This window comes from Bos javanicus, chromosome 4, assembly GCF_032452875.1.
Source record: "Bos javanicus breed banteng chromosome 4, ARS-OSU_banteng_1.0, whole genome shotgun sequence".
NCBI classification, from domain to species: domain Eukaryota; kingdom Metazoa; phylum Chordata; class Mammalia; order Artiodactyla; family Bovidae; genus Bos; species Bos javanicus.
The window spans coordinates 65464775-65608953 of record NC_083871.1 but is presented as its reverse complement, the minus strand read 5'-3'; the positions used below and the strand labels follow the sequence as shown (position 1 = coordinate 65608953).

Sequence of the window (144179 nt, the reverse complement as noted above, 5' to 3'; positions counted from 1 at the left end):
ATTTGAGCAGAAATAAATGGAATAGAGAACAAAAGAGCAATACAGAAGATAATAAAATCAAAACTTGTATCTTTGCAAAGATTTATAAACTTAAGCCATGACTAATCAAGAAAATTTAAAATGTTTATCTATAAAATATTTTGGAAAGTTAAGATATAACTATGGACAAAATAGAAAGCTTGTAAAGTTTAAAATAATATCATGAACAACTATAGGCAACAATTTGAAAAACTTGAGCCAAATGTATGAATTTCTATAAATATACTAAATATCAAAATTGGCACAAGAAGAAATAGAAAACACGAATAAATCATATCATCAAAATAACAATCTAAGGTCTTCTGCCTACTTTCACCAACAGAAAGCCCCAGGCCCAGATGGCTCTAAATGAGAGTTCTATTCATTTAAAAAAAAAATTTTTTTTTTAATTTTATTGAGACTAGTATATTTGTAATTTTAAATCTAGATAGAATAAGAAATGGAAATTGTACAGACATTTCACTTAAAAACATAGATTAAAGAAGTCAAATTAGGTATTAGCTGACACTTCTCAGGTGACTTAGTGGTAAAGAATCCTCCTGCCAATGGAGGAGGCGTGGGTTTGACCCCTGGGTGGGGAGGATCCCCGGAAGAAGGAAATGGCAACCCACTGTAGTATTCTTGCCTGGAAAATTCTATGGACAAAGGAGCTTGGTGGGCTATGATCCATGGGATTGCAAAAATGTCTGAAAAAACTTAGTGACTAAAAACAACAATGGAATACTTAGTGTCTTTAAAAGATGACACATTACTTCAATGAGGATTTATCTCAGGAAAGTGGTACATAAAAGGAACACTTAAAAATGAGTAGAAAACTAAGACTAGAAGATAGTCTCCTTACCTTGATAAAGTGTGCATATTAAAGATATCCAGAAAACATCACTTGAATCAGAAACATATAAATTTGATCCTTTTAATGAAGGGAATAAGACAAGGGTATGCCCTCTATCACTACTTCTGTATTGTTTAAAATACCGTTAGATATTCTATCCAATATAATAATAAAAAAAAGTACAAGATGGAGAAGAAAGAAAAGGTATGAAGATAGAAATTAAGGGGGCAACATAGGTATTGCTGTGAATTATATGATCATCTGCATAGAAGGCTTAACAGAATTTTCAAAATACGGTAACAAATAAGAGAGTTCAGCAAAATTGTCAAACACAAACTTATCATTCTTCTATACTTGTATTAGTCAGAGTTTTTCAGAGACCTAGAGCCCACAGGGTGTGTATATGTGACTGTGTCTGTAGATATCTCTCAACAGATAGATATATGCAAAGACATATACATGATACAGAGACAGATATAGACATACACACATACAGAGATAAAGACAGAGACAGAGAAGGATTTGATATACTAAATAAATGGCACCACAAACAGGGGTAAGGAGCAGTGAGTTGACTGAGGATTGTTTAGTGGATAGTATTCCAAAAACTGGCTCATAATACACATAAAATAAGTTTAGGTCCACACTTTATATCATATCTAAAGTGAACTCCAAAGATATAAATGACCTATATATAAAAGGTAAAGCTATAGAATGAATGGGAGAAAACATGCTAATTTTAAAAATCATTAGGTTGGAAGTACTTCTTAAATAAGGACCCCAAATCACAAACCATAAGGCAGATGTTGGATTTGACAACATCAAAATTAAAGACCTCTGTTTAGTGAACTGCTCTATAGATTATGTTAACATATGGGTGGCAGATTAGGGGGAACATATTGCAACTTCAAAAACCAACAAGGGATTAATCTAGAAAATACAAGGGACTCTAATGAATCAACCAGAAAAAAAAAGTGAACACGATAGAAAATAGGCAAAGGTTATGACTATACAATGCTATTAGTGAAAGTGTGGTAAGAGAAGCAAAAATTTTAAAATTCAGACACGCTGCTTTATACTCATCTTGGTGAAAATCAGGTAACATCCAGAGTTAGCAAGCGCTTGGGTAATGAGATCTCTCCTTAACCACCGGTGGAAATGCAGACAATAATGCACCCTTCTCGAGAGCAATGTGTCAGAACTAGGTAATATTAGGAATGCATAAACTCACTATGGTAGGCAAAGGCCTGACTGATCTGTGGAAATGAATACGTACTGCAATGCCATAAGGAAAAAGCAAACAGAAAAGCAACTAGATTATTCAGTTCTGCTGTGGCATAAAATTCCCTTTGTCACTCTAAGGTGGGCCATTGATGTTACTGTTTCCCACCAACCCTACATTCCCACCCAAAACATTGAAGAAGGTAGCCCAAGATTTTGCTCTGGCGTGACCTTCACTTTTTGAAGCTAACTAAGATCTCTAAACTCTGGAGGTGTCCCCTTGAATTAAAAAGAGACCCCTGGGAGCTATGGTCATTGAAAACACCATAAATTCTTGATCTTAAATATATCATTTACACAAAAGCAAAGTAAAATATAAGCTTAGCCATGTCTGAATCGTCATTCTCACCAATCCTGACTCTGGACCAACCTTGGTGACTTTGACTAGATGACCTGATCTTAAAATCTCACTACTAGGTATGTAGTCCTGATAAACTCATATACAGCATTATGCAATACTAGTCATGAAAGTGGAGAAGAAAATGGCAACCCACTCCAGTATTCTTGCCTGGAGAATCCCAGGGACAGAGGAGCCTGGTGGGCTGCCGTCTATGGGGTCGCACAGAGTCAGACACGACTGAAGCGACTTAGCAGCAGCAGCAGCAGCAGTCATGAAAGACATGAACAAGAATGCACATTATTTAAATGTAGGTGATTGGGTAGCACTAGAGCTCAGTTGAGGTTTTATCAATGGTAGAATGAATAAGCAAAATAAATTGAGTTGAGTCTTGTATGATGAATAAGAACTATATAGGCAAAGAAGTAGGGGAAATTTATGACAAAAGAGGAAGCAGGATCTGCACAGGCATGATGTACGGAAAAATCTTTTGAGCACTTCAAACAAGGTGGCTGAGAAAATTCAGAAAAGAAATGTTCAAGCATAAACAGGTAGTGTTGGTGGAGACAGAGAAGAAAGGAAAAATCTGAGAGCAAATTAGGAAGAATTGAAAAGGCTTGATTGTGCTGAGAATGAAGATGATATATGCCTGCTGCTGCTGCTGCTAAGTTGCTTCAGTCGTGTCCGACTCTGTGCGACCCCATAGACGGCAGCCTGCTAGGCTGCCCCGTCCCTGGGATTCTCCAGGCAAGAACACTGGAGTGGGTTGCCATTTCCTTCTCCAATGCATGAAAGTGAAAATCGAGAGGGAAGTCGCTCAGTCGTGTCCGACTCTTCACGACCCCATGGACTGCAGCCTACCAGGCTCCTCTGTCCATGGGATTTTCCAGGCAAGAGTACTGGAGTTGGGTGCCATTGCCTTCTCCAGATATATGCCTATACACCTTAAATAACTCCCATGTTTCTGACTTGGACTCTGAGTAAATGGTTGTATCATTTATTGAGATCAGAAATACAGAGGATTATTTTCTGGGGTTGGAGAAGGCAGTGGCACCCCACTCCAGAACTCTTGCCTGGAAAAATCCCATGGATGGAGGAGCCTGGAAGGCTGCAGTCCATGGGGTCGCTGAGGGTCGGACACAACTGAGTGACTTCACTTTCACTTTTCACTTTCATGCATTGGAGAAGGAAATGGCAACCCACTCCTGTGTTCTTGCCTGGAGAATCCCAGGGACAGGGGAGCCTGGCAGGCTGCCATCTGTGGGATCACACGGAGTCGGACACAACTGAAGTGACTTAGCAGCAGCAGCATTTTCTGGGGTTAACAAGTGCAAGGCTATGAACAAAGTTAAGTTATTGGCTCAATTGTACAGCATTTTCAAGTCTACTGGATAAGAAAGTCACATAGACAAGTGATATTATAATCATGTACACAAGATGCATTAAAGGCATTCAAAAGAGATATGAAACTCTAAGATGCTAGAGGGAGAGGGAGTCCAAGTAGAGGCAGGAGACAGAACCTAGGAAAGCCAGGTGAGTACAAGAGAGGTCAAAGCCAAGGTGGAAGGAAACAGCCAGTTTTATGAAGTGATGTACCGGTCAGGACATTGGAGGTGGCTAAGGGAACATGGACATTGTGCCATCCAAAATCACTTGAGAACTCTGGAAAATTTTCAGGAGTTCCTGGAGACCATCCAAGTACACATTACTAACTGTGGACAGCTCCCTTCAAAGGAAATGTCCTCAAGCAGTGATACTGCAAAAGGGTACTCAGACTTGGAGATAGAAGCCAGCATTGTGGTTCAGGTCATGTGACGTTGGACAAAGCAAGTCACCTTTCTGAGTGTTAGCTTCTTATATATTAAACGTCAGTCAGTCAGTTCAGTTCAGTTGCTCAGTCGTATCCGACTCTTTGCAACCCCATGGACTGCAGCACGCAAAGCCTCCCTGTCCAACACCAACTCCCAGAGTTTACTCAAACTCGTGTCCATTGAGTCGGTGATACCATCCAACCATCTCATCCTCTGTCGTCCCCTTCTCTTCCCGCCTTCAATCTTTCCCAGCATCGGGGTCTTTTTCAATGAGTCAGTTCTTTGCATCAGGTGGCCAAAGTATTGGCATTTCAGCTTCAGCATCAGTCCTTCCAATGAATATTAAGGACTGATTTCCTTTAGGATGGACTGGTTGGATATCCTTGCAGTCCAAGGGACTAAACGTAGAAGGAGAAAACAAACAAACAAACAATAAAAAACAACAAGTTTCCTGCCCTGGGTAAGGGCAAGTCTACAGAAACAAAGTAAAATTAATGTATGTGAAAGCACTTAATGAATCTGTAAGGCTAATACTAATGGAGCATATTATAATCACTAATGTGAATTCACCAAGGAAGAAATGTTGTCAATAGAATGTGCTTGCTAGTTTACGGATTTGCCAGTCTGTGGGAACAGGGAAATGTCAAGGACTGAGGTCTGACCTAGGGATAAAATTACCAATTCATTCCACCTTCCTTTCAGGGTTCTTATGACAATTAACTTGCCAAGTTTCAACCGCAAGACCATATGTTTGTTAGATCAGGTGGGGAAATGTGGTTTATCCTGATTGTTTGTATTAACATTATTAGTGCAATGCTTCATTTATTATGCTGATCCAAATTCAATCTGTCAGGAGGTTTCTCAGGACACAAAAGTATAAAAATACGTAAGTGCAAGTGATTTTTAGGCTAGGAAAACTGAACACCTCTTCCCCAGCAGATCTTGTGGGCAATCAACTTGGACCTTACACAGAGTTGTACTCAAGCTGATCATAGTCCCAATCCTTTCTAAAGCCTTGAAGATCCTTCCAAAGTGTCAGAGGAAAATTCCCATGTGCTAATGACAGCTTTAATATTTAACAAATTTTAATAATTCTAATTATTTGGAAGTTGGTATTTCAGTGTTCTAATTCAAGCTAAGTCATTTAACCAACCAAACCACTCATTTTGTGAGAATACAGAGTAACTAAATATATGTTGAACTCTTCCCTTCAATGTTTCCCTCTCACAATTACAAATGATAAGCTGAGTTCAGACACTAAAGTGTAGAATCGTTATAAGTAGCCAGATTCACAATTATTGTTTTCTAAGTCATAAGTCAGCCCACCAGGTGAGAATTCCTTTTTCTTCAGCCTTATCTTGCCCCTTTGCTATCCCACATTCTGCCTTTCAGCCATACAGACAACTTGCAGTTCCCCAAATGTATCACCCAGTTCAATAATTGCGTGCCTTTGTTTATGCATTCTCCAAGCCTAGCTCAATCTTTATTCATCAGGAAAGCTCTTAATCATGCTTCAAAACTCATGGCAGGCATTATGTCCCTGGTGAAGGGAAGCCTTCTCAAGTTCCCATTAGATGATACATCCCCTCTACCTCTCTGCCCTCAGTATTCCTCCATGGGAACCACTGACTGTGGCCCTCCAAAGGCAGCAAGCTCCATTGGAGAGGGAAGAGTGATTTATCTTCACATTTCCTTTTCCCAGCCCATGGTCTGGCACAAAGTAGATCTCCAAAAATCTTGTGGGGCCAAGGAATGCAGGAAGTCTCCTCTAGTCTGGTTCATTTGTCTGAAGGAGTTTCACTGTCTAAGTTCCCTGTTTCAAATTCTTCCTGATATAAAAGATCAGGAAAACAAGTCCCCCCCGCCCCCCCGCCTTAGGACAAATGGGCATGGATTATGAAAATGTTATGCAAGATTAAGCAAATGCTACTGACTTTCCTGCAGGAACTGTCCACCTATACAACTTTCAGATAGTTTGGCGGTTGAGCTTTTGTTACTAGTGGATGGTGCTGGTGGACAGGACTGTGACAATTGGTTTCTTTAGGGAATAAACTTTTCTTGTTCCCTCAGCTCTACTCCAGCTGAAGGAGGTAAGACTGTTTGTCAGAATCTTTCCTTTGTGCCATAGCAACCTGAATGCTCTCCCTGATCTCTGAGAGAAGAGACACAGGAAATCAGCTTGCTTTCTCTCTCTTCCTATCTGTAATAATCTATTGACTGAAACTAAGCTAACAGGCTTGAGTTGAATGAAGGTGAAATTGAGGGGACTGCAGCTGTTAGAAACAAAATGACGTTAAATGTCATTGGTGATGAGGAGATTGAAAAGTCCACCGAGGAACAGACAGAAAAAGGAGAATTAATTCTCCATGAAAAAAGTGAAAGGTGAAAGTTGCTCAGTCGTGTCTGACTCTTTGTATGTATGTATAGTCCATGGAATTCTCCAGGCCAGAATACTGGAGTGGGTAGCCTTTCCCTTCCCTAGGGAATCTTCCCAACCCAGGGATCGAACCCAGGACTCCCACATTGCAGGCAGATTCTTTACCAGCTGAGCCACCAGGTAAGCCCAAGAATACTGGAGTGGGTAGCCTATCCCTTCTCCAGTGGATCGTCCTGACCCAGGAATCAAACCGGGGTCTCCTGAATTGCAGGCGGATTCTTTACCAAGCCATGGATGGAAGCAAATCAAAATGAGAATCTGGAGTTGCAGCTGAGAATGACAAAAAAAAAATGTGGTCATGAGCAGTAGCTAATTCCAGGAAAGGAGAGAGGTGTGTGTGTGTGTGTGTGTGTGTGTGTTTGGGGGCGGGGGGTAGAGGGGTGGGTTGTTGGGGAGAAAGAGTGAGAGAGAGGAAGAGAGAGAAACTCCAGGAGGTAAAAACTGCTTATAAGTACGATGCTCCATTTCTGATTTCCAGATGGTGATATTTTTGTGTAAGGATGTCATTCAGAAGAATATTCAGAATGCTATAATCAGAATGATATTTTAGTACCTCAACTTTAAGTTGCTAATTAATGAGACATACTAAATACTAATGAAATTATTTTAATAAGACAATAGAACATATTTACATGTATATATATTTATATATCAGCATATAAATACAATTACTTTACATATATATACCCCCACACACACACACACACACTCACACACACACATACACATGTATGTGTGCCTTCTGTTTGCCCTCCTTTCCGATTGTTGGATAGAGGTGTCCACTCTGTTGGATAATGAGAGAAAAGCATATACATGGTAGACAGAAACATGGTCCTCATCCCAAAGTTGTCAATGTATTACCTTACGGATCAAAAGAGACTTTGTAGATATGAATAAATTAAGGATCTAGAGGTGGGGAGATTATCTGGGTGGGCCCAACCGGACTGTAAACTCCCTTATCCGAGAGAGGGCAGAGTGTCAGAGTCAGGATAGGAGAGGTGATGACATGAATAGAATGTCAGTATCAGGGAGAGATTGGAAGATGCTGTGCTGAAGCTGGAGAAAGGAGCCAGGACTGGAAGAATGTGGGTAACCTCTACAAACTGGAAAAGGCAGGAAATGCATTCTTCTCATGAGCCCTCAGAAAGGAACACAAACTTGCTAACCCTTTAATTTAGCCCAGCGAGGCCCATTTTGGATTTCTGACCTGTAGAATTTTAAGACATTATAATTTGCGCTGTCTTAAGCTACTAAACTTGTAGTACTTTGTTGCAGCTCGATAGAAAACTCAAACAAATGATAATAGGCTCTTGTAGATGAACTTGATGTTTCAAGGGATCTGTGTCAGTGGGAAATAGGAGTAGGAAAACTGGAGAATGATGCTGATTTAAGAGATGGCAGAACTACTGATGTTGGAAGGGTCTCAGGGTTTGACTTCAAAATGTGCAAGTGACTTGTCCTTTTTCATCATTCTTCCTTAATCTCAGGTCCAAGGAAACAACAATGTAATCAGAATGACACACATATAGCAATATCCTTGCTTTATCACAGAGTATTTTCTGCATATTGCAGAAAGTTTTTCAAGAATAATTTCAGTAGGGCCTTAATGAAATAATTATCCTCATATTAAATCCTTCCATAGTTTAACCACTCTAATTTGTTCAAACCTTTGTAAATTTTCAAGGACAAATTTAACTACAAATAATAAATTATTTAAAACCTACAGTGAAAAGGCTTTCTGAACCAATTCCCACTGAGCAGACATTTCCTGAATCTCAATCTTCTATCATCTTCCAGAAGATGCAAAAGAAGAAGTTGGGCAAGTAACATAATTTCCCTGGAGTTCTTATTTTGTGAAATTATGCCTAATTCATTGAGATGGGTAGAGAATGTTGAATCTTAGATCTGGAAGGAACCCCAGAGATGGAAGTAGCCCAGATTCCTCATTGTACATATGAGAAAACTGAATCAGTTACTTCAGTTACTTGCCCAAGATTTCCCATTGCATTGTCCTCTGCCTATGCCCCTAAATGAACAACATTCCAGGCTTTGTACTGGACAGTAGCAATACAGAAGTGACAAATTTTGTTTGTCCTTAAGAATTGTATAATCTAGGAAGGAAGACAGACAAATAAATACATAATATTTTGTAAATAGAATGATAGAAATAAGCATCAAGAATTGGTTAGATCGAAGGAAGGGCACATAGACCAGATAGGCATCACTCATCATGGATATTCATTGATTTTTAAAATAAAGGCTTTTATTGGCTTGTTTTTATTTTACAAAAGCAATTGGTCCTTGGTCGGTTTTTTTTTAAATACTATCAATAAAATGAAGAAAGTAAAAATTGTCCATAATCATATCATCCAGAGAGAACTACTTTTTTTTTTAATTGGAGAATAATTGCTTTAAAATGCTATAGAGGTCTCTGCTGTACCTCAACACGAATCAGTCATAATTATATATATATGTATCCCCTCCCTCGGAGAAGGCAATGGCACCCCACTCCAGTACTCTTGCCTGGAAAATCCCATGGATGGAGGAGCCTGGTGGGCTGCAGTCCATGGGGTCGCTAAGAGTCGGACACGACTGAGCGACTTCACTTTCACTTTCACTTTCCTGCATTGGAGGAGGAAATGGCAACCCACTCCAGTGTTCTTGCCTGGAGAATCCCAGGGATGGGGGAGCCTGGTGGGCTGCTGTCTATGCAGTTGCACAGAGTCGGACACGACTGAAGCGACTTAGAAGCAGCAGCATCCCCTCCCTCTTGAGCCTCCCTTTCCCTGCCATGCCACCTCTCTGTGTTGTCACAGAGTACCAAGCTGGGCATCCTGTGTTATACAGCAGCTTCCCGCTAGCAGAGATAACTACTCTTAGCATTGTCTTATCAGATCAGATCAGATCAGATCAGTCGCTGTTAGATCTACATAGATATATCCACACAACCATGCAATATGTACATATTTCTAGTTTGTCTCTCTCAACATATGTATAATTTTAATAGATATATATGCATCCTTCTGCTATTTGTCACTTATTTCAAAATCACTGAACATGAGGGTTAAAATAAATATACTGAGTACCATCTTGTCCAACTGCAAATAAATAATTTTTATAAATTTTTAAATAATTTAAGATATACAGAAAAATGCAAAGATTACTATTACTAAAGAATTCACCATATCCTCTTTGCTCTATTATTAACATCTTACATTAATAAGGTAATTTATTACAATTAATAAATCAATATAGATTCATCATTATTAATTACAGTCCCTACCTTTGTTTCCTTATTTTACCTAATATTCTCTGTGCCATTATCCCATCCAAGATACCACATTACATTTAGTTTTCATATCTTCTGTGTCTCCTCTTCACTGTTAGGATTTCTGACTTTCTTGTTTTTGATGACGTTGACATTTTTGAAGAATATTTATCAAATATTTTGTAGAATGTCAACTCTGTTGAAATTTGTCTCGTGTTTTTCTTATAATCAGGCTGGAGTTATGGGTGTGAGGGAGGAAGGTCACAGAGTTAAAGTAGCATTCTCATCACATTGCATCAAGGGCACAAACAGTTAATATTAACATGCTACTGCTATGTCACTTCAGTCGTGTCCGACTCTGTGCGACCCCATAGACAGCAGCCCACCAGGCTTCGCCGTCCCTGGGGTTCTCCAGGCAGGAACACTGGAGTGGGTCGCCATTTCCTTCTCCAATGCGTGAAAGTGAAGTCGCTCAATCGTGTCTGACTCTTAGCGACCCCATGGACTACAGCCTACCAGGCTCCTCCATCCATGGGATTTGCCAGGCAAGAGTCCTGGAGTGGGGTGCCATTGCCTTCTCTGAATATCGACAGGACATGACTGCTTATGTCCTTTTGATGACATGACTTGATCACCTGGTTCACGTATTGTTTTTCAGGTTTCTTTTCTGTAAAGTTACTCCCTCTCACCTTACTATACTTTATTATTTGGAAGAAAGTCACTATGTTAATCCCATATCCAAGGAGTAAAAGTTAGATGGTGCAGTAGCCAAATAAATTATTTGGAGTTCTGCATGGGAGATTTGTCTATTCTCCCAGAATTATTTATTTAAGTAATCACTCTTCTGTATCAGTATGGATTCATGGACATTTATTTTAAATTTGGGATTATTATTCAATACTGTTTTATTTATTGTGTGCTCTTATTGATGAATAAGAGCTTTTCCAGCTGGCTTTTGTATCTCTTTGACATATTACAGCATTGTGTGTGTGTGTGTGTGTGTGTGTGTGTTTAGCACTCCCTTACTTTAAGATGTTACAAGTTTATCATTTATAGTCCAGCCATCTCTCAAGCTGCATTGGTTCCTTCCACAGAAGAATATTAGAAACCAAGTTCTGGGTATTGTGCATATGCAAGTTTATTACTATTGGGTGTTTTGTTTCTAGACCCTCTCATCTGACAGAGGAAATATATATGTGTATGCTAACTCATCCGTATAAACATAGCTATAAATATTTCCATATGTAACCATCTGTATGTATGTTAAGCTAATTGTGAGTTAATACTGATGTCCTCAACTCTAATCCATTACCACCTGGATTCTTCTAGCCTCTTCCCCTTGTTTATTTGTAAATTTCCCCTCCAACTGTGAGAAACCTGGCTCCCACATTGTTTGTTTCTTTTCCCTTTTATTTTCACTTAGCCAAGCTAAAGAGTCATCCCTTTTATTGATCTTTTCAAATAACCAGTTTTTTGGTTTCATGGATTTTTCTCTATTGTTTTCTTATTTTTAAGTTTTATTGATTTTTTGCTCTTATTTTTATTATTGTATTTCCTTCTGCTTGCTTTAAGCTTATATTGCATAGGTTATAGGTTTTAGATCTTTATTATTTTCTAAAATATGCATTTAATACTATAAATTTCCTTTTAAGCACTGGTTTTGATACATCTTACAAATGTTTATAATTGTGATAGGTTTTATTTTCATTTAGTTCAAAATATTTTTAAACTTAAGATTTCTCATTTAACTCGTGTTATTTAGTCTGCAAATATTTTGAGATTTGATAGTTATATTTTCTGTTACTGATGTCTAGTTTGATTCTACTGCAACATGAAAACATAGGTTTGTGATTTCTAGTTTTATAAATTTATTAAGGTACATTTTATGGCCCAGAATGCAATCAACTTTGTTGAATGTTCTTTGTGAGCTTGAGAAGAATGTTTATTCTCCTATAGTTGAATGAAATTTTTTATGCAATAAGTTGGCTAATAGTTGGTTAATAGTATAAGTATCTTCACTGATTCTCTACCTGTTTTGTGTATCAGGTACTGAAAGAGGGGTGGTTAAGTCTCCAGTTACAATAGTGGGAATGCCTGTTTCTCCTTTCAGTTATATTAGTGTTCATTTCAAGTGTGTCTATACTCTTGTGTTAAGTGTATACATTGCCCAGTCCACGAACATACTCCTCACTGCTTAACAGGCCAATAAATTAAGAGATAAGTTCTTGGGGCAAAGGAATAATGATTTTATTCGAGAAAGCAGCAGGCAGAGAAGGTGGTAGACTATTGAACCATCCCACCTGGGTTAGAAGTCCGGCTTCTTTTATACTAAAGGTGTGGCTGGTTATCTCAGACCTCTTGGTGCCGGCCAGACTCTGGAGGAGATGTGATAACTGTTCTTGTTATCACAAGATAACTGTAAAGCTTCAAAAAAATGAATGTTATTTTCCGTTCTGCAACTTATCATCTTTATATATATATGTGAAAAGAGTTATACAATGTGGTAGACCTGGGTTCGATCCCTGGATTGGGAAGATCCCCTGGAGGAGGGCATGGCAACCCACTCCACTGTTCTTGCCTGCGGAATCCCCATGGACAGAGGAACCTAGCAGGCTACAGTCCATAGGGTTGCAAAAAGTCAGACACGACTGAGAAACTAAGCACATACATGCCTTTAAATGTCAAGCCTGGAAGACAGAGCTTTGAGAAAGTGTTGCTATAGGCAACACTAGTTTACTGTTTGATGAAAGAAAGGTGCAGAGCCAGTATGACTAAGCACAGGCAACAGAGCACAAAGGGTAGAACTAAAGGAATAGATCCAATATGGAGTCAGATTTGTTTTCTGTTACACATACACATTTAGAATTGTTGTGTCTTCTGGAGAATTTGGCTTCCCCAGTGGCTCAATGGTAAAGCATCCACCTGCAATGCAGGAGATGCAGGTTCAATCCCTGGGTCGGGAAGATCCCTTGGAGGAAGAAATGGCAACCCACTCCAGTATTATTGCCTGGAAAATCCCATGGACAGAGGAGTCCAGTGGGCTACAGTCTGTGGGGGTCACAAGGAGTCGGACACAACTGAGAACGCACACGACCAACAACAACCAACTGGAGAATTTGTACCTTTATCGTCACATAATGCCAAATTTAATCCCTGCTAATCTTCCTTTTCTAAAGTCAGCTTTGTTTGTAATGAATGTAACTAATCCAGTTTTCTTTTGATTATTATGGTGTATCTTTCTCCATCCCTTTTACTTTTAATCTATTTGAGTGTTTGTATTTAAAAAGGATTTTTAATAAACATCAAATTTGGAGTTTTTTTAACCTTTTTTTTAACCCACTCTGACAATCTCTGTCTTTTAATTACTGTATTTCAAGCAATCACATTTAAAGTGATTATTGATATAGTTGGAATAATGTCTCCATGTTATGCCTCTGTGTTTGCAATCATTTTCTATTGTATTTGTGATTTGTTTCTTTTTCCTCCTCTGTTTTTTTTTTTGTTGTTGTTCTGGTTTTACTGTCAACTTCTATGACTCTATTCTTTTTTCTCTCTTAGCAGGCCCTGAATACTTATTTGAAAATGTACTGTGTGGTTTCCGTAGAGTTTCTACTACTCATTTTTAACTAATCTAAGTTAAATGTATTCTTCATTTTTGTTATAACATTTTTTATTTCTAGACTTTCCTTTATATTTTTCTTAGTTTCCCTTTCTCTGCTTATATTAACCATCTTTTCTTGCATGATGTATACTTTTTCCATTAAACCTTTAACATACTAATCTTAGTTAAGTTACATTTCTTATCTGATAATGCTAACATCTGTGTCATAGTTGAGTTTGGATCTGATCATTGTTTTACCTCTTTATACAGTGTTTTTTCTTGCTTTTAAATTTTTGTTGTTGAAAGTCGCACATGTTGAATCAGGTAATAAGAACTGAAGCAAATGGCCTTTATTATAAGAATTTATGCTAATCTGACCAGAGATTGGTCTATATTAAATGTCAGCCATGGCTATGGATGCCAGAGGCTTTCAAATTCCTCTAGTGTCCTGGTTTTTATCTCCCATCTTAACTTTGGTTTTCCCCAAGCACTCCTCAGAAAGAGAGAGAAGGAGAAGAGAAGGAAAAAGAGATTATAGATCTTTCAGCTGTAATCCAGTACTATTATATCGGAACTCTGCTGGTGTGTGAGTAAAATGTGGGAAAGGGAATGCATTCTGCAATCTTTTGATTAGATCTCAGTGTTTTAGTGGGCCTCTAAAACACTGAGGCTGAGACTCAGTGGTGGGGTTGAGACTTTCACAAATGTTTCTCCAGTTATATAGCTTCTTCCCTCCTGCCCTATTGTCATACCTGGAAGAAGCATTCCCGATGTATTTCCTTGAAGTACTGACCCCAATGGACCATGCTTTTTCTTAAATGAGACAAGAAATCTAAAGTGGTCTGTAATAGGAGGAATGTTCTTCCACAACTGGGGTAAGGTTCTTGCAAAACATTTTCTCTTGGAAAACAAACCTTTGTTATGGAGAAGGATCTGGTCATATTAATATTTCACAATGATTACTCCTGCCCTATGTCTCCTAGAGCCATGAGAGTCTCTTTCTTACATCTTCATTGTGAGGACCTATTGGGTTTCCTGAAAGTAAAGCTCACAAAAATGGGAGAGATTCTCTGGACTTCATTCTTGAAAGATCTTAGATGCTGCCCAAGTGTGCTATATTCACTCTGTTCATGGTGTGGAATAGTAGAGCTTTTTACTTACTAACTCTATGTGGTTTCCTGATGTAAATGGTAGCTGTAATTGCGTTGATTCTTCTTGAATCACTGAGGATCCCTTTGGATTAAAACGGCTTGGAGCCATTAGCATAGGCAATACTGAGTAGTTTCTAGGTTAGCAGATCCATGAAAGGGAAATGACAATGGACAGTCTAGGAAGTACACGTTAGTAATACAGTACCTATTCAGTAATGCCAAAATTGTTAAGTACCCACGACAGTGTATAGAGAAGATGATATTAGGTATTTTGTTTCCTAATCAAGGGGCTTCCCATGTGGTGCTAATAGTAAAGAGCCCACCTGCCAATGCAAGAGACATAAGATGATCCCTGGGTCGGGAAGATCCCCTGGAGGAGGGGAAGGCAGCCCACTCCAGTATTCTTGCCTGGAGAATTCCACACACAGAGAAGCCTGGCAGGCCCCAGTACATAAGATCGCCTAGAGGTGGACACGACTGAAGCAACTTCACATGAACACACTTCCAATCAAAAGTGTGGTAGATAAAGGGGAAAAGTCAGTGCCCACTTCCTCTACTACTGTCAAGGAATCTTGCTCAGTTTATCAGACATTTACTGAGTAGTTATTTCCTATGAACAAAGTAACTGGGAATACTTTCCAGCTGCCTGGACTGTTCTAGATAACGTACCCTGAATATCATTCATTTGCATTCTGAGAACATTTTGTACCTCAATTACAGCAATGAGCAGTTCACAATATATGCTACAGTTTTGAGTCATGGCTAGTGGTCCCATTTCAGGATTAAAGATTAGAGAACTGCCTCCTTTTTGTTACTTTTCTATATGGTCAGATTTAACATAATCATTGTTAAAAAGCAATTTCAGTTCCTTATTGACTTTTAGCTACTCTGTAGAGTATGTAATCTAAGACATAAGAATGTATATTTTCCCCCATGGGGATCAGTAAAGAGAGGTAGTAAAGAAAGTTTTTTGTTGCCAGTAATAATGCAGCCCATAAACTTTTAAAATATATCTTGAATTGCTCTGCTTCTAAAAAACTTTATTCACCTAGCCTCTGTTATCTTGGTTATTTTACATGGTATTATAATTTTTGTTTATGACTCTATTTCCATCCTAAAAAAGAGTCCCTTAATTCAAGGAGAATATCTCATTTTTGTATCTATAGTACCTAGAAGAATGCCAGCCCAGAAATCCTGTGCAATAAATACTCATTGAGATGAAATTAAAATGAGTAAGATTCTAGTTCAATTTGAAATTCAGCCTAGATTTCATGATTGAGCTCTAGACCTATGTATCCAAATTGCACAGTTATTACTATTACAATCATCATTATAAATACAGGCTCAATGCATCTAATGACAATGTATTCAGTTTATAGGCCATTTTTAAGGCATTATTGCTGTGAACCCTACAACATTTCTGTAAGGGGAGCATCTGTAAAATAAGTATCTACTTTTTACTGATGAGAATATTCAGATTCAGAAATTAAGACCTGCCCAATGTCTCATAGGTAGTAAATACAGGAGCCAGAGCTGAGCTAAGCACCTGTGACTCTAAGTCCTAAGCAATTTATGTCTTTCCTTTGTCCTACAGAGTTTTTTCAGTCTAATGCTCTTGAAATTTGGGACTGAACAGTTCTTTGTAATGGAGGGAGTGCTCTGTGTATCACAACACGCACAACACTATCCTTGGCCTCTGCCCATGAAACAGTATCCTTCATCCCACTGTGACAACCACAGATGTCTTCAGACATTGTCAAAGGTCCCCTCAGGGGCAAAATCAGTTCCATTTGAGAATCAGAGGTCTAATAGCAGGCACATGATGGTAGGTGTTCCGTGACAAGCACAAGCAAAACAAAAATAATATAGGGGAGTCCCATTCCAGGCGGAGGCAGCATTTGATTTGGATCTTTACTGTAGAAAGACTGAATTGAGTAGGGTTTGTTGTGGTAAGAATGAATACCAATATTTGTGCACATGCTTGATGCGACAAATCTAACTCAAAGGGTTAAATTACAGTATAAGCATAATTAGAGATCTCAATACGTAAAATGCCATCTTAATGTACATCTACTGGAAATTAAGAGTTATTTGGAACATGGAGCTATTTGGGGTCAGTTAATCTCATGATATGCATTTAGCATCTCAATTTATCATATTATCTACTAAAGATTATAGGAAAGAATTACCTCTCATTTATTTTTGTAGCTTATTAACCTATAAATCATCCTAATCATCATTTAATTGAAGGGTACATGGAGCTTGTATTTTCTAGTACGTTTCTGGCTCATTGGGAATATTCAAAAAATATTGAGCCTGAGTGTCCTTGCATCAATGTAAAAGGAAGGAAAGCCTACCTTTAGCTCTCATTTGTGTTTAGCTAGGGCTCTTGGACCTGCTGAGAAACTCTCGCAACACACATGATAACCAGTTCTCTGACTTAGCTTGCTGGACACAGAATAACTGGGCTAAATCTACTTCCCCTTTATTTAAAATAATTGGAAAACCAAGAAAGATTCTGACAACTCTGAAAAATAATATGCTCTCTTTTTCTGAACTAACCATTTGGAAAGTATATAAGAGCAACTTTTATTTGAGTTCTTAGAATATATGTATAATTGTTAATCATATGGATTTGGAAGTCAGATAGGTCTAACTTTGCCTGACTCCTGGGTCTATCCATTACGACTTATGTGACTGGGGACAAGTTGTTTAATATCTGTGAACCTCAGTTTACTCATCTATGAAGTAGAAATAATAATAACTTACACCAAGTAAGAAAATGTACAACCTTTAGTGTGGGATTTGGCACAAGTCAATAATAAAGGAGAGCTATCATTATCATCGTCTTATTTTTGTCAACATGGTTATGTACAGAATTCCTATATGGGAAGGACTCAGCTGAAATGAGAGTGGGTATATCTTTGAACTTATGCTGACATAATCCTTTTTACAGGATCAGAAACACTCAATTAGTCTTAGTAAAGAATGTGGGTCTGATGAAATTCTAGGGAGGCTGAAGCTCTATCTCCCTATCAGGCTGTGTCTCTGAGGTTTTTAATGATCAGAGACATTATCACTTATCACTAACATGTTCTCTGTAAGAGACATTTTCACAGGATATAAGTGGAAAAAGTAAAAGTGGGAACATTCTCAAAGAGCTGGAAACATACTAGAAAACACAAGCTCTGCATACAGTTCAACAGTCAATATATCTTTTAATGTTTAGTAATAGAGGGTGAGTATTTGTGAGTAGAAGAGCAATGTCAAGAAGCACCAATTAGGAAAAAAGATGCACTAACCAGAAACAATGATTCTGAAATGCTGCCCTTTGGGACTCACTACATCACAGTTGCTTTGGAGAACTTAAAAAGGCAGATTTTCTCATCCCATCCCAGACCAACTGACTAAAATCTCTGGCACTAGAGACTTCCATGCACATTCAGGTTTGAGAACCCTTGAATCAAAAGTCTCAAATCTCTGTCATGTCTCCCTTTAATATTCAATAGTTCAAACCCATTAGACGTTTCAGCAATACAACTGACTCTAATCTAGACTTATCAAGCCACCTGATGATTATAATTGGACTTCTCATGTAGATCAAAGGTTTCAGTTCTCCAGAGCTTACACTTCTGTTGTTGACACTCTTGATTCTTCCCTTCAACTTGCTCTGCTTCTCGGTTTGGACCTCCTCTCACTCTGCACTCCTTCCTGTAGTGAACTCACCTGTCACTTTGGCTTCAATTAGAAGCTATTTTGTGACTGAAGACGCATGTGAACCCAGACTTCATTACTGAACACTAGACTCATGTAGTTCAAACTGCATACTGATACTTTTCTTTGGTGTTTCCACAGGAACCCCAAACTACATTTGCAAAACAAAACACACTAGATCCAGTTATAAACGTATACCTCCTTCTGTAATCCCTGGTCACTACATGAAATGATACTGACCAGTTGACCAAGTTGGAAATCTGAGAAAAATCTTTGACCACTGTCTTTCCTCACTTTGTAGATCAGTTAATAAGACCTGCTGTTTTTTTTTTTTTTTTTTCTCCCACGTGGTTCTAAAGTAACTCATGTCTTTATCTCTAACTCTGGGCCACGGCTGTGGTCATTAATATTCTCACCTGGTCCCCAGCCTCATGTCTTTAGTCATGTTCCTTCCACTCATTCCATTCTCCATATTAAAACAGGAGGAACTTTTTATAATATAAATCTGATCTTGTCACTTCTCCACTACTCTCAGAATTAAGTGCAAACCTCTTCAGTTCAGTCACTCAGTCGTGTCCGACTCTTTGTGACCCCATGAATCGCAGCACACCAGGCCTCCCTGTCCATCACCAACTCCCGGAGTTCACTCAGACTCACATCCATCGAGTCATTGATGCCATCCAGCCATCTCATCCTCTGTCATCCCCTTTTCCTCCTGACCCCAATCCCTCCCAGCATCAGAGTCTTTTCCAATGAGTCAACTCTTCACATCAGGTGGCCAAAGTACTGGAGTTTCAGCTTTAGCATCAGTCCTTCCAATGAACACCCAGGACTGATCTCCTTTAGGATGGACTGGTTGGATCTCCTTGCAGTCCAAGGGACTCTCAAGAGTCTTCTCCAACACCACAGTTCAAAAGCATCAATTCTTCGGCACTCAGCTTTCTTCACAGTCCAACTCTCACATCCATACATGACCGCAGGAAAAACCATAGCCTTGACTAGACAGACCTTTGTAGGCAAAGCAATGTCTCTGCTTTTCAGTATGCTATCTAGGTTGGTCATAACTTTTCTTCCAAGGAGTAAGCGTCTTTTAATTTCATGGCTGCAATCACCATCTGCAGTGATTTTGGAGCCCCCAAAAATAAAGTCAGACACTGTTTCCACTGTTTCCCCATCTATTTCCCATGAAGTGATGGGACCAGATGCCATGATCTTCAAGAGTGCAAAATCCTTGATGATTTGGTTACTCCTTTCCTCATCCGTATCACTTGACATTGACTCTATATGTTATAGAGTTGTTGTTGTTGTTCAGTCACTAAGTTATGTCCAATTTTTTATGACCCCATGGACTGCAGTAGCCATACTTGCTGCTGCTGCTGCTAAGTCGCTTCAGTCATGTCCAACTCTGTGCAACCCCACAGATGGCAGCCCACCAGGCTCTGCCATCCCTGGAATTCTCCAGGCAAGAACACTTAGACTTTTGCAATTCTTCAATGATACTATTTTCTCTCTTGCCCCCAGACCGTTGCATATGCTGTTCCCTTTCCCTGGATCACCCTCTATCTCCCCTCCCAATGCAGAGTATAGGGGCTTGCATTTATTTTCTGACACCCTTAAGAGGACTACTCCAGACAGATGGGACTATAAATAAACTCATTTAGTTGGAAAGACATTAAACCTGTATCTCTTCTTTTAGCCTATTTTCCCAGGATGACATATCAATGGTAGAAGAATTTAAGTAAGAAATTCCTGACACATTCTAGTGTCTAATATACCAAAAAATCATTTTGTGATATTGTCAAATGACATGGTTTTCTGGGTCTCACTTCCCCTATCCCTGCCATTGTGTTACAGGATTTCCAGAGAGATCAAAATTATGAGAATGATATATTTATTGAAAATACAGAAAATTCATGACATTAACTTTGTCAATCTCATTTTTTACCCTACCTTCATCTCCCTACTAATTGGAACATCCCCTTTAGCTTATTTCCTTTCTGCTTCACCTCTTTTACTGACTTGTATTCTCCCCTAGAATCAAGCTTAGACCCTGTATTTTCCAGGATGGTTTTTTCCAAACCGTCAATGATGAGCTGAGGGTTCTAACTATGAAATCCCATAGAGCCCTATACTTTTACCCCTCTAAACTTAGTAACTCAGTTGTCATTTTGATTTACTTTATTGCCTACTTCCTTAGACAGTGAGCTAATTCAGCTTTAACTATTTCTTTATTACTAAGGAAGATATTATTCTGCATGCTGGGAAACAGAACTGGAAGGAAAGTGTTTATTTGGAAAGCTGTTCTTAGAGTAGCAGTGCACTGGCTATCAATTTCCCACTGTTTCACATATTTTAATATAGTCTATGATATCTTCTCTTGTGTTGTTGGAAGAGGGTGTTTGCTATGACCAGTACGTTCTCTTGGCAAAACTCTATTAGCCTTTGCCCTGCTTCATTCTGTACTCCAAGGCCATATTTGCCTGTTACTCCAGGTGTTTCTTGACTTCCTACTTTTGCATTCCAGTCCCCTATAATGAAAAGGACATCTTTTGGGGGTGTTAGTTCTAAAAGGTCTTGTAGGTCTTCATAGAACCATTCAACTTCAGCTTTTTCAGCATTCCTGGTTGGGGCATAGGCTTGAATTACCATGATATTGAATGGTTTGCCTTGGAAACGAACAGAGATCATTCTGTCGTTTTTGAGATTGCATCCAAGTACTACATTTCAGACTCTTTTGTTGACCATGATGGCTACTCCATTTCTTCTAAGGGATTCCTGCCCACAGTAGTAGATACAATGGTCATCTGAGTTAAACTGACCCATTCCAGTCCATTTTAGTTTGCTGATTCCTAGAATGTCAACGTTCACTCTTGCTATCTCCTGTTTGACCACTTCCAAATTGCAAAGAAATAGAGGAAAACAACAAAATGGAAAGACTAGAGATCTCTTCAGGAAATTAGAGATACCAAAGGAACATTTTATGCAAAGATGGGCTTGATAAGGACAGAAATGGTATGGACCTAAAAGAAGCAAAGGATATTAAGAAGAGTTGGCAAGAATACACAGGAGAACTGTTCAAAAAAGAGCTTCACGACCAAGATAATCATGATGGTGTGATCACTCACCTAGAGCCAGACATCCTGGAATGTGAAGTCAAGTGGGCCTTAGAAAGTATCACTACGAACAAAGCTAGTGGAGGTGATGGAATTCCAATTGAGCTATTTCAAATCCTGAAAGATGATGCTGTGAAAGTGCTACACTCAATATGCCAGAAAATCTGGAAAACTCAGCAGTGGCCACAGGACTGGTCAGTTTTCATTCCAATCCCAAAGAAAGGCAATGCCAAAGAATGCTCAAACTACCGCACAATTGCACTCATCTCACACGCTAGTAAAGTAATGTTCAAAATTCTCCAAGCCAGGCTTCAGCAATACGTTAACTGTGAACTTCCTGATGTTCAAGCTGGTTTTAGAAAAGGCAGAGGAACCAGAGATCAAATTGCCAACATCCGCTGGATCACGAAAAAGCAAGAGAGTTCCAGAAAAACATCTATTTCTGCTTTATTGACTATGCCAAAGCCTTTGACTGTGTGGATCACAATAAACTGTGGGAAATTCTGAAAGAGATGGAAATACCAGACCACCTGACCGGCCTCTTGAGAAACCTATATGCAGGTCAGGAAGCAACAGTTAGAACTGGACATGAAACAATAGACTGGTTCCAAATAGGCAAAGGAGTTCGTCAAGGCTGTATATTGTCACCCTGCTTATTTAACTTATATGCAGAGTACATCATGAGAAATGCTGGCCTGGAAGAAGCACAAGCTGGAATCAAGATTGCCGGGAGAAATATCAATCACCTCAGATATGCAGATGACACCACCCTTATGGCAGAAAGTGAAGAGGAACTCAAAAGCCTCTTGATGAAAGTGAAAGAGGAGAGTGAAAAAGTTGGCTTAAAGCTCAACAATCAGAAAACTAAGATCATGGCATCCGGCCCCATTACTTCATGGGAAATAGATGAGGAAACAGTGGAAACAGAGTCAGACTTTATTTTTTTGGGCTCCAAAATCACTGCAGATGGTGATTGCAGCCATGAAATTAAAAGACGCTTACTCCTTGGAAGGAAAGTTATGACCAACCTAGATAGCGTATTCAAAAGCAGAGACATTACTTTGCCAACAAAGGTTGGTCTAGTCAAGGCTATGGTTTTTCCAGTGGTCATGTATGGGTGTGAGAGTTGGACTGTGAAGAAAGCTGAGTGCCGAAGAATTGATGCTTTTGAACTGTGGTGTTGGAGAAGACTCTTGAGAGTCCCTTGGACTGCAAGGAGATCCAACCAGTCCATCCTAAAGGAGATCAGTCCTGGGTGTTCATTGGAAGGACTGATGCTAAAGCTGAAACTCCAGTACTTTGGCCACCTGATGTGAAGAGTTGACTCATTGGAAAAGACCCTGATGCTGAGAGGGATTAGGGGTAGGAGGAGAAGGGGACAACAGAGGATGAGATGGCTGGATGGCATCACCAACTCGATGGACATGAGTCTGAGTGAACTCCGGGAGTTGGTGATGGACAGGGAGCCCTGGCGTGCTACGATCATGGGGTCACAAAGAGTCGGACACGACTGAGCGACTGAACTGAACTGAACTGAAATGATGATATCTTATTTAAATATCAATAACCTCCGATATGCAGATGACACCACCCTTATGACAGAAAGAGAAGAGGAACTAAAGAGCCTCTTGATGAAAGTGAAAGAGGAGAGTGAAAAAGCTGGCTTAAAACTCAACATTCAAAAAATTAAGATCATGGCATCCAGTCCCATCACTTCATGACAAATAGATGGGGAAATATTGGAAACAGTGACAGACTTCATTTTCTTGGGTTCCAAAATTCATGCAGAAGACGCTTTAAAAAATTCAGTGATGCACACATAATTTTTCTGAATTAACTGTGCCTCTGAAAAGGAATTGATTTTCCCAGGACCATTTTAGTAGCAGTTTGGTTAAGATCCAGTCCTAGCCTCCTAATTTATAATGCAGATTTCAACGCATCGTGTACGGCAACCTCCCAATAAGTTATCTACATAAACAATATATATATAGCTAATGGCTAACTAAAATATGAGTAACTGATGGTTTCTTGGGATGCAATTACATGTCTACTTTTATTTAAAAATCACTTATATTAAAATGAGAACTTAAAATATGGACTTCATTTTCCAAGTGTAGTTCTGGATATGATAGTTCAGTTACAGTATGCCTTGCGAGTTAGCCTTTGTCAAAGACTAAGTTTCTGGTCTTCTTAGGGTTAAATGGGTTGTGGATGCCCACAGGAGGAAAAGGAGGCTGTGGTGGTATCTCAGGTCTCTAGAGACTCCTGGGCTTATGAGAGTAAAGATCTCAGATGCTGGTGGTGGAGAGGTGAGAGAACCTGAAGAGACAAGGGTTTCTCTTAGGGTAGGTTTCAGACCAGTTTATAGGGCTGTTCAGATTCTACTCATTGACACTAGGAGCTCTGCAGAGGAGCCTCACTAGCTGTCATAGAGAGAGAGGGAAGACTCGATGAGGCCCTGTCACCTTACTGCCCTTGAAGGTAACCTCAGCACTTTCCTTTAACATATTGGGGCTCCTGTTTGTTTGAAATTAAATGTAATTAGAAATGCACATGGTCTTTTCCATCACTTAAAACTCTGCTAATGCAGCTTTTCAAAATGAAGAAAATTTGCTGGCAGGCATGACTCAAGGATAGAATCATTTTTAGGGAATGCTTTTAGCATTATGTCCTTCATAAGAATGCATGCTGAATGTGACTGTGAAATTTAAGTTTTTAAAATGAGGCTAGTAATGTGCTTATTTACCTTTCAATAATGAAACTGTCTGATCTTTCAACTAAAGTACTTCATAGATACTGAAATACCATGGAGGATAAGACTGTTAGCCCTTAGAATTTGGTCCTCTTCCTTATGGGTTTGGGAGTATGTGTATATATTTATGTTCTGTTTACTCTGAAAATTTCCAGTAGAAGTTCTTGAGAATTGAACCTCTCCACCCAGAATATCAAGTTCCCCTGTCCTCATTTCCAATGATGGTTTGCAATGCAAATCATCAGGTTGTTAACACTCAGTACCATAACCATGGTAACCAAATGAAGACAAGTTTGCTTTACTTCCTCAGTGAAGTGCTTTCCAGTCCTATATTCAGACTTGATGTCACTGCCAGCAGGTCAGAGGGTATTAAAGGGACAGCAAGAGGATTCATAGAAATAAAAACGCAGCAGGAACCATTGTATCTATTCCCCACACACTCTTTTGAGTCCAGGACATCTTACTAATAACTTCTTCTTTTCCTCACTAGTACTTTTTTGCTGCTTTCTTTCCTTAGAGGGGAGACTAAAGAGAATCACTATATATCTTTATCCCTACCTTGATCATGGATCTTGGCAACTAGACTGTCCTGGCTTTCTTTGACTACTTTTAAATAGGCACAAATATAAACCTAGCTCACAGTCCTGTGGTCACAAAGACTATTTAGTGTTAGAAGCTGTGATGCTCAAGGAGCCAGGAAAGCATCCAAAACCTCTCCAAACACTTTTTGAGAATGACTACAGCAAGTTAACTCCAAGGGCCACTTCTCTGCTGAGACTCCTGTCTTCTGGTATAGTAACTTTCATAATTTATTTGTTTCCAGCCTGTGGGGGAGGGGATATTAGTTCTCTGTTCTCATTTTCTCTCAGTAGGAATTAAAGGGCAGCTGTGGCATGTTCTGAAACTTTTTTTTTTTTTTTACCTGCAGCTGTGTGACTGGGTAATTCCTGGGAAGAAAGACTATTAGCAATAAGGTAAGCAATCTAATTGCCATGGTTTCTGGCCTGGATGATTTCTGCATCCCTGTGACTTCCTGGGTGACTGCCATTAACACACAAAGGTCTAAAACACAGGGGATGGGAATGCTCTAGGCTCAAAATGGTTACCTTATTCTCCTGTATCATGAATATTGTTTCAAGCAATGTTCATAAGATGAGATACAGAAATTCTATTTCCTTCCTTTGGTATCTGTTGTCTGCATCTTGGATCTCTTGATTCTTTTTTTCCTTACTATCTGAAGGAAATTTAATACATTAGGATAAAGCCAAAAGCCTTTGGCTTTTATCTAATCCGTGAATTTAGTGAATATGAAAACTGAGCCTAATGTGCTCTGGCCATGTGACCTTTTTTGGTATGGGTGGAAACTGCTGTAGAAGTGAAAACTTCTTTTGCAAGAGTAGAGAAAGTTGATTCAGGGATAGGCTTGCCAGACACCCTGTAACGCTTGAATTTTAAATAAATAGCAATTTGTTTTGGTGTGAATATGTCCTAAATAATGCAGGATCCATTCTTATGCTAAACATTATTTATTTTTAATCTGAAATTTAAATGTAACAAAACACCTTATATAATTAGTGCTAAGCCAGACTATTTGATTTAGGGATGAAAACTGAAGACTTAAAAGGACAAGAAAAAAGTATTCATTTTTCTTACCACAAACCTTTTGCCCTAAAATTTCGTTGAAAGATCACCTAATTACCATTTTCTTGCTATATATACTATATTAGGAAATGATTTACTATTGGGATTCAAACCTTAATAGGAAGAAGGAATAGTCAAAAATAATCATGAGGCAGGTATTCTCACTATAATAAATTCTATCTGAGAATCTAATTTGGTAATTCATTCTCCTTTTAGTTTTCATTTTTCTTGAATATTAGTAAGATTTATGACCTTTATGGAGAAGGCAATGGCACCCCACTCCAGTACTCTTGCCTAGAAAATCCCATGAATGGAGGAGCCTGGTAGGCTGCAGTCCATGGGGTTGCTAAGAGTCGGACACGACTGAGCGACTTCACTTTCACTTTTCACTTTCATGCATTGGACAAGGAAATGGCAACCCACTCCAGTGTTCTTGCCTGGAGAATCCCAGGGACGGCAGAGCCTGGTGGGCTGCCATCTATGGGGTCGCACAGAGTCGGACACGACTGAAGTGACTTAGCAGCAGCAGCAGCAACAGCATGACTTTTATGTTTTTAGTCATTCATAGATTTTCTGTTTCTGAACTGCCTGATTATTATACTGCTTCTATTTCCATGTGTATATGTTTTGATTTCTAATTGCATGCCATACGTTAATGTTATGAAAACTTTTAATGTCACATATACTGCAAGTATTTTTACATTTTGTAAACATTTTGACATGTCTACTATGTTTGATAGAGTAAACTTTAGATTTTTATCTGGTCAAATCCATCATGATTTCCCTTCATTGCCTTTGGTGTCATTTCTCTCTAGACTTTTACCACCGTAAGATTAGGAGAATGTTCACCAATAATTTATTCTAGGACTCTTTTTATTTCAGTTTTCAAATTAAATCCTTAATGCTATTGAAATTTATTTTGATGACTTGTTTAGGACTGTATTTTTCTTTTATTCATTGCTTTTTAGTTAATATTTAATTTAGAAACAATTGTATATTGACATACAATTGTAGAAAATAATACAAAGCCTTCCTGCCTTAATGCAGAATCTTTTTAACACTGAATACATAACTTATTTCTGCATGTACACATTTTATCCAGGAAGATTTTGTCTTCCAAACATAGTCAATGGGTACAAAGTTGTAATATCATGATCATTTCTTAAGTCCATTTATAATGAATAGGATCTACTCCCTTTGCTACATTCCCTGAGATTCTATGGTTATGATCACGGTGGAAAAGCAAGAATGACGATGATCTCTCTGATATCAGAAGAGTAAAGAATACTGCTAGAATTTGCCTCAGTAAATAGTCTGGAAGGAAAGGGAATTTAGACATAGGAGCTGGGTTAAATCTTGATGTCTTCATTACCAGCTCATTTATGTAATTAAGATCTTTACCATCATGATAGTTTTCTAATGAAATATGAAATATGCAGTATGATGCAACTTTTATTGTATAACAATGTATTTTTAAATTTGAGATGTATGCACCTGAGGATCTTATAGCAAACTGTGGGACTTGTCATTTTGCAAAGGTATTAAGAAAGGCAGGGCTTCCCTGGTGGCTCAGTGGTTAAGTATCCACCCGCCAATGCAGGAGACATGGGTTTAATCCCTGGTCCAGGAAGATCCCACATACCACGGAGCAACTAAGCCCATGTGCCACAACTATTGCACCTGTGTCAATAGCCCACAACTACAGAGCTCATGCTCCACAACTGCGGAAGCCCACATGCCCAAGAGCCCAAACTCTACAACAAGAAAAGCTACCACAATAAGTCTGTGCACAGCAACTGGAGAGTAGCCTCCACTCACCACAGCTAGAGAAAAGCCCATGCAGCATTGAAGACAAATCACAGCCAGGAATAGATAAAATTATACACATATAAAAAAGGTAGATGGAAAGAAAGTGTGATAGAGCCCAGCTAAAACTACTCTTCAGAGAAATAAACATCTGCATTGGTCAGAGATCTCCAGAGAAATGAAATAGAAGATAGAGAGACAGAGAGATAGACAGACAGACAGATACAGACATAGATACATGTAGAGACAGAAATATCTATATCTGCATCTATCTATCTATCTACCAAGACATTTGTTATAAGGAATTGGCTCACACAATAACGGAACCCAAGAAGTTCCATGATCTGTTGTCTGCCAGTTGGAGATCCAGGAAAACTGGTGGTGAGGTTCCAACCAGAGTCAGAAGCTTGTGCTGTAAGAGTGCCAATGGTGTCGATCCCAGCTCCAGAGCAGGAGTAGACTCGTGTCCCAACTCAATCAGTCGGGCAGAGAGAAGGAATTTTTCCTTTACCTTTTCTATTCAGGCCCTCCGCAGATTGACTGATACTCATCCACAGTGGGGAGAACAATCTGCATTTCTCAGTCTACTGAGTCCAACGCTAATAGTCTCTTTTGGAAACACCCTCACGGACACACCTAAAATAATAGTTAGCTGGATATTTGGGTATCTTGTGGCCCAGTGAAGACAACACATAAAATTAATCATCACAGCAACAGATAAGACAACACAAGATTTCAGTAAGTTAACATTGAAGAACATCTGTTTAATTGTTGCAAAGGCACAAGGTAATTGCCCTTTGGTAAAATTTATGCTATTATTGTTTACATGTATTTTAAACCACTTGTCTGGAATGCTTGCCTACCCATTATCCCATCTTCAAGAGCCAGAATTCATATTTTCGCTTCAAAGAAGCCTTTTCTTATGCCCCTAAATGAACATCTTCCTCTTTTAATTTTTGTGAACAGCTGTATTGTACTTCTTTTAAAATGCATTTTCTGCTTCATGATATTTAGTTAATAAATACTATTTCTTATACTATAATCTCCTCAAAATTTCTTTGTACACAGTGGGTAGTATAATATTAAATTGAATTAGTGGATGTCATCATTGAATTTAACTTACAGTTCATTTATATCGTGTGCTTCCATGAGCGACTACTAGTGTATATACCTTGCCTGAAATGATGGAGACTATAGAGATGAAGAAGGCAGTGGAGACCGAGAAGGCAGTGGCACCCACTCCAGTACTCTTCCCTAAAAATCCCATGGATGGAGGAGCCAGGTAGGCTGCAGTCAATGGGGTCGTGAAGAGTCAGACACGACTGAGCGACTTCACTCTCACTTTTCACTTTCATGCATTGGAGAAGGAAATGGCAACCCACTCCAGTGTTCTTGCCTGGAGAATCCCAGGGATAGGGGAACCTGGTGGGCTGCCGTCTATGGGGTCGCACAGAGTCGGACATGACTGAAGTGACTTAGCAACAAAGATGAGCAAGTCACAATTCCCATGATTTTGAGCAAAGACAGAGCCCAGGGTCAGAAATATTAATTCGTTCAATAAGTGGTTATTGCTTATCACCTATTATCCATGCTCTAGACTAAGTATCATGGATACGAAAATGAGTACGTCATGGTCTTTGTTTCCCAGAAGTCCATTTATCTGAGTGGGAAAGGCAGAAATGTACATAAACTGCTTAAAAGGAGTATGAAGAGTGCTAAAGTTGGTGTGAGCTTCAGAAGCAGGCTGGATTGGGAGTGGAGAGCGATATGAGAAAAAGCTCTACACAATAAGTTCTGCTTGAGCTCAGTGAGATGGTATCCATTAAAGAGAAGGGGCAGAAATGTAGAAGGATCTGCACCCAGAGGGACCGGAGACAAGGACACATTTGAGAACAGCAAGTAATTCTGTGCAACCAGAATATAACGCACATGAAGGAACCTAGATTGCAATGTTGTTGGGATGGAAGACCCAAGGTAGAGCACAGATGCCCTACATCCTTTCATTCTCCTTCCCTAGGATGAAGCAAAGAAAATGTTGAGAAGACAAGAATAGAAATGATGACAAAAGAGGGAATCACTGAGAAATAAAGACCTCTTTGAAGTTGAAAGGGGATTGGCACAGACAGAGCTAGCTGTAGGTGAATGATTTGATCCAACTTTACCAGCCTCAAAGTCATTTCAGGTTTCTGGGAAGCTGTGTATATGATTCTTGAAACAATAATCTTTTAATTATTTTCCCCAACAAAAGAGGAAAACTCCAAGTCCAAGAGAACTGACTTTGGGTTCCAACTTGGGCACAACTGCCTTGTCTTTAAATCCAGCTTGCTCCTAAATGGCAGGAGTGAACACCCTTCACATATTTCATGGTGGGAGGAAACCACCCACAGAACAAGTCATCCACAGACTGCTTGTTCCTCCCAACAGAGTGTTGACAGAACACTCTATTCCCCAGGCTCTGCCTCTACTTCACTGAATCATTTGAAATCTTTACAAGTGTTTGTGGGACTTTAATACTTGGATAGGGAGGAAGAGCAGAAGGGCATTCCTGGCTTGGGTTTGTTGTTTGAGTTTTTGAGTGGTCTTCCAAACTTATGAGTAATAGGAACAATGTTTTATTCTTCTCACTTTTATAGTTTTGATGAATATAGCTTTAAAATATTTTTAAAATGTGAGCTCCATTGGTCAAATATCAGTCTATGCGGAGGCTAGAAACTGAGTAATCAACTTAGGAAATTATCTCATCTCATCCAATTCTCTCATATTATGCAAGAACAAACTAGTTTCCAAGAAAACTTGAAACTACATGTCCAATATCATACACAAATTAACTATCTGTGGATTAATTATAATTTTTATTTTCCTGGTGATGAATTAATATCTTTCATCTGCTTGTTAGCTGTTGGAACGCTCATAAGAGAACGTTAAAAAAGGTATCTACTCATAGTTTTGGCCAAAATGGCAGAAAGGGGCATCAAGTGATGACAGAAAATCCTGCTTCAAAATGGTTGTTATATGTTTGTATGTGTGTATGTGTGTGTATGTTGAAGTAGGAAATGGCAACTCACTCCAGTATTCTTGCCTGGAAAACCCCTGGACAGAGGAGCCTGGTGGGCTACCGTCCATAGGGTCACAAAAGAGTCAGACACGACTATCATGCATGCACATGTACATATGTGTGTGCATGAATATACATATTAAACTTTATCGCTTTTAAAATTCAGATCCGTAATGCACTATTGTCTGATTATGTATGCCTATTTCTGGTAAGTTGTTTAACTGTTAAACCATTCTTAATGCTTTCATAACCAGATTTTCTTTGATATTGTCAGTGCCTTGTTGGCAGTCATTCATTCAACAAACATACATTGCATATCTTTTTCACATAATTTTGATTTGAGAGATAAGATCTCTATCCTGAAGAAAAACTCAGGGTGGTTAAACTGATGTGTAAGCAGACTTATAAAGCAATGTAAAAGCTTTAACAGTATTTACACTATGGAATTAACAAGTAGCTATCAAGGCTACACTCATATAGGGAGAGCATATAGATGGAGAGGATAAGAGGTAGCTGAGGACTGAGGTAAATCCCACTCAAAATGTAGAGGCTGGAAAGGAGAAAACCAGCAAAAGAGTTTGAAAAAAGCTTTGAGTAAGATAGGTAATCTGGGAAATTGTGGTTCAAAAAAACAAAAGAAAAGATTGCTTCTATTAAGAGGAAGTGAAGTGAAGTCAGTCAGTTGTGTCCAACTCTTTGTGACCCCATGGACTGTAGCCTACCAGGCTCCTCAGTCCATGGGATTTTCCAGGCAAGAGTACTGGAGTGGGTTGCCATTTCCTTCTCCAGGGGATCTTCCCGACCCAGGGATTGAATCTGGGTCTCCCGCATTATAGGCAGATGCTTTACCATCTGAGCTACCAGGGAAGCCCAATTAAGCCCAATTAAGAGAAAGGGGTCCACCCCACTCCAATAGTCTTGCCTGGAAAATCCCATGGATGGAGGAGCCTGGTAGGCTGCAGTCCATGGGGTCGCAAAGAGTCAGACACGACTGAGTGACTTCACTTCGACTTTTCACTTTCATGCATTGGAGAAGAAAATGGCAACCCACTCCAGTATTCTTGCCTGGAGAGTTCCAGGGATGGGGGAGCCTGGTGGGCTTCCATCTATGGGGTCGCACAGAGTCGGACACGACTGAAGCGACTTAGCAGCATCAGCAGCAGCAAGAGGAAGGGGTCAACTATAACAAGTGCTGCTGAAAATTCCAAAAGGATAAGAACCGATAGTTGACCATTATTAAGCTGATTTGAGTGCATTATAAAGAGAATGGGAGGTGTGGATGGGGATCATTCCCTATGCTCCAAGCAAAACTACAAGTTTTGTTTCACATCAGGTTGATAGCAGTGAAGGTGGTTGGTCTGATATATAAGGACTCCTTTGCCTGTCTGTCTGCTCTCTTAATTTTAGTGGCTTGATGTGAGATGTGAAAGGAACAGAGAAATTAAGGAAGACTCACAAGTTCCTGGCCTGAGCAACTACTTGAATAGTGGTACCATTTACTGAGATGAACACTGTAATAGAGGCAGATATGTGGGAGGGTCATGTAGAAGTCAAAGAAAGAATGAAGAATTCGGTGTGGTACATAATAAGTTAAAGATGCCTATAAGTTTGAGTGGCGATGTGTGTGGTGATGTCAAGTAACTGGGATACCCTATTCTGCATCTCAAGAATCTTATTCCGAACCTATGGACCTGAAATCTGCATTGGGGACTCAATACCAGTTTTCCCTGGTAGCTCAGTGGTAAAGAATATGCCTGCCAATGCAGAAGACTCAGTTTTGATCCCTGAGTCAGGAAGATCTCATGAAGTTAAAAAATGACAACACATTCCAGTATGCTTGCCTGGCAAGTTACCTACCAAGGGGTCACAGAAGAGTGAGAGGACCTAGCGACTAAACAACAACAACAGTGATCAGAACACCAGGGATCTGAAAAGAGAGAAGGATCTCTCCAGCACAAAAGACAACATAATTCAGAATGAGAATTCACTTTGGGTAAGTCAGAATAGGCAAGACCTAGGTTCCAAGTGGTCCTGGGGACACTGGGTTAACCTAGGGGAGTCAGCAGAGGCCAATGCCATAACTTCTACCCTGTCAGTCCACTGGACTATTTGAGCCTGCCACTTAATCTGTGGGGCTTCCTGGGTGGCTCGGCAGTAAAAAATCTGCCTGCAATGCAAAATGCACAGATTCCATCCCTGGATAGGGAACACCCCCTGGAGGAGGAAATGGCAACCTACTCCAGTATTCTTGCCAGGGAAATCCCATGGACAGAGGAGCCTGGCAGGTTACAGTCCATGGGGTCTCAAAGTGTTGGACACGACTGAAGCAAATAAGCGCATCATGCTTTATCTGTGTCCTTTTCCAAGAGACTGCCCTGGGGGGTCAAGCCAGTGGATGAAGCCAAAGCAAGGTCATCCAAGCATCAGAGAATACATTTCCAGAAGCAGATTTGTTTACTAACTGGGAAGGCATCCACTAAAACAGAGGGAACAAAAGAATTTTTCTTTACAAACCAGTCCCTGACCTCTGCTTTTAGCAAGAGTTCCCACTTTCCTTGGCAAGCTTTTTCCTATTCTAAGGCCAAGTACAATTGAGCTGGCAGGGAGCATATCCTCACTGGCTGTGCAAGGCTGGTGTCTGAGGTCACACATGTCATCGTCGAAAGGAAACTGGGGGACGTATGTATAAAGCAGCAGCTTGATCTAAAGTTTTGATGATTTTTACAGTATCAGGTTTGAAAAAGTAGTCGATAGGTGACAATTCCACTTTATAGGACAGAAGCAGCAATTTGAGGTCAGATCTGCTTACCACCTCCTGGTCCCACTACAAAGCAAAATCTTTTTGCTATACAGAAACTGACTTTCCGCTAGGTTAATTAAGGAGCAAGACTACTTGGGGAATCTTACTCTTTTGTCATACATTATTTTTTTCTTCAAACCCTGATCCTTTACTGAGTCTGATATTTCATGAATGTTGTTGAGCATGATTTTGGGGGTTTCCTCCTTATGAGATTTTGCAGTGCCAAAGTTGATGCTTTTTTTTATAATTCACACATACAAAATGCAATTGCCAGAGAGAACTTTTTTACTCAAAAGTTAAATAACTAACATTAAATGTAGTTTCTAAATTTTATTTTGTCATATTATGGGTTCTAGTGTATGAAATAATTCTATAGTTTAGAAATATAATCACCTCTGTATTCTGTCTTATGTTATCACTGAAATTTTTATAAACCTTTATTTGCTCCCAGAAAACATTTCTAAAATTAACTTTCCAAAATTAGCTGGCTAAAGGCCCACCATTAATATAGATATTAACTGTCCACCCTCTGCTTTTATTTTTAATTAATTGAGATTTCTTTTTTTTTAATTGAGATTTCTTAATAATTGCTTTTTAAACATAAAGTTAGCAGTCATCCCAAATAATAATTTGCAGTAATTTATTATTGCAACAATAATTGTATATTTATACAAGTGAGCAACAGAATTTTAGTATATAAAGCATGTAAGAAAACTCTTATTGCCAATTGCTTATAGAATGCTCACCTGTAATTAAATAAAAATATTCAAATGTTTATAATAATCTGAACAACTTGACTTGTTAAAACACTGATTAGGAATGATTGTCTCCGTGTCATATTATCAGTGATTGTGCAGAAGTTTAGGGGTTTAAGACATGATGCTTGAAGTAGGTATTTGACTATTCAGTCATTTCTTTAAACCTGAAGAATAAACTAACACAATTGCAGACAGATGCTTGGAAAGAATTTAGTCAAGTTTAATGGTTTTGTACTCTAGTTTTGTTACTTTAACTTTTTTAATGTTTTGTTTTGTATTAGGGTATAGCCAATTAGTAATGTTGTGATAATTTCAGGTGAACAGCGCAGGGGTTCAGCCATACACATACGTGTATCCATTCTCCCCTAAACTCCCTCCTTTCAGGCTGCCACGTAACGTTGAGCAGAGGTCCATATGCTATACAGTAGATCTCTGTTGGTTATCCATTTTAAATATAGCAGTGTGTACATGTCCATCCCAAACTCCCTAACTATCCCTTTCCCCATCCTTCCTCATCCCCAGCAACCGTAAGTTCATCCTCTAAGTCTATGAATCTTTTTCTGTTTTGTAAGGAATATAATATGTTTCATTTATTTTTTGATTCCACATATAAAGAATGTCATGCTATGTTTCTCCTTCTCTATCTGACTGTCTTCACTCAGTATGACACAGAGTGAAGGTCCATTCATGTTGCTGCTAATGACATTGTTTCATTCTTTTTAAGGGCTGAGTAATAGTCCATTGTATACACATACCATATCTTCTTTATCCATTCCTCTGTCAATGGACATTTTGGCTGCTTTTATGCCTTGGCTATTGCAAACAGTGCTGCAATGAACATTAGCGTGCAAATTTACTTTTGGATCATGTTTTTTTACAGACATATGCCCAGGAGTGGGATTACAGGGTCATATCGTAGCTTTATTTTTAGTTTATTAAGGAACTTCCATACTGTTCTCCATAGTGGCTGTACCAATTTACATTCCCATCAAAAAGTGTAAAAGGATTCCCTTCTCTTCACACCCTCTCTAGCATTTATTGTTTGTGGAATTTTTTTTATGATAGCCATTCTGGCTGGTGTGAGGCTATATCTCATTGTAGTTTTGATTTGCATTTCTCTAATAATTGACAATGCCAAACGTCTTTTCATGTGCCCATTCACCATCTGTATGTCTTATTTGGAGAAATGTCTATTTAGATCTTCTGCCCACCTTTTTGAGTGGGTTGTTTGTTTTGATGCTGTTACAAACAGCGTCATGATCTGTTTGTAAATTTTGGAGACTAATCCCTTATCAGTCAGGGCTTCCCAGGCAGCGTTAGTGGGAAAGAACCTGCCTGCAAATGCAGGAGACATAAGCAACACGGGTCCTATCCCTGGGTGGGCAAGATCCCCTGGAGAAGGCAATGGCAACCCACTCCAGTATTCTTGCCTGGAGAATCCCACGGACAGGAGCCTGGCAGGCTACAGTCCATAGAGTCACAAAGAGTCGGACACGACTGAAGCGACTTAGCAGAGCACAGCGCAGCAGCCTTATTGGTCACATCATTTGCGAGTATTTTCTCCAAACCTGTGGGCTGTGTTTTTGTTTTGTTTATCATTTCCTTTGCTGTGCAAAAGCTTTTGAGTTTAAGTAGGTCCTATTTGTTTATTTTTGTTTTTATTTCCATTATTCTGGGACACAGATTGAAAAAGATACTGCTGTGATTTATGTCAGAAAGTGTTCTACCTATGTTTTTATCCAAGAGTTCTATAGTCTCCAGTCTCACATTTAGGGCTTTACTCCATTTTGAGCTTATTTTTGTGTATGGAGTTAAAGAATGATCTAATTGCATGTTTTTTACATGTAGCTGTCCAGTTTTCCCAGCACCATTTGTGGAAGAGACCGTCTTTCCAACAGTGTGTAGTCTTGCCTGCTTTGTCATATATTAATTGACCAGAGGTGCATGGGCTTATTTCTGGGTGTTCTATCTTGTTCCCTTAATCTATGTTTCTATTTTTGTGCCAGAACTATACTGTTTTGATGACAGTAAGTTTATAGAAAAGTCTGAAGTCAGGGAGCCTGATTCCTCCAGTTCTGTTTTTCTTTCTTGAGATTGTGTTGGCTATTCAGGGTCTTTTGTGTCTCTCTACAAATTTTGAGTTTTTTTTTTTTTTGGTTCTAGTTCTGTGAAAAATGCCATTGGTAATTTGATAGGGATTGCATTGAATCTGTAGATTGCCTCGGGTAGGATAGTCATTTTGACAATATTGATTCTTCTAATCCACAAACATGGTGTATCTTTCCATCTGTTTATGTCTTCATTGATTTCTTTCATCAGCGTCTTATAGTTTTCAGAGTACAAGTCTTTTGCCACCTTAGGTAGGTTTATTCTTAGGTATTTTATTCTTTTTGAGGTAATGGTAAATGGGATTATTCTTGAATTTCACTTTCTGATCTTTTGTTGTTAGTATATAGAAATACAACAGGTTTCTGTGTATTAATTTTATAACTTGCAACTTTACCAAATTCATTGATGAGTTCTAGCAGTTTTCTGGTAGCATTTTTAGGATCTTCCATATGTGATATCTTATAATCTACAAACAGTGACAGTTTAACTTCTTCTTTTCCAATTTGGATTCCTTTTACTTCTTTTTCTTCTCTGATTGCTGCACTTGCTATTTTAATTTTGTACATATTTATTTAGCACCTACTATCTGCTGATAATTCAAATACTGACAACCAGCTAGTAAAGAAGGCCCTTGTTCTCAATGTGCTAATAGTCTGGTGATTTTAAACAATTTACACAACTGCCCTAGGCTTCTGTCTCCTTTCTTACGATAGGAAATATTAATAAAGGTCAAAATGATGTTAATAAAAGCCAAATGAAATGATGGGGGCAGACTATATTTCTTATATCATGTGCATAATATATTTATTAATATCCCAATTGTCTCAACCATCCTTTAGGGTAGATGAGCATGAATCTGCATGCTCAGTTGTGTCTGACTCTTTGCAGCCCTATGGACTGTAGCCCACCAGGCTCCTCTGTCCATGGGATTCTGTATAGAACAGTCTTTTGGACTCTGTGGGAGAGGGAGAGGGTGGCATGATTTGGGAGAATGGCATTGAAACATGTATAATATCATATATGAAATGAATTGCCAGTCCAGGTTCGATGCAGGATACTGGATGCTTGGGGCTGGTGCACTGAGACAACCCAGAGGGATGGTACAGGGAGGGAGGAGGGAGGGGGGTTCAGGATGGGGAACACGTGTATACCTGTGGCAGATTCATGTTGATGTATGGCAAAACCAATACAATATTGTAAAGTAATTAACCTCCAATTAAAATAAATAAATTTATATTTAAAAAACAAGACAAAAGAATAATGGAGTGGGTTGCCATGCCCTCCTCCAGAGGATCTTCATGACCTAGGGATTGAACCTGTGTCTCCTGCATTACAGGCAGATTCTTAACCACTTCAGCCATCAGGGAAGCCTCATACACAGTTTAATAGGCATGGGAGCATGTTTGGAGTACAGAACCTGGGTTTGAATCTTGTTTGTTGTGTGACTTTGGGTATGCAATTTAACCCCACTGCTCTTAAATTTACTACAAAATTGTGACAATTAGATTACTTCTTTCATTGACAATTAAATTAAATAACAGATTATAGAATTCAGCATAGAATCTAGCACATAATAAATATTCTGCTGAGGTTAAAGGTTATTAAAATTCAGTACAATTTACCCCCAATTAAAAATAAGGGAATGCAGAGAAATTATACAATTTGTACAAGGCCACACAATAAGTTGCAGAGATGAGATTCAGCCAGGTTGATCTATTGCCAACACCCTCCTCATTTTTTACATTTTGGGTCTCTAAACATATCATTATAGATGTAACTATTGGGCAGATTTGTAGGATACTTATTATGTTAATCAATGCTTTTAAATTTTCTCCTTGATTGGGGGCACTCTCCAGTCCAGTTTCTTTGCTTCTCATCCACTAGACCACTAGATTGAATCTTCCAGAGTGTGGATGTGGCCGGATAAAGGGTGAGGCTGTTACTCTCTGGCCTCCAGCTGTGTCTCCATTGAAAAAGAAACAGTTCTTGCACTGAGGCAGGGAACTTGCTTGGATATGAGCCAGGCTCCCAGAAATTGTGAAGCTGGATCCATTCATTGGATTGTGAGCCCTCTGGTCCTCTCCATCTTACTGAACCAAGCCTGGAAGCTGAACTCATTGTGTCTCATTTGTTTGTGTGTGTGTGTTTTTAATTAGCATGAATTACTCTCTTATGATGGAGGAGAAGTCACAACGAGGCCAGGAAAAGAGCAGAAGAGACATCCTGAAGTCCACCAAGCGGGCATGGGCTCCCCTGGATGAGCAGCTGCCCCCTGGCTCTGAGGAGGAGGGCCACAGTCTCACCAACCCCCTGCTGGGTGAGAACAGGCCATCAGGGTTATTTGAAACCAACCTATTATGAGTGGTGAGGGATGTGGAGCTTTGGGCTGGGGGCAAATGATTTTGGAACAAGGACTTGACTGTTAAGATGCCAGTGTTGCTGGTATGATAACCAAAAACTTATGAAATGGGCACATCTGACTTCACCTACAGACACTTAAAATACAAACCTTCTTAATAGAAACAGACCAACTAAAGAATGAACTCGGCTCCCTTTCCACTCCTATGTCCCCTCATTCTAAGTCCCCTAGGACCCCAAAACTGTGGAGCTCATGCCAGAGATATGAGACTTCTTGCAGGACATCAAACATCTTATTGAAAGGCTCTTATTTGCAGAGCCTTGCACAGGGTGTTGCTACTAATTTTAATCGTTTAAAGAGTAGTAAGAAAACTTTTGTCCTTTCACTGTGATTTCTTATTTGCTTGTTCATGATGTTACTGTTTGATGGCTTTTCTTCCTTGCCACCACCAATTTATTCTATCCCTTCACAGTAACTCAGTTGAAGACTAAGCATCTCCCATGTCACCTTGGCCTTTTTGGTTCACCAGACACCTTGTGAGGGAGTAATTCATGTATCTTACTGCTTCTTAGGATAAAGTCAGAGAAAATAAGCCCAGAGTAACCTGTAACCAACTGGAAAGGAAACAAATGTTTACAGGAAAAACTGCTTTTATAGCCTTTCCTTTTTGACTCTTGACTCGTTGGTTGAGCCAGTGACAAAGATCCACCTTAAAAGACTGATGCTTTTATAACACAGGGTGCCTTTGGCAATTCTGGGACTGTAGTGCAATTTGCCCCTGGAATGAATGCAAATTTACTTTCTAACCTGGCAGAGAACTCCTTGCAAATAAACATCACTGGCTAGCTGCCTTAGGTAAATGTGATTCAATAAGGAGAGGCTCCACGTGATTCATATTCAACGAGAGAAAGGCAAAAATCTTCCATGCTTTTTCAGCCTTTGTATCACACCAGGTAATTTAAAAATTATTCTTACATCTCTTGCTCTTTTATTCCTTTTCACATTTTCTTTCTCTTTAAGTTATAGTCTTTTGGCAAGTTTATACTTTATTCTCAGGAAAAGCCAATTATGGAAAACAGGAAGTTTTGCCTTGGGGGAAAAATGACTCTGCTTATAGAAACATGTAATTAAATACTAGGAAATGGACCTATTGGGTAGTGGCTAACTAATGGGCTGATATCTCTTCACCTGGTTATGTTTTGACTGACTGGTCTGTTTCTCATTTGTAGAAGATTCCAAACAAGAAATTATTCAGCAGTGGCTGGACTCTGGATTCTTGTAAGTGTTTCTTTATGCCCTTGCACATCCTTCTTGCAAAGATCCATGAAAACATATGGGTAACCCTCCTGGGACAAGGTGTGACATGTAGGAATTTTCATTTTAACTGGGTGTTTGAAGGACTAATCTTTTATTGCAAAAGTTATATATCCACTTAAAAGTACAAAATAGAATAATACTATTTCAGTTCCTAGCTGTTCACTGATTTCCTAAAGTCCTCTTGTCATAAAGCTTAGCTCTTCATTTACTCTGGTCTGTTTAATTAAAAATTAATTTAGCATAATTTTGTTGTTTGACTCACAATACTTTTGTTTCTTTATAGTGTCTCTGTTAATGAAAACTTTCAGCCAGTCGTCGACCACATTGGTAAGACAAGAGAACCCAAAAGCAGTTATGCTTTGTGGACCTGAGTAGGAGATGTATTAAAATGTTTGTTTGACTAAATCTTTTTAAAATGAGAATTATCAGAGATTCCTAGAAATGAAACAGATCTCAGAAACCATCCAGCTCAATCATTTTGTGTAATATGTAAGACAAGTTCAGAAAGGATAGGTGTTATCAAGCAGCAGATCAGGGACTGAGAACCAGAACTCTTGCCCATATCGTTAGCTCAGACTCTTAACAGAAAACTAGCTGGGTCTGTAAAGATATTTTGCAAGGATGTGATTATGGAAATGAAACTGTTTAATATTTCCTTACACTGTATTGTATTTTTATTTCTAAATCTAGTTTCTACCCTTCAGTCTTAAAATTATATCTTCTCTTTCTAATGATGCATTTGTTCTCAAAAAGAATGAATGACTGAATTCTATAGCAAACAGTGTATATATCAAGTATGTATTTCTGAGGCAGAAAGTGTGGCACACTTGTTACATTGGGATTTGATAGAACATTATAAGAAGACAAAGAAATTTATCTACAGGTCTCAGAGTTTCCATCTTCACTAAATCAAATATAATATTTCCTAGAATGTAAGACTCCTCAATTGTAAAATGCACCCACATTTTAAGTACCACTCAGATAAGAAAACAAAACAACCATCCATGTCGATTATAACTAGGCATTATAATAGGCCACACTGACTACCAGACACATCCTGATTTCATAGTTGTTAAAATGTGAAAAAAAGTGTGTTTTAAAATTGATGAAATGCCCTAAATAACGTATGTAAAAATGACATAAAACAAGAATTTAATGACTAGAGGGAAAATTATTATTCTAATTGTTACTTACTTGGCTGGTTTTAATTATTTCACTTTCTTCACTGCCATTTAAATTAAGATTGACCATTTGCTACAAGACAGTTTAAATTTAAGAATTTTTACTTTAAAATCTAGGTATATCATTAAAATTTCCTCCTTCGCCAAGCTTATTTTTTTTAAATATGAAAGTTTCATGATGCCAAAATCTCTAAAGATGCTTGCCAATAAGTTGAATTTAAGAACCTTTGTTATTGATAGTTCATTCTCAAGAAAAGACAAGAAGTTAAGACATATAGCCAGCATTTCAGATCCGTCTGATATTTCATCTTTCCCAGTTTATAGTGACAGGTCTGGCAACCAGTTCTGGGGTTGTCAGTAAATGTATTAGAAACTTCATTTCCCAGGAATTAAGACAAATCATGGACCTTCCTCCTCTGAATCAAGTCAATTAAATAAAGGCATGAGGTGAAGACCTGGAGGAAAGAAGGGGTAACAAAATGACTCTGAGATCAGACACACACAGTTTCTATTTCGCAGGGTCTTTATCTTTAGTAAGGTTTTTAATAATAATGGAATAGCTTCTTACAAGTTTAATTGAGCCTTCACTTTTACAAGGCCCTTCCTCATCTATCATATTTTAAGCTCAATAGCCTAGCAAGGCTGGTGTTCATCTATGTTTCACAGGTGAAGAATCTGAGTGGTCAAGTGCCACAATTTTTAGTCATAGCTGGTTAGAGGTGGGCAGAGGAGCCTGCAGGCAGGCATCCTCTCAGCCCCTCTGGGTGCTGGTTTTACCACAATGAGCTCAAGGCATCCCAAGTCCAGGGAAGCCAAACCCTGCACTAGGAAGTAGAAACTACAACAGTAGTAGCAGAAACTGGAGACCTGAAGGTCATGAGGAGTGTTTCAGAGAGAAAACTATGGTGAAACCAAAAGGAACTGAAGTAGAGAAAGGAAAGGAGTCTCTGCTGGAGGGAAAATCATGAAAAAACTCCCACAATCCCACTATGATATAGAGTGGTGTGTTCATTCTTAGGGCAGCCATAAATAATCACCACAGACTTGGTGGCTATGACAAGGCTGTAGATTGTCACCCTGCTTATTTAACTTCTATGCAGAGTACATCATGAGAAATGCTGGGCTGAAAGAAGCACAAGCTGGAATCAAGATTGCCGGGAGAAATATCAATAACCTCAGATATGCAGATGACACCACCCTTATGGCAGAAAGTGAAGAGGAACTAAAGAGCCTCTTGATAAAAGTGAAAGAGGAGAGTGAAAAAGTTGGCTTAAAGCTCAACATTCAGAAAACTAAGATCATGGCATCTGGTCCCATCACTTCATGGGAAATAGATGGGGAAACAGTGGAAACAGTGTCAGACTTTATTTTGGGGGGCTCCAAAATCACTGCAGATGGTGACTGCAGCCATGAAATTAAAAGACATTTACTCCTTGGAAGGAAAGTTATGACCAACCTAAATAGCATATTCAAAAGCAGAGACATTACTTTGCCAACAAAGGTCCATCTAGTCAAGGCTATGGTTTTTCCAGTGGTCATGTATGGATGTGAGAGTTGCACTGTGAAGAAAGCTGAGTGCCAAAGAATTGATGCTTTTGAACTGTGGTGTTGGAGAAGACTCTTGAGAGTCCCTTGGACTGCAAGGAGATCCAACCAGTCCATTCTAAAGATCAGTCCTGGGTGTTGATTGGAAGGACTGATGCTGAAGCTGAAACTCCAGTACTGTGGCCTCCTCATGTGAAGAGTTGACTCATTGGAAAAGACCCTGATGCTGGGAGGGATTGGGGGGCAGGAGGGGAAGGGGACGACAGAGGATGAGATGGCTGGATGGCATCACCAACTCGATGGACATGAATTTGGATAAATTCTGGGAGTTGGTGATGGACAGGGAGGCCTGGCATGCTGCAATTCATGGGGTCACAAACAGTTGGACACAACTGAGCGAGTGAACTGAACTGAACTGGTGCTTAAAAACAGAAATTCATTCTCTCACAGTTGTGAAGGCTGAAGGTCTGAACCAAGTGTCAGCAAGGTTATTCTCTCTCTGAAGGCTCTAGGGAAGAGGCCTGCCTGGTCTCTTTCTCATGGCTCCCATCAACCCTGGCATCCCTTTCATCCTTGCATCCTCCGCCTCTGTCTTCACATGGCTGACTTTCCCCACTGAGTCTTCTTCTCTTCTCTTAAGGACACCAGTCATTGGATTTAGGGTTTAAGTCTCACCTTTACCCAGTATGACCTCATCTTTACTAGTTATATCTGCAGAGACCCTGTTTCCAGATAAAGGATATATTTTGAAGTGAAATTTCAAATTCTGAAGTGACATTTCAAATACTGAAGTGAAATTTGGGTGGATACTATTCAACCAACTACAAGTAGAAATCATTCTGCTGTTTGCTTCTCTCAGTGATAATTCTGAGGCTTTCTTCATTAAAGTAGCAACAACATCCAAGTGCCTACTCATCTTTCACGTGACCCTGTACCTCTCATGGAAAGCATTCTAGTGGGCCTCAGATAAAATGAAGAGGTGGAATAAGGTTTCAGTGGCTCTGTTGCTGATTTCCTCCTCTGTTTTGAGATGGCCAAGGTCAGGTCTTGGCTTCTTATGGTGATTCTTTGGCTTTCATGATGCTCTGTGGCTCCCTAAATTCTAATTTTTGTTCAGCTGGAATCTGGTTGGCCCATCTTTTTCACCACCGTTATGCTAGGTAAGGCCCCTTAACCCTTGGCAGTTCAGTGTCTTCAGTAAAACTCAGAGGAGAAAGAAATTAATATGTGTCAAGGGCACACAGGCTAGGTACCCTATATGCATATTATCTCATTTACCAGAACCATCTTCTGAGGCAGATATCATCATTATTAACTATTGCAAAGAGGTAAATAAAGCTCAGGAAGGTTAAGTAACTTGCTCAAAGTAACCAGTCAGGAGGAAAGTGAGTTGAGATTTGAACATGGGTCTGTCTGACTCTGCAGCCACGTGGCCTCTCTAGACTACAGTATGAATTACTGTCCATGTTATGCATGGATGCCCCTGGGAGCATCCTGGGAGGAAAGCTCTGCATCAGCATCCCTGCTGGAAAAGTCAAAGCATTAGCAGAGTGGGTCAGCTTCCTGGCAACCACTTCCCCTCCCAGCTCTTCTGACTCTTGTACCAGCTTTCAGGGCCACAGCTCAGTTCTCTTGAACTTAAAATTTCTAAAGTGAGACAATGCTAATTTTTAAATGTCAATCAAATCTGTAGAAATACAAAATGGCCACATCTGGATCTTAAAATTAAAAACAAAAAAGATGCATCAGAGAATTTTCTGGCAAGTCATAAGTCATTCTACCTTAACTCTAGAAATTTTAAATTATAAGAAACTAAGCTCTTAGAAAATTGACATGACTAAGAAATGAATGCTTAATAGTTGGAAAATTCTGTTTTTTTTCCTGAGGCTCACTAGGTTTCTGATCTCTATACATATCAGTCTCAAAAGTTATAATAATTCTGGGTATTATGAGTAATAATTATCATATATCGAGTGCTTATTGCATATTTGAAAACTATTATGACGTACTCCTCAAACAAGGTGATTGATTAATTTCATTAAATACTGAAGAAACAGAGACTCAGTAAAGTTGAGAGATTTTCCCAAAACCACATAAAGCCAAAGAGGTGGAAACGTGATTTGAACTCAAGTCTGTTTGATTTCAAAGTTTATTCTTTTCTTACCAGAAACCAGTATACCACATACCGGTGTAAATCTGTGGCTGTTAATTTTCTCCCTAGACTTTCCTTATTTCTGTGAGCCAAGTTTGGATAGCAAAAAGGGACACTTCCTAAATTTAGGATTTTTTTATACTGATAAAACCTTATTTCATTTATACTTGAGGTGCATAAATATTTTTAAATTGTTAACTAAAAAACATATAGAGGAAGATATAAAAAGATATTCTGAAATTAATCTATAAATAACTCCTATAACTCAAATTTGCCTCAGGTTTCTCCAGCCTGTGGGTAAACATTACATTACAATGAAATTAGTCCACCAATTCTGAGAGATTATTGCCTCTATCTTGGTGTCACAGGGTCTATTGTAAAGTATCCCCTGTAAATATTAGTATTTCTGGGAGCCAACAGAAGATGCCTCACATTCTTTTATGAAAGAATTGACTTCCACTGTCACTGCTTCTACTCTAACAGAATTTCCTGGGTGTCAACATATGGACAGTTCATGTCTCATCACTTCCTGAGTGTCCATTCTTCTTGTGTTCCTCTGGTGCTCCAATTCTTACAGAATTTATGGAGACACTCTTTTCTATTATACTGCATGTGTGGATCTAGGTAGCATCACTAATGTTCTGGGTCACGCAAAACTCATGATGGGAATCAACTTTCAGCTTCTTCCTGCAACCCATATCTCTCTTTGAGTCTTAGACTTAGTCTGGAGACTAGAGAACAAATATGCTATCAACTCCATTTCCACACCCATAAGTACACAAAACTTCTGACAGATTCCCTTTTATTCCATTCTCCAGTTATTTAACAAATATGCATAGACTGCCTCGTACAAACTGGATACTCCATTAATATTGGAGATACTGAAGAAAAAAGATGCAGTGGAGATAGACACAATAAAAAAAATAAATATATAATATGCCAGGAGTATAGACAGTGAGGTTAAATGTCTCAGATAAAGTGCCTTTGAGCAGCTACCTGAATTTGCTTATTTGTAGGATGAACTGTTCCAGACACATGAGACAGAATGTGCAAAGGCCCTGGGATGCGGATGTGCTCTCTGTATTTTAAGAATAGCAAGGAGGCCTAAATAGTTGCAGCTAAGTGAGCAAGGAATACAGCAAAGAGATATGAGTTAAAGAACTATTCAGAGGTCACATAATTTAGGGCTATATCCCTGTAAAATTCTTTCTTTTACTCAAAGGGAAAATGTTTTATACAAAAACATTTGTATAATGTTTTATACAAAGTAGTGGCATAGCCTTGGTTCTTTTTAACAGGACAGCTGTAGTGGCTACTTGGAAAATAAATTCTGTTGGAGAAAAGGTGGAACCAGGGAGCCCCCTTAGGAGGCTAAGGAAATAACTTATGGAAAGAAGATGAGGGCATAGACCACGGCAATAGCAAATGCTGCAGAGAGTAGTGTTAGATTCTGGATATATTTGGAATATAGGTAGGGGAGGATATGCTTGTGGATATAGAATATAAAAGAGAGAAAGAAAAGCCAAGGATGATCGCAGTGAATTTTGCCCAAGCATTTGGGCAGGGTGCATGATCATTTATTGGAATGGGAAGAACATAGAAGAATCAGGCTTGAGATAAAAGATGCAATTTTAGGCATGCTATGATTCAAATACCTAATAGAAACCTAAAGAGATACTAATAAATAGGGATTAGTTAGTGTTAGTGTTAGTCGCTCAGTCGTGTCCAACTCTGCGACCCCATGGACTGCAGCCCACCAGGCTCCTCTGTCCATGAGATTTTCCAGGCAAGGATACTGGAATGGGTTGAGATTTCCTTCTCCAGGGGATCTTCCCAACCCAGGGATTGAACCCAGGTCTCCTGCACTGCAGGCAGATCCTTTACCAACTGAGCTACAAGGGAAGCCCAAAATAGGGATATATTAGTACAGATTGGAAATACCAATCTCGAGTTCAGGGGGAAAGTCAAGGAATTAATAGATAACTGTTTGGGTCTAGATGGCATATAGATGATGATAACCCAGAAGTTCAAATAAGGTCACCAAGCAAGTGCATAGAGACAGAGAAGAAGCCTGAGAGATACAGAAAACCCAGCAAGGGAGGAAGAGGAGGAGAAGGTCATGAAGTAAAATGAGGAAAAGGAGAAAAGTGTCTGGAAGATGAGTAAAGTTAAGGTGTCAAGGAGGGGATGATCAACACTGTCAACTGTCATTAACGGGTTATATATGATGAGGAATGAGAATTGTTTGACAATTAGGTCACTGGTGACCTTGAAAAGAGCTATTTCAGGGGAATAGTTGGAGAGAAAGGCCAGTTATATGACCTTCAAGTGAGAAATGGGAGTAGAGGAAGTGGAGACAGAAAAGTATCTGGAGGAGTGATGAGGCAAAAGGGAGCAGTGACTAAAAAGAGAGCTGGAGGAGAGGTAGAGACAAAAGATGTTCTTTTTCTGGGGATGAGAGCTATTACACCAGGTGTATTGGCTGATGGGAATGATCCGGTGACCAAGAGGTCCTGAGGTGCTTGTGACACTTTCCCTGGCTTCCCAGAGCTATCAGCAGAGCCTGGATCTCCCTCTAGGGCCTTGTCTCTTGAGGCTTTGAGAGAGATTTTGAAGTCTCTTTCAAGTCTCTTCAAAGTCTCAAGAGACTTTGAAGTCTCTTTCATTGAAACATTGCTTACCCAGGTTCACTTACTGATAGAAATCATTTGGGATGCTCCTTTTATGAAAATTACCTTTAGGCCCTTGCTCCTTCTTTCCATATGAATATCAAGAGTTACCAAAAGTTGGACATCTGCCCATACTACTTATATCACGAGTCTTCGCAAGGCATGGTTTTGTACTTTCTGCCCTGTCTTCTGACAAACATTAGGGCATATTAGCGGAGTGGTCCCACAGTCTCCTTTTTACGTATCTTCAGGGAACCTCTGATCAGGACACATGGATAACTTACAGGAAAGAGCCCCATGGGCATCCTTCAGTTTCCTTCTCTTTTTCCTTTCTAAGAACCACCATCAATGGGTGCAGACTAACTCCTCTTGGTCACCAACTTCACGGGCAAACAAGTCAGATTCTTGGCTTGGGCTCCATAAGGATCCACAGACCTTCCTTTAACCACAGACACAGTAGGACATTCAGAGCCTCTTTGGGGTCACTGGTAGTGCTACAGGGATCATGGTCATGGATGTTAAGGGTCCTCTTCTTAGGCTGCTGACTCACCCTTATTCCCAGATTCCACTGTAAAACTGTATAAGAAAGCTTGGAAGGAGGAGCTGATGTGTGGCAAACCCAGGGCCACACAGAGTACAAATCTGACATCAGCTCTGTCTGCCTGTGGAGCACACCATCCTGATGCTACCTGGGCAGACATGTACACCAAAAGCATGAGCTGACATGCAGTTTTATATACCATATTCTTGTTTAATAACACATCCACACATAACTGAGAGTGAAAAAAGTAGAGCCAACTTCAACAGCACGAGACAGGTTCTGTCAACGTTCTGCTCTGTGCCATAGATTACATGATAGGTGCTTAATTCATTTGCCATTTTTACTATTTAGACATTTCTTCACTGTTTTTCAGAGAGGTCCCTGAAGAGTAAACCTATCCCTTTCCAGAGGAATTTTTTTAATAATAAGCACTTGCTAAATCAAGTTCTAAATTTGTGACCTATATTATAGGAATAGGTTAAAGTAAATCCAGTGTAACATAATAGATGTTCCCTTTGAAAACATCATTAGAAAATGTGTTAGAGATGAACATATTGAAAAATAATGCTTTTCAAATGAAAGCATTCAAAGCAGAGAATCGTGCAAGGTGAAGGATGCAAAGATGTAGAATATATGACTCCTGCTCTCAAGTATGTTACTCTGACTTTTCAGGGCCATTACAGTATGAATATAACCTATACCAATTTTCTACAAGACTGTCTAGTCTTATCTCCTCTCATTACATCCCTAGTCCATTCTCTTTCTTCATCCAGTTTTTCCTGTCTTAAAGTCTTTCTTGTTCTGTTTACCTCTCCTTCTTCTTTTGAGATGTTACCCAAGTGCCATGTCCTCTGTAAGGCCCTTCCTGACATCTGCCCTAAGAGACTCAAATTGCCTTCTGAACACCAGTCACATCCATCATAGTTTCTATGCTTATGACACTTGGTCTGTACTGCCTCAAATTAGTAAGATATGATCCATCTTATTAACAAAATTGTAAAGATCACTGAGGCAAGAATCATCTCTAACACAGCTGATTTCCCTAAACCTAGTCAACATAAAGATATCTTAGTAAAAACTGGTCCATAATAAAGATGATTTATTCAGATTGGGAAATCTCCAAAGAAAAGGTGAGACTTGAGCTAGTCAATCAAAGAGGAGTATAGTTTTGAAAAAATAAAGAGACAAAGCATGATAATGTCATTTCCTGGAACCAATAGGAGCTTGAACAAAGGCATAGAAGCAGAAGTAAACTGAATTTGTGCAGGAAAGCATGCAGAAGATGGTACAACTGGAGAGAAGGCCTCATGCTAGGAGCAAAGGGAGATATTTTTCTGTCAAATAAGGTGTGATCAATTTATAAATGCCTTAAAATCCAGAAAGAGAGTATCACCTTTTCTTAGCACAGACATGGCAAAGAAATATCATCTCAGGCTCCAGGGAAGGGATGGGTGGTGCACAGCCAGGGTCTGTGTTGAGTAGAATTGTGAAGCCATATCTTTGTTCACCTGAATAGAGGGTCATGAATAATAACTAATAACCCCACTGGTGTTGCACTGGGGAGCTGAAGCAGGTGTCTCACATTTGCCATCTCTATTGTCATGAGTTAGGAATGGTTTCTGAGAAGAGAAAGGACAGGTTCCAGTGTTCATCCTGGCAATGGGAAGAGGGCACATGCTTTGGGAAGAAGCTGATCTCAGGCTTGGGCTGGGTGTCAGCAGAGGAATAGAGAGGAAGAATCCACAGCACCTGTAAAATAAACAACTATCTGGTTGAACAGAAGCAAAGCATCACAATTAGCTTTAAAGTTCTGAGCAAGAGGGTCAGGGAGAATGCCAGAGTCTCTTCTTTGTAAGAATATAGCTTAATAAATTGCCAGCCGAGGCAAACAAACCCTTTTAACTGCCTCTACTATCTTGGTCATGCAGGAGTTAAATATACAGAAAGCCGCAGAATGCTATTATTTTAGAGCCCTGTGAAAATGTAATTTGATTAGTCTATTGGACGATATTCCAAAGAACCAAATGTCTTCCATGAATCAGTTAGAGATGCTTAGGAAAACCAAAATAAAAAATGCTTTCCAAGCCAATAAAGGTGCTAATTAGTGCCTTCTGCATATCTCACTACATCTTCTCCAGTAATACATTTTGCAGGGTTAAGTGCAGTGTCTGCTGCTTCAGATGGCAGAAGTCCACCTAACAGTAGGGAGGATGGCTGGAGACTCAAGTATCTGAAAGGGAATCAGAACTGGCATTTTAACCCATGCAATGAGATGTATTCAGTAGAGCAGGGAAATTTTTTTCTCACTTTAATTTTCCTTCAGATCAGCCCTTAGGAATCTCGAAAATAGGAGGACCTTAATTTTTTCTTTGTTGCCTCCATGCCTTTAGAGAGTAAAATTTGGTTTTAAAAATCTAACGAGAGTACTATCTTGGAAGGATAAAGAAATGGAGAAAATACAGAACCAAACACCCAGAGAAGAAGCCAGTGTGGAACTGAGGAGGCCTAGCAGTAAAAAGGGCTTCCCAGGTGGCACTAGTGGTAAAGAACCCGCCTACCAACGCAGGAGACAAGAGACGGACGTTCAAGCCCCGGTTCAGGAAGGTCCTCTGGAGGAGGGCATGGCAACCTACTCCAGTATTCTTGCCCCCAGTATTCATGGAGAATCCCATGGACAGTGAAGCCTGGTGGGCTACAATCCATAAGGTTGCAAAGTGCTGGGCACAACTGAAGGGACTTGGCATTTCCTCTGGAGGAGGAAATGGCAACCCACTCCAGTATTCTTCCCTAGAGAATCCCTTGGACAGAGGGGCCTGGCGGGCTGCAGTCCATGGGGTCACAAGAGTCAGACAGAACTCAGCAATTAAACCAGCACCAGCAGCAGGCTTATGTGGTGAACACAGGCCCATCTGTAATAGCCCCACTTCTTCTACCTGCAGAAGCTTGGGGAACAGTTTGTTTGTAACAGGAGCAGTTTGTTTGTCCCATGATGACATTCCCTGGGTGTCAAATTCGTGCTCTGATTAGAGGTCCCAGACTCCAATGCTTCCAGAAGCCAGTCAGGTGAGTGCTAATGAACCAGGCAGACTAGGAGAGACTGCAGAGAACTGCAGAGCGTGTCGCCTAACAGAGGCTGCCCTGAAGAGAACTGCGCTGGATCTTCTGGGTCTTAATGAAAATCCCAATGCTCCTGAGAACTAGACTACCAGCTTCTGGCTTTTATTGAAAACAGGCAAAATTGCAAGGGGCTGACCCTAACAAGCCTGTCTTCAGGTTCCAGGAAATTTACTTTATACATCAACGAAGTGGAAAACAAAAACAAAACTAAAACCAAAAAGCCCTCAGGCAGGCATAGAATAATAGTCTCACGCTGTCCTGTGCAAGTTTCACCTGTGTGGGTCCAAGCACTGGGAAGGCCAGCTGCTGCTTCCACAGTCACCACAGGAGGTAAACGCGTAACAACACTGAAAATGCCCCTTGGTCTCCTAGGACACCGGGAGCCCTGATGCAACATGGAAATGAAACCAGTGAAGCTGCTTAATTTCTGATCATTGTATTGTAATTTTAAAAATCAGGCTTATCTAGTGAGTTTAAATCTGAGCTTGGTAGCAGAGAAGTCTACGCATCTGAATATATTGGATAGAGATTGACATTTGTGTCATTTTAAACAAGATCAAGACGAAAGAGGATGATGAGTCTAACAAAAGCTGTAAAAGCTGTATCTGAACATTAGTGAGAGTGGGGTTCGGGTAAGGAGAGTCAAACATCTCGCCCAGCCCCTAATCATCAGCAATGTCTGGGCCTTAAAGGGAGCCATAAAGTGGAAGGAGAGAAAGCCTTTCCTCTGCTGATGCTATAACTGTGTAAGGCTTTCATGTGTGTGTCATCAAACCATAAGACTCCCCCACTGTGAACTAGCAGGTCCACTTGGCACATTCCCTAGAAAATATGTTATCTTTAGGGGCTCCTTTTCCCCTGTGGGGCTGCCCTGGGTTTCCTGGCAACCAGGTCAGTCCTGAAGCTGGACAGCAAGAGCTGCGGTGTGTGATCCATGGAACATGACCACTAAATCTGTGTGGACACTAGAATCCCATGAGGAAGCCCTGGGTGTAGGGACGTGGTAGTTTCTGGATGACTTAGATTTTCTATGGGGCTACGGCTTTTGAAAACCCAACAAGGCTGTGCTAATTCTTTTCATCAATATCTGAAACGGGTCATTTCCTCTCTGACAGTTTGAGCAATTTTCCGTGACCACAATGTCAGCCCCCTGGTCTGGATGTACACGCTCATTCACAAGTTCCAGGAAATCCAGCTCAATAGCCAACAACCAGAAAAGACTGATGTAGTGGCAAGAGTGGTGACACTGGCAGAATATGAAGCCAGATATTCTAGAACTCTAGAATATTTTATGTGAGAAATGCTGCTCAGAAACTCCAAAATTCTCTGGATAAGCACAAATGGAGGCTGACTTTGTAAGATATATGCAAAGCAATAGATGAAAGGGGGGAGAGAAATAGAAAAAAAATAACTGCTTAAAATGATAAATATTTATTTTAACCTTTCATTTTGGACAACCTATTATTGAATTCATCAAGTCATTACAACATGACTGCCAAAAATTGTACCGTGCTTGCGTCTATAACATGATTAATAAAGCAGCAAATAGGCTTTCTTTCCATGTGACAACTTCAATCAATTGGCATTGGTTTTATGATTTGAGCAGCTCTGAGGCTGAATTCAGCGAGCAAGAGTCCAGCATGGATTAGTACTGCCTTCCAGGTGGCTCTATCAGGACTTCCCTGATAGCTCTGTTGGTAAAGAATCCACCTGCAATGCAGGAGACCCTGGTTCGATTCCTGGGTCAGGAAGATCCACTGGAGAAGGGATAGGCTACCCACTCCAGTATTCTTGGGCTTCCCCTGTGGCTCAGCTGGTAAAGAATCCGCCTGCAATGTGGGAGACCTGGGTTCAATCCCTAGGTTGGTAAGATCCCCTGGAGAAGGGGAAGGCTACCCACTCCAGTATTCTTGCCTACAGAATCCCATGGACAGAGGAGCCTGGGGGCTACAGTCCACAGGGTCACAAAGATTCAGACAGAACTGAAGTGACTTAGCACACACACAACACCGAAATGAGAGATTTGAACAGATGATGTTTTTCAAACTGTGGATCTTGGAGGTGACTCACAGGGTAAAAGAAGAGCTAAGTGGTAATTCACTTTGTCCAGAACAACACTCCTTTTACATAATTTAATTACTGGAAATTTGTAAAAGAATTCCTTTGCTAAAACCCATATTTTTAAAACTATAGATATAACAGGCAAAAAAGACTGGAATTTGGACTCTATGTTCATTTCTAATTTGGTTCATAAGTTTGAGTCAGATAAGAAATGTCACATATTTATTATAATAATGGTCATTCACCTTGAAAGCGCAGATGTCTGCTACAGGGTTATCTCACGAAACAGGTTCTGAGTACTGCATCGGCCCCTGAATAGGCCTCTCTGGCATCTGACATGTAACTCTTCTATTCTGTCCTCAGCACCACTAACCAGGCAAATGGACTTTCAGCATCATCTTTCTCACATGTACTTGTTTGCTGAAAAACTTTTTGTGGTTTCCCATGTCCTGACACATACATGTAAACTCTTCTTTCTGACTTTCAGGTCAGCTACAAGACAGTCTGTTGACAGTGCAGTGTCTTGAAACAATAGCAACAAACAAAAATAAATGGTTGCATCCTACTGACCATGGGAAATTCACTTACTCTGAGCCTCAGTTTGCTTCTCTGTTAAGTGGGGATGAATGATACTTATTTCATGGATAAATTTTGTGCATGTAACATGCTTAGTACATTGCTTCACACAAAGATAATGTTAAATAAATAGTAACTTATTATTGTTATAATGAGCTTCCCAGGTGGCTCAGTGGTAAAGAATCCACCTGCCAATGCAAGAGATGCAGGAGACAAGGGTTCTATTCTTTGGAGTAAGAAATGGCAACCCACTGCAGTATTCTTGCCTCAAAATTCCATGGACAGAGAAGCCTGGTAGGGTGCAGTCCTTGGGGTCACAAAAAAGAGTCAGACACGACTAAGCATGCACCCACTTACTATCGCTATAATACATAATAAAGGTAATAATAAATTCCTGGATCTGCTATTTTTGACTGTGTGATCATGGGCTCATTACTCAACTTTCCGTGAGTCTCAATTTACTTATCTGAAAGATAAGAATAGATGCTAAATCATAAGACTGTTGTAAGGATTAGGTGGTACAGATTACTGGAAGATACTCCAGGTATGCTGGGTCCTTCATGTATCGTCTGTCCTTACTCCTCAATCTTATGTACCAGGAGAGAATATCCCAAAATGTCCTGTGATCTAATCAGCTTAGCCCTATCACTATGTTTGACATTGCTATAGACCCTCTTCTTTCATGACAATACCTCTTCCATTTATCAAATTATTCCCATTCTTAAAAATCCAAGACAGGTACTTCTTCCTCCATGAAACCTTTGCTGACTACTTCATTCACCACTGACTTCCCTCTTCACTGAGCAACTACCCCATTTCCTCAAGGACTTATCACACAATTTAGCCATTAATTACATTCTGTCTTGTTTGGTACAGACGCCTTGTATCTCATGTTGATAACAATCTTGGATATGGAAATCAATCCCATGTTGGTTCATTTGAGGGTGAGAAAAGTATTCCATGAGAAAACAAGGAAATTAAGCTCATCTCCTCTTTTCTGTTGCAGTTCCTTTTCCTGAAAAAGGAATGGTTCAAATGACTGTGAAAGACTACATGAGGTAGGTGGCAGGATGGCTGTTTCACTCCAGGTTTGTACTGACACATCTTTCATAAGCGAAATGAAAGTGAGGAGGTCTCTTAGTAATGCCATGGGTCTTGGCATCTTGGCACTGGTTCAGCCAGAGTGCCTAGACTATTTTCACCAGCCTTGAGAAAAATAGAGGTTCTTTAATTGTCCTAAAGGAATGAGCAAACTAAATCAGTAAATGCTGACTTAGGGGGGAATTTAATGAAAATATATTCCTAAGTGGTATTCTACTAAAATTCAGCTATTCATGAGAACCTATTCATAAAATAGTTACATTCATATTTTCATATTGCCAATGTGATTGATTATCATGCTATTGCTGCTGCTGCTGCTAAGTCGCTTCAGTCATGTCCGACTCTATGTGACCCCATAGACGGCAGCCCACCAGGCTCCCCAATCCCTGGGATTCTCCAGGCAAGAACACTGGAGTGGGTTGCCATTTCTTTTAACTAGACAGTATTACATATAATTTCCAGTGCTAGGTAGAAAGCACTGGAAATTCGAGTTTCCTAATATGAGGATAGACTAGGTCTCAAAATGGTCCCAACAGCAGCAGCAATATCACCTGTGAACTTAATAGAATACCAAGTCACTTCAGCACACTGCATCTGGACCTAAGGGTCAGAAATCAATGTTTTTGTAAGCCTTTCAAATATTCTGAAGCACACTGTTTAAGAACCACTGGAGTGGACCATGTGCATTGGAGGACTGGGAACTCTGCCTCCTCCATTCTAGTCACTCTTGCATTTTCCAGATCATTCAAACTAGTAGAAAACCAAATATTCAATACTGTATTCTTCCAACTTGTATCAATTCACACCTAAAGTGCTACTTGGGCATAATTTTTCCCTCTTAGAAGATTGTATGTTTTTGATACTCACAGAACCATATAGAAATAGGGCCCACAGAAATTCTTCAGGCAACTCCTTTTGTGGAAGAGGAAAATGAGAGTCAAGGCCAAGGACTCACCCATGCTCTTCCAGCTTCCTTAGAACTGTGACTATATGTGGCTTCCCCTGGATCCAAGTCCAGGCCAATGACTGGATAGCTCTGCTGAACATTACAAAATAAGGTATGAATCTCAAACACAGAGTGAAACAAAAATTGTGGCAGGGCTAGGACACACTGAGAGGAGGCAGGAAGTGAAAGGTATCTTCTGTCTGTCTTCCAAGAAAAGTGAAAGTGTTAGTCGCTCAGTCGTGTCCATCTCTTTATACCCCATGGACTGCAGCTCACCAGGCTCCTCTGTCCATGGGATTCTCCAGGCAAGAATACTGGAGTAAGAAGCCATTCTCTTCTCCAGGGGATCTTCCCCATCCAAGGATCAAACCCACATCTCCTGCATTGCAGGCGGATTATATACTGTCTGAGCCCATGCATTGGAGAAGGAAACGGCAACCCACTTCAGTGTTCTTGCCTGGAGAATCCCAGGTACAGAGGAGCCTGGTGGGCTGGCGTCTATGGGGTCGCATAGAGTCGGACATGACTGAAGTGACTTAGTAGCAGCAGCAGAGCCACCAGAGAAACCCCTCCAAGGCTCCCAGAAAGCTCAATCATCTATTAAAACAGAATCTTTATTTTTCAGAAATGTGCACTTTCTCAGCCTTAGGCAGAGAAGCAATTGAACAAAGATAGGTAGTGCCCAGCTATTCTTACCAAACATGGACAGGACTAAGGCAAATTCAGGAGCCCATGTAAGATAATTTGGTCGCCTTGGGATAATTGATATCAACATTGTATTCTTCAATAAATTATAATTTTTTGCCAACTTCTATTATATTTGATGAAACTAGATGAGTTATAGTATATCTAAGCTATATAAAAGTGAACTGTAACAGTTCTATTCTGTTTGGAAACACTTTCAAGTGACTTGTACTGCCTATTAGGATAGAGAGACACACATTTTCGCTTTTACTATAGTAAAGGGGAGCCCAGGTGGCTCAATGGTAAAGAATCCACCTGCCAATGAAGGAGACACAGGTTCAATCCCTGGGTCAGGAAGATTCCTTGGAGGAGGAAATGGCAACCCACTCCAGTATTCTTGCCTGGAGAATCCCATGGACAGGGAGTGTTGTGGGCTACAGTCTATGGGGTCTCAAAAGAGTCGGAAACAACTAAGCAAACTGAGCACACACACAGAATAAAGGAGTTCGCTAGAGTTGCACATGGATGACAGCATCTGGGGAATGTTAACTATGCAATATGAAATCCTCCACCATTAAGGGAAGATGCTTCAGTGACCTCTGAAAGAGATGCTTACCGTACCTCTTTCATCCCATAATCTTAACTTCTTCCTGAAAGTTAGTGCCTTGCAAAGCTGTTTTCCTGAAAGGTTCCCCAATGATTTGCCATCTGTCAAAAGTGAGACATTCTGTCACCTTTGTAATGAGCACTAGCGGGCACCTAACACCTAAATTCTCACACCTTCTGTAACACAACGCTCTTAAAGAGGGGAGCAATTCCTCCGCTGCCTGCAGTCTCTTCTTCAAAGATGTGGCCATTATGAGATGATGAGAAATGAAGAGGAAATGCAAGTGTTTGCTCTGGAAGGGAAAGAGTCACAGTGACCTCCCAGGGGACTCTCTAAATCAACACATCTCATCAGTGGTATTTCCCCCAACTGCAGATCTCTGCATCAGTTTTCAGAAACTCCCACTCTTTCCAGAGGGACCAGTTTCAACTCTTGCCATTCTGCTGCCAGTATACCACAAAGGTATGTGATTTCCAGGCACTTTTTACCCAGAGAAATCGTTTTGTGCAACAGTGGGTTTCATGAAATTACAAACAGGCACTTGAGAAATACTTGTTGAATGAATCGGTGAGAGAATGAATATAGGATTTCCAAACTCTGACCTGCAAGAACAATGTGAAAGTCAGTGAAGTTGCACTAAATATCTGTCATTGGGGAAATGGCCAGATGAACTATTGGCTCACCCATTTTATGGAATTCTACATAGTGATAAAAGAAATAGACAGAGACAACTTTACTAACTTATAATGATCTTTAAGTAATATTTTAAGAGGAAAAAAATCAAGATGCAGAAAGATACATAGAATAAGTTACTGTTTATAAAGCCAACAAGTGAAAACTATAAAGCATATATGTAACTATATTAAAAAAAATGCCTAGGAGGATACACATAAATTCAGTAGGAAGGGAGTCAGGATTGGAAGGGGTAATAACCAAGGGGAGAGAGACCCTTATGTAAGATATTATAAATCGTAACAAGGTGAATGTATTTTATGTTTTTCTTACATGGGTAAATATAGATAAAAAGTTAATGATGTAGAAAATATTTTTTAATGACAAATCAATCAATACTTATATTCTTGGCCATGAGAATGTGAGCCACTAGAAAACAAGATTATGTTATTTTTGTTCTTTTTTGTCCCCTGGGTGCCTAGCTGAGACGCATGACAGACATTCAATGAATATTTGTATAAATGAGTAAGATAAAAATTTGTAGATGAAGTCAATAAATAAAAAATTAAATCTTTCATTCAAACTTTAGATTTTTTTGTAGGAGTTTTTTCTCCCTCAAATTTTTTTCTATAATATCAAATGATTGGCACCCCCAGTTCACCAGTTCTTTCCAGTAATTAAAAGATCCAGCCTGAGCCATGTAAGCCCCACAGTAGTAGTTCTTGGCTTGTCTTTTCTTCCTTGGTAGAATCAGGAGGCAAAGCACAAGATCTCTATGTCACATAAGAAAGTGTGAACTTGATGTTGGAACGTGATGCTGGGTGGCCTGCCAACTGAGACTAGAGGTGGCTATTGTTGAATGTGTGGATGGCTAAATAAATGAATTGTAGTTAATCCAATTTAAATGCTGGCATCATGAAAGTAAAATTATCCAAGCTATCTCAGATAAGCTCCCTAGACTTGCATGTAAAGGTAAACAGAAGCTTTTAAAGATGAACCTAAGAAAACCTGATGAAAAGTTCTGGTTCCCATGGAGTCCATGAGTTTTAAAGAGTCACTAGCATAGTCACTAAAAAGTTCAGTGATTAGAAAGTGAGGTGGTATATATAAATATAATTTCCAGATAACTGAAGGGTATCATTTTAAGTGCCAACACTGAATAGAACAACTTGAAAAAAATACTTCTTTTCAGCCAAGTCCAAAAAAATACAGAACATATTTTAACCCCACCTAGGGACTTAAACTCATTGTTTGTGATCAGACTTGCAGTGTCCATTTAGTGATATCCTCAACAAATTTGTGTGACTAGGGATGCCCCTGACTGATACTCTTTTTAATTATTTTAATATTTAATAATTTAAATATTCTTTTAAAATATCTCTTTTAAAATATTCTACTGTTTTCAGGATTTTTTTTCCTTCTGTTTCATATTGACATCATCTACCATTTTTTGTGGGTATCACTCCACTGCTTCTGGTTTTTGTCCCACAATCTCCTTGCTCCATCTAATTGAACATTTCCATGTTGTGAAATGGAAACCTGTTAAGTAAATTCATTGTAAAGTACAGACAAGCAGTCCCTGAGTGCGGGTAACGGACTATCCTTTGAGGAAGTATATACGAGCTCTAGTAAATACACCATCTGTTTTTGTCTATTCAGATTCCTCCTTTACTAAATATCTGGAAGATTGAGTGGGTGAAGTGACTAGGGAAAAAATGACTTTTGGTTAAATGAACTGTTACTGGATAAAGATATTCATATTTTCACTGCAGCATTCCGGAATGGCTGGAATTTTGGGAAAAAGATCCAGTGGAGATTCTCTTGGATCTGGGGTTTGGTGCTGATGAACCAGACATCTGCACTCGAATCCCAGCCAGATTCCTGGGTTGTGGCTCAGCAGTCAGAGGAATCAACATCCGTGTTTTTCTTGAAGCTCAAAAGCAGCGAATGGACACTGAGAACCCTAACTTGTACAGTAAGTGAGGACCACTTGGCATCAGAATCTCAGCAGTGGCTATGAGAAGTCAGATGAACCACAGTACTAGGAGGGATGGGCCAGGAGATCTATGCAGTAGCAATCAACTCCCAGAGCTCAGTGGCTTCAGACAGAAACAGGCTTATGTCTTGATAACTCTCTGTGTTCACTGTGGATTGGTATATACATGAGGGGGAAGATGGGCTTCCCTGATGGCTAAGATGGTAAAGAATCTGCCTGCAGTGCGGGAGCCTCAGTTTCAGTCCCTGGGTCAGGAAGATCCCCTGGAAAAGGAAATGGCTACCCACTCCAGTATTCTTGCCTGGAGAATCCCATGGACAGATGAGCCTGGCTGGCTACAGTCCATGAGGAGGAAGAGAGATCTGTTCCATGATGTTTTCCTTATCCATGGACTTGACTCCACTGTGTGGAACATACTGGCTGGCAGTAACAGGGAAAAGGTGGAAATAGAGAACCATTTGTTGTTGTTCAGTTGGTAAGTTGCATCCAACTCTTTGTGACCCTATGGACTGCAGCACACCAGGCACTAGGCCTTAAAGCCTCCTGCTCAGAACTTATACATATCAAGTGTGTTCAGATTTCATTGTCCAAAATAAATCATGTGGCCACACTTAACTCCAAAAGGGTGACGATGTGCAATCCTACTACATGCAGAGAAGATAATACTATACTGGTAAATAGCACTAATACATACTGTAGCCACATACCTAGAGGTCAGAGAACCCAGAATTTGGCAAACTTATCATGGGTCACTAAGTGAAACCTTAATTTTCTCATCTATGAGGCTTGGAACACTCTTATCCACCATAAGCTGTGATTGGTAATTATACATATGTCATATCTCAGATTTGTGGATTAACTAGACTTCCTTGGTGACTCAGATGGTAAAGAATCTGCCTGCAATTCAGGAGACCCGGGTTCAATCCTGTTGCTGAGAAGATCCCCTGGAGAAGGGGATGGCTACCCACTCCAGTATTCTTGCCTAGAGAATTCCATGGACAGAGGAGCCTGGAAGGCTACATTCTATGGAATCTCAAAGAGTAGGACATGACTGAGTGATTAATGCATACTTAAATCTTATAGTTATCATGCATGCTACAATTTTTTTCCAGCTGGTGGTCAGTGAAATATTACTGTCTAGGACACAACTGAGCTTATTCTTGGGGTATGTGTACTGTACTCAAACAATTCGGGAGAAAGATGGCTTGCAGTTAAACAAGTTTATTTACTGCAAGATTTGTTTAATATGCTGAGTTGTACTCTCAGTTCCCTGGAGGGAGTGCAGTGCAGTGTTTTCAAAATCATTTCCATATAGAACCCTCTTAGAGGAGCCTTGAAGAATATCTCCTCCATGGAATAGTTCACAGAATTCTGGACTGGGAACCTGCCAAATTTCTATTAACGAAATAAACTCTTCTAAATAAATTCACTGAAAGAAAAGTCAAGAGAAATGAAGTGTTTCTCTCAAATAGACATCTGGAACAGACGTTTTGCTTAGGTTTTTCATCTCAGTTTCTGTCTCCTCTGTTTTCACATGGGTGAAATGGGTGTCCAAAATCTCAGCAATAACATTTTTTAAAAAGAGTACGCAAAACTGCAGGTGTTGCAAACTAATGGTTCTTTACCTTTAGAAGAAATTAATATCATCCTTTGTTGTCTCCTTCTCCAAGCTGCACAGAGATGCAAAATTCTTGATCTATTCTTGATTTGGGGAGAATAGCAACACTTACCGATATTTGAGGACTGTTTGAGCTGATCTGTGAAGTAAACATTTCACAGATGAAATTGACACATGGATCATAGGGAAACAAGAAGTCAGCCCCCGATCCTGTAACTGCTGGCCCGCTCTTATTTCCACCGCTTAGCCCTGTGCCAACAGTGCATGGTCACTATTCTCACTCAACACTTACTCATACACTTTCAACTCAAGAAAGCTGAGAAGGTCAAACGCAAAATAAGCAATAATAAAATTAGTTGGTTGTCCCAAAGACAGAATGGAAAAGTATGTCTCATTCAAAGTCAGTACAAAAAGTTCAAACTTGAAGGGGTGAGAACTGGTTCATTGTTCAGTGTTCCCCAAAGCAAAACAAACAAACAAACAAAAATCCTCATCCGACACTTCACACTGTTATGTTCTCTGAATTACCTGAACCCATTAAAATTGACAGGCTTTGTCTAAGTATTAAAATCTTCTATAGAATGGATGCTAACACAATCATAAAAATGGAATGATGATTCAATCATGTTCTTAAGCTTACAACTAAATTTAAGTGGGAAGTATAACCAGAATGTTTCTGAAAACATCTGGAACCCAAGAGTTTCTCTAGGCCTCAACAGAATATCATTGTCCTCCATAAGAAGCCCATCACATTGAACTAGAGGGATGAATAGTCAGTATCTCCATTTTCAGGTGAAGGACACAAATAGGCACAATGATTGCCTAATGGAGACGTCTGTACCATTGCTATGATGGTGCAAACAGAATACGGAACAGTTTCTACACCAATGGGGCCCTTGATCACTGCTGATCTATGCAACCCTGCATGTACCATTGGTGTTGAGAGAAGGTTCTGTAATTTAAAAGAGTGTTCCATTTCCATTACTGTGGTTTTATTATCTGGAGATACAAAAATATTTTTTACAATGTTTTTGCTAAATAGTCCCCAGATAGCCCTTGTTGCATTAGATCTCTCTCATACTAATCAAGCCAGTTCTTGCATATCGCCTGGATGAGTGAGGACAGATCATCCAGGAAGACTTAGAAGTTGAGGAGCTGGCTTGCTTGGAAAGGTAAATGGATTTTCACCTTAACGACTATCTTCTGTTAGAAGACTAAGGACAATATATTCCCTTTCTGAGCTGAGCACATTTGTAATTTTAGCTGATATCTATTTAGCATTGTGCTTTTCCCAACAGATGTGAGAGATACATAAGACTGGTACTGTTACTTCATTCTCCAGATAAGAAACTGGCCATTTACTATGTGCCAGGCACAGGGCTAAACACCATGAATCTATTAATTCATTTACTTTGTGGTCATACTTCCAGATATTGGCTGATCTGGAATTTGGATCCAGGCCTTCTGACTCCGTATGTCATGACGCCCCCACACTCTCAAGTGAAGGGTGTAGAATTCAGTGGTCCCCAGTCTCTTTGACACCAGGAACCAGTTTTGTGGAAGACAGTTTTTCCGCATACCAAGGCAGGGGAGGGGGATGGTTTCAGGATGATTCAAGCACATTATACTTATTGTGCACTTTATTTCTATTATTAATACATTAGCTCCACCTCAGATCATCAGACATTAGATCCCAGAAGTTGGGGACCCCTGATGTAGCTGGAGATGATGGAGGTAATGGTGATGATAGTGAATGTCTCAAGCTATGGAAGAATCTTCAAGCTTACTTCATATGAAGGAAATGAGTTTACTCTGCCATTTACTTAAACACATGAGATTAATCTCAAGATTCATCCTTGTCTGTAGTTTTTATAGTTTAACACATAGGAAGTATTTGAATCTATATAGTTATGTATATTCTACTAACTATAAAAGGTATTCGCTTTCCCTATAACACAGTGATACTTTGTTATATAGGGGAATCTTGTCCACAGTAACCAGTGATATATATACTAAGGGAAAACTTGAGTTTCAGAAATGTAAACTCCTTCCCATCTTGAAAATCAAGTGTGTTCAATCTCTTCAGTTTTTACTACATTAATGCAGTTTCACTGAAACTAAAAATTGTGTGTTTCTTGAATTATTCAGGTCGTTTCCGACAGCTAGAAATACTGGATCACGTGGCCAGCACTTTCTCGTCTTTGCTGAACGATGTTAACATCCTGCAGAACAAAGCTGAAGAGGAAGATGAAGGGAGAGGTGTGCAAAGAACCTCAGTGAGTGAAGCCAAAGAACATCGAAGAAGAATAGGTGAACTTTTTAGGAAAGGCTCAAAGCAGACCATTAGAAAGGATTATAACCTGGGAGCATCAGAGTCACTGAAGACAACAGACAAATTTTCTATCACCTCTACAGACACAAGGGAGCATGGAGCACAGGTATCAGCTGTGACAAAGAAATATGTCCAAAGTCATTGGTCTCCTTCGGCAGAGCATTGGTCTCCTCAAGCCTGTGACAGCTTGACACCTCATCATCCTCCCCAAGCTCTTCTGAGCAAACAGGGGCCTCAGTCATCCATGCTGACCAAGCAGGCTCCTCCTTCCTGTGTGGCTGAGGGGTCAGTCAAGGACAGAACTCGAAAGGAGAATTCAGTTCAGACTAATAAATTCAAGAGCTTGTCCCGTCTTTCAGGCAAAGCACCGGACTCCTTCGAAATGGAAGAGGTCAGTGTGTTCACGTCTAAGTGAGGGAACTTTCACCACGGCATCTTTCGCCTTCCAGCCCTCATGTAACCCTTTCATCTTTCAGCCCCTCAGCAGCACATGCTATCATTCCAAACTTCTATTTGGTCTAAGACGTTTAAGGTCCTTCTTGTTGCTTCAGTCAGAACTCAACCAGCATGAAACCAGCCTTTGCTTTCTCTTATTTCTTTTCCTTTTCTTGCTCACAGTTGAATTCACTGGTTATTTTTGACTTTACTTTTCCTCAGTGTCTTATTATGTGTCTCAGTATGTTTTTGTCTGCTCTCTAACTTTCCATGTTTCACCTTCTTTGAAGGTCAGTTCAAGTACTTCCCACTCAGTGAAGCTTGCCCACCAATCCTCCTCTGTATTCTATAGCCTTGGCAGGGAGAGCCTGTTACACTAAATATTCTGTGTGTGTGTGCATGTGTGTGCATGTGTGTGGGTATTGATGACATCTCCCCTGTTGGACTAAAATCTCCTTCAGGACCAGGTTTTATTCTCAAGAGAATATGTCTTAAAAATACTTCCTCTGCAATGCCTACTGCAGAGCCTTGGACAAAAGAAGTAGGGACTTGGGTTTAATAGTATTTTGTTTGCTTGCTTTGGGATTTAATACTGACATAGCTTGACCCCCATTTCACACATGCCCTTTGCCTCTTCATCCCATATTCATTAACGCGTGTGAATTTTCATCATTTAGATGGCCTACCCAACTGTACTTCTAAGTCTTTTTACAAATAGATACACATTTTCACTCACTTCTCTGATCTTTAATAATTACAAAGATAGTAGAGAAGAGCAAGTCTTTCCCCCCTTTCCATGTAAATTGTTTGGAAGTAGGGTAGAATATTTATATGCCAGTCCTAAGGTCAAGCCAGCTTTCTTCAAGCCCTCTGAGTGTGAGACACTCTAAATGTAAACCCATTACGCATGACGCTCCGGGGCACAGACTCTGCCCTCAAGGCAGCCACAGTGCCCCCAGGGATGGACACAGAAACCAACAACACGGTAGGGGTGGAGACAGCTCTGTCACCAAAGCTACAAGTTTGAACCAGCCATGGGGCAGAGACAACCAAGGAAACTGTAGGATGTTGAAACTTGACAATAACTTTAAAAGAAGACTGAGTTAGGTGAATGAATATGCCTATTGGTAGGTCTCTCCATCCCACAAAGAGATAGAAATTGCCTCAGTTTATAACTGTTAATGATGCTAGTATCTATCTATATTTTTGTATGCATACATCTTATGTCAAAAATTATTTTAAGAACCTTACAATATTAATCTCATTTTAAAACAGTAGCAGAGAGACTTCCCTGGTGACCCAGTGGTTAAGACATCACCTTCCAATGCGGGAAATATGGGTTTGATCCCTGGTTGGGGAGCTAAGATCCCATATGCCTCATGGCCAAAAACCAACACATAAAACAGAAGTAATATGATAACAAATTCAATAAAGATTTTTGAAATGGCCTGTATCAAAACATCTTAAAAAAAACACATAGCATAAAAATGAATACAAATTATAAACGGAGGAAAAAACAGAGCTTTGGTCAAATACCCTAATTTGAGTATAAACTGAGATGGCTCTAAAAAAGAGTATATTGTTTTATTCCATCTTGCAAAACTTATTTAACTACCAAGCTAATAGTTAAATTACTATTAAGAAAATCAAGACAGTCTGCAAGTCGTTAGTCAGTCTGCTGCCTATTTCGTAGGATCTAAACGGGAAATTTCGCCAAACTCTAGCCTCTTGACAAGCCCCATTAGACTCTACTGTCCCCCTCCTAAGTTTCTTCTGCTTCAGACTAGGTTAACTTAGAAAGAAATAAAATTCACTGTATGTCATCTAGTGTGAGAGTACAGGCAGAAATGAATACCATCGTAGTCAATGTGAAGAATTAAGAAAAGAATGGTAGTCCCTGTAGGACATACTTTCAAATATTCATTTATGACAATTATGACAATTACTCAAGGAAAAGATATATATATAGATACAGATATAGATATAAGTATACATAGGTATGGGAAGGGAGAACACACTAGGGCACTAACAAAAGCCTAAATTAAAAAAAAAGCTCACACATATTTTTTGGTACATAGTGAGAACTTGGCAAACATTTGTAGAAGAGTAAAATTAATATTAGAAGTATTTGGTAATATTAATTTAGTCTATGAGTGGCTTCTGTATAAAGACAGAATGTCCTGTTGAACTTTGAAGCCAACTTTGTTTTTTAAATTTCTTTAATATTTACCCAGATTTGTGTAAAAGGGTGTATGTATATGTAAAGCAGAGAGATCCTTCAAAATGATATTAAAAAACTCACTATTTGAATTTTGTTTTCTTAAAAAATATATTTAAAATACTACATCTTCATCACACAGGCTGGGAAAAAAATATTTGTTTCACTCAATACCAATACATCATTAAATGAAGCTTGGGTAGATTGTAGCTTAAACAGGAGCTAATGCCAGATTTAATAGTCATTTTTAATGGCAAATTTTAAAAATCTAATTATGAAAAATGTGTGCAAAATTGGCAGATTTTCATGGCATTTAAAACATGAGCCAATGTACTTAAATATCTACCTATCAGAATTTCAACTCTGATTAGCCAAATTGCCTCCAGATCAATCTTTGATGTTTTCATTAAAGTACTACTAGAGACTGAATATGGCAATATTTGGCCAATTCTCAAAATTATGATTCCAACAAAGTTGTACGTAGATAATTTTAATGCAAAAATCAACATATTTTTGTGTTTAGTTTTACCTAAACTAAGTCTGTTCCTTTCTTTTTTAATTCCCAAATATATGAAGAGAATTTAATACTTATGGAACTTCTGTAATTGTAGACTCTCTTAGGGTGCTTCTTTGTATCTGCAATATAATGTCTTTAACCTTCCCTCTTGCTTATATACAAGGATCCTTCTCTCTGGAACTCATGTGAGAATGTTACCCATATTATTAAATAATGCCAGTCAACATCTTATTTGGATGGGAAATGTTTCCAAAGTAATCATCATTTCTTGTTTTATTTTTTAAATTTATTAGTAAGTTTGGCCCAGGTGGAATGACCCAGGAATATACCTGGTTTCCACTTGAAGTTATTGGGACTTTTTTTGTTATTGTTCTTTTATTTAATAGATGAATAGATACTTTACTTTGCACTAAGTGGATTTTTCTCCAGGGTAATGCTCACAGCAAAACATTTTCTTATACTGAAAAATGTACATGGTATACACTGGTTTGAATTACAAAACCAATTAAAATAGTGTTAAGAACTATATCTACTCAATTACAAGTGTAAAGTAACTTCTCTGAAAAAAAGATATGAAAGATTAAAACATAAGGAATAAATATTTCTTCTTACATTGCTGAGCCATTTTCTCATGTCCTGTTTATTCATGGGTTAAAGGTAATTTTTGGCCATGTGTACCACAATGTTTAAAATGTTCATATCATTTGATTCAGCCCTCGATATTCATAAATCAATCCCATATAAATAATATGAAATGTAGAAATAGATTTCAGAGAAGGTGATGGCACCCCACTCCAGTACTCTTGCCTGGAAAATTCCATGGATGGAGGAGCCTGGTGGGCTGCAGTCCATGGGGTTGCTAAGGGTCGGACACGACTGAGCAACTTCACTTTCACTTTTCACTTTCATGCATTGGAGAAGGAAATGTAAGTGTTCTTGCCATTCCTTCTCCAGTGTTCTTGCCTGGAGAATCCCAGGGATGGCAGAGCCTGGTGGGCTGCCATCTATGGGGTCGCACAGAGTCAGACACGACTGAAGTGACTTAGTAGCAGAAATAGATTTTAGCTGCTAAGTCATGTTGAACTGTTTTGCGACCCCATGGATTGTCCCCTGCCAGTCTCCTCTGTCCATGGAATTTTCCAGGCAAGAATACTGGAGTGTGTTGCTATTTCCTTCTCCAAGCGATCTTCCAGACCCAGGGATTGAACCCATGGCTTTTTTGTCTGTGCATTAGCAGGTAGATTAGATTTAGGTACAAGGATACTTATCTCAGCAGCATTTCTGTTTTCAAAATCCAGAAAACATTCCCTCATTAAGAGAAACATTAAGTAAATCAATGTACCTCAAAATATAGCCTATTGTGTACTCATTAAAGGTGGTATTTTCAAAGAAATTTTACAATATGAGGGGAAAAGGTCCTTCCAAATTTTGAATGAAAAAATTTGAGTACATTACTCTATCCAGAACAAATGTATTAAAAGAAAGCCTGCAAAGACACACTCCAAAATAGTAACACTAACCATTTTTTTTACCTTCTTTGACTTTTTATATTTATCAAGTTTCAGTAGTGAGCTGTTATTATTTTTAAAGAAATAATTATGATTTAGTTTTAGCAATGATTTATTCTCATTAAAGAGTAGTATTCATTAATTTCTAAAAAGAATTTTTAAAATAAATTCAACCCTGTTAATTTGGAAATCAGATTTTCTTTTAGCTTTCTAAGATTTACATAGCAACTGAGTTATGAATTTCCTAAATTGCTCTCCACAAATTTACCAAGTTGTAAATAAATCCCTTAGAGAGCTAAAATTAAATATGGGAAATAACTTGCTTTCTCCAAATATAGTTAATGCTCTTTAGGAGCAAAAAAAAAAAAAAAAAAGCTTCCTAGGTTAATAGTAATAATATTATGTAAGTTTAGTTCAAATGTCACATCTCCAGGCAGGGTCTCTATTCCTCCCACCCAGACATAATCTTTCCCTCCCCCTCCCCCTTCTTTTTTCTTTTGAATAAAGCTTTAAATTTTTATTGACATAAGAGACTTGATTGAATGGAGTAATGGATTCTGTAGCTGTCAATATGAAAACATTGTAAACATGCAAGTGCTCTCCAAATTGATTTGAACATTTATCCTAATCCCCATTATTTATTTCTTTTATAACCTTTGGCCAAGCATGAAGGACCTTATTTTCCTGGCCAGGGATGGAACCCACACCTCCTGCAGTGGAAGTGCTGCATCTTAACCGCTGGACCACCTAGGAGGCCCCTCTTTCCCTCATCTTATCTCCCTTAGTTCTTTGAATCTTTGATATGAGTGCCTTGTACATGTCACTTGCCTGCAGCAGCCTGTTAGCTTTTTGAAGTTAGATATTATGTTTAATCCTCTTAGTAGGAGCCAGTCGATATTTACTATATGTTGATTAAACAAATTAAGTGAATTTATTATGAAAGCATTTCTAATAAGATTGATATATTTTGGTGTCTCAGGTCCAGAGCTTTGAAGAAGAGACCAGCAATCCTGTCGACATGACTTCAGAAACTGTAGGTAAGACTTCATCAAGGTGTACAATTTCATCTTTCAGAAAGAAAATGTAATGAACTAGTACTCAACTTTCTTAATATGTAGAGCTTATATAGGAGCTTATTTAGGAGATTCGATACCTACTATTACTACTACTTGTACCTACTACTATTAAACGCCTACTAGCAATGCATATGTACATGTAAATTTCAAAATAATTACTACAGAAATGTTCAATATTCCTGGGGCTGATATAGTTTGTGTCCTATCTAACAAAAACACTATATGACCTGAATAGGCTAGTGGAATGGATTTCACACAGAACTGGGACTGAGTGAATACGTTCTTACTCCTACTGACAGTTGCTTGCTGTTGCACAAGTCATACCAATTTCAGTTCAGTTCATTTCAGTTGCTCAGTCGTATCTGACTCTTTGCAACCCCGTGAATCGCAGCACGCCAGTCCTCCCTGTCCATCGCCAACTCCCAGAGTTCACCCAAACTCACGTCCATTGAGTCAGTGATGTCATCCAGCCATCTCATCCTCTGTCGTCTCCTTCTCCTCTTGCCCCCAATCCCTCCCAGCATCAGTGTCTTTTCCAATGAGTCAACTCTTAGTGGACCTTAGTTTTTCCATCTGTGATAAAGAAAGAAGTGTAGATAATTTTTAAGTTCTCTGCTGGCACTTATAATCTAAATTAAGTGATTCTATAAACGTCATATTAAACTCTCAATGGAAACAAGTTGCCTAGATGTAACTTTCCAAGTCATCTCTTGGATTGATGTTATATCATCCCAGACAACAGAGAAGGAAGTCTTTCTCTACTGCTGGGTCTTATGCTGCCATTCAGCCATCACTATGATTCAGCATTTCCATGATCCTATAACAGAGCTAAAAGTAGACAGGGTTTAGTGAAGCAAAATAAAGCAGATGAAGCTCGTGTGTTTCCTGGAAGAAAATATGCAAATTTTAAATTTAATTTAGTGTGGTGTCAAACACATCTTTTTCATTACAAAGTGTATGTATGGGCCTCATTTTGCTAAATGCTGTTTAGAAATTATGCATTAGTAATTATAGGGTCCTGCTGATTACATAAATTGTTATCCTGCTCTTCGAAGTAATTACCACCTAACCTACATTGAGGTTTATAAGACAGAAATAAGCATCTGTTTTCCATCTAATTGAATGATTCTCAGTGAAGCTGGAGGTCCCCTTGCTGATAAGAACTGCCTTCCTTGACATTCAATTAAGAGGTCTGCTGATATCATGTAAGTCACCTCAGTCATTCTGAAAAATGATTCAGAAAGTTACGCAAAAGTGCTAATCTACATTTAATCTCAGATTCAGAGAGCAAATTAAGATGGGTAAAAGTAAACCTAATGGAGAAAATATGAATTCTAGTAAAGCAAATGTGATTTTATTACTTTCAAAACCAGTGTTGTTAACCCAAGAAAAATAGGACTGAGAAGAAATAAGTAAAACTAGCTTGATTAATGGGGAAAGGGGAAACTATTACTTTGAGATATATATATATATATATATGAATGGATTATATGTACATAAATTGTATATGCACATATTATATATATATTTGCACATATGAAATAATGAACATTGACACAAAGTTCAAAAGATGACTTTACACAAAAGATGAAGGCACATGGACTGTTTGACCAATAGGATGTGGAAGAAGTGGTGCTGTGCCTCTTCCAAGCATATCCTTTAATCCATCCGACTGACTCCTGGCTCTTGAGATACCTGCTCTTGGAACATTTCTTCTGAGAACCTGATCCTCATACTGTGTGAAAAGTGCAACACATGGGTGTGCCACATGTGTGACCACTTTGAACGAGTATCCCTGTGAATACACCATCCTTGTTACCCAGTCCAGTCAGACTTTCAAATGACTCCAGCCCAGATGCTATCTGACTGGAGCTGCCTGAGACAATCCAAGCAACAAATGCATAGCTGAGCTGAATCAGCCCATTGAACCGTGAAAGTAATAATAAATTTTAGTTTTAAGCCACATGTGTGAAAGTGAAAGTGTTTGTCCCTCAGTTGTGACCAACTCTTTGTGACCCCTTGGATTGTAGCTCACCAGGCTCCTCTGTCCATGGAATTCCCCAGGCAAGAATTCCCCAGGAAAGGTTGCCATTTCCTTCTCCAGGGGGTCTTCCTGACCCAGGGACTGAACCTGGGGTTCCCGCATTGCAGGCAGATTCTTTACTGTCTGAGCCAACAGGGAAGCAACAATAAGTTATAGTTTTAAGCCACACTGCTGCTGCTGCTGCTGTCGCTTCAGTCGTGTCCGACTCTGTGTGACCCCAGAGACAGCAGCCCCCCAGGCTTCCTCGTCCCTGGGATTCTCCAGGCAAGAACACTGGAGTGGGTTGCCATTTCCTTCACCAATGAATGAAAGTGAAAAGTGAAAGTGAAGTCATTCAGTCATTCCAGACTCTTAGTGACCCCAAGGACTGCAGGCTACCAGGCTCCTCTGTCCATGGATTTTCCAGGCAAGATTAAGCCACACAGATACACACAAATAGACAAAGGCATGTAACGAACTCTTCAAATACCTTTAACACTTAGTTTTAAGATATTTTATACTTCATCTACTCATGTACAATGCTCTGAACACTAGCATAAAAAGTGTATTTAACATTTCCCTAAAAAAATGAGCAAAATTTCTTCTGATGAAAGGTTAGGACCCAAGCCTGCAAATGCACCATCCTCCCTTTATCATTGAAAAATTATCACTGGAATGACAAAGAATATAAATATAAGAAGGAAACAAATAACTGTGTGATTAGAAAATTGAGAACAAAATCAATCATTCATATTCTAGAATCCTTGAAGAGTTTGTTTGAGATATATTGTGAGTGAAGTTGCAGACGAATCTATAATAGGAGCTCACCTAGATTTTAAAGAGTTAAGTGTACATGTTATGGTCATAATTTTCAAAAGAATCTAAGTTAACTCTCAAATTAGGCAAAGTATACCTTTCATGTCACTTTTTAATATCAGCAAACACAAAAAAATTACCACAATATCTAGTAGTTCACAATTACAGGCTATTTCAAGAAATGCCCACAAATGAAAGAATGACTACAAAGAATCATTAAGAATCCTCAGAAATGAATATCCTCAGTGAGATGTATGAAGACACTGCTTCTATGTACGCGAACAACCTCTAGTAAGTAACCATTCCTTTCAGGTAAAATACACAGTGTCTGATTCTGTTTTTAATAATGACTAAGAGATCAAATTGCCAACATCCGCTGGATCATGGAAAAAGCAAGAGAGTTCCAGAAAAACATCTATTTCTGCTTTATTGACTATGCCAAAGCCTTTGACCTTGTGGATCACAATAAACTGTGGAAAATTCTGAAAGAGATGGGAATACCAGACCACCTGACCTGCCTCTTGAGAAACCTATATGCAGATCAGGAAGCAACAATTAGAACTGGACATGGAACAACAGACTGGTTCCAAATAGGAAAAGGAATACATCAAGGCTGTATATTGTCACCTTGCTTATTTAACTTCTATTCAGAGTACATCATGAGAAACACTGGGCTGGAGGAAGCACAAGCTGGAATCAAGATTGCCCAGAGAAATATCAATAACCTCAAATATGCAGATGACACCACCCTTATGGCAGAAAGTGAAGAGGAACTAAAAAGCCTCTTGATGAAAGTGAAAGAGGAGAGTGAAAAAGTTGGCTTAAAGCTCAACATTCAGAAAAGTAAGATCATGGCATCTGGTCCCATCACTTCATGGGAAATAGATGGGGAAACAGTGTAGACTTTTTTTTTCTTGGGCTCCAAAATCATTGCAGATGGTGATTGCAGCCATGAAATTAAAAGACATTTACTCCTTGAAAGGAAAGTTATAACCAACCTAGATAGCATATTCAAAAACAGAGATATTACTTTGCCAACAAAGGTCTATCTAGTCAAGGCTATGGTTTTTCCAGTGGTCATGTATGGATGTGAGAGTTGGACTGTGAAGAAAGCTGAGTGCTGAAGAATTGGTGCTTTTGAACTGTGGTGTTGGAGAAGACTCTTGAGGAGTCCCTTGGACTTCAAGGAGATCCAACCAGTCCATCCTGAGGGAGATCAGTCCTGGGTGTTCACTGGAAGGAATGATGCTGAAGCTGAAACTCCAGTACTTTGGCCACCTGACGCGAAGAGTTGACTCATTGGAAAAGATCCTGATGCTGGGAGGGATTGGGGGCAGGAGGAGAAGGGGACGACAGAGGATGAGATGGCTGGATGGCATCACCGACTTGATGGACATGAGTTTCAGTGAACTCCGGGAGCTGGTGATGGACAGGGAGGCCTGGCGTGCTGTGATTCATGGGGTCGCAAAGAGTCAGACACGACTGAATGACTGAACTGAATGAACTGAAGTAACCCCCAATGGCCAACCCTCCCACAGATAACTCTGAATTCTCAACAAAGCAACCTAAAGTCACTAGAGAGTGACCAAAAGCAGGCAGACTGTGCAGAAAGCTTCAACACTTGGGATAAAAGAATGCCACTGAGTGAATGTCCTGTTTTGTTTTAGGTCACTTAGTCTAAAGCAAGAGCTAATTTACACCACTCTAAAAATTTTTATAGAAATTATCAGTCTTACTAGCTAGAAAAATCAGAAGACAGAGTTTAGGGCAATAACAAAAGCTGGAAAGTGAGGGGAGAAATCCCAGAAAAGAGAGAGTCTAGAGGACAATCTTCAGAGTCCGAGTATGAAATCTACTCACATTGCTAGTCAAACTAAACATGCGTGAGGAAGCCTTTAAGAACCTCAGCTAAAGCTAAAAGAGTGAAATGACATTTCCAATTGGTCTTTGATTCTAGCCAGTTTTCCTGACTGCTAAAACATCATATCATTTACAATGTCTGGGTACAGTAAAAATATTACTGGAAAATAGAAGAAAAAAATAAGAAAATATGACTTAGGCTGAAGAAATAGGCAATTAATGGAGATACACTGTGAGAAAACCAAGATGTTGGAATCAGCAGAAGAAGTATCTTAAAGAGCTTATTCTAATCATGCTGAAGGATGGAAAGAAAAAATATGCTCACAATTAATGAAATGAGAAAATCTAAAAAGCAAAATACAAATTATAATAAAAATGAAATGGAAATCCTGTAAGTGAAAATCTATATTTTCTGAAATACAAAACTTACTGCATGGGCTTAACAGCTGATGAGCTTTATTTTAAATGAGAAAATAAAGACTTGGGAACTTGATTCCAATAGAAAGTATCCAATAAACTGAAGAACAGGAGAAAAAAGACATTAAAAATCACATGAAAAAAATTGAGTCTTAGGAGCCTGTGGGACAACATCAAAAGTTCAAATATACATGAAATTGCAGTCAGAGAAGGAGAGAATGGAGAGAACTGGGCAGGAATAAAATCTAAAGAAGTAATTATGGAAAATTTCCCAAATTCATTCAAAGATTCACATTTACAGACTCAAGAAACTAAGCAATTCCCATGTGTGAAAAGTACACAGAAAACTATACTTAGTGTCAAAATTATATTGAGAAAATATTCAAACAGGGACATAAAAATTACATGGTGTATATAGGAAATAAAATTTGAGTGACTGAAAACTTTTCATTAGAAATGATGGAGACCAGCAGGCAGTAACTGTCAACCAGATTCTGTACGCAGCAAAAATGTCCTTCAGGAAGGAAAATAAAGATAAAAGAAATTTTAGAAAAAAGAAAGCTAACATTATCAGCATAGCTGTACTGTAAACAATGCTAAAGGAAGCGCTTCAGACTAATGATAGACAGTGAACTGTGATGTTTATACCAAACACCAACATAATACCTATGACAATTTTAGCTTGGAGTATGGGGAGGCTGGTAAATGGATCAATACAGCTCAGAGTTTTTACATCTTATGTGAAATAGTAAGGTATTAAATTTAAGTACACTGTGAGGCTATAAAACAACCATTTAAAATATAGTTAAAGCAAAATGCTAATAGAAAAATTAAAATATAATTCAAAAAATACAATGAAGACAGTAGGTGACAGATTGAATACTAGAAAAAAATAGCTGAATAAAAAGTAGGAGACATGTGTGAGAAATTGTTTAAGAATAAAGTGGAAAAATGGAATGGATATAATAAACAAAATGTCAAGGAAGACAGATCCAAGGAGTGTATTATATAGACGTAACAGGTGGTTAGAACTGGACTCGCCCCATCTTAGTTTTTACTGAGGTCCTAAAAAAGATAGCTATTAGACACAAAGTCAGTATGTGACAAATTTGTACCTGCAACTTTTCTAAGGAAATTGTAGGGCCCAGTTACACAGCTCGTGAACCCATCGTGTATTTTAAGAGGGGCCAAGTCACAGAGAGAAGACTGCTGAAGATATTTCACTGGGGAGCAGTAAGGCCCTGCTCTCTGTCCCTCCATCATTTAGAGGAGGACCGAGATGCTACTCTGAGTACCAAGCAGCGAGAGACCCCTGAAGGAGACCACTCACAGAGCACTTCCATTAAATTTAAGGTAGACAGTCACAGTGTGACGGGTACTGTCCTGGGTATTTCACGTGTATTACATCTTTTAATTCTCAAAATAACCACTGAGTTGGGCATTATTACTACTTCTAATTATTAGACGAAGAAACTGTAAGACAGAAATGTTAAGTATCTTTCCATAGCCCCATAGTAAAAAGGGGCTCCAGGTTTCAAATTCAGGTCAGCTAGTACCAGAATCTGTACTCTTAAATACTGTACCATACAACTTTGAAATGACCCCTCTGCAGTTGGAGGACACATGGTTGGTGCATGAGAGTAATAACAACAGGCTGTAAAATGGATTGTGACTCGAGGCTGAAAGCTGCTCAAGAACCGGTCAAGAAGACAAGAGAAGAGTTGACCAGAATATTTCCTCAGTTTCAAGATGAACAATTTTTCATTAAAATCAAGATATATTTTATAATTGATGGCAGGTCATAATTTAATTGGCAGATGGCTCTTTTTCTTTTTGAGGAGTATACAAATAATAGAAGTCTTAAAATTAATACCATTTTGTGGCAATGGGTATAGAGAAAAGTAAATGCCACCGGACCAAACTACAGACTGCAGTGAATCATGTTTACACAGCCGTAACAGTATAAACGCTGTGGATTCGTTTTCAGCTTTGAGAATCAACAAATAGGCAAACACGAAGGCTTAATTCTGGCACTGTTGGAAATATCAAACTGAACATTTTGAAGGTAGAATTATGTCTGTTGGGAAGTGGTCAATGAAAAGTCTGAAGACAAGGTGGAGGAAAGAATACGGACTTTCCTCCAAAAAGAAAACAGATGGCACCTAACCTAGGTGACTGAGAAGTGGTTTCTATAAACATATAAGCAAGCTTAAAACCAACAATGAATGGTGCCAAATTCTAGGTTTAGACATTTTAGGGAGAAATTACCACTATCAGGACTACAAGGGCAGGGGAAGGAGTAGTGACTAAAACCTAGGACGAAGAGTTACACAGAAAGCTGTGGCTTTTTTTAGAGGGAGGTAACCAAACTATGGGTGACCCAGGAGGGAGGCAGGAGGAAAAATAAACACTCCAAACTCCTTCCCTTGCCGTTCTCCCATCTCCAGGGCCAAACTCAAGATGATACCAGTTATCAAGGAAGCTCACTGATTCAGTCCATATGGGACCCATAGAGTAGCGTGGAAAAGAAAAGATACTAGATCTGGGGAAGCAAATAGAAAACATTAAGCACAGTGCACCAATGTCTTTACCTTAAATAGAAATCTGGCAAGATACTGAATAAAGCTGATAGACTGAGCAAGGGAAGTTTAGATAGCTGATAGGCAGATAGATACATACATACATATGTAAGGACAAAGGGAGTGGAGTAGCAGTGTAAATTAGCTAAACTTTATTGTTTATAGTGGAATCAGAAGGACTTGGATTCCTATTCTACCTATTTCCCTGCTTAAAATGGCTAACCTAAAGCAAGTCAGTCAAACTCCATGCTTCAATTTCCTTAAAAGCAAACTAATAGCAATATAATTTACAGAGGTGTCGTGAAGATCAAATGAGTTAATCCATGTGAGGGAATTGGAATATGTGAAGCACTCAACAATATGTTATTGAAAATGAGTCAAAAATAGAGATGAAGTATATTATTTAGAAAGAAACTGTATAACAAGAAGAATCACACATAGAAAGTGTTAAAAGCAATTAAACTTTGGGGAATTTCATCACATGGTTCTTGGTACTATCTGATTTTTTTTAATGTGTAAGTCATGTATGCGTGCTTAGTTGCTCAGCTGTGTCTGACTCTTTGTGACCCCATGGATTGCAGCCCGCTAGGTTCCTCTGGTCCATGGCAATTCTCCAGGCAAGAATACTGGATGAGTTGCCATGGGGTCCAGGGGATCTTCCCAACACAGGGGTCAAACACAGGTCTCCCATATTGCAGGCGGACTCTTTACCATCTGAGCCACCAGGGAAGCCCAAGAATACTGGAATGGGTAGCCTATCCCTTCTCCAGGGGATCTTCCCAACCTAGGAATCAAACTGGGGTCTCCTGCATTACAGGTGCATTCTTTATCAGTTCAACTACCAGGGAAGCCAATGTGTAAGTCATTCTTTGATTTAAATAAGCCAAGTACACAAATGAAATGAGAACACCTAAATATCACAGTGAAATGTATGAAGTACAAAGATAAGCTGGGGAAGGGTTTATCCACAAATTCTCAGACAGAAAAATACAGATTACTTACAAAGTAAAAAATTTCTGTGACATTAGCACACTAAATGATAGATAGTAATAAACTACTGTACATTTAATTTAGAAGCTGAACAATGTGAACTTATTTTTTATACCCATTTATATGTTTTCTATATGCAAGGGCAACATAAAGTCATTTTCAAAGGAGGGCTTCCCTTCTAGGACAATGTTCTAACTGATTAAGATGTTACTCAAAACAATATACTCTAGAATAATTCACATAGAGTATGGAAAAAATGAACTCAAAACCAACTAAACATACCAAGTTAATTTTTGTTAAATTTTTGGAAAGACAAAAATTACAAAGTAACTTGGGATAAAAATAAAATCTACAATAATGTTTAGCTTAAATCCTATTTTGATTACAATAAACTACTGGGAAAGGTTGAAAATAGGATAAAAAAGAAATAAAGACAAACGCTATCAAGGTTATAATATTAAAATCTAATAAAGTATACTTCAAGGTAAGAAAGAATTAAAAAGAGGACTTTAAAAACTAACCAAAATTATAAACCTCATTTAAGATTTAACAGTAATGAATCATTACATATCAAATAATTAACATATAATATATAAAGACTGATTTTATGAATTTGTGAGAAGTCCCTACAAATCAATTAGAACAATAAAATCATAGATTAATAAGGGAAGGAAATAAATAGGACATTAAGGGCAGAAATATACAAGCTCCATTAAAATGGTAAAACATGATCAATGTCTTTTATAACTAAAGAAATACAAATTTAATCAATAATGATAACATATGTTTTTTACCTGTCATATTAGCAAATCTTAATATTTGAAGATTTGTTGGGTTTCTCAGGTAGCTCATTTGTAAAGAATCTGCCTGCCAACGCAGGAGATGTGAGTACTATCCCTGAGCCAAGAAAATCCCCTGGAGAAGGAAATGGCGATCCACTCCAGTATTCTTGCCTGGAGAATCCCATAGACACGGGCTACAGTGCATGGAGTTGCAAAAGAGTTGGATATGACTTAGCAACTAAACAAAACAACAACAAATATTTACCAATGCCTAATGATAGTAAAAATTTAAAACAAACACTCAATGTTGGTTGAAAGTTAAATTGTCATTACTTAGAGTATAATCTGTTCATGTTGCAGTTTTAAATGTATGTAACTTTCGGTGATGGACAGGGAGGCCTGGCGTGCTGCAATTCATGGGGTCGCAAAGAGTCGGACACGACTGAGCGACTGAACTGAACTGAACTTTTATGTAACTATTATAGTTCTGAAGCTTGACCTACCAATAGACTCAAATGTACACACAAGGATTTTTACTATAAAACTGTTTATAAGAACAAACAACTAGAGGCAGCCTAAGTGCGGAAAATACGTTTGCGTTAAATAATTATCGTACATCCTTATGTTAAAATCTGTTCAGATAGTGTTTTATTTAATGAGGCATGTGTTTATGTGTTGATACAGAGAGGTCTCTGAGATATACAGTTGTTAAAGGAGGGGGGAAGATATGTGCAAAGAGTCTGTATAAATACTTCTTTGGATTAAGACAATGTCTATTTCTATTGAGGGAGCAGAGCATGTGCGGGATGCTTCTGGAAGAATGTGTGAGGGACTACTAATGGCCTTACCAGAAGGAAAACTAACATGTTTTACATTAACTGGCATCTTTTATTATGTTACCACGTGCATATGTTATTTTCATAACACTACTTAGCAAAAGAACCCTGCCACACTATAGGAAATTGACACAATAAAAATGGGAGATTTTGTTTTAACAAAAATTATATATATTAAGGTGTACAGCATGATAATTTGATGCACATGTACATGTGAAATAATTCCTATAGTCAAGCTAATTAACATATCATCTCTTCACATAATTAACTTTGTGTGGATGTGTGTGTACTAAATGAACCTGAAATCTCTTTTAGCAAATTTCTGATATTCAATATAGTATTATTGATGATAGTCATCAGGCTGTACCTTAGATCTCTAGACTTACTCCTCCAGCACAATTGCAGTTTTGTACATTTTGAGCAACATCTCCACTCAAATTGAGAGATTTTAATATTCTCATCTTTTAAGATCAAGCATGAAACAAAATATGATGAAAAATATATTAACATTATAATTTATAATAAGCACTTAATAGCAAAATATTTAATTAAATATTCTTTGCTAATGTTCTTGGAATATTTATTAAGCTATCTGACAAATAGTTATATATTTGTTAGATATCTACAGGGGCTTGTCTTGTAGCTCAGTTGGTAAAGAGCCTGCCTGAAATGCAAGAGACCTGGGTTTGATTCCTGGGTCGGGAAGGTCCTCTGGAGAAAGAAGTGGCAACCCACTTCAGCATTCTTGCCTGGAGAATTCCATGAACAGAGGAGCCTGGCACACTACAGTCCATGGAGTCTAGGAGTCGGACACAGCCTAGCGACTAAACCACCACCAGCATCTATAAATCATATGCCAAGATTATTTCACTGATATCGTATATACACACATACTCACAAATAATGTATAGACCACTGCCATAGATATAAGTGCAGTAATGTTTGATTCAATAATAAAAGTATAAGTGACACTTTTCTCCTCCAAACAAACAAAATTCCAGATCCAAGACTTGGGGACTGAGTCCTCCATCTTAAAGAAAAGTACAGAAAATGAAAAGTTAAAACTATAAATTCACATCATTTGAATAATAATGGAGAACATTTCATATAAAATTGGAGAATTGGAACAAAAGCACTGATCTGAAGCTAATTCATAGTACTAATTGCTTTCACAATCAAACAAGAAAAAGCTAAAAGTAAGCATTTGTCTCAAGATACAATCATACAAACAATAAGGTAAACATAATTAGAGATTAATGGACAGGTAGAAATGAGTAATATGAGAAGCAGAGATCAAATGATTTGACAAGTGAAATCCAAGCACTAGTTTTATTTTTTTTGGAGGGGGGGAAGAAAAAAGCAACACCATCAAAAAAAAATAAAAGAGAATAATGCATACAAACAAAATTAAATAATCAAAGTAAAATTAGAGGAAAGACACATGATCACTGATAAATAAACTGTGTAATATGCAAACCCTTTTCTAAATTATGAAGATACACAAGTACTACTAGTGAGACTAAAACCACAGATAATTAACAAGGATGATATTTTAGGAAAAAATATATTTATATCATTAAATTTTATACTAGTATTATTTACCAATATTTATATACATATATATATATGCTATGCTATGCTAAGTCACTTCAGTCGTTTCCGACTCTGTGTAACCCCATAGACGGCAGCCCACCGGGCTCCCCGTCCCTGGGATTCTCCAGGCAAGAATGCTGGAGTGGGTCGCCACTTCCTTCTCCAATGCATGAAAGTGAAAAGTGAAAGTGAAGTCGCTCAGTCGTGTCCGACTCTTAGCGACCCCATGGACTGCAGCCTACCAGGCTCCTCCATCCGTGGGATTTTCCAGGCAAGAGTACTGGAGTGGGGTGCCATTGCCTTCTCCGACATATATATATATATATATATATATATATATAAGATCCCCTGGAGAAGGGAATGGCTACCCACTCTAGTATTCTTGCCTGGAAAATTCCATGGACAGAGGAGCCTGGTGGCCTATAGCCCATGGAGACGCAAAGAGATGGACATGACAGAGCAATTAACACTTTCACTTTTCATACATAAAATTAACAAAATAACCTAGCTATATAAATAATACATAGAGAGTAACAAAAAAATTAAGTTTATCAAAAAGTATCTCTGAGAATGCCCATGAACTGCAATGCTATAAAAAAAATTATGTGACCAGACTCAATTTTCTGCAATTCAGATAATGCAAACAGTTATAAATCTTTCCAGTTCCTTACAGATATTTTTAAAACCTGATATCAAAATATGACTAAAATAATTCACAAAATTTATAAATTTCACCTGTGAATATATATGCAAAATATTTTAATAACATAGTGATGACTTAAGTTCAATAAAATATAAAAGAATACCAATCCTTGAACAATTCTCTTTCATTCTGAGATTTCTGTAGTGTTTCAGCAGTTGAAAAACTAATATAGCTTGTCATTGACTGCTATAATAAATTATGAAAATAAATGTTAGAACTTGATGAAAAAAATGTGTATGTTCATAAAATATTTCACTCTATCAACATAAATTTCAGATAGATAAAATTTAAGATAGTTAAATGTAAAAAAAGAAAAGCAAATTATAAAAGTCCAGTGGTTAGGGCTCTGAGCTTCCATTGCAAGAGACACAGCTCTGACCTCTGGTTGGAGAACTAAGATCCCATATGCCTCATAACACTGCCAATAAATAAATAAATACATTTTGAAAAAATAAAAGGGTTACAAATAAATGTAGATGAATATTTATATCATTTGAAATAGAGAATGATTTTAAAAGCTTTACTTAATGGGATATTGGGATTAACATATGTACACTGTGTTCAATTGCTCCAGTCATGTCCGACTCTTTGTGACCCCATGGACTGCAGCGTGTCAGGCCCCTCTGTCCATGGGATTTTCCAGGCAAGAATATTGGAGTAGGTTGCCATGCCCTCCTTCAGGGGATTTTCCCAACCCAGGAATAGAATTTGCATCTCCTGCATTGCAGAAGGGTTCTTTACCACTGAGTCACGGGGGAAGCCCATATATACACCACTCTGTATAAAACAGATAACTAGTGAGAACCTATTGTTTAACACAGGGAACTCTGCTTAATGTGTGGTGACCTAAATGGAAAGGAAATCTAAAAAAGTGTGGATATATGTATACATATAACTAATTCATTTTTTTGTACAGCAGAAACTAACAGTGTAAAGCAACTATATGCCAATAAAAATTTTAAATTAATTAATTAGAAAATTTTTTTAAGTTTTACTTAAAATACAAGAACAATTAAATTAATAATTTTTTCTACCCAAAATGAAAACCTATATGTGAAAAACATAATAAAGAATAAAAAGGTAAATGACAAGCTGGGAGTATATTTTCATCATAAAGAAAAAAGATTGTGATTTTTTACTATATAAGTATTATACATATCAAACATCCAACAAGAATAATAATATCTTTCCATAAATTTAAAGATGGACCATCGTCAGTAATGTCACTTAGAGCATATTCCATTAACAGTTTCAAAAAAATTAATAATCTCAAAATATACAGGGAAGAAAATAACAAAATATAAAAGTAATTAATTATTAAATGTCAGAGCAAAGAAATAAAAACTCTTTGCAAGGGAAGGGAAGTTTCTTAACCTAACGTTATCTGTGAAATCTTGGTAGCAAATATCAATCCTAACAAAGAAACCTTAGAAGAATTTCACTAAACCAGGAACAAAATCTGTTAACATTGCTTTTATTCAACATTGAACTAAAAGTCAAAGCAGAATGACAACACTATGAAGTAAGTAGTGTATAAACTTAAAAACTCTTCACATTTGCAGGCAAGATGACTGTCTATATAGAAATCTCAAGGGACTAGATAGATGTATTTAGAATAATAAGATTTATCAAGCTTATTGAATTCTAGAGCAAAATGCAAAAATCAGTATTATTTCCATGCATCAGCAATAACCAAAGGAGATCATTAAAGAAAACAAAAAGAATTTCTTTCATAATTTTGACAAAAACAATAAACCTATAAAAGTGCCTTGGAATATATCTAAATGAAGACTCAGAATATTTATTAACAATTATACTTTATTACCATATTTCATAATAAAGACATAAATAAAAACAGAGTTATGTTCATGAATGGGAAAATTCAATGTCACAAATTAACTCTTTACCAATTAATCTAGAAATGCAACACAGCTTCAATAAAATTTCTGAGAGGGTTTTTGTAGGTAGGACTTACAAAATTGTTCTAAAGTTCATATGTACTAGTAAAGGGCAAAGAAAAGCTAAGATAATTATGAGGATCATGGAGGATGAAATTGCCCTACTAGAAATCAAGAGATTTATTATATAGGGCTTCCCTGATAGCTCAGTTGGTAAAGAATCTGCCTGCAATGCAGGAGACCCCGGTTCGATTCCTGAGTCAGGAAATCCCCTGGAGAAGGGATAGGCTACCCACTCCAGTATTCTTGGCTTCCCTTGTGGCTCAGCTGGTGAAGAATCCGCCCACAATGAGGGAGATCTGCGTTCGATCCCTGGGTTGGGAAGATCCCTTGGCGAAGGGAAAGGCTACCCACTCCAATATTCTGGCCTGGAGAATTCCATGGACTGTATAGTCCATGGGGTCGCAAAGGGTCTGAATCGACTGAGCGACTTTCACTTTCACAATTGTAATTGTCTCCGTGCCATTGCTAAAATAGAATGAATGACCAACAAAACAGATCAGAAACAGATCCGACCCCTATATACATGGAAATAATAAGTCAGAGAGCACATTTCAAAATCAGTGGAGAAAGGATGAACTGAATCGACCATTCATATGGAAAAGATAGAAAATTAAACCCTTGGCTTGCCTTGGCTTGCCTCATACACAAAAATAAATCCGAAGTAGAACAAAGGTCTAAATGTGAAAGACAAAGCTTTGGTACTTACAGAAGAACTTACAGAAGAAAATACAGAGGGTTACATTTATGACCTCACAATAAGAAACAATTTCCTAAACAGGACACTCAAAAAGTATATACTATAGCACCCTATAAATAGAAATATTGATAACTGCTTCCTTATAATTACTAATATTGGTTCACCAAAGATAGCATAACCAAAGTTCAAAGACCAGTCATGAAGTAGAAGATATTTGCAATTTATATACAACAAAATATTCATTCCCAGATTTAATAATGTCTAAAAGTCAATAAGAAAAAGGCAAATGACTAAACAAAAATGGACAAAGCATATACATATATATTCACAGAAAAGTTGGCCAATAAAGAAGAAAAAATGCTTCATCCCACTATAATCAGGAGTAGATAAATTTTTAGATCCAAAATATTGGTAAATTTTTTAGATTTTGATACTACCAAATGTTGGTAAGCCTGTAGAGAAAGGGGAGGACATACTGCCAGTGAGATTATGAATTGGTACAACCATTTTGCAAAGCAGTTTTCAAAGCAGTTTAGCAAAATCTAGTAAGGTTTAAGATACAGAGTCTCTGATTCATCCATTTCATTTTTAGTAGATGCCCTAGAGTGATCTTCATATATATGCAGAAGAATGAAGGTATAAGAATATTTTTTTTGCAACACAAATAATGAGAAACTGAAAACAACATAAGGGCAATCAAATCAATAACAAGAATGTTAAAAGTAATATAGTCATATAGTACAATAATACACAGCAGTGATAATAAACTAGTTATCCACATGGGATAATATCACAACTATAAGGTGGATGCAAACAAATCCCAATTGGGTGTATAAATACATAAAAAATATAGTGGCCTTAGTAACATCTGTTATGTATTAGTGCATTTAAAGTAAAAGCATAAAATTACGCAAGGAAAAATATAAACACCAAATTCAGGATCTTGGCTAACTGACAAGCAAGGAAGGATTGAGGACATGGAATCAGGACAAGATAAACCCAGGGCTTCCACTTTATCAGCGGTGTTTCCTTTAAAAGAAAAATCTGGAGTATGAATAACTATGGCAAAATGTTTCACTTTAATAGAGCTGATGGATGGTTACAAGGAATAGACATTTGCTGTGTTATTTTTTTAACCCCTCATGTTTGAAATATTTCCCAATGTGAGAAAATTTAACAAAAACCAAAGATGGGATTTCCTTGGTGGCACAGTGGACAAGAATCTGCCTGCCAATCAGGGGACACAGGTTCAGGCCCTGGGCTGGGAAGATTCCACATACCACGGAGCAACTAAGCCCATGCACTACAAGTACTGAGCCTGAGTGCTGCAACTACTGAAACCCAAGAGCCTAGAGCCTGTGCTCTGCAAAAGAGAAGCCACCACCATGAGAAGTCCACACATCATCATGAAGAGTAGCCCGTTTGCCGCAACTACAGAAAGCCCAAGCAGAGCAGCAAAGACTCAGCGCAGCCAAAAAAAAAAAAATTAATTAATTAATTTCTAAAAAACCTAAAGGTGTCAGTAGGAATTTTATTAGACAATATAATGTAAATAAAGCCATTTTCAACCTCAGTAGTAATTTAAGAAATAAAAATTTAAATTACACTAAAATAGACATGTATGGATGTGAAAGTTGGACTATAAGGAAAGCCGAGCGCCGAAGAATTGATGCTTTTGAACTGTGGTGTTGGAGAAGACTCTTGAGAGTCCCTTGGACTGCAAGGAAATCCAACCAGTCCATCCTAAAGGAGATCAGTCCTGGGTGTTCTTTGGAAGGAATGATGCTGAAGCTGAAACTCCAATACTTTGGCCACCTGACACAAAGAGTTGACTCTTTGCAAAAGACCCTGATGCTGGGAGGGATGGGGGGCAGGAGGAGGAGGGGACGACAGAGGATGAGATGGCTGGATGGCATCACCGACTAGATGGACATGAGTTTGAGTGAACTCCGGGAGATGGTGATGGACAGTGAGGCCTGGCATGCTGTGATTCATGGGGTCGCGAAGGGTCAGACATGACTGAGAGACTGAACTGAATTGAAAATAGACAAATGAGTTACTAAATTGATGGAGGTATAAGAAATCATGATGATCTAATATTGACAAGAATACTCATTGTTTTCTGAAGTCAATAAAACAATACATATCAGAAATACTGCAAATGGTTTACCTTCTAAGCTGTGTGTACCCTCTAGACTGTCATCCTAAAACAAGAGATTTGAAAAATTAGAACTAGCCTAGATATCCATCATAGAAGATAGTTTAAATAAATAATTCTGGGTGTCACGCAGTGATAAATTAGAATACAACTGGTATTTTATACCACAGTGGTTACAGACTTAGAGTTAGGAGACAAAAACAAATGTGTTAGTCACTCAGTTGTGTCCAATTCTTTGTGACCCCATGGACTGTAGCCCGCCAGGCTCCTCTGTCCATGGCATTCACCAAAGAAGAATATGGAGTGGGTAGCCATTCCCTTCTCCAGGGGATCTTCCCAACCCAGGTCTCGCATATTGTAGGCAGATTGCATGTTCCTACGGGAAAGTGAAAAAGGAGAATGAAAAAGCTGGCTTAAAACTCAACATTCAGAAAACTAAGATCATGGTATCCAGTCCCATCACTTCATGCTAAATAGATGGAGAAACAATAGAAAGAGTGTCAGACTTTATTTTTTGGGCTCCAAAATCACTGCAGATGGTGACTGCAGCCATGAAATTAAAAGACGCTTGCTCCTTGGAAGAAAAGCTATGACCAACCTAGACAGCATATTAAAAAGCAGAGACATTACTTTGCTGACAAAGGTCCATTTAGTCAAAGCTAAGGTTTTTCCAGTAGTCATGTACGGATGTGAGATTTGGACCATAAAGAAAGCTGAGCACCGAAAAATCAATGCTTTTGAACTGTGGTGTTGGAGAAGACTCTTGAGAGAGTCCCTTGGACTGCAATGAGATCCAACCAGTCCATCCTAAAGGAAATCAGTCCTGAATATTCACTGAATGGACTGATGCTGAAGTCCAATACTTTGGCCACCTGATGCGAAGAACCGACTGATTGGAAAAGACCCTGATGCTGGGAAAGATCGAAGGTGGGAGGAGAAGGGGATGACAGAGGATGAGATGGTTAGATGGCATCACCGACTCAATGGACATGAGTTTGAGTAGGCTCCAGGAGTTGGTGATGGACAGGGAAGCCTGGCATGCTGCAGTCCATGGGGGTCACAAGAGTTGGACATGACTGAGTGACTGCATTGAACTGAACTGAGCAAGAAAGTATCTCAATTTGCTTATATAAAATTATGTGTTTAATCCATAAAATATACATAAAAATTACATATGAGATAAACTGCAGGTGATAGTTTGGTGACTATCTCATGGTGATGAGTTTCAGGTAATATTTTTTTTCTGTACCATTTGATACCTTTGATATCATACCTTTGATATCATACAAATTTAAATGCTTTAAGCAAGTTTCTAACTCTTAGCCCTCTGACAACAACAGCAACAAAAAATAAATCTATTGATCCATCAAGATACAGAGAGAGGGAGAGATCACAGTATCAACAGTGGCAATCTCTAGATGATAGAATTACATATGGCTTTTCCTTATTTTGCTTATCCATATTTTCTAATTTGACTATGCAGAATGATTATTCAACAAACATAACCCTAAATGTTAATGTTTACAACTTAAATATATTTGGGGACTTAGTGAAAACTAAATTATTAATGTTTTGCTAGGAGAATTTTTGCTCCAAAGCAGATTTGAAAAAGGTAACTTTCATATCCTATATCCTGATTGGTCTTCTTTCTCATCAGTTACCACCAAACTAGAATCTGTCTATTCTGTCTCAGGTTTTCCCTTCCCTCTGGTCGCCTCCTTTCCTTTTCTCTTTCTCTCCCTCTTCCCTTCCCCTTTTTCTCTCTGTTCCTCTTCCTGTGTTATTTCTAAGAGGCTAAAATTCTAATTTAGAAATCAGCAAAAATGGCTCATTTCCTTCATTAGGCAGACAAATTCCACAGTCCCTGCTATCTTCCTCTTTTGTTTTTTCCTCTACCTATAACCACTTCCCTTTGTTGTTATTGCCCTTGATGAATGACACCTCCACCCTGAAGAATGGGGACGAAACTGTAACCACTTGCCCTCTTGTGCTAAACTGTGTCCTTCTTAGGACTAGGAATTTTGTCCTATTTACCTAGTATTCCCAAGCCTAGCACAGTGCCTGACCTATTGGGGAATCCCATACATACATGTTGCCTCCCCACAATGCCTCCCTCCTCTTTACCATCCAGGCTTCTCTTCTTTGAGCCAAAAGAGTTCCCAATTCTAATTCACGGAGACTTGATATTGCAGCAGTGCAATATGGGCAGAGTATAATGACTTATAAGGTAATACATCATAATGTAATACATCTTAAAATGTAATACATGGTATTTTTAATGATTTCACTTGCATGGATTTCAATATTTTATATGAATATATCCAATTTGTACATTCTTTTTAAATGTATAAATTGCTCTTTCAATCTTTTCATGTTGCATTTAGTACTAAGTAATGTAGACAATTTACTTTGGTTTTGTACACATTGCAGCAACATGTCTCAGAAAGCTGGTTTACCTGAATATATGTGGAATCAGTTGCCGAACTTTATATTCCAGTCAATTGCAATTACTATTAAGAAGCAGTTAATTACTTGTTAATTAACAATTACATCAACACACAGATTTGCGTATCCCAGTCAGTTTGAATTACATTCAGATCAGATCAGATCAGTCGCTCAGTCTTGTCCGACTCTTTGCGACCCCATGAATCACAGCACACCAGGCCTCCCTGTTCATCACCAACTCCCGGAGTTCACTCAGACTCACATCCATCGAGTCAGTGATGCCATCCAGCCATCTCATCCTCTGTCGTCCCCTTCTCGTCTTGCCCCCAATCCCTCCCAGCATCAGAGTCTTTTCCAATGAGTCAACTCTTCGCATGAGGTGGCCAAAGTACTGGAGTTTCAGCTTTAGCATCATTCCTTCCAAAGAACACCCAGGGCTGATCTCCTTCAGAATGGACTGGTTGGATCTCCTTGCAGTCCAAAGGACTCTCAAGAGTCTTCTCCAACACCACAGTTCAAAAGCATCAATTCTTCAGCGCTCAGCCTTCTTCACAGTCCAACTCTCGCATCCATACATGACCACAGGAAAAACCATAGCCTTGACTAGATGGACCTTTGTTGGCAAAGTAATGTCTCTGCTTTTGAATATGCTATCTAGACTGGTCATAACTTTCCTTTCAAGGAGTAAGCGTCTTTTAATTTCATGGCTGCAGTCACCATCTGTAGTGGTTTTGGAGCCCAGAAAAATAAAGTCTGACACTGTTTCCACTGTTTCCCCGTCTATTTCCCATGAAGTGGTGGGACCAGATGCCATGATCTTCGTTTTCTGAATGTTGAGCTTTAAGCCAACTTTTTCACTCTCCTCTTTCATTTTCATTAAGAGGCTCTTTAGTTCTTCACTTTCTGCCATAAGGGTGGTGTCATCTGCATATCTGAGGTTATTGATATTTCTCCAAGAAATCTTGATTCCAGCTTGTGCTTCCTCCAGCCCAGCGTTTTCTCATGATGTACTCTGCATATAAGTTAAATAAGCAGGGTGACAATATACAGCCTTGACAAACTCCTTTTTCTATTTGGAACCAGTCTGTTGTTCCATGTCCAGTTCTCATTGTTGCTTCCTGACTTGCATACAAATTTCTCAAGAGGCAGATCAGGTGGTCTGGTATTCCCATCTCTTTCAGAATTTTCCACAGTTTATTGTGATCCACACAGTCAAAGGCTTTGGCATAGTCAATAATGCAGAAATAGATGCTTTTCTGGAACTCTCTTGCTTTTTCCGTGATCCAGAGGATGTTGGCAATTTGATCTCTGGTTCCTCTGCCTTTTCTAAAACCAGCTTGAACATCAGGGAGTTCACGGTTCACATACTGCCGAAGCCTGGCTTGAAGAATTTTGAGCATAACTTTACTAGCGTGTGAGATGAGCGCAATTGTGTGTGTGAATTACATTACTTAATGCAATTATCACATTATTCTTTCCTCTTAAAAAATCATTTTATTTACTTACTTATTTATATTTGGCTGTACTGGGTCTTTGTTGCTGTGTGAACTTTTCCCTAGTTGTGGTGTGTGGGCTTCTCATTGCAGTGGCTTCTCTTGTTGCAGAGTACGGACTCTAGGGCACATGGGCTTCAGCATTTGCAGCTCCCGATTCTAGAGCACATGCTCAATAATTGTGTCACGTGAACTTAGTTGCCCTGAGGCACGTGGGATCTTCCTGGCCCAGAGATCAAACCCGCGTCTCCTGCATTGGCAGGTGGATTCTTTACCACTGAGCCACCAGAGAAGCCCCTATTCTTTCCTCTTTAGAGATAAGATGTCAAGAAATTAAGTAACTTGACTAAGCTTACACAGTTGGGAAGGACCAAAAGTCAAGGCAAGATCTTTTTAATTCAAATCTACTCCTCCTTCCATACTAAATTCATTCAACAAATATTCAGTGAGTACTTATCCATACAAGAACCTGCTCTAGGTGCTGGGGATACAAATGGAACCCAAAGAAAACTTAGTCTCATAGAGCTTTCAAGATTTAGGAAACCAATTAATTATTAAAATACAATTGTGACAAGTGTCAAAAGCAAAAAAACAAAAAAATGAATCGAAAGCTACTCACGTCCCAGCAACAGCCAAGCACAGATCAGAGTGTGTTGATAAAGCATCATTTTAACTTCTTGGCAACATTTCAGTGCTAACTCTGTGTCAGGCACACTTCTGGGGACTTTCCATCAATTAATTCATGGATTCCTCCCTTGGAGGTGGATTCTATCATTATCATTCCCATTACACAGATGAGTTAACTGATATAGAGAGACTGTGTGGCTGCCCACGACCACACATCTCAGAGCCCCTGACTGTTTCTTGTTTCTTGTTGCCTTCTAAATTGCCTTTGACAGAATCCCTGTGATGATAAGCTTAAGAGCTTATCATGCCTTAAATCCTAGTTCAGAAAGTCTACTCAAACAGCGTTGCTCAAGATAAAACTTAGATCATGACACTTGGAAGATACTGATTTCTATGATAACCTCCTATATGAGAACCAACTTTGGCATCCGTAGTTTCATACCTGGATTATTATCACTGGCTTCCCTAATGCTGTGATTTGCTAACTTGAAGATAAAAATAGACCCTGTTGGCCCTGAGAAGAGGACCTGGAGTGCCCACCTCTTTTGTTGTTTGCTTGGCTAGGTGGTGTTATTTTTTATTTTTATTTTTTTTTGAGGGCGGGGGGAGATCAGTGCACAGGGAAGAGGATATCCAGAATGAAGGGATCAGATTGCTGGCGACTGCCTGTTCACAAGACAGATTAGGATCAGGACACTGGTGCAGCACGAGTCTCCGTGGCTCTGTCCCTTGGCTCAGTCGCCTGGCCTCAATTTGAGTCCAATTGCTTAATTTTCTGCACACCCCATGAAAGCCAATTCCCATGCTGCTCTGTGTCTTCTTTATATTTCTCCATAATACCGTCTCTGGCTGTTTAACTGCGGCAGGCTTTATGATAAGGGTTACCGTTTGGTTTTTTCTTCGTTGGCAGTAGGCAAAGACTTAATTTTAAGAGGCATACTCAAACTCAAACAGCCCTGAACGACTTACACAGAAAGCAGGGTGTTTTCTAGGCTTGTTTTTGAAATATTACAATTTTTTATTAGGCAATTTTATCATTGTTATAAATAAGTAATTGTACTGGGGAGAAGGGATAATCCTTATTTAATTAAATTCATCTATACTCCCAGGTTGGCAGCAACAAGACATATGTGAGACTAATACCCACAGCCTGCCTCTTTGCATGTGCAATTAAAAATTCACTCTACAGTAACACTGCCAGTTTCGTGTTGCTTTTGGCATTTACAAATTCTTTTATTTTGTGACTTTTTTTTTTACCATACACATATGCTGGAGCAGATGTTGCTTATTTGTTGTTTATTCAAATCTGTAGGCTCTGGCAGCTAACTCCATTGTTCTGTAATGAAGCTTTATTCACTGTCCTGTATTAGGACCCAGCGCCTGCAACAAGAGGCTGCGTTCGCTCCCAGTAGGACACCACAGTTATTGCCCTTGTAGTTGGCTGTTTATAGTCGAAAGCTTGCAATGGGGAGAAAAATCAACAACAACAAAGGGCTGGGTGGTTACATTCGGGGTGAATGGAAAGGAACGGAACAGGCGGGAAGGTCACCCTGCATTACTCTGCTCTGTAGTTCTGCCTGGTGGCCTCGGCCTGGCATACAGGCTCAGCTGTTGTGGGGATTTGGGGTCTGAGCCTGGGAAACATTCCCTCCCTGCTCTTTCTCTTCTTTTTCTTTCTTTTCGTCTCTCTAGCTGTTTAGTTCGTTCACTAAGCAGGGTGTCTAGTGCATCTTCCCACCCGCTACTCCACCCCCCCCTTCTTCCCAGTGCATACACAGATTCATTAACAGCCACACTTAGTCCAGCACAAAACTCTTTCTTCCATATATCACACCCTCATCACATCTTTCCTCATCCACATACTGTTTCTGGCTGCCTGTGTCTTGGGGTAGCCACACTTCATAAAGTCGAGAATGTCAGGTCCACATTGACCAAAATAAAGACCTGCTGATCCCTAGAGCTCCAATGCCAATTTGGAGACGTTCGCCTTCTGGAAAACCCCTGTCTTGGCCAGGAGGCAATCAATCAGAGATGTAACCACCTCCATCTGGCACATTATGACATGGAACCTTACTATTAACACATTTGTGATTCATCTTGTCCCAACGAGTGGTGCCAGGGATCAAACCACATCCTCCCTCCCCGTGGCAGCTGGGAGCACTCTAGCTTCCCAGCATGCAGAGTTAACACATTGGCTCCTGTGATATCGCAAGTAACAATTCTTTTAATTATCACACCTTCCCTCCCCCTCCCCACCTACTCCACAGACATTTTGGCACCATGGGGATATTTTGCAGCCGGCAATCAGTACTTTTCTTAATTGACTGAGTATGTTCCGATAGCATGGAAGCTGTTATTATCCACTATCATACGAAAGGGGCAGTTGCTTGATGCTAAGTTCTGTAGCTATAACCCTACATTTGTTTGGGAGCTTTTACTTCCATAAGGATGCTCTAGTGTTCATTCATGCTTCTGTAAGGATGCTCTAGTGTTCGTTAAAAAAAAATTCATTTCTCCTAATTGTCCATACATTCATATGTCCTTAGGATTGAATTCAAGGTCTTTCCCATTCTGGCCTCAGTCCATCTTGACAGTCTCAACTCCTTTCCCACAGCCCAGATTGCATATATTGGGGTTTCTCTGCATCCCCTAGCATTCCCCACTTTTACATCTTTGTAGCTGCATTGCTTGCTTTTCACAGAATTCACTTCCAATTTTCTTTTCTACCTGCAAAAGTCATCCACACTTCAAGGTCTTAGTTCTGTTATTGCCTCTTCTATCATCTCTTCTAAGAACGTATTCCCTGGAGTACTCCTTCTTTAGTGCTCCCATAAATTTTGATATGCCTTTACCATAGGCCTGAACATAGTTTGCCTTGAATTGTAATTAGTTGGTGCAAAACGTATGTCCCTAACTAAACTTCTATTTATTTTAAGCATTCTTTGCCTACATCTCTGTAGCCATGTCTTGACTAGGGCTTGATATCACATCTGTGGAGTGGTTAGCATTGGAAATAAGATTAAGGAATGAGGATAAACCTGTATTGAGTATTCTATGTGCTGAACATCACACACAGCACTTCACATTCTTAACTCACCCTTAAAACTACTATCGGAATAAGTGGATTTTACTCCCATTTTACAGATGAGGGAACTGAGGCTTAGAGAAGATAAGTAATTGAATCAAGATAACCTAACTATTGAATGGCTGAACTAGGATTCACAGATCTATCTGATTCAAAAACTTTTATTCCTGCCAAAACATTCCTCTATTTCCCTAGCAAAATCTTTAATGTTATGTTAGAATAAAGATACAACCATAATATTAAAATGTAGATAGAATTAGATTTATAATTCATGAAAGCACCCTCTCCTTCTAAGGAAATATTAAAATCAAAGTATATTAATATGATTGACATGATCCACACCAAAATAGAGCAGGGGCAAACCAAAGTTTATGAATTAAGCAGAGGTTGAGTTTATTTGAATCCAGGCTTAATAATAATAATAATTAGTAGTAGTATCATTATATAAAACATCACAGAACTATGCTAGATGAAAATAAACAAGAGTATGCTCTTTGATACCCCTTTTAAAACTTAATTTTTTGTTTAGCAAAACAAATGATACGTTTTGGGGTGTTTTCAGAGGATAGCGTGTCTCATATATGAAACCAGCAATCATTTATTTTAGCCTGCTGCTGCTGCTGCTAAGTCGCTTTAGTCGTGTCCGACTCTGTGCGATCCCATAGATGGCAGCCCACCAGGCTCCCCCGTTCCTGGGATTCCCCAGGCAAGAACACTGGAGTGGGTTGTCATTTCCTTCTCCAATGCATGAAAGTGAAAAGTGAAAGTGAAGTCTCTCAGTCATGTCCGACTCTTAGTGACCCCACGGACTGCAGCCTACCAGGCTCTTCCGTCCATGGGATTTTCCAGGCAAGAGTACTGGAGTGGGGTGCCATTGCATGAGGTTGTTTTGAAAGAGAATTATAAAATCGATCTTTCACAGGCCTTTTTTTTTGAGCCTGGAGAGGTGATTATGGAAGGAATGGAGGGTGTAGCTAAGAGTAAATAAGGGAAGAGAAAGAGGATACATTTCAGATTTTTTTAAAAATCACATGATTTATGCCCTATTCTTGGGCTTCCTGGGTGACTCAGTGAGTAAAGAATCCACCTACAATGCAAGAGACATAAGAGACGTGGGTTTGATTCTCTGGGTCAGGAAGATCTCCTGGAGGAGGAAATGGCCACCAACTCCAGTATTCTTTCCTGGAGAATCCCATGGACACAGGAGCCTGACAGGCTACAGTCTATAGGGTAGCAAAGAGATGGACACGACTGAAGCAACTGAGTACACGTGTATCCATGCCCTATTTGCCCCAGCTCAACCTCACCACTTTCCCCCACTCCTTTCAAGGTCCCTTTAATTACTGACCAAGTGCTAGTATAAAACCATACAAGGTGAATATTGCATTAAGAAACTAGGCCATTAATAAGGGAGTTTGTGTTTTGCCAGAAGTCCAAGGTGAAATGAAATCAATGTGAAGATCAAAGGGTTGGGGGAGTGCATGGGGAAAAGCTTAGCTTCCCACCTTCTTTTCAGGGATCTTTTGGGAGGAAGATCCCAGTTCCTGTCTTGTGTAGCAAACATTTGCCTGTATGATAAGCACAGGCTCCAGAAAAGTTTGAGGAAATGAAAAGGAAACTGGTGCTAGAAGAGGCTTTGAATATTAGGGTTTTTCCTCTCATATCTGATCTTTTTTTAATTACTTTTTTTATTGAAGGATAATTGCTTTACAGAATTTTGCTGTTTTCTGTCAAGCTTCAACATGAATCAGCCATGCTGCTGCTACTGCTGCTAAGTTCCTTCAGTCGTGTCCGACTCTGTGCAACCCCATAGATGCCCTCCTACCAGGCTCCCATAGATGGCAGCCCACCAGGCTCCCCCGTTCCTGGGATTCTCCAGGGACAAGAACACTGGAGTGGGTTGCCATTTCCTTCTCCAATGCATGAAAGTGAAAAGTCAAAGTGAAGTTGCTCAGTCGTGTCCGACTCTTAGTGACCCCATGGACTGCAGCCTACCAGGCTCCTCCATCCATGGGATTTTCTAAGGCAAGAGTACTGGAGTGGGGTGCCATTGCCTTCTAGGTATACATATATCCCCTCCCTTTTGAAACTCCCTCCCATTTCCCTCCCCATCCCACTCTAGGTTGATACAGAGCTCCTGTTTGAGTTTCCTGAGCCATACAGCAAATTCCCATCGGCTATCTATTTATTTTGAGTGTTCACCCCACTTTGGAAAGAGAGTTGGCATTTTCCCCTCTTAGTCTTCCCTGGGAAAGTTGAAGCCAGAGGTGAGACTGGTTCTTCTCCCTGGGAAGAGAGGTTAGAGCGTGGCTCCAAGCCAGAGCAGCTGAGAATTTGATTGGTTTCTTCTGCTGCCAACTCTAGTCTGCTCTGATGCCCACACAGACTTCAGCGATGATATCTGACATGGTCTATTTCCTTCAGCATGTGCAATTTGCCCACCTGCATGGCAATCACACAAGTTTAACCTTGGTTATGGTCTGATGCATTAACCGATAAGATTTAGTTAAAGTTTATTTTTAAAAAGATAACATGTTACAAATTTATAAATATTCTACTTTCATTAAATGACTTTCTTTTAAAAATGTACATAGTCTACAAATTCAGAGCTCTGTTTCAATAACTACTGTTCCTATTGTATTAATAGATAATATTATTAGTGTAAATTCTTGCCTCCTGAACAACATGACTATTTCAAAAACCAATGTTTGCTCTTTGCTAGCTGCGAAGTGACGAAATTATGATTCCTAGCTGTCCAAAAGCCCTAGCATGCGTACCCTGGTAATCTAGTGGGGGACCTGACACTTATTTGAAACTCAGAAAGTATTTATTTAATGGGTAAGTGAGACAACAAAGATTTCTCAAGAGGGCTGTATGTCTGCCTATGAAAAAAAGAAAAAATCAAGCCCCTTTGTAAATGTCTTCATAGTGCAATGACATGACAAACAGAGTAAACAGAGAAACTCATGACGGCCAAGCTCTAAAGGCTTAAATAAAACCAAGGCCACTTAAATAAAATTTTGCAAAGATAAGGCAGTGCAGTACCATGGATTTCTGTTGACCTGACTTGATAATGATAAAAAGCTTTGAATATAGAAGAATAAAAAAATGGTATGCCCATCAGACTATTATTTTCAAATATTAATATCAAATAATGTATCAGCTGGGGATTTAATCTGAAAAATTATAAATTTACATGGAGATATTGAATGAAAGAATGAACCAAAATATTTTTGGCAAAGTATATCTTATTCTGTTTATTTTCCTTCGTACATATTACAACTCTTCCTACACTTTCCAATACCTTAATATATTTTTTCACAAAATAAAATTTTATATCAGATAAACTAACAAATCTAATAAGTTCAGTTTACTCTTGGCAGCTACCCTGATGGTAATTTCTCTCCTTGGTTTCCTCTGGATAGAACGATTTCTAAGCTTGCTATCAAACTGTCATCCTCGGGGATTTTCCTTGCCCTTTTTTTTTTCCCCTACATCTTTGATTATCCTTTTCCTAGAGCTCATTTCTTTCTTTGGGTACCCCCTTTTCTCAGAGAACCTCCTCTAGTGATTTCATTAGATAAAAAAATGTTTAATCAGGAAACAAATGTCTATTCTCAGTGTGTCTTTCTAATCAACTGGACGGTGCCCCCTAATACCTGATGGACAGTGATCACTTTAGGATGTCTTAGTGTCACCAACTCTTCATGTTTTTTCACTTCAGCTTGAAGGACCTCCACTAGTTTTTCTCATAGGGCAGGTATGCTAGTGATGTTGTTGTTCAGTCACTCAATTGTGTCTGACTCTGCAACTCCATGGACTGCAGCACGCCAGGCTTCCCTGCCCTTCACCATCTCCCAAGTTTGCTCAAACTCATGTCCACTGAGTCACTGATGCCATCCAACCATCTCGTCCTCTGTCGTCCCCTTCACTTCCTGCCTTCAATCTTTCCCAGCATCAGGATCTTTTCCAATGAGTCAACTCTTCACATCAGGGGTCCAAAGTATTGGTTTCATCTTCAGCATCAATGAATATTCGGGATTGATTTCCTTTAGGGTTGACTGATTTGATCTTATTGCAGTCTAAGCGACTCTCAGGAGTCTTCTCTAGCACCACAATTCAAAAGCATCAGTTCTTTAGCATGCAGCCTTCTTTATGGTCAAGCTCTCAAATCCACACATGACTGCTGGAAAAACCATAGCTTTGACTATGCAGACCTTCGTTGGCAAAGTAATGTCTCTGGTTTTTAATATGCTGTTTAGGTTTGTCATAAGCTTTCCTTCCACGGAGCAACCGTCTTTTAATTTCATTGTTGCAGTGACTGTCCACAGTGATTTTGGAGTCCAAGAAAAATAAAATCTGTCACTGCTTCTACTTTTTCCTCTTCTATTTGCCACTAAGTGATGGGATCAGATACTGTGATCTTAGTTTTTTTTTAATATTGAGTTTTAAGCCATATGTACGGTCTTCTAGATCCATAGGAATATATTGGAGGTTTTCAACATCTTCTATGGATATTAGTCAGCTTCATGTTTGCCCCAAGTGGAATCACCATCTCAGGTAACTGCAATGTTAAACAATTCTCATTGGTTGTTTTTGACAAATACCCTGATAATGTGACTTTTCCTCACTTAAGGATGTGTGAGTAAGATCAAATCAAAACAACTTTACTGAATGGGGCTCTACCAGAGAGCTGCCAGCCAGGTCAACTAATGACAATTCTCTAGGAATGGGGCTTTTCTGGGAATTTCACACTTTTTATGCTTCCTCTAGTAACTACTAAGGCTTCTGGTTTTCACAGCTATTGTTGCTGGTTTTCAAGGCTAATACAGAACTGGGGGAAAATGATGAGATTAGGGTAAGTTAAAATGCCACAAAATTCACTATTCTTATTTATATCCAGGTTTTTTTTCCCTTGAATAAATGCTTCTTAAGCTGTTACAAAATTTCTAGAGTTCGGAAAAAGTTAATTTTGAAAAATTTTGCCAGTGTTCTTGTGCTTTTATATAGAAATGGGGTTTGAGAGGCTATTTTTCCATCACTCCAGAAGTACTTCTCTTTATGTCTTTGTGATAAAACAAGTTTATTTACTATAGTTTTAGCAAGATATTTGTAAAGAAAAAAAATTTTATGTATTCGTTCTACCATTTTAGTCCAGGGTCTACATTTGTTGAATTATTCTGTAACAGTGGATTGAAACATTTCTACTAGTAGAATATCAGGTAGTAAGATACACCAGAAGGAAAGATATTCTTGGTTAAGGCCATCCTTCTTTTAAATCCCCATATGATCAGCAGTCTGTTTTGTTTCAGTCTAAAGCCAGATTCAGTGGTTATGTTTATATTTATGTTGTATTGCAACAGCATTCTGGACTTTCCTGAATTTGAGACAGCTTCTCAACAATGCAGATATCATTTTGAACTCTTTATTGCTTTTAGTGCAGTATAATGACATTAAGTTACATTTGAGTTATTCTTGCCATTGATAAGAGCTTCAGATTTGTCTAGTCCATAAGTTTTTCCTTACTGTTACCAGTACAATAGCTTAAGCAGTCAGGCTTATACACATTTTTTCAGATGCTAAATTATTGTGGATTTAAGTGACTTGCTACAAACCAACCAACTAGTATGCACCAAGGTTAGAAGTTGAATTCAGGTCATCTATATTAAGATTTAGAGACCTCTTCACTATACCATCCAATGTCCTTGACTCCAGGTATCATGGCCTTTCAGATTGTTATTTAGTCCAAGCCATCCAGTGCTTAAAATACCTATGTAGTCTCCAATATTTTCTTAAGCACCTAAAGTAAGGAGGATGGAGAAGTCATTTCATCAATATTGCCAATAAAATTATGCTTTATAAAGGAGGATTAGAGCTAGTGATCTTTGTTTTTCATGGAGAGCAGGGTGTGGAAGAAAAGAGAGATTCAACTTTAGCTCATTAGTTTTTTTTTTTTTTAAAAACCTGCATGCAGGTTTGCAGATTTATACTTTTTCTAGTAATTTAACAAATATTTATTCAACACCTATTATGTGTCCAGAGCTTTAAATAATACAAAATCTCCACAAAAGGAAGAAATGACATACAATTAATAGGTGTATACATCTTATCTTATAAATAGAACAATTTTCTGTTTTGTCCAATACTGTATGCCCAGATCCTTAGGACATACCCAGATCCTGATACATAATGAGTGTTCAATAAACATTTATATAATTAATTAACCAATAAGCTAATCTTAAAGGTTATAAAAAATAAAATGGAGTAATAGAGTATAGGGTGTTCTGGCACATTACATTAGGTGGTTAGGAAAGATTCTCTGAAGACAAGGGATTGGACATGCTTGTCATCTGATTTTAGAACAATCATTGCTCATTTTTTTAAAAAACCTACTTCAGAAACAAACACTGAGAAAACTCTTGACTCAGAAATTCCATTTATCCCTTCTCCTGCATTGCAGGTGGATTCTTTATCGCTGAACCACCAGGGAAGCCCCCTTCAGATCACAAGGAACCCTGGAATGTCATTTCTTATCCCCCAGAGTAGAATGCCAGGACCTCACTTCAGGTCCACTGCTAATGTTTTGTATCACCATCAGCCAAGGGATTAAACAGATATTTCTTTTTAAATATAAGCTGTAGGCTTGAGAGTGCTCCTTAGTTTAAGTTAATTTTTATTGATTTCCTTAAGAAGCATTAGAGTGACTTCCAGAAAGTATATATTGTTTGGCAAAACTCTAGAAATTACCATAATCCAGAATTTAGTTCTTAGAAAATAAAATGATACAGATTCATATGTTGCCAATATGTTCTCCTTTCTTCTTTGGACATGGGTGTAAGACTGATTGGTGAAATACCAAAGATTTAATACGTGTGCTTTCACGGGAAAAGCATGAACATGAGATCAGGTCACACTGTTTGTGTAATCTATGGAAAGTTATTTGTGGTCCACAAACCCCAGTGTTTCCATTTTATGATGGGCTGATGAGATCTAACCACGCTGGGCAGTTGTAAGGGTCAGAAACAATATGTACAGGACATCACGAACAGTAGTGGCACACAATAAATAGCGGCTATTAGTACTGTTATTACTATGGATTCATCTTGAAAGTCATTTGTAAATCCTCTTCTGTCATTTCTATGGACAAAGATATGTAGACATGCTAAGTGACTATCAAGAGACAGTCTTTAGTTAGTACTCTCTTAAGCAAAATGAGACATTAACTGATTAAAACAAATGGAAGTCTTCCCTTTGATTTTTATAAGCAAAGTATGTGTAATTACATAGACTTTCATTTTCAGATATGATCCAGATTATTACTCGTAATATACTAAGTTACTAATTAAGGAATAATACAAGCCGTGCATTGGAGTTTACTGAGAATTCTAATTCAGTTTTCTATAAAGAGGCCTAGCTGCTACACAGTGCTTTGACAGTATTACAAGATACCTACTGTACATACAAACATGGAAATCATTATAATTCTTACAATTTTCACAAATTATGGTTTGTTATCAATGTATGTTGGTTGAGACGGTAAAGAGTCTGCTTGCAAAGCAATAGACCCAGGTTCAGTCCCTGGGTCAGAAAGATCCCCTGGAGAAGGGCATAGCAACCCACTTCAGCATTATTGCCTGGAAATTCAAGGATAGAGGAGCCTGATGGGCTAGCCTATGGGGTTGCAAAGAGTAGAACACAACTGAGCGACTAACACTATCAATATATTATTAATAGTAACAGTATCTTGAACTGATCAGGATTTTCAGTTGTGACTCTCTCTTGATTTTTGTAATGTAAATTATTGTCAATTTACTTTTTTTCATTTATACTATTTATGATTAGCCCTTAATATCCTGCTGCTGCTGCTGCTGCTGCTAAGTCGCTTCAGTCGTGTCCAACTCTGTGCGATCCCATAGATGGCAGCCCACCAGGCTCCCCCATCCCTGAGATTCTCCAGGCAAGAACACTGGAGTGGGTTGCCATTTCCTCCTTCAATGCAGGAAAGTGAAAAGTGAAAGTGAAGTCGCTCAGTCGTGTCTGACTCTTAGCGACCCCATGGACTGCAGCCTACCAGGCTCCTCCGTCCATGGTATTTTCCAGGCAAGAGTACTGGAGTGGGGTACCATTGCCTTTTCTAGCTTAATATCCTCGGAAAATCCCATGGATGGAAGAGCCTGGTAGGCTGCAGTCCATGGGGTCGCTAAGAGTCAGACACGACTGAGCGACTTCACTTTCACTTTTCACTTTCATGCATTGGAGAAGGAAATGGCAACCCACTCCAGTGTTCTTGCCTGGAGAATCCCAGGAACCGGGGAGCCTGGTGGGCTGCCGTCTATGGGGTCGCACAGAGTCGGACACGACTGAAGCGACTTAGCAGCAGCAGCAGCAGCTTAATATCCTAGTGATGAATATTTATAAATTTGGCCTATTGCCTTCAATAATTAGATTTTTAACATTAGGTGCTAACATTTGTTCATGAATCATTCCTACCATTTATCTTGGATTAGGTTCCCCAGGAAGAGTCTTTGTAAAAGATTTGTCTTAGACTGATTTATTAGGAAGTATTCCCTGAAAAAACAGTAGAGGGGTGTGAAGTAGGACTGGCAACAGAATAAGGTAATTCACTTTTTAACACACTTTTCCACATACTGATAAAGATCTAATTTTTTTCATCATCTCTGATTCCACAGGCACTATCTGTTATTTTAGCTTTGAAAAGAGCTATGACCTTAAATCACAGAGTAGATTCCCAGATAGCTGGGAGAGTAGTTTTCATGTTTTTCTTTTTTTTTTTTTTTTCTGGTTTCCTCTGTGCCCAAAGCAAGAAACAGCATGAGAATCAGTACAAGTGAATGAGACAAAACCCACAAGTCCAAAAAGGTTTCTCAAATGCATATGTTGGCAGTGTAAAAACATTAGCTTGTCTTTTAAACAACCATCAGACTCCCAAACCTTTCCTGCCTATTTTTTGCCTTTCCAAATCTGAGTACTTCATTAATAAAAAAGAATGATTTTAATCTTGGTAGTTTGCATATACGGTGTGTCTGTCCTGGTCACATTCCAATCTAGATAATTGTATCTTCTCTTCCTCAAACCCCCTGTTGCTTATATTCCAAGTGGCATTCTTCTTTCCTTTTTAACCAAGGGCTTCCAGGCATCACCCTGAGATGGTAAACAGCTGGAGGGAGCTACCCCAGAGATAGCTGCACATCAGCGGCAGTTGTGCTCATCCCAGTATAATTTATCTATCAACTTGTTCAATTTTTAAATTCCTTGGCATGCTTCAGGGAGAAAAGCCTAGAGAAGGGAAAGTCCTATTGTTACTCCTATAACCTCAGTAGATTTGGAGCACTGCTCTAATTAAAATGGAGACAACACCAGCAATTAAAAAGTGATAGGCCTGTGCAGAGAGGATGATTAATATGGAGTTTTTCAATATCAAGTATTTCTTTGATAACCTATAATGAAATTAGCCTCAAGTTTTAGATGTCAAGGTATCATACCTCAGTGCAACATTAAGCATTTCTAAGTTACACAAGAGGGGTGTTGAGATATATATAACCAAATACCTTTAGTAATTTACTTAAAATCTATATCAGCATAAAATCAAAAGTATCTTGACTTTTGTGAATAACACTGCACTGTAGGTGGAAAGAACAGAGTTCAGACCAATTATTTCAGAGGAAACATATCCTGATTGGTCTCCTCCATTAACAGTCACTCTTTAGACAAGTCCCTTACCTTTCACATCATTCAATGTGCCATTTCTAAAGAAAAAATATCACTATATTCTCTTGTAATTTTCTGGTTTATGTTTTTGCCTCATTCCTGCTCTCACAGTACTTTAGGGACAGTGCTTTACCTAAAATAAATTCAGTAAATTTGACTGACAAAGTGAACATTAAGTATCTGAATTTCAGATGAGAATATTTGACTTCAGAAGAAAGGCACTTAAACATACTTCTAACATAAGTCACGACTTCCCTTTCACTTTTCACTTTCATGCACTGGAGAAGGAAATGGCGACCCACTCCAGTGTTCTTGCCTGGAGAATCCCAGGGACGGCAGAGCCTGGTGGGCTGCCGTCTATGGGGTCGCACAGAATCGGACACGACTGAAGTGCCTTAGCAGCAGCAGCAGCAACACAAGTCACTTCAGGAAAAGAAAATAAATTCCCTCTTTTATTTGTATGATAACAAGGGAAGGGCTTCCCAGGTATCTCAGTGGTAAAGAATCCACCTGCTAATGCAGGAGACACTAGAAACTTGGGTTCAATCTCTGGATCAGGAAGATCCCCTGGAGGAGGAAATGGCAACCCACTCCAGTATTCTTGCCTGGAAAACCCCTCGGACAGAGGAGCCTAGCAACCCATGGGGTCACAAAGAGTTAGATACAGCTTAGCAACTGAGCACATACATGTGCAAGGGAAATGACAGGGGAAAGCAATTTCAGAACATCATTATTCATTGATATTAGAGAAATTGTACATGCTCTTCAGACATTCCCTGGGATACTAAGGAAGGCTAGAGAAGACAGAAGCCAACTAGTTCACAAATGCTTAGGATTCACATGCCTTTTTGGTACTTATTAGTGTTATGAGAGCAAAGACTTTGATGTCTGAATCCAGATCAAAGGTATAACCATGTCTCCAAACTTAAGAACTTTTCAGTTTTGTGTGTATCTCTCCAGTCACCACCTAGTTTGCCCCTCTTCCCAATATAACCAATATCCCATAACAAATAATTAGGGTTGTCTATAGGAAAATGGAAAGAGGGCAAGTTTACATTATTCTTTGGGAGATTCCGCTCATGTCCTTTGCTTTTAATAAACAACACTGCTAAAGGCAGTGGGTTTTGCTAACTCTTGGTACACAAGTTTCACAAATGTTTATTTGTTGATCCATAGCCTAATTTCAAGACAAAATGCCTCTGCAGAGTCTTTCCTTTTCCTTGGAGAAGGTAGAGATGATGTCAGAAAAGGCTTTGAGCCAAGAAAATAAAAGGCAGTCAAAAAGGCCAAGGCAGATTTCAGGAACTTCCCTTCCTTAATTTGCTTACAATGTAGAACTCCATAATTAAAGTTGAATATAAAGACTTGCCAGCAATTATTTCTAATCTGTGAATGAGGAAACCAAGACTCATAAAAGTCAAGTAACTTGGTCAAGTTCACCCAGCTGGCAAGTGTTGGTTAACCCTAACCCAGATCTCTGTGACTCCAAATGGAGTGCCCTGACCAAATTCTGTGTGGCAAATAACTTATTGGATGTAACTTTATTGCAAAATGAGTTTTGCTGATGCAGATTGAATTTTATTAGAAGCCAAAGCAGATAAAATGTTTTATCACATGTGTCATGATGGAGGGTTTGATGCAAAGCATTTCAATATTCATGCTGTTAGACCTGATTACTCACTATCTTGTAGTATGTCTGAGAGAGGAAATCCTCTCTGCTCTTCTCCCTGTTCACTTCCGTCTTCTTATAATTTCTAAAATATATACCCTCATTATCTTTAATATGGATATATTATTAACCATAAATATCTTTAAAAATAGATTTAGTCCTCCTCCTCTTTTTTGTCTATAAATACATGCAGGTTATCTTCTTCATGTCTAGGTAGGCTTTAGTGGAACATATTGAGCCAATATGCATACTCAGATATTTAGGGGTGGGCATAGGTTTCTAGTTAGTTCAGGCAATCAAATTGTTGTCACTATAAAATGGAAGGCTTACTGACTACATTTCTAGCCCACCCTTCATACTTTACATATACGGCGAGAAAGGCCCACAAGGTTAGTGACTCATTTCGAAGCCAGTGGTGATTAGTGACAAATCCAGACCCAAGACTCTTCTAAATCAATTCTGAGTATTTTATGATTAACCATGTGCAACATGTTCCCCAATTATTCTTTTTTTAAATGATATCTGTAAAGGTAAATTTAAGCAGGTGATAGAATTTGATGGCAGGAAAAATGTCTGATTCTTTTCAATCCCCAGAATTTACCTTATGTGCCCAGTACAGAGCAAACATTCATGTTGCTGGGAAAACCAATGATCAAGTAGTTTTTAAACAAAGCAACCTCTTCTTCAAACAGTTAAAAATTTGAGTAAGCTTTCCTTAGAATTTTTTTTAATATTTTCTTTATAAAGTTATTTTTATAAATGCTTAATTGAAAATAAAATGGTTTCACCTTAAATTCAAACATGATATATATTTCAGATTAAGCTACACTGGATGTATTAAGAAGGTTCTTTAATTACATATACTTGGTGATGATAAAAAAATCTTGAGTAAACTTTGTTAAGACTTCTTTATGGCAAAATTTGTAATTTTTCCAATGTTAAAAGGAACCCAAGTTTATTCTAAAATCAAAGAACAAACAGAAGTTCAAGTGGGTTGCAAACTTGGCAAAAACATGTACTACCAAGAAAAAAAGAATTCAGCCTCAAAATCTGTTACTGCTGTATGTATCTTCTGGTTTTTCTTTTGTAAAAACAAAGGCCAGGAAAAAAAGAATCATAACATCACACAAAGCAATGGAAGTTACTTTGTGTAACAAAAGACATTAAAATTGCTTGCTTAAAATTAAGCCAATTGTATAATTCCTTTCAAAAAGTCGATTCGAAATAGGCCATCTTTTGACCAGGCTTCCCAGATGGTGCAGTGGTAAAGAATCTGCCAGCCAATACAGGGTTCGATCCCTAGGTGGGGAAGATCCCACGGAGGAGGAAATGGTAACCCACTCCAGTATTCTTGCCTAGAAAATCCAGTGACAGGGGAGCCTGGCATGGGGTTGCATGGAGTTGCAAAGAGCTGGACACTGAGCGTGCACACACACAGCTTATGACCACAATCATGTGTTAGGTTTGGGTGTTGTAACCTTATTCTGAGCAATATGATTAACAACATTCCAATTACAGTCACTAATCTGGTGCTACTAGGTAGAAATAAGATTTTCTAATATACTTGTGTTTGCATTTTACTATATATAGATCCGTGATTATCTTTCTCCTTTGTTATCATGTCTTCCTTTGCTATCATGAATACACAAAGATACCTACGACAGCTTCATTTGATTTTTTCCCCCTGTAATAGGTATTCAGAATTTCTCTTCTGAATAGTTTTTAGATTTGAATCCAAATAGTTTACTCGTGTCGGTGAAATCATGCTTTAAGGGAAAAGACAGTGTTACTGAAACCCCAGATAAAGGGACTTAGTTTCAAAAGTGTCCAAAGGCTCTTGTGAGAAGGACATTTTTACTTTGTAAGGGCTACTGACATCCTCAGAGTTCATTCTCAGAACATGAGACTGTGAACTTCTGCAGAGGAGAGACACAATGTTATTTACATGGTATCCCCTAAATCTAGAACACTGCCTACCTCACAGTAAGCACTCAATAGATATTTCTGGAATAAATGAATAAATACATCAAGCTCTTTTTTTTTCCTAGACAGTGGCTAGTCATCAGCTTTAAGATTACTTTATTTCATTGCTTAGGAGGCATGCCTTGTGAATTATGTGTTCCTAAAACATATGTTGAAAAAGATGTTCTAGTGTATTTTTTTTCTAGTGTATTTTTATTGTTATTAAATTAAAAGGCACTTTAGTAATTTTTCTTTACCATCTATTTTACCCATAATCTGTGCCTTGTCCACTAAACAAGTTCCTCACAGGCTGGACTGTGTCTTTCAACTCTCTTCATTCCACCAGTGCCTGGCACAGAGTAGCAAATTAGTAATATAGTTGTTAAATAAATGAATGGGAATATATAAAATAATTTTATCAGACTTTAAAATGACTTAGAAGTAATAAAAAATAATACTGATAGTGCAAAAATAAGAAGGTAATATGAAATACATTCTTTAGACAAACATCAAAATGAACAGGACAGAGAGGTGAAAGAGATTAAATATGACAGATATGGAGGTTAGTGTCCAGTCCTCTGTCGATCTTTTCTCCAAACTAGGGTGGGTTCAGGTCCCTAAAAACCCTAATCCCCTTTCTATTAAAAGGAAACTAATTAGGATTAAAATAAAAAGATACAATGCTACATGTTTTATACTAGATTTGCAAAATATTTTTAATTGTCTGGTTGATTGTACAGGATGTTACACTCGGACAAAAAGGCAATAGCATATTCAAAAGAGTTTAACTGAAGAGATCTTTGAAAAAAAAACTATTCGCTGAGGTGAGCTGAATTCAGGGCACCTATAAGATATGGGGAAGCACCCCTAGGCTAGCAAGAGCAGAAAGCCATGACCACTCCTAGGTCTGAAAATACAGTGGGAAAGAATCATGTTGCTGGAGCCTGGTAAAAGTGGAAGCCTTGGAAGAAAAACATCTTACCTGGAGATTTCATCATAAAGCAGTGCAGGTATTTTCAAATGGGTCCCTGAAGGAGGTTGTGGTAGATAGGTACTCAATATTCTTTCTCCTGCTCTTCAGTCTCTACTGGTGCCTCCCACTCAATGAGCACAAGTGAAAACCTGGAGTGCGTGCATGGGTGCTCAGTCACTTCAGTGATGTCCAACTCTTTGCAACCCCATGAACTGTAGCCCACCAGGCTCCTCTGTCCATGGGATTCTCCAGGCAAGAATACTGGAGTGGGTTACCATGCCCTTCTCCAGGGAACCTTTCCTAACCCAGGGATCAAACCTGCAACTCCTGCATTGCAGTAGGATACTTTACCCACTGAATCACCTGGGAAGCCCCAACCTGGAGTTTAGAAAGGGCAAAATAACTGGAATAGTGACAATAAAAGCCAGGGAGGGCAAGTAGAGGGTGGCCAACACACAACTGGCTTCCCTGAGAGTTTCCCCCTTGTCTCCAGCACAGCCACAGGTCCTCCGTCTGTCCCCTAGAATGCAGTTAGACAAAAATCATAACTCTGATTCTTGATGAAAATTTTAGTTCTCCAGCTTGGTAAACCCAAACTTTTTTTCCGTTCTCATCCTGGATTATTACTTTTTCAAAAATTGTATTTTTAACAAATAGTTTTTCCTTATAAGTGTAAGAAAATTAGATCTAATTTGGATTGTTGTTCAGTTGCTAAATTGTGTCCAACTCTTTGCGACCCCATGGACCCTAGTCCACCAGGCTTCTCTGTCCATGGAATTCTCCAGGCAAAAATACTGGAGTGGGTAGCCATTCTCTTCTCCAGCAGATCTTTCCAGCCCGGGGATCAAACCTGGGTCTCCTGCATTTACCATCTGAGCTAGGGAAGCCCAAAACACACTATATGCCTTTGAATTATGGGAATGGATTGCCGTTTCCTGCTCCAGGGGATCTTCCCTACCCAGGAATTGAACCCAGGTCCCCACCCCCACATTGCAGGCAGATTCTTTACCATCTGAGCCACCAGGGAAACCTTAATGAATTACAAGAAGGCAAAAACAAGTCTAAGAAGTTATAGTCCAACTGGCAAAAGAATAATCATTGAAAATTAATCATACTAATGATACTAACAAATATTGAGTGCCAGGCACTAGGCTAAGTATTTTACATTATCCCCTTAAATCCCCATTTATGTTTCTGAGAAAGCTATATATGATGCAGGTCAAAAGCAGGTCAGCTTAAATGTGAAATTATGTTCTTTATTAATACAACAATAGAATAGCAAATAGATTGTAACTTATGTTCCAATTCTCATTGATTAGTATTAGCCTTTAATAATGTTGAACTGATAAATATTCTGAGGCTGAATCCAAGCTCATCAGAAAGAATAGCATGGAATATTAGTGATGCTTACTTTCTAAATAAAAGAGAGAAAGAAGATTTGTATCAAGTACACCATGCGTGTATTACATCAATCACAATTATAAAATTAGATAACATAAAATTATAAACAATAAGACCAAGTGAATATTTTATGAAGTAGCTATAGATATAATAAATGAATCCAAGAAAGAAAAGCTTCAAAGGTCATTAAAAAATTAACCACATTTAAAATAAAGAATCACAGAAAAGTTTAAAGAAAAATGAATCAGCAAAAATAGGCCAAAAAGTACACTAATGCAAACCAAAAGAAAATGAAAATTCCAACATTATTATTATTAGAGTAGAATTCAAGTAGAAAAAAGTATATACTAAAACTAATGAAATAAGGCCAAAGCTATGACAAGAGGCAGAAACTTAATCTTTCTTTAGAGACTACAGAATGAAAATAAATTATTTATTTGACTGATGACATTAGAAAATAAGTAAGAAAAAGAAAGTATTTCCATTAATTCAAGAAGTAGGAATTTTTAAATGTCAGTAACTATTGTAGACATTAAAAGGTGTCAAAGAATTTCATCTTTTAAGATGCTCCATGATTAGTGGTTTTATGGCTGAGCACTTTTAAAAGTTTAAGGAAGTGATACCACTTAAACTTTCTAAGCTGATTAGAAAGCATAGAAAGAAAAAGAAAAAAGAGAAACCTATCTGGTTATTCTTTATACGAGTGGCACAATTATGATACCAAAATCTGAAAAAGAAATTCATGTGCTTACAAACACACACATGAACAAACAAACTCACACACACAAATTACAAAGAATTTTTGATAAAGAAAAATTCACAGTACATTATGTGAAAAGAAGCAAAATATATACTGTCTATGTTATGATTATTACTTCATAAAACATATATATACATTTGAACTGTGGTGTTGGAGAAGACTCTTGAGAGTCCCTTGAACCTCAAGGAGATCCAACTAGTCCATCCTAAAGGAAATCAGTCCTGACTATTCATTGGAAGGACTGATGCTGAAGCCGAAACTCCAATACTTTGGCAACCTGATGTGAAGAACTGACTCATTGGAAAAGATCCTGATGCTGTGAAAGATCGAAGGCAGGAGGAGAGGGGGGATGACAGAGGATGAGATGGTTGGATGGCATCACCAAATCAATGGACATGAGTTCGAGCAAGTTCCAAGAGTTGGTGATGGACAGGGAAGCCTGCCATGCTACATTCCATGGGATCGCAAAGAGTCAGACACGACTGAGTGACTGAACTGAACTGATACATGTGCACAAACAAAATGTAATGGATTGAAATAGATACATATTACTTCCCTGAATGGTTAGATTAAATGTAATTTTTATTTTCTTTTGTATGCTTTTTCATTTTTCAAATTTTTTTACCATTATGTATTACTTTTATAATGTTTCTATAATGGTATTAAGCCAAAAGATTATAGAGAAACAGCTCTGTTTATTGACAGCTCTTTTAATGATAAAGGAAGGTTATTCTGACTAAAGAACAAAGGAGAAATTGCTCAACATGGAGCAACAAACAAAAAAAAACAGAAAAAAAAAAAAGGAGGAAGAGAGGGAGAGGGAGTGGAGAAGGGGGAAAAGGCAAAAGGAAAAGGAAGGATTCCCAGGTAGTAAGAAAGAGATTAAAACAAAAATGTCAGCAGGGCGCTAATGGAAGTTACCAAATCCTTAGGTACTGGGGTGGCCAAAGTGTGGGTTTTTCCCTAACGCTTTATGGAAAACCCCTAACAAATGTTTTGGCCAACCCAATATAAATCTTCATACGATAAAACTCCTCTGCCTCCAGCCTTCTGGCATCAGATCAGATCAGATCAGTCGCTCAGTCGTGTCCGACTCTTTGCGACCCCATGAATCACAGCACGCCAGGCCTCCCTGGCCATCACCAACTCCCGGAGTTCACTCAGACTCATGTCCATCGAGTCAGTGATGCCATCCAGCCATCTCATCCTCTGTCATCCCCTTCTCCTCTTGCCCCCAATCCCTCCCAGCATCAGAGTCTTTTCCAATGAGTCAGCTCTTCGCATGAGGTGGCCAAAGTACTGGAGTTTCAGCTTTAGCATCATTCCTTCCAAAGAAATCCCAGGGTTGATCTCCTTTGGAATGGACTGGTTGGATCTCCTTGCAGTCCAAGGGACTCTCAAGAGTCTTCTCCAACACCACAGTTCAAAAGCATCAATTCTTCGGCTCTCAGCCTTCTTCACAGTCCAACTCTCACATCCATACATGACCACAGGAAAAACCATAGCCTTGACTAGACGAACCTTTGTTGGCAAAGTAATGTCTCTGCTTTTGAATATGCTATCTAGGTTGGTCATAACTTTCTTTCCAAGAAGTAAGAGTCTTTTAATTTCATGGCTGCAGTCACCATCTGCAGTGATTTTGGAGCCCAGAAATAAAGTCTGACACTATTTCCACTGTTTCCCCATCTATTTCCCATGAAGTGATGGGACCGAATGCCATGATCTTCGTTTTCTGAATGTTGAGCTTCAAGCCAACTTTTTCACTCTCCACTTTCACTTTCATCAAGAGGCTTTTGAGTTCCTCTTTACTTTCTGCCATAAGGGTGGTATCACCTGCATATCTGAGGTTATTGATATTTCTCCTGGCAATCTTGATTCCAGCTTGTGTTTCTTCCAGTCCAGCATTTCTCATGATGTACTCTGCATAAAAGTTAAATAAACAGGGTGACAATATACAGCCTTGACGTACTCCCTTTCCTATTTGGAACCAGTCTGTTGTTCCATGTCCAGTTCTAACTGTTGCTTCCTGACCTGTATACAAATTTCTCAAGAGGCAGATCAGGTGGTCTGGTATTCCCATCTTTTTCAGACTTTTCCACAGTTTATTGTGATCCACACAGTCAAAGGCTTTGGCATAGTCAATAAAGCAGAAATAGATGTTTTTCTGGAACTCTCTTGCTTTTTCCATGATCCAGCGGATGTTGGCAATTTGATCTCTGGTTCCTCTGCCTTTTCTAAAACCAGCTTGAACATCAGGAAGTTCATGGTTCACATATTGCTGAAGCCTGGCTTAGAGAATTTTGGCATTACTTTACTTCCTTTAATTTTTTAATTAATTAATAATTAATAAATTAATTAACTTTTAATTAATTTAATTTAATTTATTTAATTTACATTACTTTACTTCCTTCTGGCATAGAAGGAAGAATTAAATCACCTCAAGTATATCTGCCACAATCACAAATATTCTCAGCCTTTGTTCATTCTATACTCCAGTCAAGATAAATATAAGCTCTGTGAAAGTGTTAGTCACTCAGTCATGTCCAACTCTTTGTGACCCCATGTACTGTAAGCCCACCAGGCTCCTCTATCAATGGGATTTTCCTGTCAAGAATACTGGAGTGGGTTGCCATTTCCTTCTCCAGGGGATCTTCCCAATCCAGGGATTGAACCTGGGTCTCTTGTATTACCATCTGAGCTGTAATTTTGTTGATGTGTCTTTGGAGTTTCTAGAGCAGTGTAGGATCCTGCAAGATCCAGTGAACATTCGTTAAATAGAAGAATGGAGCCTGCAAGTGAGCATCCTCAGGCTCTGTCTCATGGCCTGTTCTCATCAGAATGTTAACACGGACTTGGCCCACAGCAGGAGTGTGTTTCAAACCCATAGATATCACAGAGCTTTCAGAATGCAGGTCAAAATCATCCTTGACAGGATGGAACCATGGTCCCAGATTAGCTAGGTCAAATTTTGTAAGAATACAAGGGACTAATCTCAGTACAACTCAACATTGCAAACACAGCCTCTGACTAGACTAACCTTAGGCTGTGTGTGTAGAAATGAAATATCGAGAGGAGGGAAAGACAGTCTTGCTCAGCTCTGTACTGGTCAGACCATGTCTCAATCACTGAGTCTAGTTCTGGGTGCCCAGTTTTATAGCAAATATTTTTAAGTAAGTGCTTATTAAGAAGTACAAAACACAAATGGCCTGGAGACTCTGCCCTCTGAGGGCTGATTTAGGGGGGTCTGAGGAGATTAATAGGTGATGGACAGGGAGGCCTGGAGTGCTGCAATTCATGGGGTTGCAAAGAGTCAGACACAACTGAGCGACTGAACTGAACTGAGGAGATTAAAGGTGAGGAGAAAAGCCTGTACATGAGAGCTGCCTTGAGGAAAATGGGTCAAACACTTTCAGTATAACTCCACGGAGTGAACTATGACCAACAAATGGAAAGTGCTAAAGTAGATTTGGCTCAATATAAAGAGGTATTTTCTATAAGGTATGATACACTCTGACTATACAGGAGTAGGTCTCTGTCACCACAAGTGGGCAAGCACCAGCTAGATGACCATCTATAAGAAATATTCTGGAAGGGACTCTTGCACTGAATGGTAGGTGGCACCAAGAAGGCTTCCAACCTGGGGGACCAACTGGCCCATAGAGAGGTTTTGTTTGTTCTACAAGTGAATTTTTATAAATGCCTTTGGGTGACAAACACTCTGGAGCCCAAACCATCCATCCACACTGCTCGCTATTGTCTTGAATCTTGCTGCTTCACATACTTTTGTGAACTGCTCAGCTTCCACGGGCATTTGAGTTTGCATAATCTGAAAGGCACAGTCCAGTTTGAAGATAATTTGCCTCTGAGATGCAACTTCACCATGGAGCTGTCACGGAATTTTCTACCATTGTGCAATGGAAGAGAAGACTTGACAAAGAGATAGGTAAAGTAGAATAGATCCGTGAAGGTGGGAACCCCAAGCAGCCTAAGGTTGAACCATTTCTTTTGCTCTGCACAACAAAGTGTACATCACACCTCGAAAGTGAACGTGAAACTGAAAGTCACTCAGTCGTATCCAGTTCTTTGTGACCCCATGAACTGAATTCTCCAGGCCAGAATACTGGCGTGGGTAGCCTTTCCCTTCTCCAGGGGATCATACCAACCCAGGGATCAAACCCAGGTCTCCCGCACTGCAGGCAGATTCTTTACTACTGAGCCACCTTAAAGACTCCTTAACACTTCTTAACACTCCTTAAACACTCCTTTCTCTCCCATCCCTTATTTATGTTTCAATTCCATAGGCTTCTTTCTTCCTGAGCCTCTAGGATTCAGAGTTTTTATCAGTAACTCAGCTCAGAAAAGCAGCCCCTTCTTGTTGACTTGAACTTCCCGCGTGGCACTAGTGGTAAAGAACTCCTCTACCAGGGCAAGAGACGTAAGAGACACAGGTTCCCTCCTTGGATGTGGACCATCTCCTGGAAGAAGGCATGGCAACCCACTCCAGTACTCTTGCCTGGAGAATCCCATGGACAGAGGAGCCTAGAGGGCTACAGTCCATAGTGTTGCAAAGAGTTGGATGCGACTTAGCAAGCACTCATGTTGACTTATCTGCTTAAGCCATTCAGACACTCTTGTCAAACCCTGACTCTTCTGTGCTGTGGTTGATGTAATGCTGCCACCTGGTGATTATTTGGACAAAGTGCCTGAGGCATCAGTCTCTCAGGCAGAAATGTTTCACACTCCGGAGTTGGTGAAGCAATCTTGCCTGGGCAGATTCTAGCTAATTGGAAGGGTAAAATCTTAACTCTGCGAGGACAGCTCTGTGCTGAAAAAGATAATTTCTAATAAATATTAATAATGGAGCTTATTAATGATATTTAATGATGACATTAGTAATGATTTAGCCAACTCATTGAAAAAGACCCTGATGCTGGGAAAGATTGAAGGCAAAAGGAGAAGGGGGCAACAGAGGATGAAATCATTAGATAGCATCACTGACTCAGTGAGCAAACTCCAGGAGATAGTGGAGGACAGGGAAGCCTGGTGTGCTGCAGTCCATGGGGTCAAAGAGTCGGACACAACTTAATGACTGAACAACAGCAATGATTGAGTTGTGATAGAGAATATAATATCAAGATATGTCCTGCAGTAAAACTGTGCATATAATTGCATCATCTTTTCCATGTCCATAAATTCTTCATGTGTATATTACTGGAGAGTATCCTCTTTGCAACCCCAGAAGCAACATTATCAACAAATTTACTTTTTTCCCCATGAGGAAACAGAGAGAGTAAGTGACATACCCAAGACCACACTGCTAGTAAGTAAGAGAGTCAGAATCTTAACCCAGTAGATCTGGATCCAGGTTTTCTAGAGGACTCAGTTATGGAGGCAAATTAGATCTTTGTACATTGTAAAGAATTCAAGCCCCTCCCCACCCCCACCCCCAGCACTATGGGACTGGCAGAGTGGGAGAATCAGCAGTCTAAGGGCATGACAAACCCACTATGGGGTTGGTGGTGGTTTGAAACAGGATCCGCCCAGTAGGAGAGGATTTGAATAACAATAAGGGGGAAAGGAGGTAGGGGTAAGGGATAAGGAATAAGTAAGTCAAGGTCCCAGTCTAGTGGAGTAAGGAAGAGCTATGACTCCCTGGGCTTATTAAGTGCACAGGGAAAATCCTATTGGAGATGATGAGGCTTCTAAAGTTCCACCTGTCTTGGCCTCAGTAGTTTCAGGAACTGGGTTGATGGCCTGCGGGTGCAGGCACTAATTCCATTACTCTTGCCAGACAGTAATGGAATATATTGTCTTCTAAGTCATGCCCTCCCTCATATTACATACTAGGTGTAAGGGTGGGGGGAGTGCTAAATGATATACATTTGTCTTTGTCTGTTTGCTTAATCATCCATTATAGCCATCCTGGACTAGGCAATTTCTCATTCTTTGTATCATGTAATTCCTACCACTCTAAGAGAATATTCAGAATTCACAAACCCAGTTTTGAGATGTTTATCATCAAGTTGCCAAAAAAGGGTGGGTTATAGGCAGGTAGATTTTTAGTTTCCTGAAGAAACTAAACTGTTAGTAAATTGAACCACATTTTCTTGGTGACTTGCTCAAAATGATTCAGATGCATGTATTTGACCTCTAAAATACAAGATAAATAAAGTTCTACTCTAGATAGAGGGGGCTTTCCTGGTGGGTCAGAGAGTAAACAATCTGCCTGCAATACAAGAGACACAGGTTTGATCCCTGAGTCGGGAAGATCCCCTAGAGAAGGGAATGTCAGCCCCCTCCAGTATTCTTACCCGGAGAATTCCATGGACAGGGGAGCCTGGTGTGCTACGATCCAAGGGGTCACAGAGAGTTGGATGTGACTGAGCAACTAATACACACATTGGAGAGAATTATGCCCAATTCCACCATCAAAGAGAAGTTCTAATTCACTTAAATCAGTTTCAGGGGTTATTTTTGCTTATTATAGGTGTTTGTGATTTACACAAGTACAGTTAACTAAACCTAACAGTTATATAAATATATCCCTTTTAAAGGAAATTACTCTCTACTTTATAGGGACCTTTCATGTTTGCGGGCTTTTATTTTCATTTTGACCAGATTGTCTTGAAACTACAAGCATGTAGATGGATGGGCTCTAACCTATAATTCTGTTCTAGTGCTCTAATATATCATTTCACCCAAGAGTTATGAGAAAGGGAAAGAATGGCAACAATTTTATATGTAGCTTATATTCTAGAATAGCTATTGCTTAGGCATTATCTTGGAGAAGGCAATGGCACCCCACTCCAGTACTCTTGCTTGGAAAATCCCATGGATGGAAGAGCCTGGAAGGCTGCAGTCCATGGGGTCGCTGAGGGTCAGACATGACTGAGCGACTTCACTTTCACTTTTCACTTTCATGCATTGGAGAAGGAAATGGCAACCCACTCCAGTGTTCTTGCTTGGAGAATCCCAGGGACGGGGGAGCCTGGTGGTCTGGAGTCTATGTGGTCGCACAGAGTCAGACACGACTGAAGTGACTTAGCAGGCATTATCTGGAAAGTTTAAAGAATAGTGATGTACCAGGAGTCCTTCACAGGCTGTGGCACAAATCTTGAGCCAAAACAAATATAGCAAAAGTGAAAAATTGCAGACTCTGTTTTGGCCATTCTTCAGCAAGTTTCAGCTATCCTGTTGAATATCTTTGGGTCTCCTAATGTTTATATAGCATGGTGGAAGGGAGATGTAACATTCAGTCCTTTGCAATATATATACACAAATATACAAATTTGGGTGTTTTTTTTTCTTGTCAGTGGGGCATTTAAGGCTGCATTTCCTTCTGGGTTTTCTTCCCCTTAGTAAAGATGCATCTCACAATCAGATTGCTATTTAGTTTCAAGAGATGTTAGTTCCTCTTCCTTTGTTTCATGCTTTACTCCTTGTAACAGGAAACCAGTGACCCAGTTTTACATGGACCCTCTGATAATTGAGGGGAAAATTCTTGAAATTCCCTCGTTCCTTTATACTTCACACAGTGGACATCTCTTGAGGCTCTATGGTGTGTCAGGCACAGAGAGGATTTGACCTCAGTCTGGGTGCCTGTCTGTCTCACCTTACTCACCGGAGGTCTCTTTATTCCTTTCTGCAGGAGCCATGGTGAACAGAGCAAACAGCTGCCAATCTGACAGCAGCGGGTTCCTGGAGGAGCCACCGGAGCCACCACCCCTGCAGGTAGAGGGCCCCTTGAGAGTTGAAATAGGAACAGAAGGACTGATAAGATTAAAGTGTGTTACCACAGTTGAAAAGAGCAACCAATGCTTAGAAGACATGTGACAGGCACCCAAGGGACAGGGGAGAGTGGAGTCACGGTGGGCAAGTGCAGAAAGCTCAGTGCTCCTTTCCTTTCTATTTTCTTTTGATTTTTCTGAAGAAAGTAACTGAGCCTCATTGAAAGGTCCCAGGTAAAGGGCTTCCCAGGTGGCCCAGCGGTCAACCTGCCAATGCAGGAGACACAAGTTTGATCCCTGGGTTGGGAAGATCCCCTGGAGAAGAAAATGGCAACCCACTCCAGTATTCTTGCCTAGAGAATCCCATGGATGGAGGGGCTTGGTGGGCTACAGTCCTTGGAATCGCAAAGATTCAGACACGACGGAGCAATTAAACAGCAACAAAGTAGTAAACTCACATAAACCTGATTTTGTAATCCTTGTCTCATGATTCTTAAGTCAATGATAATGGGGAAAAAATGTAAAATGAACTATTTCTTAAACCTAGTGCCTCTCCCTCATTTCTGACCCATTTGCCTTTATTCCCATTTCTCCCACAGATACACCCCTTGTCAAGCAGCCCAAGTCCTGCCAAGAATGGATATGAAATGCCAAGGGCTCAGAGCCATAGCTTAGAGTCTTGTCAGCAAGAGTCAGATGAGTCTGATTCCAAGAGTATAGTGAGCACATCTTTTTCAAGTCAAGACTGGAGTGTCTTGGAAGAGAAAGCCTCAGCCTCTATGGTGGAAAAAGAGTCTCAGTCAGAGGGCATGGGGTCGACCCCAGAGCTGTGGACCCAAGATCTGGCCCTTGATAAGAGCATCCCTGGGGTAGAACTCCCAAGGAGAGGTGGCCAGCTACGGCAACACCCACCCGTGCCCCAAATTGAATACAAGGCCACTACAGGCACAGTTACCTTCAAATACGGTAGCTCTATGGGTGTTACAATGACACACATCACAGATGCAAAGGATGGGCTTCTGTGGCCTGAGCAAGCTGGGGAAGTATATGTGCACAACCACCCCTGTGAGTCTGTGAGATCACCCGGAACTGATCCTGCTCCAGACAAGTCCCCTCATGATGACTCAGAGGCCCCAAGAGGAACAGAAGTCAGTAAACTCTGTCCTTCCATCAACAATGCCTTACTGATGCAAAACAGTATCTCGCAGCATGTCCCCAAGCCCAGGGAAGCCACATCCAATACAAGGGACCTTGTTCAAACTTCTGGAATGTCCATTCTCCATCTAGATAAGGTGGCTGGAGATAGTCCCCAAGGGAGAGCAGTGTGTAGAGCTTTGGGTCAAATATCACCTAGGGAAGAATCTGAGATGGGAGACCTTCCTCCAGATACTAACTTACATGCTGCTAGCTCCATGTCTGTGACAAGCCAGCTGTCCTCCAAACTGGCATCACCTGCTCAGAATGCTGTGGTCTTGGGAACAGATTCTAAAGGAGTGATTTTAGAATGCACTGTGTGTGACCCTATTACTGCAGCAGAACCAGGACTGGGGTCAGAAGCAAGACAGTTCAATGATGTTTCTGTTCAGACTGACACATGGGAGGCTCCACCCTGGCACTGCTGTTCAGCTCCAGGTAAAAAGGCCCCACCCCTCACCAAATCTGTCTCTTTAGACACAGGTTTCCCTAGGAACTACCCAGGGGCCACCTGCCAAGCTGTGCCCACCCACTGCTGTATCTGCTGTCATCACCACCGCCACTGCACCGCGGAGAGGCAAAGCCCCAACTCTGTGTCTCCAACTTGTTGGCATTGCTTATGCTTACATAATCATCTGGAAGCCCAGCTCATGAAGACTTTGAAAGTCCTTCAGGACACCACAGTGAGGGAGCTGTATTCTGTAAGTATTTGCCTCCACAAAGTGGGGAAGCAGACGCAGCAACAATACATACCTCAGGGAGGATACTCAGCCTCCCTTTCTGAATGTGAGCTCTCAGGATATACCTTTCCATTGCAAATCATGAGTAGTAGCCGTAGAGTGCTTTATCGTTTATAATATACTCTCGCAAATGTCTTTTTTTTTTAAAGGTAGCCATTGACTTAGTTCTTAAATGCTCTGATTTAACACCTATAGACATTTATTTGATATTGTCTTAAGCAGCAGGCACTGTCAATAATTTTTATTTATTTACTTATTTTTATTTATTTATGTTTGGCCATGTGGCTTGTGGGATTTTAGTTCTTGATCAGGGATAGAACCTCAGTCCCTTGCAGTGGAAGCATGGAGCTCTAACCATTGCACAACCAGGGAATTCCCATAGATTTCTTCTTATTTGATATTTCCAATCACCTCATGAAGGAAGGAAAGCAAATTTTATTATTAACCCCCATTTTACACTGGGATATAAAACAGTACATTCACAGGTAAGGTTCTAAGCATTCGTGCATCTGAATCTCCTCTTCAGTTCAGTTTAACTGAACATTCTCATATTCACTTACCTGTATAATTGTGAGGAAGACGTGTCATCTCTCTGAGCTTAGTCCCCTTCTTATAAAATAGGGAGATTACTTATGTCACTGACACAGGATTGTTTTAGGATTAAATGAGAGAAAGCTTGTAAGGCACACAGCACAGTCAGACACTCAGTGCCTGGCACATAAAAAGCCCTAAAAAATGCTAGTTGTGTGTGGTTGTCAAGTTTTGTTATTTTTTATTGTTTAGGTCTTGAATTATAGAGCTTCTCATGTCAAATAGAGGAACTTTTGGTCTACTTTTGCTAAGTTTGTTTAAAAGTGGACATGAAGATTACTGAGAACTGAAGGAGCCTCAGCCCTGTTCAGTCCCTGATAAATCAACAGGCATTTAGCAAGTCCTTCCAATGACTTCAGCAGTTCTCAAGGTCAGAAATAATCTGGGCTGTCAAGGTTAGCCACTGATTTAAAAAAGTATGAGTACGACACATGAAACTTTTTTCCCACAGGTGGGAAAAAAGACAGCACATGTAATGTAGGACTACAGCTGTTCAGAGGAGAATGGAAGGCAACTACAGTTTACTGAGTTCCTGCTATTTGGTGCCTTCTATGTTACCTTCCCATTCTTTTAATTCCACAAATAGTTACTGAGTGCTATGCTAAGCATTTTATTTATGCCACGTCAAATAACCCTCATTTTCATCCATACCATAAATTTTTATTGATTCCCTAGTATGTGTCAAGTCTTCCCTCTATTACAGATGAGAAAGTAAGAACTGAGAGAGTTTAAGTAATTTTTCAACTTCCCCCAACTACTGAGTACTAAGTCCAGATTCAAATTCAGACTTAGCTGACACCAAATTCTTGGATAATATATTCCAAAGATGTGTCCAACTTCAAGATATGTCCATCTGTGTAAGTGAAATAGTAGCATAAGAAAGTGATTGTTTGAAAGATACAGCAAATTACATGGTCCTTCAACACAGAAAAATCTGTATAAATGTAATATAAACATAGAAAGTGATTATATAAAAGATAAAATAACTTACTACATTTTTTTCGGATTGTAAAACTCTCAGGTATTTGTAATATTTTAAAATGAGTCATTAGCGAGGGCTGAACTAGTAAAAGAAGGTGTGAAGGTCAGTTCTGGGTATAATATTATTCTAAAGCTCAGTGGGAGCAAAGAACTAAGGCTAGTGTATAGCTGGGGTCCTTTGGAGTAAAAAGACCAAGGTTCAAATTCTGAAGAAGAGTAGGAGTCATTGTCATTGTCATCATCAATGTTAATGAGAGACTGTAAATGCTGTACAGCAGTGGTTTTCAATTGGAAATAATTTGCCTCCAGCCCTGGTGCCATTTGGCAATAATTGGAGACATATTTGGTAGTCATAACTAGGGTAGGTGCTACTTGAATTTCGTGGGTGGAGGTCAGGGATGATGCTAAACATCCTGCAATACATAAGTCAGCGCCTTAAAACAGAGACCCATCTGACCTAAAATGTCAACAATGTCAAAGTTTAAAAACTTAGCTCTAAAGGAATAAACTGGACCATATAGTTCATGTAGGAAAATGTTAGAGATGAAAGATGGCTGGAGAAGGTGATATTTTAAGAGGCTATAAGGGAAAAATATTAAATCCTACAGTTAGATACTCCAGTTTCCATGGTAAAAACCAGATTGTTGATCTAACATATATTGAAAAAATATTTTTTCTAATTTACATTTTAAGATGTTTTACAGGAATATATAAATTAAATCATATTTGGCTTTATATTTTGTTTCCAATAATAAAGCATGAAAATCAAATCTGTGTTTAAGACTTCAGAACAAAGGCACAGATAGAACGTGCTCTTGTGGGTTACCTATCATTAAATCTTATAAAGATGTGAATTAGTCACAATAATCTGTTAATTCAATAAATTTTTTTCAGACAAGAAAATTAGACATATACAGAATAAGAACTGTGGATATTAGAAGATTCATCTACAATGTTTATGATTTAGATTTAAAGAAAAAAGTCATATGAGTTTTTAAAAGTATTATGAGCCAATTTTTAAAAGTAATATGAGCCATTGGAAGGACTGATGCTGAAGCTGAAGCTGAAGCTCCAATACTTTGGCCACCTAATGCAAAGAGCCTCACTGGCAAAGACCCTGTTGCTGGGAAAAATTGAGAGCAAGAGGCGAAGGGAGCAGCATAGGATGAGATAGTTGGATGGTATCACCGACTCAATGGACGTGAGTTTGAGCAAATTCCAGGAGATGGTAAAGGACAGAGACTCCTGGCATGCTGCCGTCCATGGGGTTGAAAAGAGCTGGACATGACTGAGCAACTGAACAATGAGCCAATCAAACGTTAAGGGTCAATATTGTTGCTCTTACTGTTGAAGTTAAAGTTTGTTTTAAGGCCCAGCCTGGGTCAGAGATTGGGGCTTCCCTGGTGGCTCAGATGGTAAAGAATCTGCCTATAATTCAGAAAACTCAGGTTTGATACCTGGATCAGGAAGATTTCCTGGAGAAGGGAATGCAACCCACTCTGGTATTCTTGCCACTCTAATATTCTTGCCTAAAGAATTCCACGGCCATGGGGTTGCAAAGAGTCAGACGTAACTAACACTTTCACTTTTGGGGGAATCAGAGAGTAGATACTGCGTTGTATTTGAATTAAAACCTAGTCTTTATGTTGGAAAAAAAGAGTTCAAAACAGTCTCCTTTTTTTTTCCCTTCTTGCCTAAAGAAAAGTGAAAGTGTTAGTTGTTCTGTTCTGACTCTCTGTCCTTCGAATTACCCAGGTAAGAATACTGGAGTGGGTAGCCATTCTCTTCTCCAGGGGATCTTCTCTACCCAGAGATCAAACCCAGGGCTCCCATATGACTGGCAAATTCTTTACCATCTGAGCCACCTAAGGGTTCCTTTTTGTCTGAAACTATTTTTTTGTCTGTTGTAGAGTGGAAATGCAGTTTCAGTGTTCCCAAATGACCAGGAGATGGCAGCATTTCAGAATCTTCCACATCATTCCCTTCACAGGGAGCACTTAACACCATCAATTATTCCTAAACCTCAGCCCCCATGCCTTCCAATCACAAAGGTGATTGGATATCTAGGTGAAGCATAAAATTCTTTTATAATGTTCAGCCTACTTGAGCACCATAGTTACATTGCCCTGGCCTCACTGTTTCTAGAACTCAGTCACCTTGTAAGAATTCACTGCCTGATCGGATCACTCCTAGGGGACAAATAACTTCATGCAACCAGCTACACTGTAGCTGACAAATCAACTGGGCTTGGTGGCTGCAAGAGGACATTCAAATAGGGAAACCAAGGCAACAGCCTTGTCATATAGAGTGTAAGGTTTAAACAGTGATTCACATCAGGAACGATGAGGGGCAAAATTGGAAGGGCATACAGTTCAATTCTAGACTCCAGTCCATGGAGGATGGGATGCCTAGTCTATGCCTGCCTCACTGTGAATGAGCTTGTGAACTGGTGGGGCTGATTCTGCAGATTTCAACCACCAGACACCGTGGTTAAGCAGCTATCATTTAGTCGCTAAGTTGTGTCCAGATTTTTTGCAACCTCACGGACTGTAGCCCTTCAGGCTCCTCTACCTGGATTTCCCAGGCATAAATACTAGAGTGGGTTGCCATTTCCTTCTCCAGGAGATACTCCCAACCCAGGAATCAAACCCTCATATCCTGCATTGACAAGAGGATTCTTTACCCATGAGCCACTAGGAAAGCCCGTAGTTAAGCAGAGCTAAGACTAGTAAAAAATATTCTAAGCAGACTCTCTAATCAAGCACATATCATCCAGTAGATGTGTTCAATATCACTGAGATTCAGAGTGAGGCAGGACTCGGCACCAAAGTAAAACAAGATTATACAAGACTCAGCTTTTCTAAACACAAGCCTGCATTATGGGGCCCTACCTCTCTGATCCTGTCTACATCCTTACACCCTATATTACCTAGGTTTCCAGACTGACTTCTTGTCCCTGGAACATAATGTCTCCAAGGGCCATCCAATAGTCACTGCTCTCTTGTCCCAGCCACATATGTCTCTATTTGACTGAAAAAGCCGAAGTCTAGGCTTTTCCTGTTCTCTCTCCAGCACATTAGCAGCAGGGCTGCATTGCACACAAGAAAGCCCAGGTGGGAAGGCAGGTGCCACTGCAGTGAACTCTTGCAGTGACTCAGAAAGCCCTCGCTTCCCAGCTCTTTCTAATTGTTCGCAGTGCACAGTCCATGAGATGGAAACAATGAAGACGGTGTGCCAGAGTTTCCGGGAGCATTTAGAAGAAATTGAGCAGCACCTCAGAGGACAACAGGCACTCCTTTCCAGGGACATGACAGAGGAGGAAAGGTAATTATCTAAGAGAGCCATAAAAGTAAGTACCAGCCCACATACCTGGAGCAAGGAAAGGTAATCAGGGCAGGACAGATGTGCAGCAGGGAGCAGGGCTAATGAGAAACTGGCCAATTTTTCCTTGCTTTCCTGTTCCAGGTCTTACTTTCTCAGTGGGAGTCTGTGAGAGCCATTTACTGGATAGCAACACTTACTTTTCAAGGCCAGGGCTCCTTGAGGTCAGAAAATAGGCAGCCACTGGGAAGAGGGGCTAGCCAGCAGGGTATCTTTAACCATCATGAATGGAGCTCTCACAAAAGCAATATTGGCGGTTTTTAGAGTTTTGAAAATCTGCACTATTTTCACATAGATGAAAAGTATATGTCCCAAAAGTAGATTAGGCATTGCCTGGGGCTGGGGATAGGAATAGGGATTAACTTATAGCGGGGCATGAGGCTTCTTACTGGTGAAATGTAAGTGTTCCAAAATTGAATGATGGTGATAGTTACACACTTGGCAGATTTACTAGAAATCATTGAATTATTTTCTTAAAATAGGTAAACTTTATGGTACATAGACCAGGAGTCACTAGCAGTAAAGAACCCACCTGCCAATGCAAGAGACATAAGAGATGCAGAATCGGTCCCTGGTCTGGAAGATCCCCTGGAGGAGGGCATGGCAACCCACTCTAGTATTTTTGCCTGGAAAATCCCATGGACAAAGGAGCCTAGAGGGCTACAGTACATAGGGTCACAAAGAGTCAGACACAACTGAAGCAACTTAGCACACACATATATGGTACATTAATTATTCTGCAAAGAGTTGTTTAAAAAAGAAAGAAAATTTGCCCTAACAATAAACCCATGCCTGCAATTGAGACGAATAAAGATGGTGACTCTCTTTTAAGATGTGTCAAAGGTGTGACCTACATTTTGAGAGGGACCATGGAAAACTATACGTGGAGGTGATTGTGAAATATGGTTATTTTCTACTATTTACCCACAGGGAGGAGGCTGAGCAATTGCAGACATTACGGCAAGCCCTGCGGCAGGAGGTGGAAGAGCTGGAGTTTCAACTGGGAGACCGGGCTCAGCAAATCCGAGAAGGGATGCTATTGGTACAGGCCATAGGGTGTGGGGTTTACTAGATCCCACCCACTGTAGCAGGGGTAAATTAGATGATAAACCTGATTGTACAGCCATTCCAGATTCTAAGATTAGATGCCAACACCTTGATTTTAAGTACAAAGAAATTGAAGCCCAGAGAAGCACGTTGCCTTGCTCAGGGCCACACAGCTGGCTGGTGGTGATTCCGGACCAGAACTCAGGTCAGCTAACCTCCATGCCAATCTTTTCCTCTGCCCTGTAAGCAATATATAAGTATCAGTGGCCCATTTCCCAAATGAGAATAGGAAACCGCTTTTGACCTCATGTGGGCTAAGTCATTGCCGAAATCTGTTGCCATCACGCCGAACCCACCCTAGAGAATTCACCAAATGTCAACGCCTTTCCCACCAGCCTGAGTTAGCTACTTCATGTAAATATGGGAAGTGGTCCACACATTTTGTTCTTGTTTTCTTTTTAGCAGCTTGAGCTTCTCACAGGGGAACCACCTGAAAACGACACAAATCTACATCAATATAACTGGACAGGAGAAAAGAGTGGCCGGACTCCAGGTGCTAAGATCCACTCTGCCATGCATCCTGGGGCTGCCCTTCCTCCTGGTGATGGCCAGCAGCCTCCCTGCTCAGGGACCCATTTAACTGCCTTTACTCCACCCATCTTGGGAAGCAGTACTGGGATGTCTCCTCCATCGTGGGCAGAATTAGATCCAGGCCCTCCATCAAATTGTCCTGTTGGAGAAGAGGATACAGATGTCTTCCTTTAGGTCAGAGCAGGTTTGATGACCTTCCTACAAAATGTAAAAGCACGTGCTAGCCAGAGCAAGCATATCTAAATTTTCCCTAAGGAGAAATACCTATCAACCCTTCATCAGCTGCTGTTTTTTGAATATTCTACTCTATGGTTAAACCTGGGAGGAATATGTTAATATTCATTTGATATAGGATAAGTGAGCACCTACTGTGTGCCTGGCATAGAGTGCAGTAGCCAAGATATATAGATATAGATATACCTCAAGGGGCATGTGGTGTCCTGTCTTTGCCCTGCTGAGTATGCTGGGAAGACAGAATGTAAACATATACATAGGTATGAATTTGAAACTGTGAACGTGCTTTGAAGGAAATATAGTAACTGGGTTTCATGAAAGAGAGTGTACCAGGGAGTCTGAGTTAACCTCCGCATATCAGGAGGGTTTGCTTGAACGAGTGAGAATGGAAAGAGGAAAGAAGATCCAGGTCTCAGAGGTACCAGACTGTCCTAAAGCCTTGAGTCAGTCAGCGAGCCAGACTTACTGAGGAGGCTCCCACCAGGTGTCAGGACCCCCTCTTGTGCTGGAGACAGAGCTGTGAACAAGAAACAATTTCTACTCACAAAGAATTGGAAGAGAAGTGAGAAGCAGCAACCACACCAACAAACAAGTAAATAAGATAGTGTCAGGTCTGCGCCATGGTGAAGACTCTGTGGCGATATTGTAGAAGATGATGTGAGATGAGTAATGTGCCTTGTACACCAGAGCAGTCGGCCTGGGTCAGGGGAAGCTATATGGGCGAGACCTGAATGTGAAATCCTGGGGAAAGAACGTTTAAAGCAGAAGGAATGGAAAGTTTAAAGGCTCCGTGACACAAACCGCCTTCATTGTGGAGTGAAGGAGTGACAGGGGAGTGGAGGGAGGGGAAGTCTGAGAGGTGGCCTTCAGGATGACTGTAGGCTGGCGTCTGAGAGCCCGAGTTTTTTCCAAGTGTGATGGAAGGCCACGGTGGGTTTTAAGAAGGGTTGTCATATGATCTGACTTACATTTGCCGTTCACCCTAACAGCCTTGTGGAGAAGGCACCATTGGAGACTCACCACTGGGCAGAGTTCCCAGTTAGAATTGAGCTCCCAGTTAGAAGGCAGCTGGTGTCACCCCCAAAGGGGAGAAGCAAAGCTGTCACGTGTCTTCCATCCAGCTGGGGAGGCTGGTGAGCCCCCCACCCCCGCCACCCCAGGGAAATGCAGGGAGCTGTGTAGAGCAATTGAGTACACTGGCCGTCTCTAATGCGGCCGGACATTCCAAGGAGGGAAATGCATGAAGAATGGAATCGCCAGAAAAAAACTTCATGGAAAAGTAGCCCCTTGAGGGAAGTTCATAATTTATATAAGATGGGCGAGTGCAAGGACACTAGGAAGTTATTTCACTGGAAACTATTTATTACTAGAACCTAACTCATAGTCCATTTCCATTCTTCATCCCCCTTGTGTTTTGAAAACCCTTTGGCTTTAGTGAAGCCCTTCTCCCCTTCTGGCCACCCTGCAGTTTCCTCTGTTGACTATACTTCCTCAGAGTGTGGACATCCCCCTTGCATCCTCAGTTGTCTTCTTTGTCTCCCTCCATACTTCGTCTTTCTCAATATACACACTCACTCTAGAGACCCAGGCCCCAGCTCTCTCCAGAATTCCTCTCCAGCATTGTCTACTCTCCACAAGATTGTTTCATCTGGAAGAACTGTCTCCGTGTCTTACTCAGTATCAATCTTTTTATTTCTGTGTGATACACAGCATCCCATGCCAAGAGCTTATATGACAATCTCTTATTCTCAAAAGCAGCCCACAGCAAAACTGCTCATTAGACATAGAAAAATACTTTTCCTGAGAATCTATATTGAAGCTAAAAAAGTTCTATTTGGGAGTTTGGAGTATTGACAAAGCTCAGACGTGTTTTTTGACCTGAGTTGCTTCCACATGAAACAGGTGGAAATGATATTTGATGGTTGTGAGTTTATACAATCAAATTGCATAAAAGGGACCAACCCTGTAAGTTGCCATATAAAAATAGAAGTCTTTTACCTGTAACAAGACAGACTTCCCCTCTTTGGAGCCTCTCAGTGCTAAGGGAAGCATTCCCCATGTGAATGAGGAGGAGGCTAAGATACGGAGAGAATGATCTATACACGTACACACCGAGTCCTGCACTGTATTACTAATCAGAAACACCTGCACACTGGGATTAAGGGTTCAAGCTCTAAATTTAAATCGAGAAGCTTAAATCCAGTTCCACTATCAATGTTGGATAAATTGCTTACCCCCAGTGCCTTCATCTGTACATTATTAGAGTTAATGCACATTTAGTCCTTTAGAGCAAGCCTGCAATGTTGTTCCCATATGAGTCCATGCAGAGTACAGCTCAGTATGATTACTATGCTGATGAGGAGGAGAACAAGAGTAGAAGAGATTTTTGAATATCTACTTACGTGCACGGTACCGGGCCAAGCACTTTATATGCATTACCACCTATCTTATCACCTAGAGGCAAGAATTACTACACACACACATACATGTGCACACACATACTCAAAAAAACCATGAATTGTCTAAGTTCTGACAACTAGTAAGGAATTGAGTTGACTCTCTGATTCCCTGTTTTGCCAGTGGTTCACCATTATGGCTCTGCCAAGCCATAGGGCTTGTGTGGAGCCTACAGGTGTGTCCACATCAACCAAGTAGCCCTGCTTCTGTCTGTGATATTTATTTAGCTTTAGCAGAGATTTTCCTTTAAAAAAACAATCTCATTCTGTAAAAGTTTGAAAACACGGCACTATGTTAATGGCATATGACTCTTGTAGTCAAACATAGGTTCTGAGTTGCTTTCTTACAAAGTGATGACTTCCTCCACAAAGACTCCTTGGGAACCTACCATCCTAGCAACTCTTAGCTTACTATGACTTGTCCCATTGCCAAGAATAATGCCAAGAGTTCCTTTGTAGTCCCTGGATGATTTTCTGGGAAATATCATTGTTCTGTCTTCAAGTTCCAAGATCCTTCATTCTCTTTTTTAATGAAGTTAAACCTATCCATGTTAACTTTATTCAGGGAAATCCAGGCCACATATTTGAAATCAGAAATCATTGCAGTAAATATTTGTGCAAAGTTAAAACATAGAAAATCTTTTAATTATAAAACACAACTCAGGGTTGGAATGATTCCATTTCAATGAAAAAGAAGAAAAAAATAAAAAAACCACACTGCCTGATCATTTTCAAATTTAGAAATTGGCAAGGGAACAATTTAACTTCTTTTATATGGAAGGACAGGGGTCCTTTCCTGTATTAATTTTCTTCCATCTAGATTCCATTTCAATATTCGAAGCCAAAGATTTGAATAGAGAAAACTGAGTTAGAAACAATAATTGGAAAACCAGATCACGTATTTTTCTTTGTTTTGTTCTGCATGAGTGAAGACCCAGGTTTTCCAATGAAGACAAAAAATAAAACATTGAAGGTTGCTCTGAACCTCAGCACATTCATATGCTATGTAGATTTGTATAAGGAAATCTTCCTTTCAGTCCACAGAAAAGCATGCTTACAAAATTCCATTAGATTTTGCTTAACAGATATTCTTTTATATGTGCATTTTTGTCTGCAGGGCCAGGAGTTACCTTATCTTCAAAAATAATTTTCCTAAAATGGAAAAAATAAAATCAGAAGACTTCCTAATGACTTGAAAACCTAGTCTACCTATTTGTTTGTTGAGAAATGATTTCTGATGTATAATACAGATCATAAAATAGGACATTTGTACAGAGATTAAAGGGTAAAAGTTTTCTGTGTGGGAGGAGAGAAGTTTGAAATGTTTTGTTGTAAATTGATGTGTTGCATATCTAATTTCAGATTTGAATGCAAACAGCAAAAAACAGTCACAATTTGCAAAGATCATAGGTTATTTGAAATGATGTCAAATTGTCTTTCTTGCAAATGAGAGAAGGTGAACAGAAGCCAAAATATTGGTGGCATCTTTCTCTAACCCAAAACTCAGGCTCTACTAGTCTAATTTTCCAACGTTAATAAACCAATAGTTTAGTATGAGATGCTCCCTTTCTAAGTCAACAGAATTTTGTAAAGAAAGAAACTTGCACATCAAGAATGATTTCTAATCATTAGAATCAATTTGAAGACTTTTCCCTTTTGAGTGCTTTAAGAGCTCAGTGCTGTCCTGTGCTGGTAACCCTCTAGCCCTCAAGCCAGTCCTCTATTCATTTACCAGGAGAATGAAAGAAAAGAAATACTTCCTAAATGCACCCACAGTTTCTTCATTATCATTCCCATTACCGTTCAATAATTGCTTATTTGCTAATGACAATGTACCAGAGCCACAGGACATCTCTATTTTTCTTTTTTAAAGCAAATATTTCAGGGTATTTAAAATTATATAATTTCTAACAATAAATATAATAGGTATAATAAGTCTTTACTCATAGAAAAAAAGTTAAATGTTTCTACTTTGGATGGTCTATATTCTTCTATGGAGACCGGGTGGGCATTTGTCAAATATATTTCTCTGTTGCATTTTTTATAAATAAAATAAAATTTACTTTTTTGTATTATCTATTGACACAGTTTTTTGAACTGTTGAAAACTGTTAAATCTCATGAACTTCCCTTTGCTTTAATGAGTACATAACCATGATGCATTACAGAGGAAAGTTCCCTGCCCTGTTCAACTCTCATTCTTGCCCAGTTTTTCATTTATCTATTCTTTACAGTCTCAGCCTCTGGCAATCCCTTTACCGCTTCTTCCATCCATAGTGGAGGCTCCAAGTGGTAGAGTAGGATATTTGTTTGACACTTGGTCACTTTATGTGTATGCTCTTATATTTTCTTAACTCTTTACTATCTGTTTAATCTGAATGACTGTAGAGTGATGCATCATACATTTGCCTTCTGAAAACTCTTAATTAAAATAAGCATGCTCTTTGAAATTTAGAAAGGTAATGGTTTTCCTTTCTTGTGGTTGAGTGGTCTGCTTTCTGAAAAAACTGTAGCTTTCAAGAATATTTCATGCATCCTTTTGTAAAACACTCAAGTCATTTAAAATTACAGCAAGAACTTCTAACCCAATCTTACTCACTCTTGTATCTTTCACATCTGATAACAGTATCTTGCTCATAGTCACTTCTTTATAAATTCTTATTGAAATAAATTAAGGAGAACTGGTTTGCTTTGTAAACAAGGTTTAGGGGTTTCTCTTCATTTATGCTCAAGGTGAGACTTACTTATACATGTATTTATATAAAGTCATAGGCCACTACAGGAATTCCCTGGTGGCTCAAAGGATAAAGCATCTGCCTGCCATGCGGGAGACCAGGGTTCGATCCCTGGGTTGGGAAGATCCCCTGGAGAAGGAAATGGCAACCCATTCCAGTATTCTTGCCTGGAGAATCCCATGGACAGAGGAGCCTGGCCGGCTACAGTCCACGGGGTTGCAAAGAGTCGGAACATGACTGAGCGAGTTCACTTCACTTATAGGCCACTACATCATGTAACACTCTCTTTATAAGGACACACATTATAGACTGAATTGCGTCCCCTAGAATTCATTATCTTAGAGCCCTAACCCCCAAAGTGACTGTATTTGGAGATGGAGGTGTTAAGGAGGTAATTAAGGTTAAATGTAGTGGTCCCATAAGGGTGGGACCCAATCCGTGTGCTCATGGAAAAGGCCATGCATGTGAAAACGCAGAGAAAAAGGAAGCCACTTACAAGTCAGGAAGAGAGTCCTCACCAGAAACCAACACTGGGAGCTTGGACTTCTAGTCTTCAGAACTCAGAAAAAAATAAATAAAATGCCTGTTGTTTAAGCCACCCAGTATTTTGTTATGGCAGCCCAAGCAGACTCGTACAGATTTTGGTGCCAGGAAGTGGGGTGCTGCTATAACAAATAAAATGTGGGAGTGACATTGGAACTGGGTGGTGAGTAGAGGCTGGAAGAGTTTTGAAGTACATGTTTTCTTCAAAGCAAGCTTTCTCGTTTTTGCAATATGGATAGACTGAGACTTTCCCAAATCTTTACGTCTGATTCCTTTTTGCTTAACAGTCCTGTCAATTTATCTCCTTCCTCTTGTGTTTTATTACAAGCAGTAAGGAGAAAGCAGGATGTACCTTCAACACTTGGCTTAGAAACCTCAGCTAAATATCCAATTTCATTGCTCAGATGCTCTACTTTGCACTAAACACAAGAACTCAATTTAGCCAAGTTCTTTGCCATTTTATAACAAGGGTCAAATTTTCTCCAGTTTCCAATAGCATACTCCTCATTCCTGTCTGAGGCCTGAGACCCCACCAGAATAGTTTTAATGTTCATACTTCTACCAGCAGTCTGCTCATGATGATGATATATATATATATGTATATATATGTATATGTGTGCTCAGTCATTTCAGTCGTGTCCGACTCTCTGTGACCCCGTGGACCATGGCCCTCCAGGCTCCTCTGTCCATGAGATTCTTCAGGCAAGAATACTGAAGTGGGTTGCCATTTCCTTCTCCAGTGATAAAGTATGAAGTGAGTGAAGTGAAGTTACTCAGCCGTGTCTGACTCTGCGACCCCATAGACTGCAGCTCACCAGGCTCCCCTGTCCGTGGGATTTTCCAGGCAAGAGCACTGGAGTGGGTTGCCATTGCCTTCTCCAGATATGTGTGTGTGTGTGTGTGTGTGTGTATTCTCTAAGACAACAGAAGCTTTCTCTCCAGCTCTCCTCTTTTCTTCCCAAGCCCTCACCAGAATTGACTTTAACATGTTTCTACCAATGGTCCCTTCAAGGAAATAGAACCTTTTTCTAACATGCTCCTAAAAAGAACTATGCTGCTCAAAGTCATGTTCCCTTTCTCAGGGCAACCTGCATCTAATGACTGGTTGATATGAAGGAATGTAAGCCAAGACCCCTCACCTCAACTTAGGACAACTCTCAAGAATCATTCTGGCTTCCAAGCTCACCTTGGAGTTGCTTGAGACTTTTGTTGTAACTATAGCCCAAATCCTTCCTTTGTCCAATCCTGCTTTCTTATCTCACAGATGTTAATTACAAGAGTGTCTAAGTCCCTTCAGTTGTGTCCAACTCTTTGCAACTCTATGGACCATAGCCTGCTGGCTTCTCTGTCCATGGGATTCTCCAGGCAAGAATACTGGAGTGACTTGCCCTGCCCTCCTCCAGAGATCTTCCCAACCTGGGGATCAAACCTGCGTCTCTTACATCTCCTGCATTGGCAGGCGGGTTGTTTACCACTAGTGCTACCAGGAAACCCAATTACAAGAGTACTCTTAATAAATTCTAAATCTCCATTTCAGAGACTGCTTCCTTGGAAACCTAATCTATGAAGCCATTTTAGTTTGAGTTTTCTCAGAATTAGGTCCTGAAACAAGGATACAAATCCAAATCGTTTTTTTGAGAAGTCATCCCTAAAAACATTACTAAGGCAAGTGGGGAAGTAGGAGAGGCAGTGAATGAAAATCAATAATATATGCATTGTCAAGCAAGTTCACAAAGAGTGGGCAAACAGAACTTAATTCCACTGGTGAAATCTGGGACCTCAGTGCTTCAGAGTTATCCTGTTCAAGGGATATGGAAGCTGGGGTATTTATTCCTCAACTCTCATCAGTCATTGGTTGAAAACTGCCCCTCGAGCATTAATTCCCCAGTATTATCAGATAGCTCTATGTAGAGGAAGAATTAGATCCATCAATCAATGTTCTGTGTGAACTGGAAGTTGGAAATTTGATCAGAGTAAAAAATAAGTGTTTAGAGGTATATATACTCTATAACTAAAAAATTAAAAGTTACCCAAATATACCAACAAACCATTGCACACTGTATTCATGTTTTTACCTGTTGTAGTCGACTGCACAGATTTCTCTACCCTTTGGGATATACCTTTGAATATTCAAGTCAAACATAACCTCCTCTCAACAGTATGCCTGGTTCTTTCTTTTTACTTGAATAGAGATGATTACCTCCTCCTTTGTGTCACAGAGTCCCTTCTATGGACTTCATCCTTAATTCCAATGTTAACGTGACATTTAATTGCTCACATTTCCACTTTACCTTGGACTTCAGAGTAAGTTTCTTGATGGGAGAGCTGAGTCTTGATCTTCCTGAAATCACTTGTACTGAGCACTGTATCTTAAACATAGTAGGAATGTTTGGTGAAAAAAAAAATTTGAAATACCAGACTATTCTCAGAACTAAATTCCTGAGTGCTGTTTCCACTGGTCATGAAAATATGCTTTGACAGTATTTTTCTTTCAACATTTAAAAAAATGTTATTCCACTGGTGTTCTGTTGCTGTTATTGTTTTTGTTTTTTGCCTGCATGGTTTCTGATGAGAAAATCTGCCATCATTTGAGTCACTGCTTCTTTTTTTAATGTATTGTTTTTCTATGGCCTTTTCAAGATTTCTTGCTTTGTTTTGGTTTTACCCTTTGATTATGATGAGTAAGAGCATGTTTTCTTTGAGTTTATTCTATTTGAAGTTTGCTGAATTTCGTATATCTGCAAATAAATGTCCTTTACCAAATTTGGAAAATTTTCAGCCATTATTTCTTCAAATATGTTTCTGCACAAATTTTTTCTCCTCTTCTTCCAGGACTATAATCATAATGTATAAGAACTTATGATATTGTCCCACAGGTCTTTGAGAGTCTGTTCATTTTTTATCAAACTTTTTTTTCTTCTGTGTTTTCCAGATTGGATAATTTTTATTGATTGACCTTCAAGCTTATTGGCCCTTTTTTTTTTCTCACCTCCATTCTGTTTTTGAGGTCTCTAGTGGACATTCTAGTTCTGTTATTGTATCTATCAATTCAAAAGTTTCCACTTGGTTCTTTGGCACATCTTCTATTTCTCTGCTGAAAATATCATCTTTTCATTCATTTTAAGAATGTTCACCCTTAATGCATGAATAATCATTATGAGATGTGGTTTTAAATATTGGACAATTCCTACATCTAGGTCATTTTAGAGTTTGCATTTGTTGATTACTTCTTCCCTTGCAGGTTATTTACATCTTCCTGGTTCTTTGTATGTTGAGTGACTTTGGATTGTATCCTGGATAATTTATTATGTTTTGAGACTGACTGTGGGATCTGTTGAAATTTTCTGAGGAGTGTTAATTTCTTTGTTTTGTGTTTTCTTTAGTAGGCTGTTAACCTAGTTAGGCTCAGACCACAATCCTGACCTACCCTCGGGTTGTGGCTCTATTGTCAATTTAGTTTTCATAGTTGTTCTGTACTATCTGGCCTACCTGTACATGCATCACCCAGGATTCAGTCCAGGACTGGATGGTGGTCTACACTGTAGTTCAGTCTCAAAGGCTTTTCTATGTTGCTTATGATCAAGTTCTACATGTGCATGACTCATGATGAGCCCAATACTTTATACTCAGATTTAAAGGATTCCTTTCTCCAGTTACCTCCTCTTTGTAAATCCCCCCACATTCTCTGACTCCTATTGACTCCTTTGCATGGCTCTGCCTAGAAAACCATGGTTTTAGCATTCCTGTACTGTAATGAACTTACTGAAACTGGATTTGTGCGTGTGCTCAGTTGCTAAGTCATATCCAACTCTTTGTGACCCCATGGACTATATCCCGCCAGTCTCTGTCCACGGGATTTCCCAGGCAGGCATACTGAGTGGGCTGACATTTCCTCCTCCAGGGAATCTTCCCAACCCAGGGCTGGAATGAGCATCTCCTACATTACCACTGAGCCACCTGGAAAGCCTGAAACTGAGTCTACCTCAGGGCAAAGTAACAAGAGAAAGGAGCTTGCAGAACCCCTGCTGCTGTAGCTGCTACCCATGATGCCGCTTCCACCGCTGCTGCAATTTCCACTGTCATAGGAATGCCACTTTATTACTGAAGTGGAGCTAAGAGAAGTAAAAGATCTTTCTTCCTCAGGGTCCCCATTCCCAGCCCTCTGTCCCATGAGAGAGGACTTTTCGTGCAGCTTTTTCTGTTAACACTCATAGAGTCTCAAGATTCAGGGGGTCCTAGAATCTATGCCTGGAAATACGGGAGGAGAGAAGAAGCAGGAAGTCATCTTCTTAACTGTTACTCTTTGAGGCTTTTGTTCTCCTCCTTAGTTAACTTGTCATTATATACTTTTCAGAGTCCTCAGATAGTTGATTTGTGTATTCTGTCCAGGATTTTAGTTGTAATCAGTGGGAGAGGGTACATGCATTTACCCCCATGTTATCCAGAACTGAAATTTTTCAACCTAATTGTTTTTTATATTATCTTATTATAGTAAAAAATGCTAACATTTGCTTACCATGTGCAAAATAGTGTGCTAAGCCTTTTATGTACATGATTTACATATGGAAAAACAACAAACATTTATGATAAACATCACTATCCCCATTTTGAAGATGAGGAAATAGAGACTTAACAGGGGTTAAGTGAATCCCTCAGTGTCACACAAGTGGAAAATCCGGTATGATCCTTGACTGGTCTGACTGCAGAGTCACTCTGAATCATTCTGCGACATAGTCATGAGTGGGGACAGAGCCGCAGATGCTCTGATTACACGTGAGGGCCAGGAAGCGGTCTTCTCTGAGACCTATGTTTTCCTAGCTTTCAGCATTGATTAGGTCAAGTTGAAAGATGTACTTATACACAAGGCAGGTTGAGATTTAATATTGCTTTGTGTTGGTTATTGGGCAGGTGTTTGTTTAAAGGAAGTGGAAACAGGTGTGTGGGCCCTGATTCAATTACATGATGGAGAGGAACACGCTGATCCATGGCCCTTTTCAAGGAGAGATGCTGATTGTGCTAATTAATCATTTGTCTGTCAGAACAAAATAGAACATAATAGAAAATGATGTTCCAGCTACCATAGGTATGGAATACAGACTCATGTGTCTGTCTCTCCAGCAACCAGATGCAACTGTTTACGATGACAGCAATTAAGATGCAGTACCTGAGTCCTCCTGTATTACCATGTCTGAGATGATGTGAAGGAAAGGTGTTTAATAAACTCTTGCCAATAACATAGAACATCATCCAACAGGAATTGTCTCTCAAAGGAAATTTTCTCTTCAAAGAGATTAATTGAGTCCTTTTAGATCATAATGACATCCAAAGGATATGGTTGAATGGGATGTTTTTCCATTCTGTGTCTTGAAACACTCAATTTACCTTACCTAACCAAGACTTATATGCTCATAATGGAGCATAATAATATTTAATTCTCTTCTTGAAATTATCCACTTACCATCCAATAGCCAGAGTAGTCTTTTAAAAACATAAATCAGATGGATTTCTTCGTTGTGTAATAATTTCCAATGGCTTTTCATATATTTTTAGTTATATCCCTAACTTCTTACCAAGATCTACAAAACTCTACACAACCCAGCCCTACATACCTCTATGACCTCATTTCATACTACTCTCTGCCTCTATCACTGTGATCCAACTTCATGAATCTTTTTGCTAATTCCTGAACACGCCAAGGTCATTCTCATTTCAAGGATATTTCCCTTGGTGTTCCCTCTTTGCATTTGCTAGTCCACTTTCCCTAGATGTTCATATGGCTGGCACCCTCTCCTTTAAATCTCTGTTCAAATGCAAGCTCTTCAGAAAGTCTTCTCATGACAACTCTATCCAAAACAGCTTCTTCCTATACTCATCTCTGTATATTCTCTATCCACTTACCTTTATTTTCTTCTTGGCTTTTGTTATCTGGATTTTTATTACTTTATTTGTTTATTTATTTAGTGGCTATTTCTCTTATTAGAATGTAGCTTTGTGAGGAAGAGACTTGTCTGGCATCTTTCCATGTCCTATCTCCAGGCCTAAAACACTTCCTGGCAAGTTATCAGTTCATAAAATAATTTTATGAGTGAATAGACAAGAGAATTAATTAGATAATTAGCTAAATCAATATACCAACACTAATAAACTTTAGATAAACAAAGATGAGATGTAATCTAATCCATCAAGAAATTTTTGATTTGGGGAGGAAAACACAGACAGCTAATAACCTGTCTATGTTATTTATTTATATATTTTTCAAAAATTCCCTATGAACATCAGAGTTTCTGGGCCTGGGATCATCATTTGTACCAGACAGTAGGGAAACTGAGAAAAAAATATCAGGACAACATAGCAAGTCTTTAATAAAATAAATACAACACTGTTAATGTAACAGTGTTCTTCCTCTTATTTCAGGGCTATATCTCCTTTTAAATTAGAGGAATTGCCTCTTGGTATGGACAATCACAAACCTAACTCCAAATCATATCATCCACCTCAAAGATTCTCCTCCACTCCAGGCCCCTGCTTGCTTCACCAGCACATGGAATTATTACCTTATTGTAAAGCTACTTCCTCCCAAGCACCTGCTTTGAATCAGAATTTAGTATGGACAGTTTTCCTTTACTTTTGAACCCCATGCCTATATGAGATCTTCAGATTAGGGTAAATCATCTAGGTCAGTGATTCTCATATCTGAAGTCCTATTAAAATAATCTAGAATGTTAAAAAAGTTGCCATTGCCTACAGAAAGGGCTAAGTTGGGACTATTGGGGTGAGGAAAATGTCCTACATCTCATAGTGATGAACTATGACCAAACGTATTTGTGAAAATTCATAGATTTGCACACCATACAAGGGTGACTTTACTGTATATAAATTATATCTTAACAAGCTTCCACTAAAAAGCAATCAGTGTCCTTCAAAAGGGCTTCCCAGGAGGCGCTAGTGGTAAAGAACCCACCTGCAGTGCAGGAGACATAATGAGATGCGGGTTCAATCCTTGAATCTGAAAGATCCCCTGGAGGAGGGCCTGGCATCCCATTCCAGCATTCTTGCCTGGAGAATCCCATGGACAGAGGAGAATGGCGGGCTTCAGTCCATAGGGTCACAAAGAGTTGGAGCACACATGCATGCAGTGTCTTTCCAAAGAACCAAATCAGGTCTGTATACCAAACTTGATGTTCTCCTAGTGCAATCAAATATATCCATACAAACTAGTCTTAAGTTTGTGTGAATTATGTAATTTTTCAAATGATTATAGAAAAAAGACATAATCCATTCAAATATATAATGAAAATTTGTTGAACTCATTAAAGAGGGAACTAGTAAGATAACAGAGTTTATATAAACAATAACATGAGAAATGTTTTGTTTATGTAATGAGTGTATGACAAATGCTCGATAAAAATTTCTACTGTAAATAAATACCTTCAGTTCAGTCGATCAGTCACGTCTGACTCTTTGCGACCCCATGAATTGCAGCACACTAGGCCTCCCTGTCCATCACCAACTCCCAGAGTTCACTCAAACTCACGTCCATCGAGTCTGTGATGCCATCCAGCCATCTCATCCTCTGTCGTCCCCTTTTCCTCCTGCCCCCAATCCCTCCCAGCATCAGAGTCTTTTCCAATGAGTCAACTCTTCACATGAGGTGGCCAAAGTTCTGGAGTTTCAGCTTTAGCATCATTCCTTCCAAAGAACACCCAGGACTGATCTTCTTTAGAATGGACTGGTTGGATCTCCTTGCAGTCCAAGGGACTCTCAAGAGTCTTCTCCAACACCACAGTTCAAAAGCATCAATTCTTCGGTGCTCAGCTTTCTTCAAATGTCTTACAGTGCAATAAATCCTGTTTTGAGGGGTGGTTTTCTATATTGGATAAATATTATTTGCGATTGTTATTGAATATAACATCATTTGTATTTTATCATATTTTGACAAACACATCTAACTGTAGGGAGTTCTTGAATCCCAGTGGCCCTAATTAAAGTCCAGCAAGTGTTCTTCTGCTCAATATTCAGATGATCTTCATATGGGTTGAGTGAGCAGCACCCTAGCATGACAAAGAAGGTCCTAAAAACTACAAACAAGGCTCACCCTATCCAACTGTTTTGAGCTTCCCAGGTAACACAGTGGTAAAGAATCCACCTGCCAATACAGGAGACTCAAGAGGTAAGGGTTCGATCCCTGGGTCAGGAAGATCCCCTGGAGTAGGAAATGGCAACCCAGTCCAGTATTCTTGCCTGGAAAATGCCAGGGTCAGAGAAGCCAGGCAGGATACAGTCTATAGGGTCTCAAAAGAGTCAGACGTGACTGATCCCACATACACTTATCCAAGGGTTTATTTTTTCCCCTAAACTTTAGGTTTTTGTCCCTAGATACAGTAGTGGAGGTGGTAGGCAAGGATTCTCATCTGAACCTGCTCTAATTTGCCTGAATCCTCCACAGGGGTAAGTTATTTGTCAGATTTTTCACTTCACCTACTCACTCACTGTGGGACAGCTGATTTGTTTACATCAAATGAAAGGGCTTCTTGAGTGGGAGTGTGTGCCATTTAGAATAGACAGTGAACAGGTAAACAAATAAGCAGAAACAATGAAATTTCAAATAATAAGTATCACCATGTAATCCATAAAACAAACAATATGAAAATGAAGTACCGATACATGGTGTAACAAGGATAAACCTCAAAAACATCACACTAAGTGTCAGTCACTCAGTCGTGTTCGACTCTTTGTGACCTCATGGACTATAGCCCACCACGCTCCTCTGTCCATGGAATTCTCCAGGCAAGAATACTGGAGTGGGTTGCTATTTCCTTCTCCAGGGGATCTTTCTGACCCAGGGATCGAACCCGGGTCTCCCTCATTTCAGGCAGACTCTTTACCAACTGAGCCACCAGGGAAGACCCTAAGTGAAAGAAGCCAGACACAAAATACTATATATTTTATTCTGTATTTTATTATCGTGCATATAAATTGTCCAGAATTATTGAATCTATAAACACAGAATGTAGATTAGTGGTTGTCTAGAGCTGGAGAGGGAGAAGGCAATGGCAGCCCACTCCAGTACTCTTGCCTGGAAAATGCCATGGACGGAGGAGCCTGGTAGGCTGCAGTCCATGGGGTCGAGAAGAGTCGGACACGACTGAGCAACTTCACTTTCACTTTTCACTTTCATGCACTGGAGAAGGAAATGGCAACCCACTCCAGTGTTCTTGCCTGGAGAATCCCAGGGACGGGGGAGCCTGGTGGGTGGCTGTCTATGGGGTTGCACAGAGTCGGATATGACTGAAGCAACTTAGCAGCAGCAGCAGCAGCAGCAGAGCTAGAGAAAGATGTGTGGAAATGAAAGTGGCTGCTAATGAGTATAAGATTTCTTTTGGGGGTGATGAAAATATTCTGAAATTAGATTATGTATGCATGCATGCTCAGTCACTCAGTTGTGTCCACTCTTTGTGTGCCCATGGACTGTAGCCCGCCAGGCGCCTCTGTCCACTTTCCAGGCAAGAATACTGGAGTGGGTTGCCATTTCCTACTCCAGGGGATCTTCCCCACCCGGGGATTGCAACCTACATCTCCTGCATTGCAGGGGGATTCTTTACCCCTGTGCCACCTGGAAAGCCCCCAGATTATGGTGCACAATTCTATAACTATATTAAATGCCATTAAATTTTTCGCTTTAAATGTACATAAATTATATCTCAATGAAGTGTTTAAAAATAACAATGCAAAATCAATAAAAACAAAGCAATCATAAAACACTCGAGGCAGTGTTTCCAAGGAGGCAACAGCAAGAACACTACCTAAGCTGGGGATGAATTTGCCCTATATAAGGAACAGAGTCAGGCTGGAGCAGTCAAAGAGGGAGAAATAAGTAGGGAACAGGTCAGAAGGGTCTCAAGCCATGGTAGGATCTTTTTGAGTTTAATTTCGAGTGAATGGGAAGCCATCGAAGGATTTGAAATAGGATAGTGACCAAATGTAATACACACTAAGAAGATTAGTCTGACTATCTTGTGGGTTATTGACTCATGGGGAGTGAAAGGAAGCAGACAGAGCTGCCAGGACCTATTATAGTAGTTTGGGCAATACTCAGACAAGTCATAGATTCCTTCCCTTTCCTTCCTTTCAGTTCCCTTCCCTTCCTTTCTTTTCTCTGCTCTTTATCATAAACAAACAGCAAGGTGACTTTATATTTAGCAGAACAATTCTCATGAGTTGTCCTAGAAAAGACTACTTAGCCAGAATATTTGAACCACTGTTAACCTTTAGTACTTCAAAAAATTATACATCAGTCCACAAGAGAACAATCTATTTATAATGAAAAGTGTAAACTCTTATATAATTAATCCTCATAAAGAAGGTATTATCCCAATTTAGTATCAAAACCTACCTTTCACTCCAAATAGCACTGTCAAAGTAAAACATAGGTCACTTAATTTGTCCATGACAACTCTTTCCACACCAGTTTTCTAGCTCACAGCAGCTAAATGATTTTCCTGCATCACAAACAAACTGCAGCCTTCAGTGCTATATTTGGCAAAGGAACAATAAGGCATCTGTAGAAAACTGTTTGCGTTTGACTCCTCTTCTTGCCTAAGGGGTTATTTCCATGGTGCAAGCTCAAGTGGGTGGCAAAGAATAGGCAGGCTTTGTGAGACCATTACT

The 144179-nt window shown here is 39.4% G+C and overlaps 1 protein-coding gene across 1 annotated transcript; it reads left to right on the top strand.

The window, feature by feature from the left end:
- The first annotated feature begins 25177 nt into the window (after positions 1–25177).
- On the top strand, positions 25178–141497 carry ITPRID1 (ITPR interacting domain containing 1). The gene is made up of 14 exons (XM_061414197.1): positions 25178–25310; positions 38662–38822; positions 40094–40142; positions 40465–40508; positions 55030–55081; positions 57737–57823; positions 59806–60008; positions 63796–64370; positions 69637–69694; positions 118941–119023; positions 119619–120914; positions 125722–125849; positions 126837–126948; positions 127416–141497. The coding sequence occupies exons 2-14, from the start codon at positions 38663–38665 to the stop codon at positions 127716–127718; spliced, it is 3150 nt and encodes a 1049-aa protein (XP_061270181.1). The 5' UTR covers positions 25178–25310; position 38662; the 3' UTR covers positions 127719–141497.
- Positions 141498–144179: the final 2682 nt, after the last annotated feature.

Coding starts and splice junctions, on each gene's coding strand:
- ITPRID1 (XM_061414197.1), top strand. CDS start 38,663: ATGAATTACTCTCTTATGATGGAGGAGAAGTCACAACGAGGCCAGGAA. Junction 40,509..55,029: donor GCCAGTCGTCGACCACATTG/GTAAGACAAGAG, acceptor TTTCTGTTGCAG/TTCCTTTTCCTGAAAAAGGA. Junction 120,915..125,721: donor CAGTGAGGGAGCTGTATTCT/GTAAGTATTTGC, acceptor AATTGTTCGCAG/TGCACAGTCCATGAGATGGA.